General features: G+C 45.1%; 2 protein-coding genes across 2 annotated transcripts; both read right to left on the bottom strand.

Moving 5' to 3' along the window:
- Positions 1-20,493: 20,493 nt before the first annotated feature.
- LOC132394684 (zinc-binding protein A33-like) lies at positions 20,494-40,268 on the bottom strand. Its single transcript, XM_059971054.1, has 6 exons — positions 39,845-40,268; positions 39,671-39,766; positions 39,019-39,252; positions 37,489-37,511; positions 37,274-37,392; positions 20,494-21,077 (listed from the first exon to the last, which is right to left on the bottom strand). Exons 1-6 carry the CDS (start codon positions 40,253-40,255, stop codon positions 20,545-20,547), a joined length of 1,416 nt encoding a protein of 471 aa, XP_059827037.1. The 5' UTR covers positions 40,256-40,268; the 3' UTR covers positions 20,494-20,544.
- Positions 40,269-83,689: 43,421 nt separating this feature from the next.
- On the bottom strand, positions 83,690-140,488 carry LOC132394848 (uncharacterized). Its single transcript, XM_059971255.1, is given in 13 exon segments — positions 83,690-83,924; positions 83,927-84,435; positions 94,110-94,228; positions 94,325-94,347; positions 95,050-95,283; positions 95,701-95,796; positions 96,770-97,293; positions 126,647-127,171; positions 137,481-137,599; positions 137,696-137,718; positions 139,226-139,459; positions 139,878-139,973; positions 140,052-140,488. Coding segments are annotated over 13 exon segments (2,979 nt in total). The 5' UTR covers positions 140,463-140,488; the 3' UTR covers positions 83,690-83,858.
- Positions 140,489-144,179: the final 3,691 nt, after the last annotated feature.

Here is a 144,179-nt window from a genome sequence, read left to right as displayed (position 1 = left end):
ATGTTCCCAAGTAAACAGACATCTGGCAAGTGAGCGGCTTTAAAACTGAGTAGGAAAGGTTCAGGATCAGCCTGTCCTTGTCAGAGTGAATGGTGGGACTGGAGGGATGAGGGAACCCTGGCTGATGAGGGTCTGGTCAGGATGGAGTTATGTGTCAGGGGAAATCAGCTGAGATCAGGTGAATCCCTTGAGGAGTAGGAGGGGTGTAGGAGAACACTGAAGAGGTAAAATCAGGAGGCCAAAAGGGGGTGTGAGATAGCTGCAGCCGGTAAGATACAGGAGATTCTACAAAAGATTCTGTGGGTCTGTAAAACAGCAAGGGTAATAATAATGTCCTGATACACGTCGACATTACAAAGGAGTCTGCCCGGCTTAAACGCATAAAGTTGAATAAATCTGGGGAGGAAATTGCTGTGTCCCTGTCTGTGATATTTCGAACACTGAACATGGAACAGTACAGTACAGGAACAGGCCATTCTGCCCAACGTGTACTGTTCTTCTAATTCTGAGACTGGCCCAGTCAGTGTCATCTCTCTGAGAACACCACGTGAAGGGTAAAGTTTCAAAGTGGGATCGGGATGTTGAAGGAATGTTTCCTGACACAATGAGTGGTTTGTTCCTGGAATGACGGACAGGATAGGGAGGGGTGGAAACAGACACAATAGTGAAGCTTAAGAGATTCATAGGTTTATTTTATTATCAACGTTTACAACGCTGAAAATTTTCAGTTCAAACAGACATTTAAACAGGGAAATGAACAGGCAGGGAATGGAAGATGTGGATCATTTACACATAACTGTGATTTGTTAATTTGACATCCAGGAAGATAAAGATACTCTGACTGTCTGTCATGCCTGTGTCAGTTATTGTTGATGTGTTCCTTGACAGCTGCTGAAGCTGTTGACTTCTGTACCTTGTGATCCCCTCAGTCTGTGATGCTCCCTCCCTAGTAAGGACAGGGGGAGAGGACCAGAGTAATTCCCCACAACCCCTGTTGGACAGGGGGAGCACTAGTGTGGACTGGCATCCGTTGACACATTCTGTCCCAACAGGGTGAAAGCAGAGGGTGAGAGCGAATAACTGGAGCAATTCCGCCACCTGTTGGCCACACAGCGTGTAGCAATAATTAATTTATTATTCCATAAGACCGTAAGATACGGGAGCAGAAATAGGGCATTCGGCCCACTGAGTCTGCACTGCTTTTCAATCATGGACTGATCCAATTCTTCCAGACATTCCCACTCCACTGTCTTCTCCCCGTACCCTTTGATGCCCTGGCTAATCAAGAACCTATCTATCTCTGCCTTAAATACACTCAATGCGGCATCAAATTCCACAGATTTACCACCCTCGGACTAAAGTAATTTCTCTGCATTTCAGTTCTAAATGGATGTCCTTCCATCCTGGTCATGCCTTCTTGTCCTAGAATCCTCTACCATGGGAAATAACTTTGCCACATCTAAGCTGTTCCGGCCTTTTAACATTTGGAATGTTTCTATGAGATCCCCCCTCACTCTCCTGAACTCTAGGGAATACAGCCCAAGAGCTGCCAGACATTCCTCATACGGTAACCCTTTCATTCCTGGAATCATTCTTGTGAATATTCTCTGGACCCTCTCCAATGTCAGTATCTTCTTTTTAGAATAAGGAGCCCAAAACTGCACACAATACTCCAAGTGTGATCTCACAAGTGCCTTATAGAGCCTCAACATCACATCCCTGCTCTTATATTCTACACCTCTAGAAATGAATGCCAACATTGCATTCGCCTTCTTCACAACCGACTCAACATGGAGGTTAACCTTCAGGGTATCTTGCACAAGGGCTCCCAAGACCCTTTGCATCTCTGCATTTTGAATTCTCTCCCCATCTAAATAATTGTCTGCCCATTTATTTCTTCCACTAAAGTGCACTTTCCAACATTGTATTTCATTTGCCCATTCCCTAAACTATCTAAGTCTCTCTGCAGGCTCCCTCTTTCCTCAACACTACCCGCTTCTCCACCTATTTTTGTATCATCAGCAAATTTAGCCACAAATCCATTAATGCCATAATCCAAATCATTGACATACATCATTAAAAAAACTGGCAGTCCCATCACCTACCCCTGTGGAACTCCACTGGTAACTGGCAGCCACCCATAATAGGATCCCTTTATTCCCACTCTCTGTTTTCTGCTGACCAGCCAATGCTACACCCACTCTAGTAACTTCCCTGTAATTCCATGGGCTCCTATCTGGCTGAGCAGCCTCATGTGTAGCACCTTGTTCAGTGTTATTTTCTGATTCAGCTCAGGGTATGCAGTCACATATGAAGGAGATGTTGCACACGTGTTCAAGGCCACAAGAAAACTCCTCATTAGAACCAGCACAAATGCAACACGCATAGAAAAACAAGTCTGCAGTAGTAGCAGTACAGAAATCAAAATTGTACTTATCATTCACTGAGCCCATCTCTGTAATGTCAGAAGGCAATCACAAATCTGACACAGCTCTCTCTCTCTCCCTCTCTCACTTTTCCTCTCTCCATCTTCATTTCCATCTTCTCTCACTCTTATTGCTAACAACAATTGTGGTCTAGCCTCAGACAATACTCTTCCACTACACGAAGAAAATGTTCCTTTTTATACCATTGAAGATTCCATCAAAGCATAACATAATTATCAGCCCAGGGTTTTTTCATACCTTGGTGGTACCAGCTGCACCCTCTTATCTCTTACAACCTTTAGTCAAGACACATAATTTCGGAAGAAGGAGACAACCTGTCTGTAAGGAGGAAGATATTCTTCATCGGTATTTCGTCTTCACGATGTGTATTCAAAAGAGACAAGACATTGGTGAATCAGAGGGAAAACAGACCATTACCACATCCCAATCTGACTTCATTTTGTCTTTGAACTTCCCAATGCCTCTCATCATCTTATACACCTCTATCAGGTCTCCTCTTATCCTCCGTTGCTCCAAGCAGAAAAGACCGAGATCACTCAGCGTATTCCCATAAGACATGCTGCCCAATCCAGGCAACATCCTTGTAAATCCCCTCTGCACTCTCTCTGTAGTATCCACATCCATATGTAGTGAGTTGACCACAACTGAATGCAGTACACAAGTGGAATCTGGCCAAGGTCTTATATAGCTGTGACATTACCTCACAGCTCTTGAACTCAGTGCCACAGTCGATGAAGGCCAACACATCATCCGCCTTCTTTACAACACTGTCAACCTGCGCAGCAGCTTAGAGTGTCCTATAGACAGGGACCCCAAGATCACTCTGACCCTCCACACCGCTAAGAGTCTGTCTTCAGTTTGTCTTCCATATACACTACATCCACTGCTCTTCCTTCATCAATGTGTTTTGTATCTACCACAAAGAATTCAATCAGGCTCGTATGGTATGACCTCTCCTTGACAATGCCAAGCTGACTATCCCTAATCAGATGATGTCTCTCCAAATGCTCATAAATCCTACCCCTCAGAATCTTCTCCAACAATTTGTCCACGACTGATGTAAGACTCACTGGTGTATAATATCCTGGGTTTTCTCTACTTCCTTTCTTGAACGGGGAATGACATTTGTAATACTCCCATCCACTGATAATTATCGGGTCACTTTTGATAATGGAAAGATCATAGCCAGAGGCTCGGCAATCTCATCCCTCACTTCCCACAGTAGCCTGTGGTATATCTCATCCAGACCCAGCGACCTATTTATCTTAATGCTTTCCAAAAGCTCCAGCACACATTATTTCTTAATGTCTATATCTTCAAGTGTTTCAATCCATCATAAGTCATCCCCACAATTGCCGAGGTCCTTTTCCCTGGTGAATACTGAAGCAAAGTGTTCATTAGTATCTCTGCTACCTCCTCCAGCTCCATGCACCTGATTGGTCTTATTCTCACATGGTTCATCCTCTTTCTCTTCATGTGCTTGTAGAATGCCTTCTGGTTTTCCTTAATCCTGCTCACCAAGACCTTCTCATGGCCGCTTCTCGTTGTCCGAGTTTCAATAAATTTCTTCCTAGCAACTGTGTAATTTTCTAGAGCTCTAATAGTACCTAGTTTCTTGAACCTTTCGTAAGCTTTTCTCTTCTTCTTAACTAGATTTTCTACATCCTTTGTACAGCATATTTTTGTTTTACTCTACCTCAACGGAACATACCTGTGCAGAATGCCAACATTTGCCACATTTGTGCCATGCATTTCCCTGAGAACATCTGCTCCCAATATATGCGCCCATGTTTTTGCTTCATAGCACCATATTTCCCCCTAGGCCAATGAAATGTTTTCCCAAATAGTCTGCTCCTATCCCATTCCAGCGTATGGTAAAAGAGATAGAACTGTGATCACTACCTCCAAAGTTCTCTCCCACTGAGAGATCAGACACATGACCAGGTTCATTTCCCAATACCAGATCAAGTGCAGCCTCTCCTCTAGTTGGCTTATCTACACATTGTGTCAAGAAACCTTCCTGTGCACACCTGACAAACTGCACCATGTCTAAACCCCTCGCTCGAAGGAGATAACCATATAACCAGAAACAATTACAGCACAGAAACAGGCCATCTCGGCCCTTCTAGTCGTTGCCGAACGCTTACTGTCACCTAGTCCCGCTGACCCGCACTCAGCCCATAACCCTCCATTCCTTTCCTGTCCATATACCCATCCAATTTTTTTAAATGACAATATCGAACCTACCTCTACCACTTCGACTGGAAGCACGTTCCATACAGCTACCACTCTCTGAGTAAAGAAGTTCCTACTCGTGTTACCCCTAAACTTTTGCCCCCTAACTCTCTTGTCCTCTTGCTGAATCTCCCCTACTCTCAATGGTAAAAGCCTATCCACATCAACTCTATCTATCCTCCTCATAATTTTAAATACCTCTATCAAGTCCCCACTCAACCTTCTATGCTCCAGATGCCAGTCAATATTAGAAAAGTTAAAATCACCCATCAAGTCAACCCTATTATTATTGAACTGTTCCATAATTTGCCTCTTTGTCTGCTCCTCGATGTCTCTGTTACAATTGTGGGGTTTATAAAAATCACCCTGTGGAGTTATTGCCTCCTTCCTGTTTCTGACTTTCATCCACAATGACTTAGTAGACAATCCCTCCATGACTTCTTCCTTTTCTGCAGCTGTGACACTATCCCTGATTAGCAATGCCACACTCCCACTTCCTTTTGCCTCCCTCTCTGTTCTTTTTGAAACATCTAAAGCCTAGCACACTCAGTAGACTTTCCTGCCTCTGAGACATCCAAGTCTCTGTAATGGCCACAACATCATAGTTCCACATATTGATCCATGCTCTAAATTCATCTGTCTTGTTTATGATACTCCTTGCATTAAATTAGACATATCTCAATCCATCTGGCTGAGCATATCTTTGCTCTGTCTTCTGTCTCTCCTTCCTCACAGACTCCCTACAGACTGTCTCTACTTGTGTGCTAACCGTCCCATCCTTTGCCTCTTCACTTCTGTTCCCAAACCTCTGTGAATCTACGTTTGTAGTTTAAACCCGCACTAATGGCATTAGCAAACCTCCCTCGCAGGATATTGGTTCCCCTCCAGTTCACGTGCAACCTGTCCCACTTGTACAGGTCACCCCTTCCCCAGAAATGGTTCCAATGATCCAAGAACTTGAAATCCTGCCGCCTGCACCATCTCCTCAGCCAGTCATTCATCTGCGCTATCTTCTTGTTCTAGCTCATTGCACCGGGAGTAATCACCTTGGAAGTCCTGCTCTGCAGCATCCTTTCTAATTCCCTAAACTAAATGCACAGGACCTCTACCCCTCTCCTGCCTATGCCTTCGGTACCAATATTACAATGACCTCTGGCTTCTCATCTCCCCCTCTTCCAAGAATATTCTGCAACCGCTCAGACATGCTCGACCCTAGCACCCAGGAGGCAACACACTATCCTGGTGTCTCTTTCTCTGCTGCAGAATCTCCTATCATTCCCCCGAACTATCGAGTCCCCATGACTATTGCTCCATCCGACTTCACCCTGCACTCTTGAGTCTCAAAGCTGATCACTGTGCTATTGGTCTGGCTGCTGCTGCCTCGCCCAGATAGGTTCCCCCTCAGCAGTATCCAAAGGGGTAGACCTGTTGCTGAGGGGAATGGCCACAGGGGGACCCTGCACTGACTTCCTTCTCCCTTTACATCTCCCCGTGTTCACCCATCTACTCCCTGAATTTTGTACTCTGGGTGTAACCACCTGCTCGGAACTCATATCTATCAATTGTTCTGCCTCCCGGATGTTCCTTCATTCATCTAACTCCAGCTCCAGTTTCTTAATGTGGTCTTTCAGGAGCTGGAGGTGGCTGCACTTTCTGCAAATGTAGTCATCAGGGAGACAATCAGGTGCCATGGATTCCCACATCCCATTCCACTGCCAGATCTGCCACCCACCCTGCAGTGTACTACTGGCAACCAAGACCAAATCATCAATAACCAAAGGAAAATTCTACCCTACTTACCTGTTTCTTTGGCCTCAGCCTCTTCTCATCGAAGCCTCTTGAATCAAAGTATCTGAGTTCCCACTCTGACACAAGTTCCCAATCGAACGATGGCTGCTCTGCTAGACCCTCTCTCACTTTTATGGTTGGAGATAAGAAAAATTCCAATGCAAGGAGAGATAACTCACTGTGTTTGGTGGTGCTCACCCTGGAGTGGGAGTGTTCAATTTTTTTCAGAAGACCAGGTAAATGGAAAGCTCCCAGCCCCTCTCCCAATCACAACCTCGCAAATGATCCACCACTATCGACCGCTTCAACACAGATGGGAAATTTTTGATTGTATGCAGCTTGTTGTTCACGAACAGAAGAGATTCTGCAGACACTGGAAATCCCGAGTAACACTCACAAAACACTGGAGGAAATCAACAGGTCAGGCAGCATCTGTGGAGGCAAATAAAGAGTCGACTTTTCAGCCCGAGACCTTCATCTGGATTCTAGATTCTTTATTCGTCTCCATAGATGCTGCCTGATCTTGTTATGCATGCAGAGGTTGGTTGTCATGTATGTGTCTAAATATCTTTTAACAAGAACACACAATATTGAATGTACATATCAGCCAGTGATGAGGTGCTGACCTTTTAACCTGCTCCAAGATTAACATAACCCTTCCCTCCCACATAGCTCTCCATGTTTCTTTCAACCACGTGCTTGTCTGAGTGTCTTAAGTATCCTGAATGTATCCGCCTCTACCACCACCAATTCAGAGTGTTCCATGCACTCACCAACCTCTGTGTAAAAATCTACATCTGACATCTCCACTAGACTTTCTGCCAATCTCCTTAAAATGATGCTGCCTCGTATTAGCCATTGCTGCCCTGGGAAATACTTCCAATGGCTTCTGCTGACCACCCTCTGTGTGAAAAATTTATCCCTCAGATTCCTGTTAGATCTTTCCCCTCCCACTTTATACCGATTATTTCTTCAGTCCCCAGTCCTGGGGGAAAAGAGGTCTGGTCAATTAATCCAGATACAAGCCTTCGAACATAATCACAGCTAACTCTGGATATAACTTCAAATGTCATGTAAATGTAGCCTTAAAGTAAATATTTGCAAATTTAGGTCAATTGGTTTCATTGGAAGGCAAGATTATGAATGGGAAGGCAATGGGATAGAATCACAGCCACGTGTTACCAGACTAACCCCACACAAGAATCTGTAATGATTAACAACTAGAATGACAAGTTATTAGGTGAGACAGAGGACAAGAGAAGAATAGATCAGCACTATGCGTGGGGGTGGGGGAGACTGGTGAGTGATATCGCTTCTGAAAGAGACTACTGGCGAACAAGGAAGCCCAGCTGATATCAAAAGCTGTAAACAGAACCTAAGACCGGTCGCCCCCTGGCGGGGGAATTACAAACTACAGAAACATCTCTGCAGCGGAGCGATAGAGGCTCGGCTCCAATTCTCGGCGCTGCACTTCAGGAAGACAGGATTTCCCAGCGTGGGTCAAGAATTAGAATCAGAATTAGGTTTATTATCACTGACATATGTTGTGAAGTTTGTTGTGTGTGGCAGGACGGTGCAGTAACTAACTTTACTGTATGTTACAATAAGAAAATAAACACGTGGTACACAATAGTGAGGGACTGTTGATGGTCCATTCAGAAATCTGATGACGCATTGACAGATCCAAACCAGACAGTGATGCAACGATTTTGAACACTGTCTACGGTACCTCTATAGAAATTGGCTTGAGACCGCCTCTGTCTGTCGATGGAGTAGCAGTAATTTTGTGCTGCTCTTAGCTTTCTCTCGCCCCCCCCGTTTAAATTTTGAATTTAAAACTTTTAGTTGCTGATTCTTGAAGGGGAGTAATATGTCTATGTCTCGGAGAAGTGGGAAGAATCTGCATGAACCTACTGACAAAGGTAATGAAAAAGGAAAGATGCCGAAGGAAAGATCTGATGAAATGCCATCATGGGCTGAAGATATCGTTTGGACACTGAATTCAATTCAAGATCAGAATAGGGCAATTAAAGATCAACTGGAAAAGAATAATAATGAAATGAAGTTATTTCCGGGAAAACTTAAAGATGTGGAAACTCAAATTACTAAACATGAAGAGGAATTGAAGTTAACTAAGCAAAAATTGTCTGAAATTACAACCCGTTTGGAAAAATATCAAAATAAGATTATGGACCTGGAAAATAGGTCTCGCCGAAATGATATACTAATTGTTGGATTGCAGGATTGAAAATTGTTGGATTTTCAAGCTGAAAATAGAGATTTAACGGTTTACATTGGTAAGCTCTTACATACTCTATTTCCGACTATTTTATCACAGCCCCCTGCTATTGAAAGAGCACATAGAGCGTTTACTTCGAAATTTAAGGATTTAGGCAGACCAAGATCTATTCTAGTTTGTTTTCGTCACTTTAAAATTGAAGATCTAATAATGCAACAGGCAAGAAAACGGAGATTTTTCAGATTCAATGAGTCTGAGCTCCGTTTTTATGAAGAATATCCGAAAGAAGTAATGGAACAAAGATCATGAATCAAGCATACGATAAGAAATTATTTCCCTCTTTGAGTTACCCGACAAGAATGAAAGTTTTTCCTCCTAATTCTTCTCCACACATTTTCTTTGACCCAAAAGCCGCACTGGATTTTGTTCAGACTATACCTATCACTGTCACTGATGTTACGACCGAATGAACTATCTGAAAAGCTGTTTGATTATCTGTATATTATTCACATTTCGAAAAGAAGATATATGAAGGTTATTTGGATATTTCATTGAGAGATTAATAAAAGAAGATAAGAAAACCTGCTCTTTATTGCATCCTATTGGATTTTATTTTTGGAAAGAAGATTTACAGTTTAAGTTTGTTTAAATGGCTAATTAGATACTTGACTGAGAAAAGAAGATAAAAGGATTTGTTCCTTTTATCTATTATTTGGTTCTTTTTGTTGTTTCTTAATTTACTAATTGATAGTTTTTTCCTACTAAAAGGGTTTCTTTTTATATATCCATCCGGGAGGGTTTAGTTACTTATGATATTACTAATTAATATTTTTGTAAATTTAGTTTGGTTAAATATACTATTAACCTCCTTTTATATTTGTTTTATTATAGCGTCCTATAACTGAATTTAAACTTTTCTTAGACATTTAAAGCTAAACTTAAGATGGCGCTGGTTTTTCACTCTAAGAGATATTATTTTGGTTCTTTTTTTTGTTTAATATATGATGGAATGCAAACACTTTGCTTTGTTGAGACGTTACTGTCTTTCTTGCAAGGTCATTTTATTTTTTGTGTGCTGGCTGGGGGGAGGGAGAGAGGAGACCGACAGAGCGGCCCATGGCTTTGTATTCTATCTTAGTTCGCTTGCCTTTTTTCTGGTCTTTTGGGAGGGTGGGTGGGTCTAGAGTTAGGAGTTTTTTCCCAATGGGTTGTTCCGGAGCATGCGTGTTTGTTATATGGTTATATTCTTCATCACTGCCATTTTTGATCATCCCGTATTGCTATGTGTTCTGCGCTTGTATAAAGTAAATTAGAATAAAATTGTCGTGTGGCAGTTAAACGGATTAATGTAATAAGTTGGAATGTACGTGCTTGGAATCATCCTATCAAACGAAAAAAGACTTTTAAAATTATTAATCGATTACAACCTGATATAATTTTTGCTCAGGAGACGGATATCAGGGCGGGAGATCAAAATAGGTTTTTTGGATGGTTGAATGGATAACAGCTCCATGCTACTTCTCAGAGTAAAACTAAAGGCGTATCTATCTTTATTAAATCGAATAAATTTACTCAAGAGGATATTGAATCAGATTCTGATGGTAGATTTCTAATCGTTAAAGGAGTGATTTGTAATAGAAAGGTTGTTTTGGTCAATTTGTATGGTCCTAATTTAGATTATCCTTCTTTTTTGAAAAAAAGTATTTGCTTTATTGCTGAATTTAAATGAATATATGTTGATAATGGGTGGGGATCTTAACTGTTGTTTAAATCCTGTGATTGACAAGAGCTCAACTAATCAGCGACTTCCAAATCGCTCTGCGTCAGTTATTAACTCCTTTTTGACTGATTTTGGGTTGATCGAATTATGGAGGCATTTGCACCCTGATGACAGAGAATATTCCTTTTTTCACATATCTATAAAATATTTGAGGATTGATTATATTATAATTGATCCCCGCCTTTTGCCTATTGTTAAAAACTGTGATTATGAAGCTATTGCTATATCTGATCATACGTTTTTGAGTTTGTCCTTTGAATTTGATTATGTAATTTTGCCCGTCCACCATGGCGCATGTCTCAGACATTATTGCAAAACTCTGATTTGATCAGTTTTATTGAAAACCAGGTAAAAGATTTTTTTCTTTTTACTGATATAGGAGGTATGTCCAAATATGGAATGCATTTAAATCATTTTTACGTGGTCAGATTATTTCTTATTCAGCTAAACTTCAGAAAGATTAAAGCAGAATTAGATAAAATTTCAAAACAAATTAAAGATTTAGATAATATCGACTTCCCCTAATATTGACTTATTTTAAAAAAGGGTGGAACTTCAATCACAATATAACCTATTCTCATCTAATTGAAGGTTATCTAAGTTAAAGAGCCAATTTTATATGTTTGGAGATAAAGATAATAAACTACTTGCAACTCAATTAAAATCGGCTGGAGCCAAAAGGCAAATTTTGAACATTCAAAGGAAGGATGGTACCCTGGCTCGGGAATATGAAGAAATTTATAGGATTTTTCACTGAACTTTATAAATCTCCATGTCCAGTAGCTTCTCCTGAAGTGAATGCTTTTGTTAACGTAAGATTGCTTTTCCTAAAATTTCTGCTGAGGATCAAAAAACTCTTGATGCCCAAAATACTGAATCTGAAATTCATAAAGCATTTATTTCAATGCAAGTTGGTAAGGCCCCGGGACTTAATGGTTATCCTGTAGAATGTTATTAAAAATTTGGATAACTGCTTTCTTCATATATGTTGCAGATGTTTCAAGATTATTTTATGAAAAGTGATTTATCCTCTACTGTTTATGAGGCTTTCATTTCTTTAATTCTCGAAAAGGATAAAGACCTTACTGAATGTGCCTCATACAGACCTATTTCATTATTGAATGTTGAAGCTAAGATACTGTCAAAGATAATGGCCTATCGGTTGGAGAGTATTTAGGGTAAAATTATTTTTAAAGATCAAACAGGCTTTAGAAAGGGTCGTTATTCTTTTTCAAATGTTCGGAGACTATTTAACATTATATATTCGCCTTTTTCTAAAACTCCACAATGCGATGTATCTTTGGATACTGAAAAAGAACTTGATTGATTCAATTGGAAATATTTATTTAATGTTTTAGAAAAATTTGTTTTTGGTATTAATTATAATAATTGGATTAAAATGATATATAAAGCTCCTATTGCTACTGTTGGCACTAATTACTGCAGGTCTCCTTTTTTCAGCTATCACGGGGGACAAGACAAGGTTGTCCATTCACACCATTGTTATTTAATATTAGAACCCCTTGCTATTGCTCTTCATGAAGCCAAAAATATTCATGGGATTTTTGTGAATTAGACCATGCACAAGATCTCTCTTTACGCTGATGATTTATTGGTATATATATCCAAGCCTGATGAATCTATTCCTGCTTTGCTAAAATTACTTGACATTTACTTGAGATTTTTCAGGATATAAAATAAATTTTAGTAAAAGTGAATTACTTCCTTTAAATGAATCTGTCTTTATATGTGATAATATTCCTTTTAACGTTACGGATTCTCTTAGATATTTAGGTGTCATAATTACTAAAAAAAATAAGGATCTTTATAAAGCCAATTTTCCTCCTTTAGTGGACTCTATGAAGTACTCATTTAGTATATGGAGCCGACTTACATTTTCACTAGTTGGTCGTATTCATGTAGTTAAAATGATGATTTTACCAAAATTTCTATATTTGTTTCAGAATATTCCTGTTTTTTTGACTAAGAAGGTTTTTGATCAGACTGATTCTATAATTCTATCTTTTATTTGGGATATTAAAAGAACAAGAATTAGTAAATGTCATTTACAAAAGTTGAAAAAGGATGGAAGTCTCGCTTTGCCTAATCTAAGAATGTATTATTGGGCTGTTAATTTGCAATATATGTCCTTTTGGTTATATTGGGGTGATAGGAATGATCGGCCAATTTGGGTACACCTGGAACTGAGAGCTGTGAAACAGTTTTATTTAACTTCTTTATTCGAAGTTGCTCGACCTATACAATTAGCTAAAGTTGCCAATTTAAACCTATATCCTGTGGTTAAGCACTCTTTACAAATTTGGCTCCAGTTACGCAATTTTTTTAATCTTAAAAATTTTTTTTAGTATAATTTATCATAATTACTTTTTTAAACCTTCCTGAAGTTTTTTTACTTTGGAAAAATAAAGTTATGAATTCTTTTTTGCATTTATTTAAAGAAGGCAGATTGATGTCTTTTGAACAATTAGTCGATAAATATTCTCTCTCATATTCACACTTTTTACAATCCCTTGAAGTTAGACATTTTTTACAAAAGTATTTAAGTAATTTTCCTTGTATATTGGAGGCTGGCTTGTTAGATACTATTATGAATATGAACCCTTCGATGAAAAGTTCTATTGGAAGAATTTATAATTTATTCTTACAATGGGATAAGCGTACTTTACTTAAGATTAAACAGGATAGGGAGAAGGAACTCAATTTGACTTTTATATGGTGGATTAGACGTGGATTCTGAAGTTGGTTAACTCTTCTTTGATCTGTGCTCGTCATTCACTTATTCAATTTAAAATTGTACATTGTTACCATTTGATGAAGGTGTGACTTTCTAAAATATTTCCCAATGTTGACAAATATTATGATAGATGTAAAACTGAGATAGCTACACTGACACATAGGTTCTGGTCATGTTCTGTATTACAACAGTTTTAGAAGTCAGTTTTTTGACAATTTCTAAAGCACTCAGAATCAATTTACAACTTAATAAATTGAGTGTGCTTTTTGGAATAATTCCTCAAAATATCCATGGTATTTCTGTGTCTGACCAACATGTTATTGCGTTTGTTACATTGATAGCTAGGAAGGCCATCTTGTTGAAATGGAAGGATATATCAGCTCCTACTTTGTCACAATGGTTCTCTCAAGTGATTCTGTGCCTTAGTGTGGAGAAAATTAGAAGTCGAACCTTTGAACCTTTATCTGATTTTGAGAGATGGGGTTCATTTGCTCTGTATTATCATTTCAGTTAACTGATAGATCTCCTCCACGGTCTAACTTTAAATCTTTTTTTGATATCTTTCTTTCTTGTTGGCAGTTTAATTGTTTACTTTTTTAAGCTTTCTGTATGGCGCATGGCCCCGGGGTTGTACCCCCAATCAGTTTCTTCTTTTTTTCTCACTTTTCTTGATTAGTAGGGTTTTTTTTTAAATTCACAAAAATTTCGATTTTTAAGATAATTTCCTTTTTTTTGAGGCATTGTAAGTGTTGTTACTTCGAAGTACCTGTGTTATTTTTGAATAATAATAAAAAGATTTGAAAAGAAAGAAGTTGGCTTGAGTGAGGGATTTTGATTGTATATAAAGATAAGGGGGAGAAGGGGACAGAAGGGAAGAGAGGTGCTCTCCAAGCGAAGAAAGATCAAGTGAATTTGTACCGAATTTATTGTCTTGTGTACAAGGCACCATTACAGTCTGGAGACACGAGAGACTGCAGATGCAGGAATACATAGCAACACACAAATTGCTGGAGGAAAGTCTGCGGGTCAGGCAGCATCTGTGGAGGGATACAGACAGTCCAGTTCTGTTCAGAGGAAGGGTCTCAGGGGAATATGTCGACTCTCCATCTCCCTCCATAGATGCTGCCTGATCACTGCCCAGTGAGAACCCAAACACCTTTCCCCACCTCCTTCCCACCATCCCTCTCCAGCAGCTCAGATGTTGCAATGAAAATCTTACCTTCAGTAGCATCACAGGAACAGATAAAGGCAGAAAACTTAAATCATACAAGACAGCGAGGAAAGTGCAGTAGGACGGGTGAGGGGAGAGTGAACGGAGGAGTTCCATATCATGAATGGTTTAACAGAGGATAGTTTCCAATAGAAGATCAGACGGTAAACAGTTTAATGGGGGGGGGGGACGATGCTGGAAGCAAAACAAATGGTTCTTGTGTCTGTAATTCTCGATCAGATGGAACTCTGTCAAAGGGATCTGATCAGGTAACTCTTGTAGGGCTGTTGGTAAACCAAAGGGTGGTGTGGGAGAGGCTGTTGACTGTAACAGTTATCTTCCCGTTTGGGTGGGAGAGAAGGGTAGATCTCAGCACACTCCCGGACAGTATTCCTGTCTCAGTTGGAAATGCTCGGTGTCACTCAGCAGTTAGCGGGATCTTCTTCAGCAGCAAAAATTAAATTGCTGGGAGAACTCAGCGGGTCAGGCAGTATCAGTGGAGACAAGGAGGTGGCCAAGATCATGATTCGGGAAGAAATTAGGCTGCATTGCTGGATTCCAGGATCAAAGTACATTTCTTATTAAAGTATGTTGCAGTGTACGACCCTGGGGTCCAACTTCCCGCAGGCAGCCAGGAAACTAAACAACAACATGAAACATGTTCAAAGAAAACAAACAAACAAAGTGCGAATCAAACAAATTAAACAGCCAAAAATAAGATCAAATAACTCACTGAATTTTAAACATCAAACCAGAGAGTCCTTCAAACGGTCCAGGAATGTTCAGTTTGGTTCAATTTAGCACACTGCCATCATTGACTGCAGGCCACAGAGAAAGACCACATCGAAGTGTCCTTGTGAAAATCTTAACCCTGACATACCCTCGGTACCCATTTCCAAGCACCTTAAAGCTGTGCCCTCTTTTGTTAGCCATTTCAGCCCTGGATAAAAGCCTCCGGCTCTCCCCACGATCAATGCCCCTCATTGTGCCCACAGCAGCTAGAAAGAGAGAGAGAGAGAGAGAGAGAGACTAGTCAAACGCAGGTAGATGGCGCTGAACACCCACTCACCTTCCACTCTTGTCCTCGACGATTTCAATCTTGCTTGAGGCTTTTATTGGCGACATCAGCAAATAATGGAGCTAAACATGGGTTCGGGCTCCGTCATTCAGCCTCAGACTCCATTCTCAACCTTGCTGTCAACTCTTGGATTCAGGGCATTAACAACATTGAAAAAGAGAAAGAATTTTTTTTTTAAAACATACTCTATTTATCACGTGTACATGACATGTGGAAACATTCAGTGAAAGGCGTTGTTTTGCATCAATGACCAACACAGTGTTACGGTAGGTCTCCCGAATTAATTAACATAGAATTGAGTCAGATTTTTTTTATAAACAAGCATAAACATTTATTAAACTCTGCTCAATAAAAATGAAAAGTAAACAAACAACTAACTTAACCGGAAGTTAACAGCTATTCGGCACTTTAACAAACAGACAACTGGAACAGTTCTTAAAGCGGAAAATTCGAATACAGTCTTAAAGTGGTAAATTAGAAATGTCCAAGAGTTTTATTCAGTCAGTTAGGAGAGACTTTCCTGAAGTAAAGAATTCCTCAAAGTAACGACGATCTGCGGATCCCAGTCAAAAGACGCCTTATCCGAAGGATTCACAACGGAGGAAATAAAACGGAACTACCCTCTTTATTTTGGATGGTGAACACTGCACAAAACCTTCCTGCTCTTGCAGGGGTTATCTCAGATGCAGGCCACTATTCTGGAACGAAGACGCAATAAGTTCGATCCTTTACAAAACGGCCGACGACACCAACTTTACTCAATTCTTCAGGCTCCCATATTACAGTAAAGTATTCACTCTCCGACTAGACGTTAAAAATAGAATGGACCAAAAACCTGGCAGCATTTGGCGAAACTGCCTGCAAAAATCTCAGCACTTAAAAATAGGAAGTAATACTCCATTCTAAAACAAAACTGCGTCATGAAACAAAGACGCAGCATGACAGAATAACTGCCCAACACCAAACTCCCTGCGTCACAGCAGGGCTTTCTCGTTTTATACCCGTAGGCACAGGCCATCAGATGACCTCACACCGGTGGGAAAATTACATCATATGACCTCACACTGGCAGGAAAATTACGTCACCCCACCATCACAAAACAATTACATCGTGCTCACAAGATACTCAATTACATCATGGTCATAAGACAGTCACAAGATACCCACGGGGTACGTAACACACAGTCTGTCCAAGGATTGTACTGCGATCAGCCTGCATGTGTTGCCACACTTCCGGCTTCAAAATATCATGTCCCCGTCTCTCTCACCTTCACCATACCTCTCCGGGTAGTTCCAACCTGAGCATCGATTTCTCTAACGGTGCACTCTCCTTTACTATCACATTCCTTCTTCTTTATCCCCTGTCAGGAGGAAATTAGGCTGCACTCCCATTTCTTTTTGATTCCGATGCTTGAAGAACCAAAACAAAAGTGAAAATACTTGAAACCTGCAGCAGAACAGGCAGCGTTTGAATCAATTCCGGGAGAGATCATCGATGTCGAACGCAAACCGTTCCTCTCTCCACAGATCCTGACTGACCTGTTGTGTTTCTCATGCATCTCCTGGGTATAAACTGGGTCAAAAACTGAGTAGGTATTTATAGAATAGGCAGTTAGAGCAGAGCACCCTGTGACTATTCCTCTCAAAAACAAGTATACCGCTTTAGTGGGGGATGACCTCCTGGGAGAATGCCACAGCGACTGGGTTGCAGACACTGGTCATGGGTCCGTGGTGCAGAAGGGAAAGAGAGAGAAGAAGGGAGCGGTAGTGATAGGGGACTCAGAAAGGAGGGGAAGAGACAGGATATTCTGTGGATATGAATGGGACACCCAGATGCGATGTTGCCTTCCAGGTACCAGGGTCAGGAATGTCACAGATTGTGTCCACAACATTTTGGAGAGGGCGGGGGAGCAGCCAGATGTCTTGGTACATATTGGTACCAATGACTTAGGAATGACTTGAGGCCCTGAAAAGAGAACTAGGTAGAAAGCTGAGAAGCAGGGCCTCCCGGGTAGTAATTTCTGGATTGTTGCCTATGCTACACACCCGTGAGGGTAGAAACAAGATGATTTGGCAGATAAATATGTCACTGAGAAACTGGTGCATGGCGCAGGTCTTCAGGTTCTTGGATCATTGGGATCGCCTCTGGGTGAGGTATGACCTGTTCAGAAGTGATGGGTTGCACCTGAACCCGAGGGGGACAAACATTCTCGCAGGCAGGTTTGTTAGAGCTGCTGGGGAAAGTTTAAACTAATTTGGCAGGGGGTAGGAACCAGAGTGAAGGGATTCAGGATAGGACGGATGGTAAAAAAGTAAAGATAGAATACAGGCGCACTGTCAGGAAGGTCAGGCAGGTGATGGGGCTTAGTTGTAGCCAACGGGTGAAGTATCAGATCATTAGGGATGCAGAATCAAAAAGGATAACAAATACGAAACTCAAGGTGTTGTATCTAAATGCACATAGCGTAAGAAATAAAGTGGATGATCTTGTTGCAATATTACAGATTGCCAGGTATGATGTTGCGGCCATCACTGAATCGTGGTTGAAGGATGGTTGTAGTTGGCAGCTGAATATCCAAGGTTACAATTTATATCAGAGGAATAGGAACATATGCAGATGGTGTGGGATGGCTCCACTGGTAAATAATGGCATCAAATCAGTAGAAAGATGTGACATAGGATTGGAAGATGTTTAATCCTAGTGGGTTGAGTTAAGAAACTGCAAGGGTAAAAGGACTTTGATGGCAGTTATATGCAGACCTCCCAACAGTGGATGGGAGGTGGCCCACAGATTACAACAGGAAATGGAAAAGGAGAGTCAAAAGGATAACGTCACGGTAGACATGGGATATTTTAACATGCAGGTTGATTGGGAAAATCAGGATGGTAATGGATCTCAAGAGAGCGAGTTTGTTGAATGCCCAAGAGTAGCTTTTGAGAGCAGTTTGTCATTGAGCCCACTAGGGGATCAGCTATACTGGATTGGCTGTTATGTAATGAACTGGAGGCGATCAGGGTGCTTAAGGTACAAGAACGCTTAGGAATCAATGATCACAATATTATTGAGTTCAACATGAAATTTGATAGAGGAAAGTGAAGTCTGATGTAGCCGTATTTCAGTGGAGTAAGGGAAAATACAGTGGTAGGAGAGAGGAGTTGGCCAAATAAATTGGAAAGAGCTGCTGGCGGGGATGTCAGCAGAGCAGCAATGGCGTTTGATTCTGGGGAAAAATGAGGAAGGTGCAGGACGTGAGTATTCCAAAAATGAATAAATACTCAAATAGTAAAATAGTACAACCATGGCTGACAGGGGAAGTCAAAGCCATTGTAAAAGCAAAAGAAAGGGCACACAAGAAAGCAAAAATTAGTGGGAAGATGGAGGATCGGTAAGTTTTCAAAAATACCTACAGAGAGTAAGTAAAAAAATCATTAGAAGGGAAAAGATGAAATATGAAAGCAAGCTAGAAAATAATATCAAAATAGATATTAAATGTTTTTTCAAGTATGTTAAAAACAAAAGAGAAATGAGAGTGGATATAGGACCACTAGAAAGTGAGGCAGGAGAAATACTAATGGGGACAAGGAGATGGCTGATGAAGTAAATGACTATTTTGCATCCGTCTTCACTGTGGAAGACACTCGCAGTATGCCTGATGTTGCAGTGTGTGAAGGAAGAGAATTGTGTGCAGTTTCTGCTACAAGAGAGAAGGTGCTCAAAAAAGCTGAAAGACCTAAGGGTACATAAGTCACCCAGATGATGAGCTGCACCCTTGGGTTCTGAAAGAGGTCACATTACAGATTGTGGTGGCATTAAAAATGACCTCTCAGAAATCATTGGTGCCAGAGGACTGGAAAATTGCAAATGTCACTCCTCTCTTTAAGAACGGAGGAAAGTAGCAGAAAGGAAATTATAGACCTGTAAGCCTGACCTCAGTGTTTGGGAAGACGTTTGAGTCAATTGTTAAGGATGAGGTGATGGAGTACTTGGTGACACAGGACGAGATAGGACCAAGTCAGCATGGTTTCCTTCAGGGAAAATCCTGCCTGGCGAACCTGTTGGAATTCTTTGAGATTTCAAGTAGGATAGATAAAGGGGATGCAGTGCACATTGTATATTTGGACTTTGACAAGGAGCCACACATGAGGCTGCCTACCAAGTTAAGAGCCCATGGTATTACAGAAAAGTTACTAACATGGGCTTATGGTTAGAACATTGGCTGATTGGTAGGAGGCTGCAAGTGAGAAGAAAAGGATCCTTTTCTGCTTGGCTGCCAGTGACTAGTGGTGTTCCACAGGGTCGGTGTTGGGACCACTTATTTTTATGCTGTGTATCAATGATCTAGATGGTGGAATAAGTGGCTTTGTTGCCAAGTTTGCAGATAATATGAAGATTGGTGGAGGGGCAGGTAGTGTTGAGGAAACAGGTAGGATGCTGAAGGAATTAGACAGTTTACAAGAATGGGGAAGAAAATGGCAAATTAAATATAATGTTGGAAAATATCTGGTACTGCACTTTGGTAGTAATAGAAATAAACGTGCAGACTATTTTCTAAATCATCAGCTCTTTATCACTGACGCCTCTCACCTCGCAGTATCTGACACATTTCCACACTCCACCCCATTCCTCATCTACCTATCACACCCTCACCTGCCCATATCCCTCCATAGATGTTACCGGACACGCTGGGAGATCCCGGCGCTTTGTGCGTAACCACCACTACATGTCCCGTGTTACCAAGATTCACCCTGACCTCACTCTCCCAGTCAGCACCACCACCACTTGCCCCAGTTACCCTGTCAGTCCCGGTGGACTTTAGCACCCGGGGGAGCCGGGGAGCTCAGGACCCGCCGCCCACGGCTGCTGCTGAATCCGCAGTGTTTCTGTTCCGTTGATGGATGCGGTGAACGAGTTAGTTAATGGACCGATGATTCTCACATCATGTTTATTTCACTCTCTGCATATTTATATTTACACTGAATTACTCCTGACACCGGTCCCGGGACCCGACCCGTTTACAGACACGGAGCGGAACCGGAGCAGATTCTCAGCCACTCTTTCTTATTTCCAGTCCAGAAGAAAGGATAAAGTTTCTCCGTGAATTTACTCCCAGTGAAGGTGTGGAGGTGGGAGTTGGTCTCCGCGTTGTAAAATGAGACTGTCCCAGATTCGTAACGGAGATAAACTCCCACCCTCCCGGGGATGGGACCAGCAGGGAGACGGGACACAGGGCAGGTGAGAACCCACATCTCGCCATCATCCCGCGCGATGGTCCAGAATCCGGCCTCCGGACTCGCTCTGACACCTCCCTTCCTCTCCACAGACTCTGCGGCGACTCCCAGCCTCCAGCGCCGATTCCCCGTCACCTCCACCTCCCAGTAATGTCTCCCTGATGTGAATCCCTCCGATCCCAGCACACAAAGCCAGGCTGTGAACCTCTTCCCGGTGTCAGGGAGATCCCTCCGGGTCTCGATGTATCTCACACTCTTCCGATCCTCAGACACCTCAAGCCGCGGATGCACCGTTTCCACATCCAGAGTCACAGAGACTGGGGAGAGAAGCAGAGAATTAGAGAGTCCCCGGGGATTGGGGGCTGACACGGGCAGCGCGGCCCCGGGGATAGACAATAGACAATAGGTGCAGAAGTAGACCATTCAGCCCTTCGAGTCTGCACCGCTATTCTGAGATCATGACTGATCATTCACTATCAATACCCAGTCCCATATCCCTTGATTCCCCTATCGATCAGATATCTATCTAGCTCCTTCATGAAAGCATCCAGAGAATTGGCCTCCACCGTCTTCCGAGGCAGTGCATTCCACAGCTCCACAACTCTCTGGGAGAAGAAGCTCTTCCTCAACTCTGTTTTAAATAACTGACCTCTTATTCTCAATCCATGCCCTCTAGTACTGGACTCTCCCAACATCTGGAACATATTTCCTGCCTCAATCCTATCAAATCCTTTAATTATCTTAAACGTTTCAATCAGATCCCCTCTCAATCTCCTCAATTCCAGCGTGTACAAGCCCAATCAATCTCTCTGCGTAAGACAGCCCTGCCATCCCAGGAATCAACCTAGTGAATCTACGCTGCACTTCCTCAATTGCCAGAATGTCCTTCCTTAAACCTGGAGACCAAAACTGTACACAATATTCCAGGTGTGGTCTCACCAGGGCCCTGTACAAATGCAAAAGGACATCTTTGCTCTTGTATTCAATTCCCCTTGTAACAAAGGCCAACATTCCATTTGCCCTCTTCACTGCCTGTTGCACTTGCTCATTCACCTTCATTGACTGGTGAACAAGGACTCCTAGGTCTCTTTGCATTTCTCCCTTACCTAACTCTACACCGTTCAGACAATACTCTGCCCTCTTGTTCCTGCTTCCAAAGTGGATAACTTCACATTTATTCACATTGAATGACATCTTCCAAGTATCTGCCCACTCACCCAGCCTATCCAAGTCTCCCTGTATTCTCCTAACATCCTCTTCGTATGTCACACTGCCACCTAGTTTAGTATCGTCAGCAAACTTGCTGATATAGTTTTCAATGTCCTCATCTAAATCGTTGACATAAATTGTAAAGAGCTGTGGTCCCAATACAGAGCCCTGTGGTACCCCACTAGTCACCTCCAGCCAGTCCGAGAAACACCCATTCACTGCTACCCTTTGCTTTCTATCTGCCAACCAGTTTTCTACCCATGTTGAAACCCTGCCCCCAATGCCATGAGCTGTGATTTTACTCACCAATCTCCTATGTGGCACCTTATCGAATGCCTTCTGAAAATCTAGGTACACAACATCCATTGGCTTACCCTCGTCTAACATCCTTGTTACACCCTCAAAAAACTCCAACAGATTAGTCAAGCATGATTTGCCTTCGGTAAATCCATGCTGGCTCGGCCTAATCCTATTTCTGCCATCAAGATGTGCCACTATTTCATCCTTAATAATGGACTCAAGCATCTTCCCCACGACTGACGTTAGGCTAACAGGGCAATAGTTCTCCGTTTTCTCCTTCCCTCCCTTCTTGAAAAGTGGGATAACATTAGCCACTCTCCAATCTTCAGGAACTGATCCTGAATCTAAGGAACATTGGAAAATGATTACCAATGCATCCGCAATTTCCTGAGCCACCTCTTTTAGAACCCTCGGATGCAGACAGTCTGGACCCGGGGATTTATTAGCCTTCAGTCCTACCAGTCTACTCATCACAGTTTCTTTCCTAATGTCAATCTGTCTCAATTCCTCTGATATCTTATGACTCTGGCACATCCATACATCTGGGAGATTGCTTGTGTCCTCCCTGGTGAAGACAGATCTAAAGTACACATTAAATTCTGTTGCCATTTCCCTGTTTCCCATAACAATTTCTCCCAATTCATTCTTCAAGGGGCCAGCATGGTTCTTAACTATCTTCTTTCTCTTCACATAGCTAAAAAAGCTTTTGCTATCCCCTTTTATATTCCTGGCTAGACTGAGCTCATACCTGATTTTTTCTCTTCGTATTGCTTTTTTAGTTAAGATCTGCTGTTCCTTAAAACTTTCCCAATCATCTGTATTCACACTCATCTTAGCCCTGTCATACTTCTTTTTCTTTAATGCTATACAATCTCTGACTTCCTTTGTCAACCACTGTGGCCCCTTCCCCCTCTTTGAATCCTTCCTTCTCATTGGAATGAACTGCTTTTGCATCTTTTGTATTATGCCCAAGAATATCTGCCACTGCTGATCCACTGTCTTTCCTGCCAGGGCATCCGCCCATTTAAATTTGGCCAGCTCTTCCCTCATGGCTCCGTAGTCTCCTTTATTTAATTGCAACACTGACACCTCTGATCTGCCCTTATCCCTCTCAAATTATAGATAAAAACTTATCATGTTATGATCACTACTTCCTAATGGCTGCTTTACTTCAAGATCACTTATCAATTCCTGTTCATTACACATCACCAAGTCCAAAATAGCCTCGTTCCTGGTTGGCTCAAGCACAAGCTGTTCCAAAAATACATCCCTTAGACTCTCCACAAACTCCCTATCCTGGTGTCCAGCGCCTACCTGATTCTCCCAGTTCACCTGCATGTTGAAATCTCCCATAACGACTGCATTACCTTTAGTACATGCCAATGTTAACTCCCTAATCAACTTGTACCCAATATCCACGCTACTGTTTGGGGGCCTGTACACAACACCCATTAGGGTCTTTTTACCCTTACTGTTCCTCAGCTCAATCCACACAGACTCTACTTCCCCTGTTCCCAAGTCACCTCTTGCTAAGGACTGAATCTCATTCCTCACCAACAGGGCCACACCACCCCCTCTTCCCATATTTCTGTCTCTACGATAGCACGTATACCCTGGTACACTCAATTCCCAGGCCTGATCCCCTTGCAGCCATGTCTCCGTTATCCCAACAATACCGTAGTTCCCCATTTTCATCTGAGCTTCAAGCTCATCTGCCTTATTTCTGACACTACTCGCATTCAAGTATAGTATTCTTAGCCCATTCCTCCTCTCTTTGCTTAAAACACTGTCTATTGTACCTAACCCAGCTCCTTGAACTTCCATCGGGCTAATTGCACCTTGAATTTTGATGACCTTCTCAAGATCACCCAAACCTTCTACACATTTAACCCCATGCTCCTTCTGACCAACCCTCTGGATCTGGATCCCTGCCCCCTGCACATCTAGTTTAAACCCCCCGAGCAGCACTGAGGGATCGGTGGGAGACTCGGGCAGCGCAATCCCGAGACCGGGGGAGACTCGGGCAGCGCGGCCCCGAGAACAGGGTGGGGGGGGGGAGAGACTCGGGCAGCGCGGACCCGGGATCGGGGGGAGACTCGGGCAGCGCGGCCCCTGGACCGGGGGAGAGGCCGCTGGGCCTCAGGTTCAGTCGGGTGGGCGACAGGACACTTTCCCGGGAATTCCCAAGGTTTTTCCTGATCAACACACACAAAATTCTGGAGGATCTCAGTGGGTCAAGCAGCATTTCTTAGGGGAGGTATACAGTCGATATTTCAAGCCGAGATCTTTCCTCAAAAATGGAAAGAAAGACGGGAGACGGATGTGAGGAAGGGGTGGAGCAACAACTGGATGAGGATGAGATGAGTAAACATTGGAGGCATTTAAAATGGAGGTAAGGCCAAATTCATTCGTGCTGACCAACTCATTTTAATCATCTAGTTCCATTTGCCCAGTACTCCTTTTAACCTTTCCTACCTATGTAGCTATCCAAACAACACTCACAAAACGCTGGAGGAAATCCGCAGTCCAGGCAGCATCGATGGAAAAAAGTAAAGTCGACGTTTTGGGCCGAAACCCTTCATCAGAACAGGAGAAAAAAACCTGAAGAGTACATTTAAAAGGTGGGGTGGGGAGGGAGAGAGAAACATGTGGTGATAGGTGCAACCTGGAGGGGGAGGGATGAAGTAATGAGCTGGGTAGTTGATTGGTAAGATGAGCTCAGAGAGGGAAAAGGGGATGGGAAATGGAGAAGGGGGGCAGTTTGGGGACATTACGGGAAGTTTAAAAATGATGTCCTTGCCCTCAGGTTGGAGGCTCCCCAAACAGAATATAAGGTGGATAAACTGTCTCTGGAGATAAAGACAGCGAGAGCAAGAAAGGGAAGTGTGGTGTCGGAAATGGACCAGGTACACTTGAGGACAGGGTGGAAGTTGGAGGCAAAGTGGATGAAGTCGACGAGTTCAGCATCGGTGCAGGAAACAGCACCATTGTCGTCATCAACGTAGTGCAGGAAAAGTGTGGGTGGTCACCAGTGTGGGCTTGGAACATAGACTGTTCCATGTAGCCGACAAACAGGCAGGCATAGCCGGGACCCACGTGAGTGCCCATGACTACACATTTTGTCTAAAGTGGGGCGGGGAGCCAAAGGAGAAATTATTGAGAGAGAGGACAAGTTCCGCTAAGCAGAGGAGAGTAGTGGTGGAGGGGAACTGGTTAGTTCCGGGGTCCAGAAAAAAAAACAGTGAGCTTTGAGGCCTTTCCTGTCCTGATGTCTTTTAAATCGCTGTAACCGTACCCACCCATATGGTTTTCCTGGCGCCTCCTGAGCGAATGGAAAAAGTCCCATAATATCGTTCCTTATAACCCAAACCCTCCAGCCCCAGTAACATCCTTGTCAATCTGTTTTATACCCTCTCAGTTTAATGAGACTCTTCCTGTAGATACGTAACCAGAATTGTACAGAGTGATCCAAATATAAAAGTCTGCTGATGGTGGAACTCCAAAACAACACACAACTCTCAAACCGAAACATCAACTCATTTCCATAGATGCTGCCTGACCTACTGAGTTCCTCCAATATTTTGTGTGTGTTGCTTGGATTTCCAGCATCTGCAGATATTTTCTCTTGTTTAGTGTTGTAAAGAAAGCTTTTGGCACATTGGTCTTCATAAATAAAAGTCCGAAGGGGGAGCGGGAGTAAGGGGTGCTCGAGGTCGACAGACGACTGGAGATCAGAGGATCAGCCATTGTAGGTAGGCCGAGACCCTCGGACCTACCTGGACAGTACCTGAGGAGGAAGGTAAAACTGCGCAGGCGTGGGTGACATCAGCGGCGAGCGCGGGCTTTAAAAAGAGGCCCACTTTTAGGAGCGGCCAGCGTCGGTGCGGGCAGCGTGGGCAGAGTGCTGGGCTTTGGCTCAGCGGGCTTCGGCGCAAGGGGACTTCGGTGAGAGGAAATCAATGAGCCTGAGTATGTGTTTGCTGAGGTTAAAAAAAGGTAAGGTCGGTAGGTACTTTTTTCATTTATTCTGACTAATCTGGGATCAAGTAATGGGGGAGACAGTTAGAGCAGTGGTGTGCTCCGTCTGCAGTATGTGGGAGGTCAGGGTCAACACAGTTGTCCCTGATGACCACACCTCCAAAAGGTGCATCCAGCTGCAGCTCCTATCAGACCGAGTTAGGGGATTGGAGCAGGAGCTGGATGAACTACGGATCATTCGGGAGGCAGAGGCAGAGATAGATAAGAGTTATCGGGAGGCAGTCACCCCGAAAAGACAGGTGGTAGGCAAATGGGTGACAGTCAAGAAAGGCAAGGGGAGCAGACAGAGAGAGCAGAGTACCCCTGTGACCGTTCCCATCAACAATAAGTATACTGTTTTGGGTACTGTTGGTGGGGATGACCTACCAGGAACAAGTTGCAGTGGTCCTGTCTCTGGCACTGAGGTTGGACCCTCGACTAGGAAGGGGAGGAGGGAAGAGAAGAGAGCGGTAGTGATAGGGGATTCTATAGTCAGGGGGGCAGATAGGAGATTTTGTGGGGAAGATCGGGATTCTCAAATGGTATGTTGCCTCCCTGGTGCCGGGGTCCGGGACATCTCAGATCGGGTGCGGGTTATTCTCGAGAGGGAGGGCAAGAACCCAAATGTTGTGGTCCATGTAGGGACCAACGACGTGGGTAGGATGAGTGAGGGGGTCCTGCGTAGGGAGTTAGGTGCGGAGCTGAAGGGCAGGACCTCCAGGGTAACAATCTCAGGATTGCTACCTGTGTCACATGCGAGTGAGGCAAGGAACAGAAGGATTATACAGATTAATACGTGGCTGAGAGGATGGTGCAGGACGGAGGGCTTCAGGTTTTAGATAATTGGGCTTTGTTCAAGAGAAGTTGGGATCTGTTCCGACGGGACGGTTTACACCTGAATTGGAGTGGTACTAACATTCTTGCAGGAAAGTTCGCTAGTGCGTCTCGGGGGGTTTAAATTAAATTTTCAGGGGGCAGGGATCCCGAATAGGACAGGTGGGAACTACACGGTTCTGGAATATTAAGTGTGTAGTAGAGAAAGGTGAGGCGGAACAAGTGATAAGGAGGACAGATGTACAGAGAGATGGTCTGATGGGACATGGTTAAATACGCAGAAAGAATAAGTAAGTTCAGGAAGGACAACAAAATTCAAGGGGCGTATAGCCGGATGGGAGTTCAGGGAGCTGGGTTAATCAAAATAGGCAGCGATTCAAACAGAGAGAGGAGAAATGGGTTAAAAATTCTATATCAGAATGCACGAAGTGTCGGGAATAAGGCAGATGAGCTTGAAGCTCAGGTGCGAATGGGTAAATATGATGTTGCTGGGATAACGGAGACATGACTGCAGGGAGATCAGACCTGGGAAATGAATGTACAAGGGTATACGTGCTATCGTAGGGACAGAAATGTGGGCAGAGGGGGTGGAGTGTCCCGGTTGGTGAGGAATGAGATTCAGTCCTTTGCAAGGGGGGACATAGGATCAGGAGAAGTAGAGTCTGTGTGGATAGAACTGAGCAACAGTAAGGGCAAAAAGACCCTAATGGGTGTTGTCTGCAGGCCACCAAACAGTAGAATGGATATTGGGTGCAAGTTGAATAGGGAGTTAACATTGGTATGTGGCAAAGGTAATGTCTCAGTAGTTATGGGGGATTTCAACATGCAGGTGAACTGGGAGAATCAGTTTGGTGCTGGACCCCAGGATAGGGAGTTTGTAGAGTGCCTACGGGATGCATTCTTGGAACAGCTTGTACGAGAGCCGACTAGGGACAAGGCTATTCTGGATTTAGTCATGTGTAATGAACAGGATTTGATAAGCAATCTTGAAATAAAGGAGCCATTACGAGGTAGTGACCATAGTATGATGTTTTTATCTGCAATTTGAGAAGGATAAGGGCAGATTGGAGGTGTCAGTGTTGCAGTTGAACAGGGGAGACTATGGAGCCATGAGGGAGGAGCTGGCCAAAGTTAACTGGATGGATATCCCAGCAGAAAAGACAGTGAAACGGCAATGGCAGGTATTCTTGGGAATAATGCACAAGGTGCAAAATCAGTTCATCCCACGGAGAAGGAAGGATTCAAAGGGGGGAAACGGGCCACAGTGGTTGACAAAGGAAGTCAGAGATTGCATAGGATTAAAATAAAGGAAGTATGACAGAGCTAATGTGAGTGGGAGGACAGATGATTGGGAAGTTTGTAAGGAACAACAGAACTGAACTAAAAAGACAATAAAGGGAGAAAAAATGAGGTACGAATGCAAGCTAGCCAGGAATATAAAGGAGGATAGCAAAAGCTTTTTTAGGTATGTGAAGACAAAGAAGATAGTTAGGAACAATGTTGGGCCCTTGAAGAATGAATTGGGTGAAATTGTTACGGGAAACAGAGAAATGGCAGAAGAATTTAATAAGTACTTTAGATCTGTCTTCACCAGGGAAGACACAAGCAATCTCCCAGATATATGGATGGGCCAAGGACGTAGGGTACCAGAGGAAATGAAACAGATTGACATTAGGAAGGAAACAGTGATGAGTAGACTGATGGGACTGAAGGGTGACAAATCCCCAGGTCCAGATGGGCTGCATCCTAGGGTACTAAAGGAGGCGCCTCTGGAAATTACGGATGTATTGGTAAACATTTTCCAATGTTCCTTAGATTCAGGATCAATTCCTGAGGATTGGAGAATGGCTAATGTTATCCCACTTTTTAAGAAAGGAGGGAGGGAGAAAACAGAGAACTATCGTCCTGTTAGCCTAACATCAGTAGTGGGGAAGATGCTAGAGTCCATTATTAAAGATGAAATAGTGGCAGAATAGCAGTGATAGGATTGGGACGAGCCAGCTTGGATTTACCAAGGGCAAATCATGCTTGGCTAATCTATTGGAGTTTTTCGAGGATGTAACCAGGAAGTTAGACAAGGGAGATCCAGTGGATGTAGTGTACCTCGATTTTCAGAAGGCATTTGATAAGGTCCCACATAGGACATTGGTGAGTAAAATCAGAGCTCATGGCATTGGGGGGAAGATATTGACATGGATGGAAAACTGTTTGGCAAATATAAAGCAAAGGGTAACTGTGAATGGGTGTTTCTCGGAATGGCAGGTGGTGACTAGTGGGGTGCCACAGGGCTCGGTATTGGGACCACGGCTGTTTATGATTTACATCAGCTACTTAGATGAAGGCATTGAGTATAACATCAGCAAATTTGCTGTTGATACTGATGCACCATCAGTAACTCACTCTGAGACGAAAGGCGAGATATCGGCTTTTATTGACTGGAAGAAGGAACAAGCAGTGAGTGACCACCATACTACATCCTGGAGACTGAGAGGCCGGGCTCCGGCCTCAATCGCCTTTATACCGGGGTCTGTGGGAGGAGCCACAGGAGCAGTCAGCAGGGGGCGTGTCCAGTCAGATATATGTAGTTCACCACAGATACTAAGCTGGGTGTCAGTGTGACATGTGCTGAGAATGTTAGGAGATTTCAGGGTGACTTGGATAGGCTGAGTGAGTGGGCATATACTTGGCAGATGACGTTTAATGTGAATAAGTGTGAGGTTATCCACTTTGGGAGCAAGAACAGGAAGGCAGATTATTATCTGAATGGTATAGAGTTGGGTAAGGGAGAAATACAAAGAGATCTAGGAGTCCTTGTTCATCAGTCACTGAAGGTGAATGAGCAAGTGCAGCAGGCAGTGAAGAAGGCTAATGGAATGTTGGCCTTTATTACAAAGGGAATTGAGTACAAGAGCAGGGAAATCCTTTTGCATTTGTACAGGGCCCTGGTGAGACCACACCTGGAGTATTGTGTACAGTTTTGGTCTCCAGGGTTAAGGAAGGACATCCTGGCTATAGAGGAAGTGCAGTGTAGATTCATAAGGTTAATTTCTGGGATGTCCGGGCTGTCTTACACAGAGAGGTTAGAGAGACTGGGCTTGTACACGCTGGAATTAAGGAGCTTGAGAGGGAATCTGATTGCAACATATAAGATTATTAAGGGATTGGACAAGATAGAGGCAGGAAATAAGTTCCAGATGCTGGGAGAGTCCAGTACCAGAGAGTATAGTTTGAGAATAAGGGGTAGGTAATTTAGGACAGAGTTCAGGAAAATCATCTTCTCCTAGGGAGTTGTGGGGGTCTGGAATGCACTGCCTCGGAAGGCAGTGGAGGCCAATTCTCTGGATGCTTTCAAGAAGGAGCTAGATAGGTATCTTATGAATAGGGGAATCAAGGGATATGGGGACAAGGCAAGAACCGGGTATTGATAGTAGATGATAGCCATGATCTCGGAATGGCGGTGCAGAATCGAAGGGCCGAATGGTCTACTTCTGCACCTATTGTCTATTGAGTACAGCAGTTAGGTTGGAGTTGGTGTTTGGATATTGTGTGCAGTTTTGAATACAAGAGATGGATGTTATGCTGAAGTTGTATGAGATGTTTATGAGGCATAATTTGGAATGTTGTGGGCAGTTTTGGTCACCTACCTACAGGAAATATGTAAATAAGGATGAAAGGGAACAGAGAATATCTACAGGGATGTTGCTCAGACTGGAGGCTCTGAGTTATAAGGAAAGATTGAACAGGTTCGGATATTATTCCTCTAAGCTAAAAGACCGAGGGGAGGTGTGAGAGGTACAGTATACAAAATTGTGAGCAGAGTAAATGCAAGCTGGCTTTTCCCACGGAGGTTGGGTGGGACTACAACTAGAGGTCATGTGTGAGGGTGAAAGGTGAAAAGTTTAAGGGGAACATGAGGGGAAATTTCTTCAGTCAGAGGGTTGTGACAGTGTGGAATGAGCTGCCAGTGCAAGTGATACATGCAAACTTGGTTTCAATGTTTAAGAGAGGTTTGGACAGATACATGGATCGCAGAGGTGTGGACGGCTATGGTAGCAGTGAAGACTGAAGGGAGTAGGCAGCTTAAATGATTCAGCATGAACTAGATGGGCCAAAGGGCCTGGTTCTGTGCTATACTTTTCTATCACTCTATGACTCTAGTACAAAGACCAAGTAGTTGGGAGATTAACTGGTCAATGTAAAATGTCCTGTGGTTAGACTAGTGTTGAACAGCTAGTGTTGCTGGGTGGAGCGGGTCATTGGTCTGGGTTGGCCTGTTTCACACTGTCTCTAACTAAATAAATAATCTCTTCACTGTCCATGAAACCACCAATTTTAGAGTCCTTCACGAACCTACTAAACACGTCACCTACATTCTCTCCAAATCATTCATATGAATGATGAAAAACAGTGGACCCAGCACCGATCCCTGCAGCACAACCACTGGACACAGGACTCCACCCAGACAACTCTGCATCCTATTCCAGATCGTACTGTATCCCATGTGATCTAACTCTCTGCTACCATGTCAAATCCCTCACTAAACTCCATGGAGACTATGTCTACTGCACTTTCATCAGCTGTAATTTATTTATTGAGATACGGCACGGAATAGGCCCTTCCGGCCCTTTGACCCCCACCACCCAGAAACCCCTGATTTAATCCGAGCCTGACCATGGGACAAGTTACAATAACCCCCACCACCCAGCCACCCCGATTTAATCCGAGTCTGACCATGGGACAAGTTACAATGACCCCCACCACCCAGCATCCCCTGTTTTAATCCGAGCCTGACCATGGGACAAGTTATAATGACCCCCACCACCCAGCAACACCTGATTTAATCCTAGACTAAGAACTGGGTAATTGTGGGAAGAACGGGAGAACCTGAAGGAAACCCCACAGTTATGGGAGAACGTACAGCCAGTGACGGGACATGAACCCAGGCCACTGGTACTGTAAAGCGTTGTGCCAACCACGATGCTACCGTACCATCCATGCAGAAAACCAAGCTGGGTCTCCCTGATTAGTCCTCGCCTAATCTGCATTCAAATGAATGTAGATCCTTTCTCTCGGAATCCCATCCATTAATGTATCCTCCACTAACGTTAGGCTCACCGGTCTGTAATTCCCATGCTTTTACTGACAGCCTAGCTTCTTTTTTTTTAAATTATATTTTTATTGAAATTCAATTGATTACATGGAAAGAACAGAATAATAACAGCCCTCCCCTTCCCCCCATAACATATTCCTGCCGGAAAAAAAGAGAAAGAAAGAATAAGAGAAGAAAGAAAAACTGCCTGGATATCGGAAGGTCTCCACATGCTCCATGGAATTCAAAATAAGTTTAATATCTGTATTTATTGCTTTTCCCAAAGGGCCAACATCTTTATCTTCGGAACACCTCTATATACCATCCTATCTTTTGTAAATAAGGGCGCCAAGTAATCAGAAATGAGTCATATTTATCCTTTAAATTATAAGAAATTTTTTCAAGTGGAATACAATTAAAAATTTCATTATTCCAACGGTCCATAGTTAAGTATGAATCCGATTTCCAAGTAACTGCAATAGCTTTTTTGGCTACTGCCAATGCAATTTTTATAAATTCTTTCTGATATTTGTTCAATTTAACTTACGGTTTTATCCCTTCATGTCACCTAGTAAAAATAATATTGGGTTATGTGGAAGTTGTATTCCAATAACTTGTTCCAATAAAACTCTTAAATTTATCCAAAAAGTTGAATTTTAGAACAAGACCAAGTAGAATATAAGAAAGTACCAAATTCTTGATGACATCGAAAACATTCATCAGATAAATTTGGGTTTAATCTATTTATTGTTGTGGTGTAATATATAATTTATTTAAAAAATTATATTGCACTAATCTAAGTCGGACATTTATTGTATTTGTCATACTGTCAAGACATAGTCTTGACCAACTTGTTTCACCAATTTTAATATTCAAATCTGATTCCCATTTTTGTCTCGACTTATGAATTCCTTGTTTAAGTGTCTGTTTTTGAATCAGATTGTATATAAAAGAAGTATTTTTTTAAATTTTTCCTTTTTGAATTAAAGTTTCAATTTCATTTGGTTCTGGCAATAACATTGTTTGACCGAGTTTATCTCTTAAGTAAGCCCTTAATTGAAAATAACAAAAAAGTGTTATTTGATATTTTATATTTATTCTTTAATTGTTCAAATAACATTAATATACCTCCTTCATAACAGTCTCCTATACATCTAATCCCTTTTTGGTACCAATTATATAAAAGTTGATTATTCATTGTAAAAGGAATAAGTCTATATTGAATCAAAGGTCACTTTGCTAATAAAGATTTCTTTATCTCATCATCAACATTTATCTTATTCCATAAATCAATCAACTGTTTTAATATAAGGGATTCTTTCTTTTCCCGTATCCATTTATATATAAGATCTTCTGATATATTTTCTCCTATCAAATATAACTCTATTCTAATCCATGCCAGTTTTTCTTCATCAAAAAAAGATGCAATAAATCTAAGTTGATTTGCTTTATAATAATTCTTGAAGTTTGGAAGTTGTAACCCTCCTAAATCATGTTTCCATGTCAATTTTTCCAACGATATTCTTGACATCTTACCTTTCCAATTTTCTCACATATTTATTTAACTCTTGAAAAAAACAGTATTGGTAATGTTTGAAATAAGCACTGTAGTCTAGGGAATACATTCATTAACTCTATCCACTTATGTTATTGGTAACATCATCCATTTATCAAGATCTTCTTGAATTTTCTTCAATAATGACAAATAATTTAAGTGATATAAATTCTTTATATCATTATCAACTTTTATACCTAAATACTTTATACCATTTATTGGCCATCTAAATTGAGTTACTAATCGACATTGATTATAATCTCCTTTAGTAAGGGGTAAAATTTCACTTTTATCCTAATTTATTTTGTACCCTGATACTTTCCCATATTCTTCCAAGCCTATCTTCAAAAAATGTTCAACATTAGTATCCCTCCAGACTTCTGGCCCCTCATCCGTAGCTATGGATGACACAGATAACTGGAAAATGGGCTCCACACTTTCCTCCTGAGATTCCCACAATTTCCTGGGATACACTTGATCAGGACCTGGGGATTTATCGACCTTTCTTCATTTTAGGACCTGCAGCACATTTGCTTCTGTAATGTGGTAGAAAATGAGGTCGATCATCTTCTGTAACACGGGGGAATTGAGGGCCCTGTGGAACTGGCACAGAAGAGGAGGAGGCCTGGCTCAGAAAAGTGATGACAGGGAAGATTTTGAAGGATACGGGCCAAATGCCAAGGGGAGATCTGACAGAAATATAAGTTATGAGGACGTAATCTGAGCAGATGGTTGAAATCTTCTCCCCACAGGAGGGGATCAAGTACAAGAGGTCACATGTCTGAGGTGGGAGGAAGGAGTTTAAAGGTGAGTTTACTTGAAGAGTCAGTGGTTGATGTTGGAACTTGCTGGCAGAGGAGGTGATGGAATCAGATACAATCACTGTGTTTAAGAGACACTGAGGCAGACACTTCATAGACAAGGCACAGAAGGAGACTGACCTAATGCCAGCCAATGGAATGAGTGTAGCTGGCTAAATAGGTCAGCACAGAGGTGATGGGTCGAAGGGCACATTTCTGTGTTGTTAGATGATGACTCTATGACTTTAGATGAACTGAATAACTGAGACCCCACAGCCTCCGGTGCAGAGAATTCCAGATAACCCATCCTGAGACAGTGACCCCTGACCCTTGACCCTCGACCCCTCAGTCATGGGAAACATCCTGTCTGTTGGGCCTGGGAAGAGTTTTGTGTTTCCCTGAGATCTCCTCTCATTCTTCTAAACAGGGAACATAGAACATGGAACAGTACAGGAACAGGCCCCTTCATTCAATGTGACAGTGACTGATTGATACTGGCATCAATTCCTCTCCTATACCAGTTCCCCAAACTGTAGTCCCTCGACCTTTAAAAATTGTATCTGACTCCACCTTAAATATATCCAATAATCATGCCTCACATAACCTGCTTGAGGAACTCAGTGTGTCGAGCAGCATCTGTGGGAGGAAAGGGGCTGTCGATGTTTCATGTCAAAACCCGACATCAGGACTGAGAGTGGAGTTCGGAGATGACCAGTATACAGTTCCTCCAGCATTTTGTGTCTGTCGATTTGGATTTCGAGCATCTGCAGCCTTTTGTCCTGTTTATGCCAATGGGAACCATTAGGGGAGAGATGAATGGCAGATGGAACCAGGACCAGATGGGGGAGGGGTAGAAAGCCTGCAGGGAACTGTGTGTGTAGATGGAAACAGAAGGTGAAGGGGGATGAATATGGGTGATAAGGGTCTCCTTTCCCACAAACCCTCTCCGCACAGCCCCTCATTAGGACAGAGGATGAATTTGCAGAGACTCTGGCAGATATATTTGCTTCACATTTCACAAGTTACCATGACCCCCCCCCCCCCCCACCACCCAGCAACTCCTGATTTAATCCGAGCCTGACCATGGGACAAGTTACAATGACCCCCACCACGAGCAACCCCTGATTTAATCCGAGCCTGACAATGGGATAATTGGATTGTGGGAGGAACTGGAGCACATAGAGGAAACCCACACGGTCACGGGGAGAATGTACCAAGGAAGTCCAGTCTATAAGTGGAACGTCAGTGGTGGGAAAGTTTCTGAGAGACAGGATCGAACAACATTTGGAAAGACAAGGACTGATCAGGGACAGTCAGCACGGTGTTGTGCATGGAAAATCACGTCTCACAAATTCCAGTTTGTCAAAGAGGTGACAGAGAGGATTGACCAGGACAGGGTGTTAGACATTGTCCACATGAACTTCACCAGGGCATTTGATGTTGATCATAGACCACACGTGGAGTATTGTGTGCATTTCTGGGTCCCCGACTCTGGGAAGGATGTCACTACAGGAGGATGTTACCAGGACTGGAGGGCCTGGGGTAAAAGGACAGACTGGATAAGCTGGGGGTATTTCCCTGGAGCATTGGAAGTTGAGGGGGGACCCGTTTTCGAGGTATATAAAATCATGAGGGCAGATGTAAGGTGTATACACAGGGTCTTTTCCCCCAGAAGAGCGGAGTCCAAAAGCAGAGGGCAGAGACTGAAGAGAAAGTTTTTCAAGGAATCTGCAGGGCAACTTTCTCATTGTGAGGGATGTGGGTACATGTGAAATTTGCTGCCAGAGGAAGTCTTAGAAAGAGGTATAATTAAAGTATTTTGAAATAAATTTAGACATGTACATGGATAGGAGATGGTTAAAGGAAAATGGGACAATCACATGGAAATGTGTCAGTGTCCCACTCTGATGATGTGTTTGGATATGTGTCATTATGGCTGTGTGTGCGTGTGTCAGTTGTGCTAAATATCAGTGAGTGTGTGTTCACATTGAAGGTGAGGGTCACATTGAAGTATTGTATGTGACAGTGTGTCTTCTCATGTCCAGTGTGTGTTGGCAATGTGTGACACGTGTGTGAATTGTTCAAGTGAAAATCATTCACTGTGTCTGAAGAGAGAATAGTTTCCATGTCACTGAGGGGACGAACAATGTGCAATGTTGAGCCTCTGACTACAGTCTATCAATAGTCCTTGTGCATGTGTGTGAGGGAGATTTGCCAGGCTGGTTACATGATCTTCTCCCGTCGTTCACCGAGATCAATGCTGATTGGTGTGTCTGGGTTCAGCCTGACGCGGTCACGGACAGGTCAGACAGGGGGAGGGGCTCGAAGGACTGGTGTATTATTCTGACAATCTCTGTCACCACAGTGAAACCAGATTTTATCCCCTTTAATGTCATTAATGGAATATTAATTCCAGAGCTACTGTGGCAGGATTCAAGCACATGCATTGACATATTTTTCCAGTATGAATGGGATCAGATGCAGTGGTTCATCTGACAGTCCCGTGAATTGGTTATATTTTGCCCCAGTGTTGGTGTGTTCAGGGGTCTGACATCGCCAGATGATCATGTGACAGTGATGCCTCCCTGCCGGTGGGGTTGGTGCCAGAACAAACCACTTCCCCTTCAGCCTATTATTATAGCCAAATGTTGTGTCCAATCATTAATTAATTGCGTCTGAAACAAGAACAAATGAATCTGTATGTTTTACCTCGCTTAATGCCATTAAGTGCTTCTCCCAATGCTGTGTCGAACAAATAGGGGTGATAGAATTTTCCAGCCAGTAGGGCACCGTCTGTCACTGACAATGTCTGGGCATCATCACAGCTCCTGTAAATATTATACAGCTGGTTATAAACTGAGCATCAGCGATATTTGAACTATTTTACAAATCCATACAGAGTTTCAGTAAAAACCATGTCCTACCTTCTCTTCCGATGAGCTCCCTCCTGAAATAAATCAAACACAGATCTCAGCTGACTGACACTGACCATCGGCGTCCCAATAACAGGAATCTGAGACAGGTTATTAAAAGCTGCCGGGAGCTTAGGAGGACGATGGCGTCTAATGGCGACTGCTTTGCTAGAGTCTTCGGAAACAGCTCTATTTCTATCTTTAGTATCTCTATTCTTCCCTTTCAGGGTTCTTTTGAAGACCCTGACCTGGAGTTACACACTGCCTTCGGTTCTTTGTGGGAATGAGACCCACTCTCGGGGTCTCACAACTGGCCACTGTTTGATATATCGAGGACGCGGCCTAGAAGACTAACACACCTTCAGAGTTCCAGGATTTTGTGGCTCTGGAGGTGGGTGGACTCGAGGTCGGTGCCTCTGCTGAGAATTGTGGGTGTGTCGTGAGAGATGGAGGATCGAAGACAACAAGCTGCTGTTGGCTGTGTGACCCGAGACCCGAGTTGGTTTGGAACAGAGCTTGAGAAAGACAATGCAACAGACTTTCAACAATGTAAATCAGTCTGTTGTTTGTTATGCGTCCCCTCTCGCTGTGAAACGGGTCACCTCTTCTTCCCTTTTTTAGGGAGAGAGAGCCTGTGTTATGTTGAATTACCGGGTGAACGAGTAGTCTTTGGGCTACTGCAAGTCTGCGTCTTTATTGATGCTTTGCTGCATGTTTGAGTGCTCGGTCGAGGGTGCTAATGTTTTTTTCCTGGTGGGGGAGACGGGTCGTTGCCTTGCCGCTGATTATGTGTGGGAGGGGGATCTGGGGAAGCTTCGGGGTTTTAACATTTAATTCATTCATTCTTTGGGGCAATCCTTCATTTTCATGGATGTTCATGTCGAAAAAGAATTTCAGGATGTATATTGTACACATTTCTCTGACTTTAAATGTACCTTTGGAACTTTGAAAACTCCCACTAAACTCATTCCTACTGACACACACGGAGAAAGTACAAGGATTGTTTATTAAATTTATAGCATAACTGAGAGATGGAACTTACAGGAGAGACTGGACAGGTTGTGTATTTTTATCTGGATACGATGTCAGGGAGGATCAGATGGAGGAATTTAACATTCTGAATCGATTTGATGGGGTGGGAATGGAGAAAATATTTCCATTTTTATGAGATAAGAAGTCAAAGATAAGACATCATTTGGTTGTGAATAAATCCCACAAGAAATGCGGTGAAGAGAATATCAGAAATACACTCAAAGCCTTTGACTGTAACTGGTTGTTACTCTGAGTCTCAGGGGATATTATACGTGGGAATCACAGAAACGACCACCAGCTCAGGGCTCTGATCAGAGTAACTCATTCCCGAGAAGGTTGCAGACTGTCCTGTGATGTACAGATGTTGTGGGAGGCTGGTTTGGGAGAATGACAATTCTGAATAGTCAGGATGTCCACATGGTGGAAATCAGTTTCCAACTACAGTATTTGAGATAAAATGCGTCATTTTGTGTCTGGGCACTTTTACAGAAACAAATTGAAATCTCTCACCATGAGGAGTGTGACATTTTCTTGTTGATCCATTCGTTCCTGTAACTTTGAGATTTCCTCCTGGATAGAATTTAAATTCTCTTGAATCTCTCGAAGATTTTTCTTCATTGGATTCAGAATCCTCTCCTCTTCTTCCTTGAGATCTCGGAGTGCGTGTTGCTCTTTATCAGTGAGAACTCGGCGCAGTTCAGCAAAATGGGATGTGATCTGGGAATGAAGGCTGTGTGATTGTTCCTGTCAATGAAATGAGAGGCTAGTTTAATATCTGAGGCTATTATTTTGTATTTCATTCTGACATGGAAGGTAACCATTCAGCCCATTAACGCCTCTGCTGGTTCTCAGAACAACCCCCTCCATCACATCCCCCCACGTCTCCCTGAAACATATACTCCGTCTCTGACCCACTAACTCCGACCTGATTCACAGACCACCCAACGTCACAAGGTTAATTACAGTCGCCAATTTACCGTTCAACCATGCAATGTCGGCTGAAGGAAAGTACTGGATACAGGGAGAACATGCAAACTCCACGCAGACAGCTCCAGGGGTCAGGATCGATCCCAGGTTACTGGAGCTGCGATCCTCTGCTATTCTGCATTGAATGGAACAAAACTACACAGTGAATTTGTAAATTCTGCTCAGGAAGCCTCACCCGAACTCCAGAAATCTTCTCTTTCTGTTGTTGCTCCATTTTCTCCAAGTCTGATTTCTTTTTAGTGAGAGAGTCTAAGGAAGATTTAACCCGACCCTGGGAATCAGAGAGTGAAGACATTAGACCAAAATATGCAACTAAGTAAACAGCTGATCAAAACCTGGTTAGTTTTACCTTGTAGATTTCAACGGCTTCGTTAACCGGCATGAAGTTGTGAGACTTGTGTTCCCGCGCAGTCGCACAGATCAGGCAGATCAGTGTGTCGTCCGTCTCACAAAACAGCTTCAGTTCTTCCCCATGTTTCTTGCAGTGAATTATCTTTTCCTTCTCTTTCGGATTCAGGTTCAGTTTTCGAGCTTTCTCAGACAGATTTGCCAACACCCGATTGACCTTGAGGGTGCGGTCTGCAAACTCCTCTCTACATTCCGGGCAGGAGATTCTCTCCCCACTTTCCCAACACCGTGTGATGCAGGAGCGGCAGAAGTTGTGTCCACACTCCAGTATAACCGGATTGGTGAAGAAATCCAGGCAGATGGGACAAATAACCTCCTCGGTTAAACTCTCGACCTGTTCTTTCGAAGCCATGCTAACTCCCGGTACTTCCTGGTTCAATGTCCTTTCACTTTCGAGAGCGGCTGAACGCCTGCAGTACAGCGGCTGTCCACCAGGGGCGCTGCAGTCTGGGGAATGAATGTTCCTTTTCAGTGAAGCAGGAATCGTGTTCGTTTCCACAGCAGCGATCAGAAACACATTAAACAAGTCTATCATAGATAAAGCCGGAGAGAAGAGCTTGGTTCAGTCTAGGGCAGAACTGAAGGTGCAAGTCCTGAAGAGAGACACAGAGACTGTAAATGCAGGAATCTGGAAGAAAAAGAGAGCTTCTGGAGAAACTCAGCGGGTCAGACAGCATTTGTGGAGAAAAACAGAGAGGAGAAATTCCGGGTTGAGACAGTCCAGATGAAGGTTCTCGAACTGAATTGTAGGTTGTCCATTTCTCTGCACAGATACTGCCTAACCCTCGGTGTTCCTCAATAGGCTCGGTTTTTTTAATATCGAGCACTAAAGGGAGTCAGACTGAGGTGTAAAATAGGTGATTAATGTGAATTTATAACAACTGTTAATTGTACGGAACACGGGATGTAGAGGGAATCTGCTGTGGGGAGACTGATGCTGTGGCGATGACAAAGATGTGGCTGCAGGAATCACCACAGGACTGGACATTGTACGTCACAGTGTGGGAAACATTCAACTCCTGATTTCCATTTCCCTCTTGACTTCACCACCTACGGCCCGGCTCCAAAGGTCCGGTTTCACTTGTTCTGAACAGGGTCCACGTGAGGAAATGATTTCCTCCCCCCCACCCACTCCGTCTTCTAAAGCCCGTGAGCCCCAGAGAGCAGGAGCACTGGGCTGGAATCTCCACTCACAAACACAAGAGATTCTGCAGATGCTGGAATTCCTGAGCAACACACACAATATATGGAGGAACTCAGCCGGTCAGACAGCATATGAAGAGGAATAAACAGCGTTGAAGGGTCTCGGTCTGAAACGTCGACTGTTATCCTCTCCACAGCTGCTGCCTGACCCCCTGAGTTCCTCCAGTATTTTGAGTGTGTTGCTCTGCAATCTCCACCTCGCTGAGTGTGACAGTCTTCATCAGGCAGCGTCCACAACAGCATCTCGAGGGACAGAGGGACTGGGGGTTGGGTTGTGGGTGTGGGGACCAGTCTCCCACTTAAATACCGTTCAGATGGAACAGCACAGAAAGAACCTGCCAGACAGCAGTGGTGAGTTTCGGGAACAAGTCAGTCTATTCAGACCCTGTTACAATGAACATCGGGGAACACTTCGAGTGTGATCTCAAAGATACTCCACTGAGTCAATAATCGTACGGGTTCCTGTTATACAATGGTGACATTGTGGATTTCACAAAAATTCTGTATTTCTCTGCAGTATTTGATCTCAAATTATTTGTCTGTGGTCTCTCTCTTTCGCACTGACAACCATTTCCCAATGCTCTCTGTAATTCACTGTTTTCATTTCTGACCGTTTTCCTGCCGTGACTCTCCTTATCTGATGATAAACTCTCCTGCCGTGGTCTGCAATCCGACCTCCACCTGTTTACCTTTGATCCAGTGAGCTTCACCTTGCTGACTGAACACGTCCCCAGTCTAATCACTGACCTGACTGTCACCTCTCAGTCACCTTCTCCCTTGGTCTAATTAATTTTACCATCATTCCCCAGATTGTAAGGAAACTAGTTTAAATATTTTATCAGCTTTCCCAATTCTCTTGATTCCCAGAGATCCCTCCCTCAGACATCACTGCCTGACACTGTGTGGTGTGATTGTCATTTGTCACCTATCAGCCCAGGCCTGGATATTGTCCGGGTCTTGCTGCATTTGTGTTGTGGGCTGCTTCATTACCTGAGGGGTGGCAGATGGTGCTGAACATTGTGTCGTCATCGGTGACCATCCCGACCTCTGACCTTACGATGGACAGAAGATCGTTGAGGAAGCAGCTGAGGGTGTTTGGGCCGAGGACTCTGTCCTGAGGAGTTCCTGCAGAGATGTCCTGAGGCTGAGATGTTCGGCTCCAAACACCACAACATTCTTTGTGCCGGGGATGACACAGAGATTCCCACTGATTCCCCCATTATTCCTTCACTTGCACTATTTATTTTATAATTCATAGTGATGTTATGTCTCTGCACTGCACTGCTGCTCAAAGCAACACATTTCACATCATATAAACAGAGATAATTAACCCGATCCTGATTCTGTTTCCACAGATTTGTCAGGCCCAGTGACCTGCCTGATCCGACCTCTTCATATCATGTGTGTAAACCCTCCCAACATCCCATAATCTCTCCATTCATCCATCGGGTCACCCCTCCCCACACACAGAACTTTAAACACAACTCCTCCACTCCACAACAGTGAGATCTTACAGAAGTCAGGACCCTCAAGCCAGACCAGGGCTCCTGCAGGTTGCAATATTTCATCGTCCCTCTGTAAACAAGAGACATTTGACTTGCCGGCCTCAGTGCTGATGTTCCTGTTTCCGGTGATCTTGGTGACATTGAGTCATTCAGCACGGAAACTGCTGCTGGAAGATCATCAACTCAGTGAGAGACGCTCTTTATTCGGCCTGAAACCTATTGGTCTCCCAGCACAGCGAGATGTCCATCAGGGAATGCTGCCAACATTGAAAAGTTCCATCACCTCTGAGACAACCTGAGTGACAATGGTTTAAACAGTGTGAACATGACTGACTGGATTGACCAAATGGCACTCAGAATGTAAAATATTGTTCACACCGTGTTCACTCTTTTGTATATATATTTTATTATGAATGAAAGGCACGTTTGAAATGCAAAATGCAGCTCAGATACAGGCTGAATCTCATCAACCATTATCCACTCTCTTACACTAAACCTTCACTGCAGATCCCACATTGGTCTCATCGGTCACCTCAGTTCTGGAGTGGAAATGAGTGATCCTCAACTCCGGGAGACACTGGAGAAGGTGCATTTCCCTGTGTGAGGAAAGAGTTAATTGTGATTCCTCCTTGGCACATGTCAAAATCAAATGGAAGTTCAAAGACACAATGGTGTCAGGTTGGAATGTGGTAATGGCCTGTTCTCCCTCTGATTCACCAATGTCTTGTCTCTTTTGAGCGCCCATCACGAAGATGAAATGCCGATGAAGAATGTGTTCCTCCTTACAGACAGGTTGTCTCCTTCTTCTGAAATTCTGTGTCTGGGCTGAAGGTCATAAGAGATGAGAGGGTTCAGCTGGAACCACCAATCTATGGAAAAATACTGCAGCAGTGATTATGTTATGCGTTGATGGAATAATGGTATAAATGATATAAAAAGGGGCATTTACTTTGTGCTGTGGGAGAGGTTTTTTAGAGGCAAGATCACTACCGTTGTTAGTGTTGAGTATTAGAAAAGATAGGGACGAGGGGAGAAGGACTCAGGATCGGGAGCTGTGAGAAAAATTGTTGGATCAGTGACGCCCTTCCAACACAGCAGAGATCAGCTCAGTGAATGATAAGTATTATTTTGATTCTGTACTGTAACTACTGTTTCATCTGGGGTTAGCGAAGATTCAGCACAACATCAAAAACCTTGACAAACTTATATAGGTGTGTGGTGGAGAGCATATTGACAGGCTGCATCACAGTCTGGTCTGGAATCACCAACACCCCACCACTGAGCACATCTGCACAGACCATTGTTGCAGGAAAGCTGCACACCCCCACCACCTGGCCCATGCTCTCTTCCCACTGGGGCCATCAGGACCCACATGATCCAGTTCAGATAACTTCAAATTCACTCGCCCCATCACTGAACTGTTCCCACAACCTATGGACTCACTTTCAATACACCTCATCTCATGATCTTGATATTTATTGCAAGTTTATTTATCACTATTTCTTGTTTTTTGTTCTCGTTGTATTGGCAGTTTGTTGTCTTTTGCACACTGGTTGTCTGCCCTGTTTGTGCAATCTTTCATTGATTCTATTGTGATTGTTGGATTTATTGAGTATGCCCACAAGAAAATGAATCTCAGGTTTGTATATGGTGACATATATGTAGTTTGACAATAAATTTACTTTGAACTTTTTACTGCATACAGTGAACATGGGGGACCGAGGATGTTCTACACAGAGTGCATTGGTTAGCCCTGTGTAAACCAACAGACCGAAGGCCAAAATATTAAATGGCACAAATGTAGATATCTGTATTAAGAAGTTGAGAAATAGCAGCAGATGAGGCCATTTGGCCCCTTTTGCCTACCTTGTCCTTCACTCAGAACGTGGCTGACCTTTGACCTCAAAGCCACTTTCCTGCACCATCCCCATCATCATGGAGCCCCAGAAATCCAGAAACCTTGTGGAGAGAATTCCAAAGTGTCACTGCATTCTGGGTGGGGAAATTTCTCATCTCAGTCCTGCAGAGGCAACCTCTGCATCTGTGATCTCTTGATCCACACATCAGCCAGGTGAAACATTATTCCTGGCTCTGCTCTGTCAATAGCCTGTGAGATTGTGTCTGTCTCAGTCAGTCCACATCTTATTCTTCTAAATCTGAGACAGGCCCAGTCAGTGTAAGCTCCCTGAGGACACTGCATAGAGGATAAGACTTGAAAGTGAGAGGGTCAAAGTTGAATCAGGATGTTATGTTTCAGGACATTACTGTTCCCCTCACTAAATTCCTCATTTTAAATGTCCTTCTCCATAGAAGTATTTATTTCAGACCTCACCCATCTGCTGTATCTCCACACACAGATGACCACACTGATCCTTCAAGGGATATAGTCCCTCACTAGTTATTCATTTTTCCCAACAGATTCACAGAATCTGTTCAATCTGTTCAACTCATCTTTTAGCCCATCTGATTTCCCTCTTCAGTGTACTCCTACATTCCTTCTATTCCTCAAGGGAATCGCTTCATCCCTGTTACTTTCACCTGACAAAGAACTCCATCATGTTCCTGACCAGATCCTCAATAACCTCATCAGCCAGGGTTCCCTCATCCCACCAGCATTGCCCTTCACTCTAACAGAACATGCAGTGAACCCTTCCAAACTCTGATAAGGATCGTCACTCACTAGAGGTCCTAGATGTCCTCCTGTTCTACACCTCCATTTACTCCCTGGCCTTTTCGGCCCTTCCTCAGTTCAGTCTGTCCATTGATCTGAAGAGAAATAGGGAGAGAAAAGGTCCCCTTCTGGATCTGTGACTGTGTGATCCTGAGTGAGGTCTGGTTCCCGTCATTTCTGTTTACCGTGGAGAAGGGAATGAAAGCTGGTGTATGTCAGGAAGAGAATAAATGGTATTGTCCTAAAAAATGACAAGTGATGAAGTGCTCAAATTCTTAAACACGTAAAGCTGGATAAACTCCTAGGGTCGGATCAAGTCCTTCCTCAGACTTTGTGGGGAAACAGGAAATAAATTGCTGGGAACACACACAAAATGGTGGAGGAACGCAGCAGGCCAGGCAGCATCTATAGGAAAAATCACTGTCAAAGTTTCAGGTCGAGACTCTTTGGCAGGACTGGGGAAAAGAAGCTGAGGAGTCAGAGTAAGAAGGTGGGGGAGGGGAGAGAGAACCTCCAGGTGATAGGTGAAACCTGGAGGGGGAGGGCAGAGAGAACCTCCAGGTGATAGGTGAAACCTGGAGGGGGAGGGCAGAGAGAACCTCCAGGTGATAGGTGAAACCTGGAGGGGGAGGGGAGAGAGAACGTCCAGGTGATAGGTGAAACCTGGAGGGGGAGGGGAGAGAGAACCTCCAGGTGAGGTGAAACCTGGAGGGGGAGGGGAGAGAGAACCTCCAGGTGATAGGTGAAACCTGGAGGGGGAGGGGAGAGAGAACATCCAGGTGATAGGTGAAACCTGGAGGGGGAGGGGAGAGAGAACCTCCAGGTGATAGGTGAAACCTGGAGGGGGAGGGGAGAGAGAACCTCCAGGTGATAGGTAAAACCTGGAGGGGGAGGGGAGAGAGAACCTCCAGGTGATAGGTGAAACCTGGAGGGGGAGGGGAGAGAGAACCTCCAGGTGATAGGTGAAACCTGGAGGGGGAGGGGAGAGAGAACCTCCAGGTGATAGGTGAAACCTGGAGGGGGAGGGGAGAGAGAACCTCCAGGTGATAGGTGAAACCTGGAGGGGGAGGGGAGAGAGAACCTCCAGGTGATAGGTGAAACCTGGTGGGGGGGGGGGATGAAGCAAGGAGCTGGGAAGTTGATTGGGAAGATTAGAAGCCTCCCTCTGGTGCTCCCCGCCCCTTTTCTTTCTTCCATGACCTTCTATCTCTTTCACCAATCAACGTCCCAGCTCCTCACTTCATCCCTCCCCCTCCAGGTTTCGTCTATCACCTTGTAGTTTTCTTTCCCCTCACCACACCTTTTAAATCTACGCCTCAGTTTTTTTTCTCGAATCCTGCCGAAGGGCTTCAGCCCGAAATGTCGACTTTTTTCCCATAGACGCTGCCTGGCCTGCTGAGTTCCTCCAGCATTTTGTGTGTGATGTCCTGGGTGATGGTGGTCCTTAATGTCACCTTGTTGAGGCATCACCTTTTGGAAATGTCCTCGGTGGTGGGGAGATCTGTGCCCATGATGGAGCTGGCTGACTCTGATCCTGTGCAGCGGCCCCTCCATACCAGACAGTGATGTATCCAGTTAGAATGCTCTCCACAGTACATCTGTAGAAATTTAGTGACCAAGTTTCCCCAACTCCTAACAAAGTACGGCCACAGTTGTGCCTTCTTTGTATTTGCATCAATAGGTTGGTCCTAGGGTAGATGTTCAGAGATGTTGACACCCAGGAACTTGAAAACTGCTCTCCTTTTCTTCTGCTGATTCCTCAATGATTCCTGGAATTCCCCTTCCTGAAGTCCACAATCAAATACTTGGTGTTGGTGTTACTGAACTCAGGACATCCCTCTTGCTTCTTTGTGTGTTTACAATCTTGCCATCAAATCTCCGCCCTTCATTTAGACCACTTATTTCCAGTTTCATTATAATATCCAACTAAGAGTCTTCTGCCCTGGTTTTTTCATCATGTCAAGTCAAGTCACTTTTTATTGTCACTTTGACCATAACTGCTGGTACAGTACACAGTAAAAATGAGACAACGTTTTTCAGGACCATGGTACTCCAAGAAACAGTACAAAAACTACACTGAACTACGTAAAAACAACACAGAAAACAAACTACACTAGACTACAGACCTATCCAGGACTGCATGAAGTTCACAAAACAGTGCAGGCATTACAATAAATAATAAACAAGGCAAAAGGGCAGTAAGTTGCTGTCAGTCCAGGCTCTGGGTATTGAGGATTCTGATGGCTTGGGGGAAAGAAGAATGTATTTCCCCATCAAGTAATTTTGACAATGGCACGTGTGGGGTGTCCAGTGAGGGGTAGCACCTCTGGTAAAGGCCTTGCTCTGTCCATTCTGGGGCAGCTCGCTCACCTTCGGGACCTCACTAGACACTTTGCTCTCAACTATGGCTCCAAGTTGGTGTTTGCATGTGACAGCAGCTACACCCTGGTGTAAAACATCAACAGCCGGGCTAAACCAATGTAGGGTAGCTGGTGGATCTCGTACCCCAGTGAGAGAGGGACATGCTTGTGAAATCAACTCTGTCTAACTTGGTGAATGAGATCAACGGTGAGATCCAATGGCCATGAACACTAATGTCTTAGAACAGAAAATCCTACAAAAGTAGTGAATTCAGCCCGATACATCACAACCATTGAACACATCCGCATGAAACGCTCTCCTAGGAAAGCAGCAGCCATCATCAAATATCCTCAGCACCCGGGCCACGCCCTTTTCTCGTGCTGCCATCTGGTAGAAGGAACAAGTGCCTCGGGACTCACACCAGCAGGATCAAGAACAGTTACTGCCGCTCAAGAAGCAGGTTCTTGAACAAAAGAGGATGACTACACTCATCAGTTGAGATGTTCCCACAACCAATGATCTCATTTTAAGGACTCCTTATCTTATATTTCATGCTCTCGTTATTTATTGCTATTTATTGATATTTGCATTTGCACAGTTTGTGGTCTTGTGTGCTCTACTTCATCTTTCACTGATCCTGTTTCTAGTGACTCTTCTATGGATTCGCTGAGTATGCCCACACAAGAAATAATCTCAGGGTTGTAAGTGGTGACATATGTGTACACTGATAATAAGTTTTAATTTGAACTTTGTACTCAGAACTTTGAAGATGGATCTGCAATGCTCCGTGGAGAGCGAAGGGTTTGACAAGGCATGAAAGAAGTCATGGTCATCCACTGGAACCAAGGAAGACTCCAGTCTGCAACAAATACTCGTACCACTGGACCCAGACTTCCAAGGGTGAGAGAACGGAACGACCTCAGCGCAACAGCTTTCCACTTTAAAATCTCTCCTGCACGGGTTTTCTGTCATCATTGGATAGATGGATAACCAGCAATTTTGATGATAACGCTTCTGCGAGGTACCCAGTCACAGTACACCAAGTACCATGGTGTAGCTTACATGGACGTTATTGTGCATTACAAATCAGCAATATGAGTAACTGTCCAAGTCAATGAAATGCAACCTTTTCATAGATGGCAATGAAACAACCCTTGAACATGAGCAAGTATCAGTTTACAGCACACGGAACCTAGAAGGAAATGTGGTTCTGCTGTGGCTAGCTGCCATTGCTGTTTTGTCAAACAGAGCAGGAAGCCAGTGGCACACACAAACTGCTGGTGGAACGCAGCAGGCCAGGCAGCATCTATAGGAAAAAGCACTGTCGACATTTCGTGCCGAGACCCTTCGTCAGGACTGACATCAGAATAGATGCTGCCTGGCCTGCTGTGTACCACCAGCATTTTGTGTGTGTTGGTTGAAGAAATTGCTGGGGCTTTGCCAAGACAATTAGAACAACTTCTAGTTATTTTTATGTGTTGTACTATAGTCATGGGGTCGAGCAGCATCAGGGAGTTGGGGGAGTGGTGGGAGGAGCCTTGATCAAAAAGGATATGTTTCCAGGTACAGGATGTTCCGGATTTAGAATCAGGTTTATTATCTTGAACATGTTGTGAATTTTGTTTCTTTGCTGCTGCTGTACAGTGTAATACAGAGAAATCACTGAGGGATATGAAATACAATAAAAGTCAGTAAGTATTGCAATAAGCAAGTAAATCAGAGAGATAGTGTTCATGAGTTCATGGGCTGTTCAGGAATCTCATGGCAGAGAAGAAGTGGTTGCTAAAATGTTGAGTGTGTGTCTTCAGGCTCCTGTACCTCCTCTCTGATGGTAGTAATGAGAAGATGGCATGTTCTGGATGATGAGGTCTTTCAAGATGGAGGCCACCTTCTTGTGGCATCACCTGTTGAAGATGTATTCTCTGGTGGGGAGACTCGTGTCTTTGATGGAGCTGGCTGAGTTCACAACCCTCTGCAGAGTTTTCTGATCCTACACACTGGAGCCTCCATACCAGGTGGTGGTGCAACCAGTCAGATATCCGTCGAAATTTGACATGTCTCTGACAACAAGCCAAATAATCTTCAACTCCTGATGAAATATAATTTCTGGCATGCTCGTCATAATTTCATCAATATATTGGGCCAAGATAGATCTTCCGAGATGTTGATACCCAGGACCTGGAAACTGCTCACCCTGCCTACTGATCTCTCAATGGGTACTGGTGTGTGTTTCCATGATTTTCCCTTACTGAAGCCCACAATCAATTCCTTGGTCGTACTGACATTTGGTGTAAGGTTGTTGTTGCGACCCCACTCAAACAGCTGATCCATCTCACTCCTGTATGCCTCCTCTTCACCATCTAAGGTTCTGACAGTAACAGATCTGTAATCGGCAAATTTTTGTTTATGGTGTGCCTAGTCACCGAGATCTCATTGCTGCTGGGCAAATGTTTGAAGGGTTTATTGTTAAAAGAGGAAACATGAGTGATATTGGTACTTTGTACATGGGCTGTATTAGTGATGACACCACAGACCTGACACCATTCTGAATAAACAGACAGTGCATTATCATTAATATAGAATCTTGCACTGTTTTATTTCTATCATAGCTTTTAATGCGTAAAGTTTAATCCTGAAATAAAAAGAGGAAATGATCTGTCTTATTGGGGTTGAGAGGGTTGGGAGCTTTATGGTCCGAGTGTGAACATCACCAGCCTGTCCTGATTCATCGACATTGATGTCACCGACAAGAAAGCTCACCAACATCTCTACTTCCTCAGGAGGGCAGCAAAACTGGGCACGGCCTCGTCGATTCCTACCTGTTTTTATCAGTGCACCATAGGAAGCATTCTGTCTGGATACACAACAGCTTTGTACGGCAACTGCTCTGCACGTGACAGCAAGGAACCGCAGAGAGCTGTGGACAGGATTCAGCACATCGCAGAAAACAGCCCCCACCCCTCCACAGACTATGTCCTTACTTCAGTAAAGCAGCCAGAATAATCACAGACCCTACTCATCCCAGGTATTCCCTCTTCTTCCATGAGACTTTGGAGCAGAATTAGGCCATTCATCCCAGCTAGTCTGCTCTACCATTTGATAATCGTTGATTCATTTCCCTTTCAACCCCATTCTAAATGGACATCCCTCTATTCTGATGTCCTGCACTCTGGTTTTCGATTCCCCCATTATAGAAAACATCCTCTCCAATCCACTCTATCAAGGCTTTTCAACATTTGATAGGCATCTATGAGATTCCCCATTCTTCTTCTAAATTTCAGTACTTACAGGCCTGGAGCCATCAAACACTCATCTCCTACCCTCTCTTATCAGAAGCCTGAAAGCACAAACCAACAGCTTCGATCAGACTCTTGAATGACCTCTTCATTGGTTCAATGGTTCCACTTAATATCAGAGAATGTATACAATATACAACCTGAATTTCTTACTCTCCACAGACATCCTCAAAACATAAAAAAACCTCAAGAGTGATTGAAAGAAAAAAAGTAAGAACTCAAAAGCTCCTCCCCCTCCCTTGCACAAGCAGCATTTACTCTCTACTCTCCCCTGCCCCACACTCTAGCACATCAGCATACTCAGCTCCAACCAGGCGAGCAACAGCAAAGCCCCCAAAGACAGACCATGGTCTACAGTAGATCAAAAACTAATTGTTCACTTCAACAGTTCGACATCCCTCAGGCTCTCTCTCTCTCACTAACTTGCATGCCATCTATATAGAAGATCAGTTCTTTACAAGAGAGCATTCAGGTGGCTTGAGGGAAAACAATTACAGAATGCAGAAAGCAATGTTCCAGTTACAGAGAAAGCGCAGGCTGACAATAAGGTGCAAGACCATAATCGGGTAGCTTATGAAGTCAAACGTCCATCTTGATGTACTTGGGCACTGTTCAATAGTCTTATAACAGTAGGATAGAAACTTCCTGAGCCTGGAGATATGTGCTTTCGGTGTTTGTATCTACTGTCTGATGGGAAGGGGAGATGAGAAAATGTCTGGGATGTCTTTGATTATGTTGGCCGCTTTACCGAGGCAGTGGGAAGTGTAGAAAGCGACCAGGAGAGGATTTTGGTTTCCGTGATGTATTGAGCTGTTTCCACAAATATCTGCAGGTTCTTGTGATTTCAGGCAAAATGCAGCCAAGACGTGATGCTTCTGGGCAGAATTCTTTCTCTTGTGCATCTTCAAAATCGATGAGGGGCAAAGGGAACATGCCCAATTACTTTACCCTCCTGAGAAAGTGGAGGGTTTCATGGTCATGATGCCCAGGTGGTAGGAACAAGAGAGGCTATTTTGATGTTCATTCCCGGTAACTGGGAGCTCTCAACCCTTTCAACGGCAACATCATTGATGTCGTCAGGAACTCAGCAAACAGCCCAGAACATAATCTTCACACTGTCTTATAAAGATTCCCGGCGGAGGCACATCACTGATGAGAGTCAGGACAAACATAAGAACATAAGAAATAACAGCAGGAGTTGGGCTTCTGGCCGTCAATTCTATTTTGCCATTCAATATGATCATGTCTGATCTGGCCATGGACCACAACACCATAAGGTATAGGATAGCAGAACTGGGATATTCTACTGTTGGATGACTCAGCACCACAGCTGTCTGTGGACATGAGTTCCACAGATTCACCATCTTCTGGTTCATTAATTCCTCCTCACTTCTGTTCTAAAGGGACATCCCACTATTCTGAGGCTGTGCCCTCTGGTTCACAACTCATTCACTACTTAGCTCCACCTACCATAGACCATAGGATATAGAGAGAGGGAAGGAGTAGTGCGGAGGCAGAGAGGCCAATGATGGAAAGGAGAGGTCTCGGCTGGAGAGTGCCAAGTAGCAAGCAGGGTCCAGTAAATAGAGGGGTGTGGAAGTGTTGGAGGTGAGATGTCTGAGGAAGGGTAGACTGAGGATGAGCAACAGGGGAAATCCTGAAGGATAGGAAACACACCGATGAGGAGAGAGTTCCAGGTGAGGCTGAGTGGAAGTGAAGAAGAGGCAAATGTCTGAGTTCTCCGTGTGTATTTGTGTATGGTGGAGACAGAGAGAGAGTCTGAGACTTGCTCCAGGCTCCCCAGGTAGATGCAGGGATGATGTTTCTGGTAACGGGAGTGTCAGGATGAGGAGACACAGTGAGGGGACGACCATTCAGAGGTGAATAAATGTAACACAATCTAACAGGGCTCTGCACATTTACACATTAACTATGTTGAGGAGAGATGTGGATAGAGTTTTGGATACAAAGTGAATCAGTAGAAACAGCATGAGCACAGGGAAGTGGTATTGATCATGTCTAATGGGAGAGCAGGTTTGAGGGGCTGAATGGCCTCCTTGCTTCTGTTTCTGATGTTCTTCAGAGCAGTGCACAGACTGACCTGAGGGAGGGTAGAAGGGTCTGGGGAATAAACAGAGGTGTAAAGATGATTAAATATCAATTATTTAAATTGTCAGTCAAATATCTTTGACACTGAAATGGGGGATCTTGATGCAGCAGAAGATTGTGAGGTGTTGGATACACTGGGATTACTCAAACATGGATGGAGGAAAACTTCCTGTCTTCCCCCTGTACAGCCCTCCTCTGATGTGAGGTCCCACTCTTCCAAATGAGACTAATGGAGGTGACAGCACACACACCGGCCCTTCGACGTAACATGTCCCTGACAACCAAGCTGGCTTCCTCAGCACGTCCCATTTGATGGCATTTGGTCCACATTCATTTAAACATTTCAATGAAGAACTTGTCTAAATGTCTTAAAAATATTTCCATTCTATCTGCCTCTACCATTTCCTCCGGCAGCTCATCCCATTTGCCGATCACCGTCTGGTGGAAAATTTGTCACTCAGGTCCCCTGATAATCTTTACCCTTTGAGCGTAAATCTATATCCTCCTGGTTTAGACTCCCCTCCCCAGGGAAAAGACTGTGACTATCAACCTTTTCACTGCCCTGCAGGATTTCATCAATCAGAATAATGTCAACCCTCAGTCTCCTTTGCTTCAGGAAAACAGTCCAGGTCGATCCAGATTCTCCTGAAGCCCTTGAGGCCCGGTAACATTCCCGTGAATCTTGTCTGCACACATTCCAGCTGAACGTCATCCTTTCTACAGCTCATTGACCAGAACTGCACCCAGTACTCTGAGTGTGGTCTCCCCAATGTCTTGTGCAGCTGTAACACGACAAACCATCTCATGTACTTAATCCCCGATCGATGGCCAGTGTACCATACCCCTTCGTCACTACACTCATGTACAGAGGGATGTTCTGACGGAACATGGAGTTAAATGTGTTGAAAGAATAAGTAAATTTAGGAAGGACAACAAAATTCTAGGGGCGTATAGACCGATGGGAGTTCGGGGAGCTGGGTTAAGTACAATAGGCAGCGATTCAAACAAAGAGAGGAGAAATGGGTTAAAAATTCGATATCTGAATGCACGAAGTGCCAGAAATAAGGCAGATGAGCTTGAAGCCCAGGTGCGAATGGGTAATTATGATGTTGTTGGGATAACGGGGACATGGCTGCAGGGAGATCAGACCTGGGAAATGAATGTACAAGGGTATACGTGCTATCGTAGGGACAGAAATGTGGGCAGAGGGGGTGGGGTGGCCCTGTTGGTGAGGAATGAGATTCAGTCCTTTGCAAGGGGGGACATAGGGTCAGGAGAAGTAGAGTCTGTGTGGATAGAACTGAGGAACAGTAAGGGCAAAAGGACCCTAATGGGTGTTGTCTGCAGGTCACCAAACAGTAGCATGGATATTGGGTGCAAGTTGAATAGAGAGTTAACATTGGCATGTGGTAAAGGTAATGTCGCTGTAGTTATGGGGGATTTCAACATGCAGGTAAACTGGGAGAATCAGGTTGATGCTGGACCACAGGATAGGGAGTTTGTAGAGTGCCTACGGGATGCATTCTTGGAACAGCTTGTACGAGAGCCGACCAGGGACAAGACTATTCTGGATTTAGTGTTATGTAATGAACAGGATTTGATAAGCGATCTCGCAGTAAAGGAGCCATTAGGAGGTCGTGATCACAATATGATAAGCTTTTATCTGCAATTTGAGAAGGATAAGGGCAGCTCGGAGGTGTCAGTGTTGCAGATGAACAGGGGAAACTATGGAGCCATGAGGGAGGAGCTGGCCAAAGTTGACTGGACGGATAGCCTAGCAGAAAAGACAATGGAACAGCAATGGCAGGTATTCTTGGGAATAATACACAAGGTGCAAAATCAGTTCATCCCCCAGAGAAGGAAGGATTCAAAGGGGGGAAAGGGGCCACAGTGGTTGACAAAGGAAGTCAGAGATTGCATAGCATTAAAAAAAAAGGAAATATGATAGAACTAAGGTGAGTGGGAGGACAGATGATTGGGAAGTTTGTAAGGAACAACAGAACTGAACTAAAAAGACAATACGGGGAGAAAAAATGAGGTACGAATGCAAGCTAGCCAGGAATATAAAGGAGGATAGCAAAAGCTTTTTTAGGTATGTGAAGACAAAAAAAATAGTTAAGAGCAATGTTGGGCCCTTGAAGAATGATTTGGGTGAAATTATTATGGGAAACAGAGAAACGGCAGAAGAATTTAATGAGTACTTTAGATCTGTTTTCACTAAGGAAGACACAAGCAATCTCCCAGATGTATGGATGGGCCAAGGACATAGGGTAACAGAGGAAATGAACAGATTGACATTTGGAAGGGAACAGTGATGAGAAGATTGATGGGACTGAAGGCTGACAAATCCCCAGGTCCAGATGGTCTGCACCCTAGGGTACTAAAGGAGGTGGCCCTGGAAATTGCGGATGCATTGGTAAACATTTTCCAATGTTCCTTAGATTCAGGATCAGTTCTTGAGGATTGGAGAATGGCTAATGTTATCCCACTTTTTAAAAAAAGGAGGGAGGGAGAAAGCAGAGATCTATCGACCCGTCAGCCTGACATCGGTGGTGGGAAAGATGCTAGAGTCCATTATTAAGGATGAAATTATGGCATATCTAGATAGCAGTGATAGGATTGGGCCGAGCCAGCATGGATTTACCAAGGGCTTGACTAATCTGTTGGAGTTTTTCGAGGATGTAACCAGGAAGTTAGACGGGGAAGATCCAGTGGACGTAGTGTACCTTGATTTTCAGAAGGCATTTGATAAGGTCCCCATAGAAGATTGGTGAGTAAAATCAAAGCTCATGGCATTGGGGGGGAAGATATTGACATGGATAGAAAACTGGTTGGCAGATAGAAAGCAAAGGGTAGCGGTGAATGGGTGTTTCTTGGAATGGCAGGTGGTGACTAGTGGGGTGCCACAGGGCTCGGTATTGGGACCACAGCTGTTTACCATTTACGTTAACGATTTGGATGAAGGCATAGAAAGTAACATCAGCAAATTTGCTGATGATACTAAGCTGGGTGGCAGTGTGACATGTGATGAGGATGTTAGGAGAATTCAGGGTGACTTGGATAGGCTGGGTGAGTGGGCAGATACTTGGCAGATGACGTTTAATGTGAATAAGTGTGAGGTTATCCACTTTGGGAGTAAGAACAGGAAGACAGATTATTATCTGAACGGTGTAGAGTTGGGTAAGGGAGAAATACAAAGAGATCTCGGAGTCCTTGTTCATCAGTCACTGAAGGTGAATGAGCAAGTGCAGCAGTCAGTGAAGAAGGCTAATGGAATGTTGGCCTTTATTACAAAGGGAATTGAGTACAAGAGCAAGGAAATCCTCTTGTATTTGGACAGAGCCCTGGTGAAACCACACCTGGAGTATTGTGTACAGTTTTGGTCTCCAGGGTTAAGGAAGGACATCCTGGCTGTAGAGGAAGTGCAGCGTAGATTCACGAGGTTAATTCCTGGGATGTCTGGACTGTCTTACGCAGAGAGGTTAGAGAGACTGGGCTTGTACATGCTGGAATTAAGGAGATTTAGAGGGGATCTGATTGAAACATTTAAGATTATTAAGAGATTGGACAATATAGAGGCAGGAAATATGTTCTAGATGCTGGGAGAGTCCAGTACCAGAGGGCATGGTTTAAGAATAAGGGGTAGGTCATTTAGGACAGAGTTAAGGAAAAACTTCTTCTCCCAGAGAGCTTTGGGGGTCTGGAATGCACTGCCTCTGAAGATAGTGGTGGCCAATTCTCTGGATGCTTTCAAGAAGGAACTAGATCAGTATCTTATGGATAGGGGAATCAAGGGATATGGGGACAAGGCAGGAACAGGGTATTGATAGTAATTGATCAGCCATGATCTCAAAATGGTGGGGCAGGCTCGAAGGGCCGAATGATCTACTTCTGCACCTATTGTCTATTGTATCTATTCACTACACTGTCTAACTGTGTCTCTACTCTCAGGAACTATGTAATTGTTCCCCTGGGTATTTCTATTCTACAACACATCCCAGGGTCCTAACACTCCCTGTGTATATTCGGCCATGGTTTTAACTTTGCAAAGTACAACTCTTCGCACATGATTGAGTTAAAGTTATTCTGCCATTCATTTGCCCCCATTCCTAGTTGATTGAAGACCTGTTGTAACTTTAGACAATCTTCACTATCCACCACATCACCAATTTCAGTGTCATTCGCAGTTTACTCCTTATGTCACCAGAATTCTCAGTGAAAAAGACACAAAGATACAATTATGTGATTTATTACTGGCTGAATATAATTTCAGTAAGGTATCTATCAATTCCACTTGCAAAAACTACCCACAGACTCTCGAACTTCCCAATTATTACTCTGAGTTTCAGTTTGAAATCTCATTCTGAATGCCTGAATTACATTCATTCACTCTGTGTCAGGTGTTCTGTGTGTTGTCTCATTGGGACACCCATGTATGAGATGATTTTCCTTGGATTAAATTCAACTGCGTTAAAGTTAGCAGACTGATTTTTGCCTAATTTTCTTAATCTTCATTGATGTTATTTCAGTAGAAAACTCAGACTGTTTACATGTAAAACTCACCCCTATCCCAATAGTTAAACCAGCTGGTGTTACAATATTTTAGTTTCCATCCCTGGGTCCAGATCATGCCTTGCACACAAAGCACGAACTATCACACTTGGCAGCCCATGCTTCACACACAGTGATGGAGGAACTCAGCAGGCCAGGCAGGATCTGTGTGGAAATAAACAGTCGATGTTTCAGGCTGAAATCCCTTGGCAGGACTGGAGAAAAAGGCTGAGGAGTAGAAGTGAAAGGTGGGGGGAGGGGAGAGAGAAACACCAGGCAACAGGTGAAATTTGGAAGGGGTGGGGATGAAGCAAAAGCTGGGAACTTGATTGGTGAAAGAAACAGAAGGCTATGAAGAAAGACGGGAGGGAGAAGCACCAGAGGGATGTGATGGGTGGGCAAGGAGGCAACGTGAGAGAGGGAAAGGGGATGGGAAATGGTGAAGGGGGGAGGAGGCATTACTGGAAGTTTGAGAAATCGACGTTCATGCCATCAGGTTGGAGGCTACCCAAACGGAATACAAGGTATTGTTCATCCGGCCAAAATGTGGCCTTATCATGATAGTGGAGAAGGCCATGGATAGACATATTGGAATGGGAATAGCGAGTGGAATTAAAATGGGTGGCACTGCAAGATCTCACATGTTCTGGTGGATTGGGCATAGAAGCCTGGCAAAGCGGTCTCCCATCTACGTCGAGTCTCATCGATACACAGGAAGCCACACCAGGAGATCAAACACAGTATATGACCCCCAACAAATTCACAGGTGAAATGCTGCCTCACCTGGAAGGACTGTTTGAGGCCCTGAGTGGTAGCACTTGTTCTGCTTGCAAGGATAAGTGCCAGGAGGGAGATCAGTGGAGAGGAATGAACAGACAAGGGAGTCGCGTAGGAAGCGATCCCTGTGGAAAGTAGGAAGTGGGGGAGAGGGTACATGTGTTTGGTGGTGGAAGTTTGGAGGATTATGTGCTGGACGCAGAGGCTGGTGGAGTTGTAGGTGAGGACAAGAGGAACACTATCCCTGGTAGGGTGGCGGAAGGATGGGGTAAGAGCAGCTGTGCATGAAATGAAAGAGATGCGGTTGAGGGTGGCGTTGATGGTGAAAGGGATGACATCACCATTATAGAGTGGAAAGCCTCATCCTGAGAGCAGATGTGGAGGAGGCACAGGAATTGAGAGAAGGGGATGGCGTTTTTACAAGTAGCACGGTGGGATGAGGTTTTTCTCCAGGTAGCAGTGAGAGTATGTTGGTTTATAATAGACATCGGTGGATAAGCTGCCTCCGAAGATAGCTTATCCACAGTGAGGTTGAGAAAGGGAAGAGAGATGTTGGAAGTGGACCAGTGAATTTGAGGGCAGGGTGGAAGTTGGATGTAAAGTGGATGAGATTGACGAGCTCAGCACGGGTGCAGGAAGCAGGAAGAGTGCGGGACGGTCACCAGTGTAAGCTTGGAACATAGGCTGTTCCACGTAACTGACAAACAGGCAGGCATGGCTACCATTTTTCTTTGAAGGAAGTGAGGGGAGCCAAACAAGAAATTATTAAGAGTGAGGACAAGTTCTGCTAGGCAGAGGAGAGTGATGATGATGGTCTGATTGGGTCTGGTGTCCAGAAAGACGTGGAGCACTTTGAGGCCTTCCTGTTGGGGGATGGAGGTGTATAGGAACTGGACATCCATAGTAAAGATAAGATGATGGGAGCCAGGGAACCTGAAAGATCCAGCGCATGTGAGGTGTTGCAGATGTAGGTGGGAAGGGACTGAACCGGGGGATAAAACAGAGTCAAGGTTTGCAGATATGAGTTCAGTGGAGCAGGAACAAGCTGAAACTATGCAGAAGTGGGTTTGCAAAGTTTGGGTAGGAGATAGAAGTGGGAGGCGTGGGCTGCAGGAACTGTGAGGTTCGTGGTGGTGGATGGGAGATACCCGGTCAATAAGGACAGAGATGACATCCTGGTACGAGAGGGAAAGCAATCAGAAGTCGTGATACATGTTGGTACTGTTACGTACCCTGAAACTGAGTTGTCAAAACAGCAGAAACACTCGTTGGAGTCTGTTAATACTAGGAACTGATAAAGTTTATTAGTAAATTAAATAATATAGTACACTAAATGCAAGGATATAAATGTAACAGGTTAGCAATGATAATATACACAGAAATATGGGAATAGGAAGCTGCCAAGCTCTATCAAAGTCTCGGGGTAAATGATCAGTCTTCACGTGAAGAAGAGTTTAGATCAGTTTTGTGTAGTTCGAGGTAGTTGAGGTGGACCGTTGGTGAGAGAGAGAGAGTGAGAGACAGCTGAAATTTCAGGCAAACCTCCCGTTGTGGTCACCGACTGTGACCTCTCCGTTCCAGATGCGACCGTTCTTCCGTGATGAACCCGTCATCCAGCCAAGGGTGGACACACAACAGGTCCCCACCGGTCGTACCTTTACACTCTGTGAGCCTCTGACCGATTCCAACGAATCGGTCCTCCAAATTCCCACCAACTTGTGGGGGCACAATGCTCTCTTCAGGGTCTCGTGGCGTGTCTCCTGTGTCGTAGCAAACCCGCTATTTTATCCCCTCCTGATGGGGTATCACCTGTCCATCAAACTTCACCACTTGCTGTTGACTTAGCAGGAGTGTTAACGAGCAGTTCACGTTCAAAGCAACTGTCCGTGGCAGTATCATTGCAGACGCCAAAATACTGAATTATGTGTGTCTCTCTCATTAGCATTTGAATGGCTCTCCCTTATCTTTTTACCGGGGGTAAAAATTAAGGACTTGAATGCACATTACAAAATACACTAATGTACAGGTAGTCATCAGCTATTTGGCTAATACAGAGAACTTTAAATTTAACACCTGGATAGACAATCAGCAATCACATTTTCGGTTCCTTTTACATGTTTTATCTTTATATCAAAATCCTGTAATATCAGACTCCAACTTAACAAGCGTCTGTTTTTATCCTTCATGGGGCTCAAAAACACTAGTGGATTGTGATCCGTGTAAACTATCAGTGGCTCCCGTGCCGGACAAATATAAACCTCAAAATGTTGTAACACCCGAATAAATGACAGTAATTCTTTTCCTACAGTGGAGTAATTCTTATCTGAGGTGTATATTGCACAGTGTGAACCAATACATGTGTGATTATAATGTGGTACCTTACAGAAGTGTATGCAAACTCTAATCTCCAGTTTAGTTTTAAACCTAATTCAAACAGTCAATCTTCCATGATGTTTTTATCTTTCACATGCTTTGTTACAAATAATAAAGTCAAATTCCTGCAAAATCAGATCATGCTATTCAGCAATGGTGTTTGCTCACCCTTGGCCTCTTTTCCACTTTGAAACAGAACATTTAACCCTTGTGTGGTCAAGCTCGCTTATCAACTTGGATACAGCTTTCAGAGACCCCCTTCACAGGTGTTAGTTTATCACCAATGTTCTCCAGACTAAACCCATTTGCTGAACTTCCAAACAACCCATTAACTTCAAGCAAGTCATTAATCTTATCTTCAGGATCTTTAATTTGATTAGTTTCCTTAATGACACTGGCAGGTCTCAAAACAACACCAAGTTTTTCCTCTCCAAATCACATACTTGATCAACATCACCACGTCGTTTATCTTTATTTTTCAAGATAAACTGTAATTGACTAGCAGGCATCTTGTTAACAAACCATTGTTCAGTTAACGGTCACTTTGATCAACAGTCATGGAACCAAATCCGACTTTAAATTTTCTTTATTCAAAAGTCCAGTAACACTTCTTCCCTCGATATCTTCAATAATATCCATCTCACCACTTTCATCTCGTCGCTAATTTTTAAACACAAGTGACTGAGAATCCTCACTTTCTGCTGGTGCCAGGGTTAACCCTTTCTTCACTGAACCAAGTCCATCTGACCCAAAAGGACTGCATTCCTTTTCAACTAAGTCAGACCCCTCAGTCTTTTCCTGAACTTCAACACTAGGTTCAGTACCCTGTGCATCCACAGGTACTTCCTCAACCTGCACACAGGCTAACGAGACATCTGCCTCTCCTAGGTTTTCAATACCAGTCCCCCTTTCAAATTCCAAGTTCCCCTGATCTTCCCAGGTACTCTCTGGGCAACTCCCCTCCGGGGTAAACTCAACCTTGCGGGTTAAGACAACCTCGTCTGCTAACCCAGCAGACTCCCTCAAGTTTTTCATCCCTTTTCATCTAGGACTTCTCATCTTTGGGAACACACTTAACTTCTTCAACTGCAAACAGCTCTGTCAAGCTAGATAGATCATCCGTGTCCAACCCTGGACCTTCCAGCTGCCACATGTTTCTCATCTTGGCTCTGTGCCTCCATAAATTCCTTCCTCACTCCAAAATGTCCACATAAGGGTAGCTTATGGATGAGGCTCAAAATCTCGTTCCTTGACAACCCTAAATTTGCCTCGTCTCTCTTACTTTCCTTAGCTCCACTATTCTCCGTTTTACCACCCTCTAACCCCCTCCTGGTACAGGGCTGGTAAAAACGCCTCAACTAAATCAACGCTGGACTCATTTAAACTGGTGCCTATCCCTGCCGCTTTTCTGGCTATGCTTGGAGTTCCTGCGCAGGAAACTATGGGCTTCAGAAACTATGGGCGGGTCCTGAGGCCTGGCGGGCTTGCTGGTCAGCTTCACTGCTGGATACACATCCCCCGCCTGCCAAGTCGTTCCCGAGCAAGACATCTACATCGGGTATCGGGAGTGTAGGCCGTACCCCTATCGTGACTACCAAATCCAATACCAAATCACACGTCAAAAATACTTTATGTAACGGTACGGCCTCGGCCCCTTTTCCAACCTCTTCTATCACGTTCACGTCACCAGTATCTGTCTCACTAATGAATTCCAACACCCTGTTTGGGACTAAGGACTGAAAACCAAAAGTGTCTGTGGTGAACTACATATACCTGTCTGGACACGCCGACTGCTCCTGTGGCTCCTCCCACAGACCCCGGTATAAAGGCGATTGGAGCCACAGACCCTTCCTGAGTCTCCAGGATGTTGTGTGATGGTCACTTGCTGCTTGTACTTTCTTCCAGCCAATAAAAGCCTACCTTAACCCACGTCTTAGAGTTATTGATGGTGCATCAGTGTCTCTCCAGATTCTTACTGGCACTGGGGGTGACCCCTCCTTCACAGATACCAACCCGGTTGAAAGGAATTTCTCACACCCCTCCTGAACTCGGTTTAGCTCCTCCTCTTTTAACGACATTTCAATCGGCTTAACACAGCCCGTCGGCGCGGTCGCCTTTCCTTTCTCTGTCTCCTTCTTTGGAGCAAAGCACCTTGATGCAATATGACCGGCTTTCCCGCAATTAAACCACACAAAACTAGGAGACCTCCTGCCAGTCTGTCTCCCGGTCTTCCTTACCTTGCTCACTAGTCCCCGGCTTACTTTCTGGCTTAGCCGGCGGACTTTCTCCGCCCTCTCTACTACCCCTCTGTTAGCTCTTACTCGGGGTAAACTTTGCTTTGTGTGTTAACGCGTACTCATCCGCTAAATTAGCAGTCGCGGCTAAGATTTCTGCCTCTTTCTCATCTGGATAGGTCCGCATACCTTCAGGGACACAACCTTGAAACTGCTCAATCAGCAGTAGCTGTAGCAGTTTGTTATAATCCCCAGTGACCCCTTTCGAGGCGCGGCAACGCTCACAATACATTTGCATCTCACGGGCAAACTCTAAATACGTGCGGTCCCACTGCTTCCTCACGTTCCGGAACCTTTGCCGGTATGCCTCCGGGACCACCTCATAGATCCTGAGTATAGCCTCTTTTACCACACCGTACTTCTTCGCATCTTCTGCTGACAACGCTACGTAAGCTTGCTGGGCCTTCCCCTTACGCACACTCTGGAGTAAAACAGCCGACTTATCCCTCGGCCAGTCCTGACTTATAGCGACCTTTTCGAAATGTAGGAAGTACCGATCAACATCGGTCTCCTCAAATGGGGGAACCAACTTAACCTCCTGGGTCGCGTTGAACCCTCCACCTAGGTCTGGCATTCGGCCGCCCTCTCGCATTATCTTTAACTTCTCCAGCTCAAACTCCCTTTCTCGCTCCTTCTCTCTCTCTCTCTTTCATCCCTTTCTCGCTCCTTCTCTCTCTCTTTCCTCCCTTTCTCGCTCCTTCTCTCTCTCTTTCCTCCCTTTCTCGCTCCTTCTCTCTCTCCTCTCTTTCTAGCTCCTTTACTCGTAACTCATGCTCGAGCCTGAATTTTTCCATCTGCAGCTGAATCGCAGCCCCACCAGGTTTGCTCTCTGACACTACCTCCAGGAAACACATCCTTAAATACATAAAACTCAACGATGGTTCTTTGTATCTCCGATCTCCTCATTGCCTGCTTCCCCTTCAAAAGATTCAACCGTTTTGCAACATTCACCAAGTCTAATTTCTTGGCATCCTCTAATGCCTCCAAGGTTGGCGTCTTTAGAAATTCCTCAATCTTCATTTCTGCTGTTTGCCCTTTTTGTATTTTTTCCACGACCAAATCAGATACGGGAATTTAACCCAATCAATTCAACCAGTCCCAATTTTGGCATTCAAAATCCCGGACAGAGGCCCCACTTATGTTACGTACCCTTTAACTGAGTTGTCAAAACCGCAGAAATGGAAACAGTCGTCTGTAATTACTAGAAACTAATAACATTTATTAGTAAATTACATAATATAGTACACTAAATGCAAGAATATAAATGTAACAGGTTAGCAATGATAATATACACATATACAGAGAAGTATGGGAACAGGAATCCGCCAAGCTCTATCAAAGTCTAGGAGTAAATGATCAGTCTTCCAGTGAAGCAGAGTTCAGTTCAGTTTAGTGTGGTTCCAGGTAGTTGTGGTGGGTGGGAGGGAGGGAGGGGGAGAGGGAGAGAGATAGAGAGAGAGAGCTGAAATTTCAGGCAAACCTCCCGTTGTGGTCACCGACTGTGACCCCTCCGTTCCAGATGCGACCGTTCTTCCATGGTGAACTCATCACCCAGCAAAGGGTGGACACACAACATGTCCCCACCAGTCATATCTTTACACCCTGTGAGCCTCTGACCGATTCCCACAAATCGGTCCTCCAAACACCCACTAACATGTGGGGGCACAATGCTCTCTCCAGGGTCTCATGGCGTGTCCTCTGTGTCTTAGCAAACCCTCTATTTTATCCCCTCCTGATGGGGTATCACCTGTCCATCAAACTTCATTACCTGTTGTCTCAGCAGGGGTGTTAACGAGCAATTCATGTTCAAAGCAAAATGTCCATGGCAGTATCACTGCAGATGCCAAAATACTGAATTATGCGTCTCTAACTCTCGTTATCTCTGTCTTATTAGCATTTTGGATGGCTCTCCTTTACCTCTCTCTTATTAGCAGCAACCATTCTGCAGTTCTGCTTGGCTTCAGACATAACAGTACCAACGACATAGGCAGGAAGAGGGATGAGGTCCTGAAGTGTGAGTTTCAGAAACTAGGCAGAAGGCTGAAGAACAGGACCTCAAGGGTGGCATTCTCAGGATTGCTGCCAGTGCTACGTGATAGTGATGGTAACAATTGGAGGAGATGGCAGTTGACTGCGTGGCCGAGGAGTTGGTGCACAGGGCAGGGTTTTAGATTTTTGGACCTTTGGGATCTCTTCTGGGGAAGGTGGGACCTGTACAGATTGGATGGGTTGCACCTGAACTCGAGGGGGAGCAATATCCTTGCAGGTAGGTTTGCTAGCATGGTTCAGGATGATTTAAACTAATCTGCAAGGGTGATGGGACGCGAAGAGATAGAGCAGTGAAAGAAGTACATGGAGTAAAGCCAGATCTAACATATAGAGAAGCTTTGAGGAAAGAGAAGCAGAATAAAGGGTGTAAAGGTAGTAAGGTAGAAGGGCTAAAGTATGTGTACTTCAATGCAAGAAGCATCAGGAACAAAGGTGATGAACTGAGAGCTTGGATACATACATGGAATTATGATGTAATGGCCATTACGGAGACTTGGCTGGCACCAGGGCAGGAATAGATTCTCAATATTTCTGGATTTCAGTGCTTTAAAAGGGATAGAGAGGGGGGGAAAGGGGAGGAGGGGTGACATTACTGGTCAGGGATATTACTACAGCTACAGAAAGGGTGGGTAATGTAGCAGGATCCTCTTTTTGGTCAGTATGGGTAGAAGTCAGGAACAGGATGGGAGCAGTTACTCTAATGGGGGTATTCTATAGGCCCCCTGGTAGCAGCAGAGGAGCAGAATGGGAGGCAAATTTTGGAAAGGTGCAAAAATTACAGGGTTGTTATCATGGGTGACTTTAACTTCCCTAATATTGATTGGCACCTGATTAGTTCCAATGGTTTAGATGGGGCAGAGTTTGTTAAGTGTGTCCAGGATGGATTCCTGTCACAGTATGTTGACTGGCCGACAAGGGGGAATGCCATACTAGATCTAGTATTAGGTAATGAACCGGGTCAGGTCACAGATCTGTCAGTGGATGAGCATCTGGGGGACAGTGATCACCACTCCCCGGCCTTTAGCATTATCATGGAAAAGGATAGAATCAGAGAGGACAGGAATTTTTTTAATTGGGGAAGGACAAATTATGAGGCTATAAGGCTAGAACTTGCAGGTGTGAATTAGGATGATGTTTTTGCAGGGAAATGTACTATGGACATGTGCTTGATGTTTAAGGATCTCTTGCAGGATGTTATGGATAAGTTTGTCCCGGTGAGGAAGATAAAGAATGGTAGGGTGAAGAAACCATGGGTGACAAGAGAGGTTGAAAATCTAGTCAGGTGGAAGAGGGCAGCATATATGAGGTTTAGGAAGCAAGGATCAGATGGGTCTATTGAGGAATATAGGGTAGCAAGAAAGGAGCTTAAAAAGGGGCTGAGAACAGCAAGAAGGGGGCATGAGGCCTTAGCAAGTAGGGTAAAGGAAAACCCCAAGGAATTCTTCAACTATGTGAAGAAGAAAAGGATGACAGGAGTGAAGGTAGGACCGATTAGAGATAAAAGTGTGAAGATGTGCCTGGAGGCTGTGGAAGTGAGCGAGGTCCTCAATGAATACTTATCTTCGGTATTCACCAATGAGAGGGAACTTGATGATGGTGAGGACAATATGAGTGAGTTTGATGTTAAGTGAGGAGCATGTTCATATTAAGGGAGAGGAGGTGTTGGAGTTGTTAAAGTACATTCGGATGGATAAGTCCCCAGGGCCTGATGGAATATTCCCCAGGCTGCTCCACGCGGCGAGGGAAGAGATTGCTGAGCCACTGGCTAGGATCTTTATGTCCTCATTGTCCACGGGAATGGTACTGGAGGATTGGAGGGAGGCGAAAGTTGTCCCCTTGTTCAAAAAAGGTAGTAGGGATAGTCCGGGTAATTATAAACCAGTGAGCCTTACATCTGTGGTGGAAAAGCTGTTGAGAAAGATTCTTAGAGATCGAATCTATGGGCATTTAGAGAATCATGGTCTGATCAGGAACAGTCAGCATTGCTTTGTGAAGGGTAGATCGTGTCTAACAAGCCTGATAGGGTTCTTGAGGAGCTGACCTGATGAGGGTAGTGCAGTGGATGTGATCTACATGGATTTTTGTAAGGCATTTGACAAGGTTCCACACGGTAGGCTTATTCAGAAAGTCAGAAGGCGTGGGATCCAGGGAAGTTTGGCCAGGTGGATTCAGAATTGGCTTGCCTGCAGAAGGCAGAGGGTCATGGTGGAGGGAGTACATTCAGATTAGAGGGTTGTGACTAGTGGTGTCCCACAAAGGTCTGTTCTGGGCCTTCGACTTTTCATGATTTTTATTAACGACCTGGATGTGGAAGTAGAAGGGTGGGTTGGCAAGTTTGCAGATGACACAAAGGTTGGTGGTGTTGTAGATAGTGTTGAGGATTGTCGAAGATTGCAGAGAGACATTGATAGGAGAAGTGGGCTGAGAAGTGGCAGATGGAGTTCAACCTGGAGAAGTGTGAGGTGGTACACTTTGGAAGGACAAACTCCAAGGCAGAGTACAAAGTAAGCGACAGGATACTTGGTAGTGTGGAGGAGCAGAGGGATCTGGGGGTACATGTCCACAGATCCCTGAAAGTTGCCTCACAGGTAGATAGGGTAGTTAAGAAAGCTTATGGTGTGTTAGTTTTCATAAGACGAGGGATAGAGTTTAAGAGTTGCAATGTAATGATGCAGCTCTATAAAACTCTAGTTAGGCCACACTTGGAGTACTGTGTCCAGTTCTGGTCGCCTCACTATCAGAACGATATGAAAGCATTGGAAAGGGTACAGAGGAGATTTACCAGGATGCTGCCTGGTTTAGAGAGTATGGATTATGATCAGAGATTAAGGGAGCTAGGGCTTTACTCTTTGGAGAGATGGAGGATGAGAGGAGACATGATAGTGGTGTACAAGATATTAAGAGGAACAGACAGAGTGGACAGCCAGTGCCTCTTCCCCAGGGCATCACTGCTCAGTACAAGAGGACACGGCTTTAAGGTAAGGGGAGGGAAGTTCAAGGGGGATATCAGAGGAAGGTTTTTCACTCAGAGAGTGGTTGGTGCATGGAATGCACTGCCTGAGTCAGTGGTGGAGGCAGATACACTAGTGAAGTTTAAGAGACTACTAGACAGGTATATGGAGGAATTTAAGGTGGGGGTTATACGGGAGGCGAGGTTTGAGGGTCAGCACAACATTGTGGGCTGAAGGGCCTGTAATGTGCTGTACTATTCTATGTTCTGTGGTGTGGGAGACAATGGCCTGGAGGGGTCCTGTTCAAGGGGTAAGTAAGAGGAGTTGTCTGACAGTTGGTGCTGAGACTCAGCAAGATAGAGTTCAGTATGCCAGACCACTACAGCAGCTCCCTTATCTGCAGGTTTGATGGTGAGATTAGGTTTAGTGTGGAGGGAGTGGAAAGCTGAGCGTTTGGAAGGAGTGAGGTTGGAACAGGAGTGTTGAAGTCCAGACAGTTCATGTCCTGTCGGCAGTTGGCAATGAAAAGTTCCAGAGCAGGCAGAGACCAGGGCAGGGTGTCCAGGAAGAGGAGGAGGACTGAAGATGGGAGAAAGAGTCATCGGTGCAGGGTGGGGTGTTCTTGCCAAAGAAATAGGCTTGGGGACCTTGCTGTCCTTATTGAGGTGACTGATGTCCCAGTTTCCCAAGTGTCTGATGGTGAGTGACAGATTGATTCTGTTTGTTTGTGTCTGAGATGTACAGCATGGGAACAGGCCCTTCAGCCCCACTTCTTCAAACTAACCAAGATGCTGTTCTGGACATTGGTCTGTATTTTGCTTGATCCCTGGAAACCAGGGGTTCCCATCCTGAGGTCTATGGCATTAAAATGGTTGTGAACCCCTGCTCTAAACCTTTCCTATCCATGTACCGTTGATATATCTATTAAATGTTGTCATTGTACCTGCCACTACCTACTACTCTGACACCTCGTTTGATACACATCCACTGCCTTTGTGTGAGAGTGTTGCACTTCAGTTCCCTATTAAATAATCTCTTGCACACTGACTAACAATGCCACCTACATTATCATCCAGATCATTAATAGATATCACAAACAAGTCACGGCTCAGCACTGGTCGCAGACTCCAATCAGCAAAGCAACCCTCCATGCTTTTTTTTTACAAAACTGTAGAAGTTTATCTACAGCACATATACAGAAGGTACAGATATTCAATATTTACAAGACAGAAAGTATACTCAGATTAAAATATGGCTACTCCTGTCTATAAAACAGTCAATACCCTGGAGGGCCCACCACTCTCAGAAGTCCCCCCACTGTACCCATCACACCCGTGTGCTCGCTCTCCAAGGACAGCCGGGCATAAAAGTATCATCAGAAAAGGGACAGGCAGTCGGCCCAGGCAGCACCCTCTACCTCCTACCATAAACCAGCCTCAACCCATCAATCACCAAGTTCCTGTCTGATCCCATTAACATCAGCCTTAGTCTGAGTAGAGTTTAAGAATAGTAAAGGGAAAACATCACTGGTGGGAGCTGTCTATAGGCCAACTAATAAATATATCACAGTGGCAGAAGAGATGAACCAAGAAATAACTGAGGCTTGTATGAACGGAACGGCAGTTGTCATGGGGGATTTTAACTTCCACAAAGATTGGGTGAATCAGGTTGTTCAAGGAAGTCTTGAAGAGGACTTTATAAAATGCATCCATGATGGCTTTCTTGAGCAGCATGTTAGTGAACCTACAAGGGTAAATGCTATCTTAAATCTTGTCCGATATGATGAGACAGGTAAGATTAACAACCTTGTAGTTAGGGAACCTCTTGGAAAGAGTGATCATAGTGTGATTGAATTTCACATTCAGATGGAGGATGAAATAGTTAGATCTAAAGCTAGTGTATTATGCTTGAACAAAGGAGACTACAATGGATGAGGGAGATGTTGGCTAATGTGGATGGGGGCACAAGCCATTTGACAGTTGAGAAACAGTGGAATACTTACAGCGATTTTTCACAGTGCTCAACAAAAGTATATTCCAGTCAAAAGTAAGGACAGTAAGTGTGGGGAGAGCCAGCCTTCGACAACTAAGGAAATAAAAGATAGTATCAAATTAAAAGCTCATGTGTACAAAGACACAAAGTAGTGGGAGACTGGAGGACTGGGAAATCTTTTAAAAGCAACAGAGATTACCAAACAAGATATAAAGAAAGGGAAGATAGAGTATGAAAGTAAATTAGCACAAAATATAAACACAAAGGCATGGCTTGGACTGGACAAGGATCTTGGACGTGGCGAGGACAGGACGTGACCCCGAAGCCTTGACTTGGTCGAGGAAGAGACAAGAACGCAGAGCCTTGGGAGAGACAGGAACATGGAACACAGAGCCAGGACCCTTCCTTGGAAACAGGACGAAGAGCCGGGACTCGTTACACAGAACATAGAGCTGGGACCCTTCCTTGAGTACAGGAAGTAGGGCCGGGACTCATTACACAGAATGCAGAATACAGTGAGACTGTTCCTAACACAAGGTAGTGGCAGACGGCCAGACCTACCTAGCGAAGGTGTGGACATGGAGACAGTTCAAAACAGCGAAAGACAGTTCTTTATCTTGCTCCGGTGGTTGAACTTGATAGCAGTGAAGGCAAGGCTCCAGGAGGAAGGTGAAGGGAAGGGATACAGACAAGGGGTTTGGACAGGAACAATCCAGCAGCCAGAGGCTGAACCCTGAAGCTATTTATGAGACCAGCCCAAACAGAAATCAGCTGCCTCAACAGAAACTGGGGAAAACTGGAAAACCTGGAATAAGGAACATGGACCGGACTGTGAACCGGAATGCGGATTTCGCGGACCAGACCATCCATGACACCACCGTGGCTGACAAGTGAAGTCAGAGCCAAAGTAAAAGCAAAAGAGAGGGCATACACGGAAGCCAGAGCTAGAAGGAAGGTGGAGGATTGGGGAGCTTTAAAAACTTGCAGAAGGTCATTCGGAAGGAAAAGATGAATGATGAGAGGAAGCTGGCAATTAATATCAAAGAAGATACTAAAAGCTTTTTTAAGTATATAAAGGGTAAAGCAGAGTTGAGCGTAGATATAGGACCAATACAAAATAATGCTGGAGATATTGTAATGAGAGATGCAGAGATGGCAGAGGAACTGAATGTGTATTTTGCATCAGTCTTCACAGTGGAAGACATCTGCAGTATACCGGATATTCAAGAGTGTCAGGGAAGTGAAGTTTGTGAGTGAAAATTAAGACTGAGAAGGTGCTCAGGAAGCTTAATGGTCTGAGGGTGGATAAATCTCCTGGACCTGATGGAATGCACCCTCAGGTTCTGAAGGAAGCAGTTGGAAAGATGGCAGAGGCATTAACGATGATCTTTCAAGAATCGATAGATTCTGGTATTGTACCAGATGACTGGAAAATTGCAAATGTTACTCTGCCATTTAAGAAGAGTGGAGGGCAGCTGAAAGGAAACTATAGACCTGTTAGCCTGACATCAGTGGTTGGGAAGTTGTTGGAATCGATTGTTAGGGATGAGATTACGGAGTACCTGGAGGGACATGACAAGATAGGCCAAAGCCAGCATGGTTTCCTGAAAGGAAAATCCTGCCTGACAAACCTACAGCAATTCTTTGAGGGAATTACAAGCAGGATAGACAAAGGAGATGTAGTAGACGTGGTGTACTTGGATTTTCAGAAGGCCTTTAACAAGGTGCTGCATATGAGGCTGCTTAGCAAGGTAAGAGCACATGGAATTACAGGGAAGTTACTAGCGTGAGTGGAGAATAGGCTGGACAGCAGAAAACAGAGAGTGGGAATAAAGGGATCCTATTCTGTCTGGCTGCTGGTAACAAGTGGAGTTCCACAGGAGTTGATGTCTGGACCATTGCATTTTACGATCGATGTCAATGATTTGGACTATTAATGAATTTGTGGCTAAATCTGCCGATGCTACTAAGATCGGTGATGGAATGTGTTGTGTTGAGGAAACAGGGAGCCTGCAGAGAGACTTAAATGGTTTAGGAGAATGGGTAAAGAAGTGGCAAATGAAATACAATGCTGGAAAGTGTATGGTCATGCACTTTGGTGGAAGAAATAAGCCAGCAGACTATTATTTAGATAGGGAGATCTAAAAGATGCAAAGAGACTTGAGAGTACTTGTACAAGATACCCTAAAGGTTAACCTTCAGGTTGAGCCATTTGCAAAGAAGGCGAATGCAACGTTGGCATTCATTTCTAGAGGTATAGAATATAAGAGCAAGGATGTGATGTTGAGGCTCTATAAGGCATTCGTGAGACCACACTTGGAGTACTGTGTGCAGTTTTGGGCTCCTTATTTTAGAAAGGATATACTGACATTGGAAAGTGTACAGAGAAGATTCACGAGAATGATTCCAGGAATGAGGAAAGTCTGGCAGCTCTTGGGCTGTATACCCCGGAGTTCAGCAGAATGAAGGGGGATCTCATAGAAACATTGCAAATGTTAAAAGGCCTAAACAGATTAGATATGGCAAAGTTGTTTCCCATGGTAGGGGATTCTATGATAAGAGGGCAGGACTTCAGGATTGACAGATGTTCTTTTGGAACTGAGATGCAGAGAAATTACTTTAGTCAGAGGATGGTAAATCTGTGGAATTTGTTGCCACGAGCAGCTGTGGAGGCCAAGTCATTGGGTGTATTTGAGGCAGAGATAGATAGGTTCTTGATTAGCCAGGGCATCAAAGGGTACGGGAGAAGGCAGGGGAGGGGGATGACTGGATGAGGTGGATCAGCCCATGACTGAATGGCAGAGCACACTCGATGGCCAAATGGCCTACTGCTGCTCCAATATCTTATGGTCAAACATATCAGCCAATGATGCAGTGCTGACCTTTTAACCTGCTCTATGATAAATATAACCCTTCCCTTTCACATTGCTCTCCATTTTTTCCATCCCCGTTCTTGTCTGAGTATATTAAATGCCCCAATATATATATCTCTACCACCACCCTTACAGAATATTTCATGCAACCACCAATCTCTGTGTAAAAATCTTCATCTGACATCCCCCCCCTAGACTTTTCGACAATCTCCTTAAAATGATACCACCTCGTATTAGCCATTGCTGCCCTGGGAAATTCTTTCTATGGATTATGCTGACCACCCTCATTGCGAACTATTTATCCCTCAGAATCCTGTTAGATCTCTCCCCTCCAACTTTATATCGATCAGTTCTTTAGTCCCCATTCCTTAGGAAAAACAGGTCTGGTCAATTAATCCAGATGCAAGGGTTCAAACATAATCACAGCTGACTTCAAATGTCACGTATATATAGCCTTAAAATATATACATGTACTTGCAAATTTAGGTCAACAGGTTTTGGAGGAAGTCAAGTTTCAGAATGAGAAGGCAACGGGATAGAATTACAGTCGTGTGTTACCAGACTTAACCCACACAAGGCGCTGCAATGATTAACAAATGGAATGCCAGGTTATTGGGTGAGACAGAGAACAAGAGAAAAATAGATTAACACTATGCGTGGGGGTGGGGGAGACTGGTGAGTCATATCTCTTCTGAAAGAGACTACTAGCGAATAAGGAAGCACAGCTGAGAGAAAAACAGAACCTATGGCAGGTCGCCCCCCTGGAGGGGAGATTACAAACTACAGGAACATCTCTGCAGTTGAGCGACAGAGACTTGGCTCCGATTCTAGGGACCGCACTTTCGGAAGACAGGATTTCCTAGTGTGGGTCAAGAATTACAATCAGAATCAGGTTTATTATCACTGACATTTGTTGTGAAATTTATTGTTCTGCGGTAGCAGGACAGTACAGTAAGTAATTTTACATTACAGTAAGAAAATAAATAGGTGGTACAGGATAGTGTGGGACTGTTGATGGTTCATTCAGAAATCTGACAACACATACATTGACACATCCAAACCAGACAGTGATGCAACGATTATGAACGCTGTCTGTGGTACATCTGTAGAAGGTGGCATGAGTGAGGGATTGTGATTGTGTATAAAGATAGGGGTGGGGGGGGGAGAGATGGGAGAGAAGAGCGCTGTCCTCCAAGCAAAGGAAGTTCAAGTGAAGTTGTACCAAATTTATTGTCGTGTGTAAAAGGCACCATTACAGTCTCGAGACACGAGAGACTGCAGACGCAGGAATACAGAGCAACACACAAAATGCTGGAGGAAAGTCAACAGGGCAGGCAGTATCTGTGGAGGGAAACAGACAGTCCAGTTCTGTTCAGAGGAAGGGTCTTGAGGGGAAATGTTGATTGTCCATCTCCCTCCATAGATGCTGCCTGACCAGTCCCCTGGTGAGAACCCAAATGCTGTCGCCCACCAACACCTCTCCAGCAGCTCAGGTGTTGCAATGGAAAACTTACCTGCAGCAGCATTACTGATGCAGACAACGGCATAAAACTTAAATCCTGCAAAAATTATACACGGCAGTGAAGAAAGTGTTCTCGAAAGGATGAGGGGAGAGTGAACAGAGGAGTTTCACATCATGAACGGTTTAACGGAGGATAGTTTCCAGTAGAAAATCAGGCAGTAAACGGTTTAATGAGATGATGACGGTGGTAGCAAAATAAATGGTTTCTGCACCTGTAATTCTCGGTCAGATGGAACTCTGTCAATGGGATCTGATCAGGTAGCTCTTGTGGGGCTGTGGGCAAATAAAAGGGATGCGGGGAACAAGCTGGGGACTGTAACTGAGTAATTGGTAACTTCCCGATTGGGTGGGAGAGATGGTTGTCTCACACCGCACTCACAGACAGTATTCCTGTCTCAGTTGGAAATGCTCGGTGTCACACTGCAGTTAGTGGAATCTTCTGGATTCCAGGATAGGAGCAAAAATTAAATTTCTGGGACATCTCTGTGGGTCAGGCAGTAGCAGTGGAGACAAGGAGGTGGCCAAGATCATGATTCAGGGAGAAATTAGGCCGCATTGCTGGATTCCAGCATCAAAGTACATTTCTTATCAAAGTATGTTGCAGTGTACGACCCTGGGGTCCAACTTCCCGCAGGCAGCCAGGAAACTAAACAACACCATGAAATATGTTCAAAGAAAACAAACAACCAAAGTGCGAAACAAACAAATTGTAGAAACAGCAAAAAATGATCAAATAACACACAGAATATTAAGCATCAAACTGCAGAGTCCTTCAAATGGTCTAGGAATGTTTGGTGTAATTCCTTGCCGTTCAATTTAGCACACTGCCATCATTGACTGCAGGCCACAGAGACAGTCCACATCAAAATGCCCTGGATTAAATTGCTCAAAATATCAATTTTTAAAAAAGGAGGAACTAAAAACCAGAAACACATGGAACATGAATGCTAGAGTCCTCTATAAATGAGACCAATCAACAAGCTACATCAATCAAACAATACCTAAGACACATGATTCTGCAGCTTCATAAAACATAGAAACTTACAGCACATTACAGGCCCTATGGCCCAAAATGCTGTGTTGACCTTTTAACCTACTTGAGAGAATGCCAAGAATTACTCTCGAATTTCCCTGGCGCATAGCCCTCTATTTTTCTGAGCTCCATGTACCTGTCTAAGAGGCCCTTAAAAGACCCTATTCTATCCACCTCCACCACCGCCACCAGCAGTGTATTCCACACACCCACCACTCTCATGTGAAAAAACTTACCCCTAACATTCTCTCAGTACCCACTTACAAGCACCTTAAAACTATGTCCCCTTTTCAGCCCTGGGGAAAAGCCTCTGGCTATCCACATGATCAATATCCCTCATCAGCTAGCAAGAGGGAGAGGGAGACCAGTCAAGTGCAGGCAGACAGCGCTGAACACCCACTGGCCTTCCGCTCTTGTCCTTGACAATTTCAATCTTGCTTGATAGTTTTATCAGCGACATCAGCAAATAACTCATGCTCTGTCATTAGGCCACAGACTCCGTTCTCAACCTTGCCTTCAACACTTGGATTCGGGGCATTAATAACAGTGAAAAAGAGAAAGAAAAAATGTAAAAGGCTTAGCTCTATTCGTCAACTGTACATGACAGATGGAAACATTCAATGAAAGGTGTTGTTTTGTATCAATGACCAACACAGTCTGTCTGAGGATTGTGCTGGGATCAGCCTGCATGTGTTGCCACACTCTGACACCAAAATAGCATGTCCAAACAGAACATTGATTTCTCTAATGGCCCACTCTCCTTTCCTATCAGATTCCTTCTTCTTAATCCCCCGTCAGAAGGAAATTAGACTGCACACCCATTGCATTTTGAATAAGATGCTGGAAGAAACAAAACAAGACTGAAAATACTTGAAATCTGCAGCAGAATTGGCAAAGTTTGAATCAATTCCTGGACATCAACGTGGAACGCAAACTCTATTCATCTCTCCACAGATCCTGACTGACCTGTTGTGATTCTCATGCATCCAAAAGTGGGTCCAAAACTGAATGTGCGGTTATGGAATAGGCAGTTAGAGTGAGCACCCCCTCAAAAACAAGAATACAGTTTTTGATACTCTTGTGGCGGATGACCTCCTGGGAGAATGCCACAGCGACCGGGTTACAGGCACTGAGCATGGGTCTGTGGTGCAGAAGGGAAAGAGAGAGAAGAAGGGTGCGGAAGTGATAGGGGACTCGATAGTGAGGGGAACAGGCAGGAGATCCTGTGGACGTGAACAGTACACCCAGATGGTAGGTTGCCTCCAGGACCCAGGGTCAGGGATATCACATATCGTGTCAACATTTTGGAGAGAGTCCTGAAAAGAAAATTTAGGGAGCTGGGTAGAAAGCTGAGAAACAAGACTGCCCAGGTAGTAATTTCTGGATTGCTGCCTGTGCCACGTGCCAGTGAGGGTAGAAACAGGAGGATTTGGCAGGTAAATGTGTGGCTGAGAAGCTGGTGCAGGGGCCAGGCTTCAGGTTCTTGGATCATTGGGATCTCTTCTGGGGGAGGTATGACCTGATCAGAAGTGATGGGTTGCACCTGAACCCGAGGGGGACCAATATTCCTGTGGGCAGGTTTGTTAGAGCTGTTGGGGAGGGTTTAAGCTAATTTTGTAGGGGGGTGGGAACTGGAGTGAAGGGACTCGGGATAGGACGGATGGTAAAAATGGTAATGATAGCCTGCAGTCAGACTGTCAGGAAGGGCAGGCAGGTGATGGAAGTCAGTTGCAGCCAACAGGCTGAGTATCAAAACTTTAGGGATGCAGAATCAGAAAGGACAGCAAATATGATAAGCAAGGTGTTGTATCTAAATGCGCGTAGCACAAGAAATAAGGTGGATGATCTTGTTGCATATTACAGATTGCCAGGTATGATGTTGTGGCCGTCACTGAATCATGGGTGAAGGATGGTTGTAGTTGGGATCTGAATGTCCAAGGTTATACATTATATCGGAGTGATAGGAAGGTAGGCAGAGGGGGTGGTGTGGCTCTACTGATAAATAATGGCATCAAATCAGTAGAAAGATGTGACATCGGATCAGAAGATGTTGAATCCTTGTGGGTGGAGTTAAGAAACAGCAAGCTGTCCTAGCCAGTAAAGTTGAAAACGCTATCACATGTTGAGCGGAAGCAGACACTTTGCTTGCTTCCTCTGGAATAATCCCAAAAATTGCTGTAAGTGAATTGGGTTGAACATCCACATCTATAACTTTAGATAATATTCCAAACACATCCCTTCAAAAATGGTTTAAGCTTACACATGACCAAAATATATGAGTTAGAGTAGCCACTTCTGCATTACATCTGTCACAAATAGGGATAATATTAGTAAAAATATACGCCAATTTATCTTTGGACATATGGGCCAAAGATATGTTACTAACTTAAATTGAATTAAGGTATGGCGTGTGCAGATAGATGAATTATTGACTAGTATCTTGCTGTACTGGAAAGAATCTAATCCACCTACTGGCAGTGATCACAGTATGATTGAGCTCCAGTATGAAAATTGATAGGGATAAAGTAAAGTCAGATGTAGCAGTATTTCAGTGGAGTAAGGGAAATTACAGTGGTATGACAGAGGAGTTGGCCAAAGTAAATTGGAAAGAGCTGCTGGCAGGGATGTCAGCAGAGCAGCAATGGTGTGTGTTTCTAGGAAAAATTAAGAAGGTGCAGGGCATGTATATTCCAAAAAAGAAGAAATACTCAAATAGAAACATAGAAAACCTACAGCACAAAGTTGCGCCGAACATGTCCCAACCCTAGAAATGACTAGGCTTACCTATAGCCTGTTTTTCTAAGCTCCATGTATCTATCTAAAAGCCTCTTAAAGACCCTATCGTATCCGCCTCCACCACCTTTGCCGGCAGCCCATTCCACGCACTCACCACTCTCTGTGTAAAAAACCTACCCCTGACATCTCCTCTGTACCTACTCCCCAGCAACTTAAACCTGTGTCCTCTTGTGGCAACCATTTCAGCCCTGGGAAAAAGCCTCTGACTATCCACACGATCAATGCCCCTCAACAACTTATACACCTCTATCAGGTCACCTCTCATTCTTTGTCTCTCCAAGGAGAAAAGGTTGAGTTCACTCAACCTATTCTCATAAGGCATGCTCCCCAATCCAGGCAACATTCTTGTAAATTTCCTCTGCACATGTTCTGTGGCTTCCACATCCTTCCTGTAGTGAGGCGACCAGAACTGAGCACAGTACTCCAAGTGGGGTCTGACCAGGGTCCTATATAGCTGCAACATTACCTCTAGGCTTCTAAATTCAATTCCAAGATTGATGAAGGCCAATACACTGTACGCCTTCTTAACAACAGAGTCAACCTGCGCAGCTGCTTTGAGTGTCCTATGGACTCGGACCCCAAGATCCCTTTGATCCTCTACGCAGCCAAAAGTCTTACCATTAATAATATATTCTGCCAAAATGAACCACTTCACACTTATCTGGGTTGAACTCCATCTGCCACTTCTCAGCCCAGTTTTGCATTCAATTGATGTCCTGCTGTAACGTCTGACAGCCCTCCACACTATCCACAACACCTCCAACCTTAGTGTCATCAGCAAACTTACGAACCCATCCCTCCACTTCCTCATCCCGGTCATTTTCAAAAATCCGGAAGAGTAAGGGTCCCAGAACAGATTCCTGAAGCACACCACTGGTCACCAACCTCCATGCAGAACATGACCCATCTAGAAACACTCTTTGCCTTCTTTCGGCAAGCCAGTTCTCGATTCACAAAGCAATGTCCCCTTGGATCCCATGCCTCCTTACTTTCTCAATAAGCCTTGCATGGGGTACCTTATCAAATGCCTTGTCAAATGCCATATACACTACATCTACGGCTCTTCCCTCATCAATATGTTTAGTCACATCCTCAAAAAATTCAATCAGGCTCGTAAGGCATGACCTGCTTTTGACAAAGCCATGCTGACTATTCCTAATCACATTATACCTCTCCAAATGTTCATAAATCCTGCCTCTCAGGATCTTCCCATCAACTTACCAACCACTGAGGTAAGAGTCGCTGGTCTATAATTTCCTGGTCTATCTCTACTCCCTTTCTTGAATAAAGGAACAACATCTGCAACCCTCCAATCCTCTGGAACCTGTCCCGTCCCTATTGATGATGCAAAGATCATCGCCAAAGGCTCACCAATCTCCTCCCTCACCTCCCAAAATAGCCTGGATTACATCTCATCCAGGCCTTCTCATGGTCCCTTCTGGCTCCCCTAATTTCCTTCTTCAGCTCCTTCCTAGTAGCCTTATAATCTTCTAGATCTCTAACATTACCTAGCTCTCTGAAACTTTTGTAAGCTTTTCTTTTCCTCTTGACCAGATTTATTACGGCCTTTGTACACCACGGTTCCTGCGCCCTACCATAACTTCCTGATCTCATTGGAATGTACCTGAAATAAAAATACAAATATTCCCTGAACATTTGCCACATTTCTTCTGTGCTTTTCCTTGAGAACATCTGTTTCCAATTTAAGATTCCAATTTTCCGCCTGATAGCCTCATAATTCCTCTTAATCCAATTAAATGCTTTTCTAACTTGTCTGTTCCTATCTCTCTCCAATGCTATGGTAAAGGAGAGAGAATTATGGTCACTATCCCACTGAGAGATCTGACACCTGACCAGATTCATTTCCCAATACCAAATCAAGTACTGCCTCTCCATTTGTAGGCTTATCTACATATTGTGTCAGGAAACCTTACTGAACACACCTAACAAACTCCACCCCATCTAAACCCCTTGCTCTAGGGAGATGCCAATCTATATTTGGGAAATTAAAATCTCCCATCATGACAACTCTGTTATTATTACACCTTTCCAGGATCTGTTTCCCTATCTGCTCCTCGATATCCCTAATACTATGGGCGGCCTATAAAAACAGCCAGTAAAGTTATTGACCCTTTCCTGTTCCTAACCTCTTCCCACAGAGACTTTGTAGACAATATCTCCTTGACATCCACCTTTCCTGCAGCCATGACACTATCGCTGATCAACAGTGCCACACCCCACCTCTTTTACCTCCCTCCCTGTCCTTTCTGAAACATCTAAAACCCAGCACTTGAAGTAACCATTCCTGTTGCTGAGCCATCCAAGTCTCTGTAATGGCCACCACATCATATCTCCAAGTACTGATCCACGCTCTAAGCTCATCCGCTTTGTTCACAACACTCCTTGCGTTAAAATAGACACATCTTAAGCCTTCAGTCTAAGCGCTTCCCTTCTCTAACACCTGCCTATCCTCCCTCACACGCTGTCTCCTATCTTTCTCTATTTGAGAGCCAGATGCCTCTTCCCCAGATTCCTCAGTTTGGCACCTGAGAACATTTCTATCACATACAAACCTTGGATTTCTGTCCACACAAGAAGTCCTCATATGACCTTTATCCTCCTCCACCTCACCATCTGCTCTAACACTATGGTTCCCCTCCACTCAAATGGTAAAATAGTACATCCATGGCCGACAAGGGAAGTCAAAGCTATTGTAAAAGCAAAAGAAAGGGCACACAAGAAAGCAAAAATTAGTGGGAATGTAGAGAATTGGGAAGTTTCCAAAGCCTACAAAGTGCAACTGAAAAAATCATTGGAAGGAAAACGATTGAATATGAAAGCAAGCTAGCAAATAATGTCAAAGTAGATAGGAAAAGTTTTTTCAAGTTTGTTGAAAATAAAAGAAAAAAATAAGAGTGGATATAGGACCGCTAGAAAGTGAGGCAGGAAAAATAATGATGGGGGTCAAGGAGCTGGCTGATAAATGAAATGAGAGAGAAGGTGAAAGTTGAAGAGACCTAAAGGTACATGAGTCACCCAGACCAGAGGAACTGCACCCTAGGATTCTGAAAGAGGTAGGTTAGAGATTGTGGTGGCATTAGAAATGATCTTTCAAAAATCATTAGACTCTGGCATGGTGCCGGAGGACTGGAAAATTGCAAATGTCACTCCACTCTTAAAGAAAGGAGGAAGGTAGTAGAAGGGAAATTATAGACCAGTTAGCCTGACCTCAGTGGTAGGGTAGATGTTACAGCCAATTGTTAAGGATGAGGTTATGGAGTACTTAGTGACACAGGTCAAGATAGGACAAAGTCAGCATGGTTTCCTTCAGGGAAAATCCTGCCTGACAAACCTGTTGGAATTCTTTGAGGAGATTACAAGTAGGATAGATAAAGGGATGCAGTGGATGTTGGACTTTCAGAAGGCCTTTGACAAGGTGCTACACAAGAAGCTGCTTACCAAATTACAGCCCATGGTATTAAAGGAAAGTTACTAACATGGTTAGAGCATTGGCTGATTAGTAGGGGGCAGCAAGTGGGAATAAAAGGATCCTTTTCTGGTTGGCTGCCAGTGACTAGTGGTGTTCTGCGGGGGTCGGTGTTGAGACCACTTCTTTTATGCTGTATATAAACGATTTAGATGATGGAATAGATGGCTTTGTTGCCAAGTTTGCAGATGAAATGAAGACTGGTGAAGGGGCAGGTAGCGTTGAGGAAACAGGTAGGATGCAGAAGGACCTAGACAGATTAGGAGAATGGGCATGAAAGTGGCAAATGAAACACAATGTTGGAAAATGCATGCTCATGCACTTTGGTAGTAGAAATAAATGAGTTGTAAATGGGAAAAAAATCATAAAATCTGAGATGCAAAGGGACTTGGAAGTCCTTGTGGAGAACACCCTGAAGGTTACCTTGCAGGTTGAGTCAGTGGTGAGGAAGGCAAATGCCACGTTAGCATTCATTTCAAGAGGTCTAGTATACAAGAGCAGGGATGTGATGCTGAGGCTTTATAAGGCACTGGTGAGGGTTCACCTTGAATACTGTGAACAGTTTTGGGCCCCTCATCATAGAAAAGATGCGGTGGTATTGGAGGGGTCCAGAGGAGGAGAGGAGGTTCACAAGGATGATTCCAGGAATGAAAGGGTTATCATACGAGGAACGTTTGATGGCTCTGGGTCTGTACTCATTGGAATTCAAAAGGATGGGTGGGGGGGGGGTGATTTCATTGAAACATTTTGAATGTTGAAAGGCCTAGACAGAGTAGATGTGGAAAGGATGCCCCCATGGTGGGGGAATCTAGGATAAGAGGGCACAGTCTCAGGATAGAAGGGCGCCTTTTCAAAACAGAAATGTTAAGAAATCTCTTTAGCTACAGGGTGGTGAATTTGTGAAATTTGTTGCCACATGCAGCTATGGAGGCCAGGTCATTGGGTTTATTTATGGCAGAGATTGATAGGTTCTTGATTGGGCACAGCATCAAAGATTACGGGGAGAAGGCTGGGAACTGGGGTTCCGGAGACAAAAGAAAAGGGACACCATGATTGAGTGGGGGAGCAGACTCGATGGGCCAGATGGCCTAAATCTGCTCCTATGTCATGGTCTATCTGATTCAAAGCCGAGATCCTGGTTCTATCTGTCTCATAACAGCTTCCCGTGTTCTGCCTGGGCAGCCTGCAACCTGGTGGCATCAACATTGAATTCTCAAACTTCCGGTGGTCGCTCCCTCTCCGTCACTTTTCCTGTTTAATCGTCTCTCTCCTCCTGATCCAACAGCCCCATCACCCTATCTCTTTCCCCTCCTTCCCCAACCTCTCCATCTGCCCATCACCCACACACTCCTCCCCACTCTCTCCATCTGCCCATCACCCACACACTCCTCCGCCTCCGTCTCCATCTGCCCATCACCCACACTCCTCCCCCACCCTCTCCATCTGACCATCCCCCACACACTTCTCCCCACCCTCTCCATCTGCCCATCACTCACACACTCCTCCCCCTCCGTCTCCATCTGCCCATCACCCACACACTCCTCCCCACCCTCTCCATCTGCCCATCACCCACACACTCCTCCCCACCCTCTCCATCTGCCCATCACTCACACACTCCTCCCCACCCTCTCCATCTGCCCATCACACACACACCCACCCTCTCTATCTGCCCATCATCCTCACTCTCCTCTCCATCTCCCTCCCTTTATTCCAGGCTCCAATTTCCCCTCCTGTCAGATTCCAAAATCTTCAGCCCGTTGTCACTGACACCTCTCACCTCCCAGTATCTGACACATTTCTGCCCCTCCCTCATCTACCTGTCACCCCCCCCCCCCCCCCACCTGGATCGAGCCATCACCTGCCCATTTCCCTCCATAGATGTTAACTGACACGCTGGGAGACACCGGTGCTTTGCATGTTACCACCACTTGTCTCAGTTGCTCTGTACTTGTGCGGTGGACTTTAGGACCCGGGGGAACTCAGGACCCGCCGCCCGCGGCTGCTGCTGAATCCGCAGTGTTTCTGTTCTGTTGACGGATGCGGTGAACGAGTTAAAATTAATGGTTCGATAATTTCCACATCATGTTTATTTCACTTTCCGCACATTTATATTTACACTGACTGACTCCTGACTCCGGTCCCGGGACCCGACCCATTTACAGACCCGGAGCGGAACCGGAGCAGATTCTCAGCCACTGGTTTGTATCCCAAGTCCAGAACAAAGGATAAAGTTTCTCCGTGAATTTATTCCCAGTGAAGGTGTGGAGATGGGACTTGGTCTCCGCGTTGTAAAATGAAACTGTCCCGGACTCGTAACTGAGATAAACTCCCACCCTCCCGGGGATGGGATCGGCAGGGAGACGGGACACAGGGGAGGTGAGAACCCACATCTCATCATTCATCCGCCGGATGATCCAGAATCCGATCTCAGGACTCACTGTGAACTCTCCCTTCCTCTTCACAGACTCTGCAGCGACTCCCAGACTCCAGCGCCGATTCCCCATCACCTCCACCTCCCAGTAATGTCTCCCTGATGTGAATCCCTCCGATCCCAGCACACAAAGCCAGTATGTGAACCTCTTCCCGGTGTCAGGGAGATCCCTCAGGGTCCCGGTGTATCTCACACTCTTCCGATCCTCAGACACCTCGAGCCGCGGATGCGCCGTTTCCACATCCAGGGTGACAGAGACTGGGGGGGAGAGACAGAGAATTAGAGAGTCCCCGGGGATCGGGGGGAGACTAAGGCAGAGTGCCCCCAGGACCAGGGGATAGGATGCTGGGCTTCAAGCACAGACAGGTGGCTAACAGAAGCCTTTCCTGATGTTTGCCCTACCACAGAGGATGGACAACCAGCATATTCCTGAGAACTTATTTGACATGGAGAGCGGATTTTTCCCGATCAACACACACAGAATTCTGGAGGAGCTCAGTGGGTCAAGCAGCATATGTTAAGTGAGGTATACAGTTGCTGTTTCAAGGTATTTCCTCAAAAATGGAAAGAAAAGCGGTGGATAACAGTAGATAGATGTGAGGAATGGATGGAGCAACAGCTGATGAGGATGAGGTGAATGAACATTTAAAATGGAGGTGAGGCCCAATTCATTCGTGCTGACCAACTTATTCTATTGGTCTAGTTCCATTTGCCTGTATCTGCCATTACTCCTTCAAACCTTTCCTACCCACGTACCTGTCGAAGCAACAAATACAAAATGCTGAAGGAACCCAGCAGTCCAGGCAGCATCCATGGAAAAAAGTAAAGTCAACGTTTTGGGCTGAAACACTTTGGCAGGACTGGAGAGAAAATGCTGAGGAGTAGATTTAAAAGGTGGAGCTGGCGAGGGAGAGAAGCACCAGGTACAGGAGATGTTGTGGTCAAAGGAGCACGCACAACACGCTGGAGAAACTCAGCAGGTCAGGCAGCATCCATGGAAACGAGCAGTCAACATTTTGGGCTGAGACCCTTTATCAGGACTGAAGAGGGAGGGGGCAGGGCCCCATAAAGAAGGTGGGGGGGAGGGTGGGAAGGAGAAGGCTGGTAGGTGCCAGGTGAAAAGCCAGTAAGGGGAAAGATTGAGGGGGGGCAGGGGAAGCAGGGAGGGGATAGGCCAGAGGGGTGAAGAAGGAATGTAAGGGGAAAGCACTGCGGGTAGTAGAAGAAGACAGAATCAGGAGAGAGGTGATAGGCAGCTGGAGAATTCAATGTTCATACCAAGGGGCTGGAGACTACCTAGACGGTATATGAGATGTTGCTTCCCAACCCTAAGTTTGGCCTCATCATGGCAATAGAGGAGGCCATGTATGGACATTTCCGAATGGGAATGTGAAGCAGAGTTGAAGTGGGTGGCAACCGGGAGATCCTGTCTGTTGTGGCAGACGGAGCGGAGGTGTTCGATGAAGCGATCCCCCAATCTGTGTCGGGTCTCACCGATGTAGAGGAGGCCACACCAGGAGCACCGGATGCAATAGATTGCCCCAACAGACTCACAGGTGAAGTGTTGCCTCACCTGGAAGGACTGTTTTGGTGCCTGAATGGTGGTAAGAGAGCAAGTGTTGCAGAGATAAGTACCCGGTGGAGGTCTGTGGGGAGGGACGTGTGGACCAGGCAGTCACGAAGGGAACAATCTCTGTGAAAAGTGAAGAGGGGTAGAGAGGGAAAGATGTGCTTAGTGGTGGGGTCCTGTCGAAGGTGATGGAAGTTGCAGAGGATAATATGCTGGATCCGGAGGCTGGTGGAGTGGTAGGTGAGGACAAGGGGAACTCGGTCCCTGTTGTGGTGACGGGAGGATGGGGTAAGGGTTGAAGTGCAGGAAATGGAGGAGATGTGGGTGAAACCTGGAGGAGGAGGGATGAAGTAACAAGCTGGTAAGTTGATTGGCAAGATGAGCTGAGAGAGGGAAAAGGGGATGGGAAATGGAGAAGGGGGAGGGGTGGTTTGGGGGCATTACTGGAAGTTTAAGAATGAAGTTCTTGCCATCAGGTTGGAGGCTCCCCAAATGGAATATAAGGTGTTGTTCCTCCAACCCAAGTGTGGCCTTATTCTGACAGTGGAGGACATATCAGATTGGGAATCGGGAGTAGACACTGGGAGATCTTGTTCTGGCGGATGGAGTGTAGATGCTCGGTGAAGCGGTCTCCCAAACTACGTCCGGTCTCACCGATACAAAGGAGGCCACACCGGACACAGTGTATGACCCCAGTAGACTCACAGATCAAGTGTCCGCTCAGATGGAAGGACTGTTTAGGGCCCTGGATGGTAGTGCGAGAGAATGTGTAGAGGCAAGTGAAGCACGTTACCCTTGCAAGGATCAGTGCCAGGATGGAGATCTGTGGGGAGGGACGAGCATAGAAGGGAGTTGCGTGGGGCAGGAGGGAAAGATTGGCTTGGTGGTGGGATCCCATTGGAAGTGGCAGAAGTTTCAGAGAATTATTTGCCGGATGTGGAAGCTGGTGGGATGGTAGGTGAGGACAAGAGGAATCCTATCCCTGGCAAGGTGGCGGAGGATGGGGTAAGAGCAGACATGTGTGAAATGGAAGAGATGCGGTTGACGGTAGTGTTGATGGTGGAGGAAGGGAAGCCCCTCTCTTTGAAAAAGGAGGACATCCCCTTTATTCTAGAATAAAAAGCCTCATCCTGAGAGCAGAATCGGAGGCGACAGAGGAATTGAGAGATTGGATTTGCATTTTTACAAGTAGCAGGGTGGCATGAGGTATAGTCCAGGTAGCTGTGAGAATCCATTTATATTAGACATTTGTGGATAAGCTGTCACCAGAGATAGAAACAATGAGATCAAGAAAGGGAAGGGATGTATTGGAAATGGACCAGGTGAATTTGAGAGCAGGGTGGAAGTTGGAGGCAAAGTGGATGAAATCAACATGTTCAGCACAGGTGCGAAGCAACACCAATACAGTTATTGATGTAGCATAGGAAAAGTCACCAGCGTAGGACTGCAACATAAACTGTTCCATGTAGCCAACAAACAGGTGGGTATCACTGGGACCCACGTGAGTGTCCATGGCTACACCTTCTGTCTAAGTGAAGCGGGAGGAGCCAATGGAAAAATTATTGAGATTGAGGACAAGTTCCACTATGCGGAGGAGAGTAGTGGTGGAGGGGAACTGGTTAGTTCTGGTGCCCAGAAAAAAAATGGAGATCTTTGAGGCCTTTCCTGTCCCGATGTCTTTTCAATCACTGTAACTGTATCCACCTCTATTGTTTCCTTTGGCAGCCTCCTGAGCTCCAGGAAAACGACCCAGAATATTCAGCCTCTCCTTATAACCCAAACTCTCCAGTCCCAGTAACATCCTTGTAAATCTGTTTTACACCCTCTCAGTTTAATAACATCCTTCCTGTAGAAAGATCACCAGCACTGGACAGTGTGATCCAAATCATAAAGACAAGCTGGGTCTCCCTGATTAGTCCTCACCTTTCCAAATGAATGTAGATGCTGTCTCTCAGAATCCCCTCTATTAATGTTCCCTCCACTGACGTTAGGCTCACCGGTCTGTACTTCCCAGGCTTTTGCCGACAGTCGATCTTCAATAAATGTCCAACATTAGTCACCCTCCAGTCTTCTGAACCCTCACTCACAGCTATCGATGACACACATATCTCCAAAATGGACTCCACACTCTCCTCCTGAGCTTCCCACAAAGTCCTGGGATACACTTGATCAGGACCTGGGGATTTATCGACCTTTCTGCATTTTAGGACCTGCAGCACATTTGCTTCTGTAATGTGGTAGAAAATGAGGTTGATCACCTTCTGTAACACAGGAGAATTGAGGGCCCTGTGGAACTGGCACAGAAGAGGAGTTGAGCCATGGGACTGAGAAATGATGACAGGGAGGTTTAGAAAGATATGGGCCAAATGCAGGTAAATGGACTGGGAGGTGATCTGACAGAAATATATAAGGTTATGAGGGGTTAGATTGAGCAGAGGAGAAGGGGAGTGATGAGACAGGAGTCTGAAGTGACTGTGGACTGAAGATTGGTGAAAGATGGCAGGCACGATGCTCCAGGTAGCGGAAGGGTGGGGAGTGTGGACTGTGGAGTTGGGAGACAGTGGGAAGTGAATGACAGGTGGAGAGCAACACAGTGAAAGTTTTGATCGCTAGTCGGAGCGGGGTTGCGGGGAAGGTTGGGAGATGGGAAGGTGGGAGACAGCTGTGGGAGGGTGAGAAACAGGAGCACAAGGGCCAACCTGTGCTGGAATCTGATCAGTAAAGGAGGTTCCACTCTATCCGCCCAAAGGGGAACTTCCCAGTGGCCAAACATTTAAATTCCCATTCCAAAATGTCGGTCCATGGCTGCCTCTTGCGCCAAGATGAGGCCATCCTCAGGATGGAGGAGAACACCTTATATTCTGCCTGGGTAGCCTCTGACCTGATGGCATGAATATTGATTTCCTCTTCAGGTAAAATTTTTCTCATCCCCTCCCCTCTCCTTCTATTCCCCACTATGGCCTTTAACCTCTTCTTACCTCCCTATCACTACTCACTGGGACCCCTCCTCCTTCCCTTTCTCTTATTGTCCACTCTCCATAGAACATTACAGCACAGAAACAGGCCTTTTGGCCCTTCTTGGCTGTGCCAAACCATTTTTCTGCCTAGTCCCACTGAGCTGCACCTAGATAATATCCTTCCATACCCCTCTCATCCATGTATCTGTCCAAGTTTTTCTTAAATATTAAAAGTGAGCCTGCGTTCATCACTTCAACTGGCAACTCATTCCACACTCCCACCACTCTCTGTGTGAAGAAGCCCCCCCACAATGTTCCCTTTAAACTTTCCCCCTCCACCCTTAACCCATGCCCTGTTTTTTTTTCCTCCACTAGCCTCAGTGGAAAAAGCCTGCTTGCATTCACTCTATCTATACCCATCATAATTTTATACACCTCTATCAAATCACCCCTCATTCTTCGACGCTCCAGGGAATAAAGTCTTAACCTATTCAACCTTTCTCTGTAATTCAGTTTTTCAAGTCCCGGCAACATCCTTGTAAACCTTCTCTGCACTCTTTCAAGCAACACACACAAAATGCTGGTGAAACGCAGCAGGCTAGGCAGCATCTATAGGAAAAAGTACAGTTGACGTTTTGGGCCGAGACCCTTTGTCAGGACTAACTGTCTTGAATCCTGTAATTCAGTGACCAAAACTGCACACAATACTCCAAATTTGGCTTCAACAATGTCTTATACAACCTCACCATAACATTCCAACTCTTATTCTCAATACTTTGATTTATAAAGGCCAATGTACCAAAAGCTCTCTTTACAACCCTATCTACCTGTGACGCCACTGTTAGGGAATTATGAATCTGCATTCCCAGATCCCTCTGTTCTACTGCACTCCTCAGTGTCCAACCATTTACCTTGTATGTTCTACCTTGGTTTGTCCTTCCAAATTGCAATACTCCACACTTGTCTGCGTTAAACTCTATCTGCCATTTGTCAGCCCATTTTTCCAACTGGTCAAAGTCCCTCTGCAAGATTTGAAAACCTTCCTCACTGTCCACTACACCTCTAATCTTTGTATCATCAGCAAATCTGCTGATCCAATTTACCAGATTATCATCCAGATCATTGATATAGATGATAAATAACAATGGACCCAGCACTGATCCCTGTGGCACACCACGAGTCACAGGCCTCCACTCAGAGTTGCAATCCTCCACTACCACTCTCTGACTTCTCCCATTGAGCCAATATCTAATCCAGTTTACTACCTCACCATGTATACCAAGCGACTGAATCTTCCTAACTAACCTCCCATGCGGGACCTTGTCAAAGGCCTTACTGAAGTCCATGTAGACAACATCCACTGCCTTCTCTTCATCCACTTTCCTGGTAACCTCTTTGAAAAACTCTAATAGATTAGTTAAACATGACCTACCACGCACAAATCCAAGTTGACTCTCCCTAATAAGTCCCTGTCTATCCAAATACTTGTAGATCCTAACTCCTTCCAATAAATTACCTACTACTGATGTCAAATTTACTGGCATATAATTTCCCATATTACTTTTAGAGCCTTTTTTAAACAATGAACAACATGAGCTATCCTCCAATCCTCCGGCACCACACCCGTGGATACTGACATTTTAAATATATCTGCCAGGGCCCCCTGCAATTTCAACGCTAGTCTCCTTCAGGGCCCAAGGGAATACCCTGTCAGGTCCTGGGGATTTATCTACTCTGATTTGCCTCAAGACATCAAGCACCTCCTCCTCTTTAATCTGTATAGGTTCCATGAGCTGACTACTTGTTTGCCTTAGTTCCATAGACTCATTGCCAGTTTCCTTATGTAAGAGGGTTTCTTCTTTCTTTATGTTACTGCGTTAATCAAAATGGCTTCTTGTTTGTTAAAAGTACAAATGCTTCTTTGTTATGCTAACTGGTGAGAGAGTGCTTTCTCTTGAAGTTTGTTTGGGTTATAATTACTGATAACGAGAATTGTATTCGTTTGTTTACCAATTGGGATAGAGGTTATACTTTCTTGTGGGTTTGTAAGCTAGTTTTGAGTGGGCTTTTAAGGAGACGGCGCAAGGGGGTTAGAAGGAGAAGACACAATTATGTAAACTGGGCAACGGAACAGCCCCGAGAGGGGGTCTGAGGCCCAGGGTTTTTGGCGAGGAGAGGAGACGTGGACAGATTCGTGTGGAGCGTCTGGTCAACCACCGTTGTTGGTCCCAGGCAGCGGGTCGAGGAGGTCGAGGGGATCGAATGGTGGCAAGGAGGCTTTATTAACTGAGCTCCAATGGGTTGTGCACGAAGTGGTTGGACTTTGATAAGTTTGGCGCCTTTTATTTTTTCTTTCATATTGTGTCTCTATTAAGTACATAGCTCCAGTAAGATCTATAAAGTGTAATCATTTAGTTGCATATGGTGTACTGTCTGTTATTTGGTGGGGTGAGGACATCACACAGCATCCACACCAGCTGATTACCCAGTTTGGCGGGGCCGAAGGCTGCGTCCCCTGGACGGAAATGAGCTGAGCGAGCCTGAGGCGACCCAGGGGCTTACACTTAATAAATACAAATACAAAAAAAACCATTTAAGATCTCCACCATTTCTTTTGGCTCCATACCACTCTGATCTTCAAGAAGACCAATTTTATCCCTTACTATCCTTTTGCTCTTAACATACCTGTAGAAGCTCTTAGGATTATCCTTCACCCTGACTGCCAAAGCAACCCCATGTCTTCTTTTAGCCCTCCTGATTTCTTTCTTAAGCATTTTCTTGTGGACCTTTCCTAAATTACTTTTCCAATTTATAAAGTTTAACAGCACACAGACTTTTATGTATATTTTTATCTTCTCTTCTTAAGTGACTATGTCTTTTTTTCCCCTAATTATCCATTGTCATCCATCAGCTTTTTTCTTTGGTAATTGATCGGGGGTTGACTTTTTTTATATAAAAAAATTCTTTTATAATGTATGACTTATCTTTAAATTTTTGATTACAGAGTGGTATACCTTTATGCGTTATGCTATAACATTTTGATCAATTTTATTACAATATATGAATGTACACAAGTTATGTTGAGATGTATCTATGTGTTGCACTGTGTAAATCTTGGTTTTTTTCTTCTGAATAAAAATATTGTAAAAAGAGAAAAGTATTTTCTTGCACGTTTTATACTCCTCAAGCACCTTATTTGCTGCTTGTTGCCTATACCTGTCATAAAACTCTCTCTTCTTTATCAGATTTCAATATCCCTCAAAAACCAAGGTTCCTTATTCTTATTCACTTTGCCTTTAATCCTGACAGGAACATACAAACTCTGAACTCTCAAAATGTCTGCTTTGAAGGCCTCTCACTTTTCTATCACATCCTTGCCAAAGAACAACCTGTCCCAATCCATGCTTTTTAGATCCTTTCTCATTTCTTCAAATTTGGCCTTTTTCCAGTTTAGCACCTCAACCAGAGGACCAGATCTATCTTTATCCATGACCAAGTTGAAACTAATGGCGTTATGATCACTAGACTCAAAGTGTTAAAAATACACACACTTCTGTCACTTCTCCTAACTCGTACCCTAATAGGAGATCTAATATTGCATCCTCTCTAGTTGGTACCTCTATTTATTGATTTAGAAAACTTTCCTGAATATATTTTACAAACTCTAACTCGTCTAGACCTTTAACAGTATGGGAGTCCCAATCAATATGTGGAAAATTAAAATCCCCTACTATTACAACTTTATGTTTCCTGCAGTTGTCTGCTATCTCTCTGCAGATTTTCTCCTCCAATTCTCCCTGACTATTGGGTGGTCTATAACACAACCCCATTAATAGTGTTATACCTTTCCTGTTTCTCAGCTCCACCCATACGACCTCGGTAGACAAACCCTCTAATCTGTCCTGCCTGAGCACTGCTGTAACATTTTAATATTTTCCCTGACTAGCAGTGCCACCCCCCCCCCCATCCTTTTGCCTCTATCACGTCTGAAACATGGGAACCCTGAAACATTAAGATGCCAGTCCTGCCCCTAATGGCTATAATGTCATAATTCCATGTGTCAATCCACGTCCTCAGCTCGTCTGCCTTCCCCACAATACTCCTCGCATTGAAATAGACACACCTCCGAAGATTATTACCACCACACACAACCCTTCAATTTCTGACTTTGCATGAACTTTTAATATAACTTATTTTCACCCCCACCCCACTATCTGCTCTGGAACTCTGGTTCCCATCCTCCTGCAAATCTAGTTTAAACCCTCCCCAATAGCACTAGCAAACCTTCCTCTCCGATCAGATTCCTCCTTCTCCAGCCCTTTAACTTCCCCCCCCCCCCAGCTTCACCTATCACCTTCCAGCCAGCCTCTCTCCCCTCTCCCCACCTTTTTATTCTGGCATCTCCCCTCTTCAATTTTAGTCCTGAAGAAAGATCACAGCCCAAAACAGACTTTCTCACTTTGACGGAAATGGGTAAATGTGGAATTTGCTGCCAAAGGTATAATTAAAATATTATAAAATCACTTTAGGCAGGTACAACAATAGGCAATGGTTAGAAGGATATGGGACAAACACACAGAAATGTGTCTGTTTCTTAACTATGTGTCCCACACTGATGGTGCATTTGGACAGTGTGTATGTGTGTGTGTTTGTGTGTGTGTGTGTGTGTGGGGGGGGGGGTAAATATCAGTGAGTGTGTGTACACAATGAAGGTAAGTGTACACATTGAACTATTTGGATGTTACATTGCGTCTTCACATGTCCAGTGTGTGTTGACAATGTGTGACACGTGTGTGAATTGTTCAAATAGAAACCATTCACTGTGTCTGAAGAGAATAGTTTCCAGGTTACTGAGGGGACTAACAACGTGCAATGCTGAGGCTCTGACTACAATCTGCTGAGCCTTCTTGTGAATGTGTGTGAGGGAGATTTGCCAGACCAGTTATGCTGTGTCCACCAGTGTAAATGCTGGTTGGTGTGCCCGGGCTCAGTCTTCAATGTGGTGGTTTGATCACAGCAGTGAGACTGGCGAGTCCAGCAGGGGGCAGAGCTGAGTCAATCAGACTGCGGTCATGGACAGGTCAGACAGGGGGAGGGGCTCGAAGGACTGGTGTATTATTCTGACAATCCCTGTCACCGCAGTGATACCAGATTTTATCCTCTTTAATGTCATTATTGGAGTATTAATTCCAGAACTACCATGTCAGGATTCAAACTCGTGCATTGGCTTGTTTGTCCAGTGCAAATGGGATCAGGATGCAGTGATTCACCTAACAGACCAGTGAATTGTTTGTATATTGCCCCTGGTTTGGTGTGTTCAAGGGTCTGACATCTCCAGCTGACCGTGTGGCAGTGATGAGTCCCAGCAGGTGGGGGTGGTGCCGGAATGAATCTGTATGTTTTACCTCGTTTAATGCCGTCAAACGGTTCTCCCAATGCTATGTCGAACAAATAGGGGTGATAGAATTTTTCAGCCAGCAGGGTGCCATCTGTCACTGACAATTTCTTGTCTTCCTCAGTGATCCTGTAAATATTATACATGTAGATATAAACTGAACATCAGTGATATTTGAACTATTTTACAAATCCATACAGAGCTTCAGTCAAGACCATCTCCTACCTCCTTTTCTGACGAGCTTCCTCCTGAAATAAATAAAACACAGATTTCAATTGTCTGAGACTGACCATCGGCATCCAAACAGCAGGAATCTGAGACAAGTTATTACAAGCTGCTGAAAATTCTCACTTACTCCCACTGACACACATGGAGAAAGAGGGAGACTGAACCATGGGAGAAAGTCAAAGGAATGTTTATGAAATTTATACCATAACTGAGAGATGGAACTTACAGGAGAGACTGGACAGGTTGTGTATTTTTATCTGGATACAATGGCAGGAAGGATCAGATGAGGGAATTTTACATTCCAAATGGATTTGATGGGGTGGAATGGAGAAAATATTTCTGCTTGTGTCAGACCAAAAGTCAAAGACAAAACATCAGCTGGTTGTTAATAATGCCACAAAAATGTGGTGAGGAGAGTATCAGAACCACACTCACAGTCTGTGACTGTAACTCGGTGTTACTCTGAGTCTCAGGGGATATTATACGTGGGAATCACAGAAACGACCACCAGCTCAGTGCTCTGATCAGAGTAACTCATTCCCGAGAAGGTTGCAGACTGTCCTGTGATGTACAGATGTTGTGGGATGGGGTTTGGGACAACGACAATGCTGAACAGTCAGGATGTCCACATGGTGGAAATCAGTTTCCAACTACAGTATTTGAGATAAAATGCATCATTTTGTGACTGGGCACTTTTACAGAAGCAAACTGAAATCGCTCACCATGAGGAATGTGATATTTTCTTGTTGATCCATCCGTTCCTGTAACTTTGAGATTTCCTCCTGGATAGAATTTAAATTCTCTTTAATCTCTCGAAGATTTTTTTCCATTGGATTCAGAATCCTCTCCTCTTCTTCCTTGAGATCTCGGAGTGCACGCTGCTCTTTCTCAGTGAGAACCCGGCGCAGTTCAGCAAAATGGGATGTGATCTGGGACTGAAGGCTGTGTGACTGTTCCTGTCAATGAAAGGAGAGGCTAGTTTACTATTTGATGCTATTTTTTGTATTTCCTTCTGACATGGAAGGTAACCATTCAGCCCATTAACGCCTCTGCTGGTTCTCAGAACAATCCACTCCATCACATTCCCCCACGTCTCCCTGAAACATATACTCCATCTCTGACCCACTAACTCCGACCTGATTCACAGACCACCCAACGTCACAAGGTTAATTACAGTCGCCAATTTACCGTTTAACCATGCAATGTCGGCTAAAAGGAGGTACTGGATATGGGGAGAACATGCAAACTCCACGCAGACAGCTCCAGGGGTCAGGATCAATCCCAGGTTACTGAAGCTGCGATACTCTGCTATTCTACATTAAAGGGAACAAAACTACACAACAAATTTGTGAATTCTGCTTTGGAAGCCTCACCCGAACTCCAGAAATCTTCTCTTTCTGTTGTTGCTCCATTTCCTCGAAGTTTGATTTCTTTTTTGTGAGAGAGTCTAAGGAAGATTTAACCCGACCCTGGGAATGAGAGAGTAAAGAAATTAGACCAAAATATTCCTTTAGATAAAATTAAAAACCTTTGGGAACAAGATTTACAGATTTCAATTTCTGAGGACACTTGGAATGAAATTTTTTAAGTTGGTTAATACCTCATCTTTATATGCCCGTTATTCTCTTCTACAATTTAAAGTGGTTCATAGAGCCCATATGTCTAACGATTAGCTGTCTCATTTTTATTCGGATATATCTCCCTATTGTGATAGATGTAATAATGGAGACGCTTGACTAATCAATATGTTTTGGACTTGTCCGAGTCTTAAAAAATATTGAAGGAAGTATTGCAAACTTTTTCGGTGCTTTTTAAAGTAAATTTTAAACGTAATCCTTTGACTGCCTTATTTGGTATTGTTGGAGGAAATTATGTTATCTTGGAGACACATGATTTGTATATTTTGGCCTTTATTTCTCTTACAGCCAGGAGGGCATTGTTGCTTATGTGGAAGGATGCCACTCTGCCTACACATACTCATTGGTTACATGATGTTATGTCTTGCTTAAATTTAGAGAAGATTCGTTGTTCAATTTCTGAACCTGGACAAGATTTTTTTTAAAACTGTGGGGACCTTTTTTAAATTACTTCCAAAATCTTTGATTTGTTATTAAGTGCAGATGTTGGCTAATAATATGTTTCACTATATGTTAAGGCTTTTTCCTTTTGTTTCTTTTAAGCAAACAGCTGTTTTTTTCTGGTAGTCGGTTTAGATTTTTTGTATAATGAAATTATTTCTTTTCAATTTTATGTTTAAATTTAATCCATATGGATATAGAGCAATTAAACATAATCTATGATTTCAGTATATTGTAATCGATATATATCATATATCTTACTGTACCTTGTATTCTTTTATGTAGATATTAATAAAAGTATTGAAAAAGAAAGACCAAAATATTCAACTAAGTAAACAGCTGATCAAAACCTGGTTAGTTTTACCTTGTAGATTTCAGCGGCTTCGTTAACCGGCATGAAGTTGTGAGACTTGTGTTCCCGCGCAGTCGCACAGATCAGACAGATCAGAGTCTTGTCCGTCTCACAAAACAGCTTCAGTTGCTCCTCATGTTTCTCGCAGTTAAGTTTACTTTCCTTCTCTTTCGGATTCAGGTTTAGTTTTCGAGCTTTCTCAGACAGATTTGCCAAGGCCCGACTGGCCCTGAGGGTGCGGTCCGCAAACTCCTCTCTACATTCCGGGCAGGAGTTTCTCTCCTCCCTTTCCCAACACCGTGTGATACAGGAGCGGCAGAAGTTGTGTCCACACTCCAGTGACACCGGATCGGTGAAGAAATCCAGGCAGATGGGACAAATTACCTCCTCGGTTAAACTCTCGACCTGTCCTTTCGAAGCCATGCTAACTCCCGGTACTTCCTGGTTCAGGATCCTTTCACTTTCGGGGAGCTGCTGAACGCCTGCGGTACCGCCGCTGTCCACTAGGGGCGCTGCAGTCCCGGGAATGAATGTTCCTTTTCAGTGAAGCAGGAATCGTGTTCGTTTCCACAGCAGCGATCAGAAACACATTAAACAAGTCTAACATAGATAAAGCCGCAGAGAAGAGCTTGGTTCAGTCTACGGCAGAACTGAAGGGACAAGTCCTGAAAATATGTTTTAGTGGCCACTACAGAAACCTGGTTGCAAGGTGGAGATGTCTGGGAATTAAATATCCAAGGGTATCAGGTATTACGGACAGATAGGCAGGAAGGCAGAGGAGGTGGGGTGGCGCTCTTGATTAGGGATGAGATCAGGGCGATTGTGAGAGACGATATAAGATCTTCGGAGCAGATCGTTGAAGGGAAAAAATCATGGTGTTGTCAATTGGCAGTGGCAGAGTTGATTAATCAAGAAGTAACTGAGGCTTGTAAGAACTGAACGGCAGTTGTCATGGGAGGTTTTAACTTCCACATAGATTGGGTGAATCAGGTTGGTCAAGGAAGTCTTGAAGAGGACTTCATAAAATTCATCCGTGATGGCTTTCTTGAGCAGCATGTTAGCGAACCTACAAGGGTAAATGTTTTCTTAGATCTAGTCCTGTGCAGTGAGACAGGTAAGATTAACGATCTTGTAGGCAGGGATCCTCTTGGAAAGAGTGATCATAGTGTGATTGAATTTCGCATTCAAATGGAGGATGAAATAGTTAGATCTAAAGCTAGTGCATTATGCTTTAACAAGGGAGACTACAACGGGATGAGGGAGGAGTTGGCTAATGTGGTTTGGGAGCACAGTCTATTTGGTAGGACAGCTAAGGAACAGTGGAATTCTTCCAAATAGATTTTTTCACAGTGCTCAACAAAAGTATATTCCAATCAAAAGTAAGAACAGTAAGCGTGGGGAGAGCCAGCCTTGGATAACTGAGGAAATAAAAGATAGTATCAAATTAAATGCTCATGTGTCCCTTGGAAGATGAGAACGGGAAATTGATATTGGGTGATGAGGAAACGGCTGAGGCATTGGACGACTATGTTGTGTCACTCTTCATGGTGGGGGTCACATCTAATATGCCAAAGACGGATGTTATTGACGAAGTGGGTGGTGAGGACCTCAATAAAATCACCTTCACTAAGGAGATAATGATTCAGAGGGTCTGAAGGTAGGTAAGTCCCCTGGTCCTGATGAGATGCATCCCAGGGTGCTTAAGGAATTGACGGAGGTTATAGTAGACGCGTTGGCAATCATTTATCAAAACTCTCTAGTCTCTGGGCAGGTCCTGGTGGACTGGAAGACAGCAAATGTCATGCCACTTTTTAAAGAAGGATGTAGGCAAAAGATGGGCAACTGTAGGTCAGTTAGCTTAACATCTGTAGTCGAGAAAATGCTTGAAACTGTCATTAAGGAAGAAGTAGCAAAACATTTAGGTTCCATTAGACAGACACAGCATGGATTCAGAAAGGGCAGCTCCTGCTTGACAAACTTATTGGAGTTCTTTGAGGACATAATGAGTGCAATGGATAGAGGGGAACAGATGGATGTCGCACACTTGGATTTCCAGAACGCGTTCGATAAGGTGCCGCACAAGAGACTTATAAATAAGGTATGGATGCTTGGAGTCGGAGGAAGTGTATTGGCGTGAATAGTGGATTGGTTAACCAATAGAAGGCAGAGAGTTGGTATAAATGGGTATTTCTCCGGTTGGCAGTCAGTGGTGAGTGGGGTGCCGCAGGGGTCGGTGCTGGGCCCACAGCTGTTTACATTGATGATTTGGAAAAAAGGACTGAGTGTAGTGTAGCAAAATTTGCCAATGACACTAAACTGAGTGGAAAAACACACTGTACAGAGGACGTGGAGAATCTGCAGAGGGATATAGATAGGTTATGTGAGTGTGCCAAAGTCTGGCATATTGAATACAATGTTGGTAAATGCGAGATCATCCACTTTGGAAGGAATATTAGAAGAGCAGATTATTATTTAAAAGGTGAAAGATTGCAGCATGCTGCTGTGCAGAGGGACTTGGGAGTGCTTGTTCATGAATCGCAAAAAGTTGGCTTGCAGGTACAACAGGTTATTTAGAAGGCAAACAGAATGTTGGCCTTCATTGCTAGAGGGATTGAATTCAAGAGCAGTGAGATCATGCTGCAACTATACAGGGTCCTGGAGAGGCCGCACCTGGAGTACTGTGTGCAGTTCTGGTCTCCATACTTGAGGAAGGATATACTGTCTTCGGAACCAGTGCAGAGGAGGTTCACCAGGTTGATTCTGGGGATGAAGGGGTTAACCTATGAGGAGAGATTGAGTCACCTGGGACTATATTCTCTGGAGATCAGAAGAATAAGAGAAAATCTTCAAAATTTCAAAAATCTTCAAAACATTCAAAATTTTGAAAGGGATAGATAAGATAGAAGTAGGAAAGTTGTTTTCATTGGTAGGTGAGACTAGAACTAGGGGGCATTGCCTCAAGATTCAGGGAGAAGATTTAGAACAGAGATGAGGAGAAACTGTTTTTCCCAGAGAGTGGTGAATCTGTGGAATTCTCTGACCAGGAAGCAGTTGAGGCTTCTTCACTAAATATATTTAGGATGGAGTTAGGTAGGTTTTTACTCAGCAAAGGAATTAAGGTTAAGGAAGTCGAGGTTATGGGGGAAAGGCAGGTAGATGGAGCTGAGTTTATGGACAGATTAGCCATGATCTTATTGAATGGTGGGGCAGACTCGATGGGCAGAATGGCCTCCTCCTGCTCTGATTCCTTACGTTCTCATGAAGAGAGAGACACAGAGACTGTAGATGCAGGAATCTGGACGGAAAATAGAGCTGCTGAGGTACTCAGAGGGTCAGACAGCATTTGTGGAGAAAAATGGACAGAAGATATTCCGGGTTGAGGCAGTTCAGGTGACGGATCTCAAACCGAAATGTCGATTGTCCATTTCTCTGTACAGATGCTGCATTAGGCTGCCCCTTGGTGTTCCTCCAAAAGCTCGTTTTGTTTAGTTTGAGGACTGAAGATAGTCAGAGGTGTTAAAACGGCGGTGAAAGGTAAATTTATAGCAACTATTAAATCAGTTAATAGTATGAAACACGGGATGTGGAGAGAATCTGCTGTGAGGAGACTGATGCTGTGCTGATGACAAAGATGTGGCTGCAGGAATCACCACAGGACTGGACATTGTACGTCACAGTGTGGAAAACATTCAACTCCTGATTTCCATTTCCCTTCTTGACTTCACCACTAAACTCTAAACGTCCAGTCTCGCTTGTTCTGAACAGGGCCTTCTTCCTAAATTTTGTGTGTGTTGAATGATAAGAATTATTTGTTTCTGTTCTGCAACTACTGCAGACTTTTGATTTTTCTATCCGTATTGTATTTGTGTTGGTTCTAATGAGGTGTTTTCTTGTGGCCTTGAACACGTGTGCAGCTTCTGCTTTATCTGTGAATGCATATGTGAATACCCTGAGTTGAATCAGAAAATGACACAGACTGAATCTTAAATATCATTTTCTTTTTACCCTGTGCGGCCAGCAGGTGGCGGGATTGCTCCAGTTATTCGCTCTCACTCTCTGCTTTCACCCAGTCGGGACCGAGTGTGTCAACAGATGCCAAGTGCACACTCGCCACTCCCCACTGTCCAGCAGGAGTTGTGGGGATTTACTCTGGTACCCCCCCCCCCCACCCACTGGTCCTTACCAGGGAGGGAGAATCACAGACTGAGGGTATCACAATCGAAACCCTCTTATTTCCTTGGCTGTGTAATGCTACGTAACCCGTAACTGGGTGTCAGACCAGCAAAGATAGAAGTATCCGTTGGAGTCTAGTGGTACTATATTCAAAAGTGTTTATTAGTAAAGTAAGCAAAACAATACCAATAATGCAAATATACATATAACACCAGTTAGCAATGATAAACCTAAAAGTGTAGGAATAATAATAAGTTATAATAAACAAGCTCTATCGATGTCTAGGGGTAAATGAATTGTCATAAAAAAGTATAAAGTTCAGTTCAGTTCATGCACTGAGGAAGGTATAGTTGTTGTGTGGTAATCGTTGGAGAGAGAGAGCGAGCGAGATGTAACAGCTGCAGCAGGCAAACCTTTCTGTGGCTTTTTGATTCCGTTGTACCGTTGTGGTCATTTGGTTATGACCCCTCCGTCTTTCAGCTAGACCGTTCTTCTGTGGTGGACTCGTCACTCTGGCATGAGTGGACACACACATAAGTCCCCACCGGTCCTGCCGTTACACTAAGAGTTTTACTGACCGATCTCCTGGTTTGGTCTCCGAAGCCCCCACCTTTCTGTGGGTTCACAACCCTCAGTCAGGGTCCACTGGTGTGGCTGAGGGGTGTCTCTCCAGACCTGTCTTTTATCTCTACTAATGGAGTCCCAGCTATCCATCAACTCTGAATGACTGTGTCCATCAAATCAGGCCACTCCTGCAGTCTCCTGAGGAATGTTAACGAGCAAAATAATGTCCTTGTAGCGGAAAGGTAAACAATCCAGGAAGAGTCACAATACAATAAATCAGCAGCTACCCTCTCTCTTATCTGTAACAGATGTTTTTGCCTGTGTTTCGTCTCTCTCTCCTATGAGGAGCATAGCAACAGAAATAGTTCATGGTTCTCAGGGAGGAGGATGGTTAACTCTGCACCCCATTGTCCATCAGGTCTGTTCATCACTCATAACAGTAAGTCTCGGGAAGATACTGTCTGGTCCCGTCAAACTTGTGAGATTGAGTCGAGTCTCCCACCCCAAACCCCAGTTTGTGTGGATGCCATGTAATTTGCTGCCCTGTTGGATATTAGTGTCACGGAGTAACCGACAGTACACTGCATTCGAATAAAGGAGATATATTGATGAATCTTATCTTAACTAAAGGGTTAGTAAAGAAAAACTAATTAAAATAGCCCTTCTCTTTTTGTTTTCCAAATGGCAGTCAAATGTTCACAAGTTGAAGCTCAACGTTTCACCATATTCACCGATCCTCAATCGGTCCCGGCACCGGACCATCGAATCACGATCCCCCACCGGATCGAATCTCACGACCTGTTCTCTCCAGCATCTTCTCTCTTCATCTACCGCCGAACAAAAGCCCCAAGCCCAACTTCAGTGTCCCTCACCAGAGAAACCTCCCCTAGTTCCACCATCCTGACTGGATGACACACATTCCTCATCATCCCTTATCTTGAACAATGAGCCGAACAGGCTGAGAGCAGAACAGACGGATCTCACAGAGCTGCTGAATGAAATACCTACCGCAGAACAGGAAAAACGTGACCCAGGGCGTTACACAAGGTACAGAAGTCTGGGAACACGGTGACTCAGCAGCTGTCGAGGGAAAAGTCAGTAACAGCTGACACAGGCATTACAGACAGTCAGAGTCTCTTTATCCTCAGCGTAGGTAAGTCAGATAGTACAGGGAGTAAATATAAGGTGAGAGGAGAAGGTTTAAAGCAGATTGATGAGGCGAGTTTATTTTTTACACAGAGAATGGTCAGTGTAGGTGCCTATGTTGTTAGGAGGTGGTGGAAGCAGATACAACAACAACATTTCAGTGGCATTCAGACAGACACATGAACAGAAAGGGAATGGAGGGTTGTGGACCACGTACAGGCAGATGGGATGAGATTGAATTGGCACAATGTTCAGCACAGACTTGTGGGCCGAATGGCCTGTTCCTGTGCTGTATTGTCCAATGTTCTATGTTCAGCAGTTGTGGATGCAGCAGTCAACAACAACAACCAGTATTTAGGTACAGTCACTGTGTAAATGCAGTAAAGTGTCCCGGGTGTTTACAGAGACGTGTTTCTCACTGGATACAAAAACAATGAACACAACAAACTCTGCATCCTGTTACATGTAACACAGCTGATACACACTGGTTGTCTGCCCTGTTTATGCAATCTTTCATTGATTCTATTGTGATTGTTGGATTTATTGAGTATGCCCACAAGAAAATGAATCTCAGGTTTGTATATGGTGACATATATGTGGTTTGATAATAAATTTACTTTGAATTTTGGACTGAATACAGTGAACATGGGGGATAGAGGATGTTCTACACAGAGTGCATTGGTTACCCCTGTGTAATTCAACAGCCTGAAGTCCAAAATATTAAACGGCACAAGTGTAGATACGTGTATTAAGAAATAGCAGCAGATGTGGCTATTTGGCCCTTTGTGTCTGTCCTGTCCTTCACTCAGAACATCTGACCTTTGACCTCAGAACCACTTTCCTGCACCATCCCCATCATCATGGAGCCCCAGAAATCCAGAAACCTTGTGAAGAGAATTCCAGAGTTTCACTGCATTCTGGGTGAGGAAATTTCTCATCTCAGTCCTGTTATTCTGAGTCCGTGACTCTGATTCTACACGCCAGGCGGGTGAAACATCATTCCTGCCTCTGCTTTGTCAATACCCTGAGAGACTGTGTCTGCCTCACTCACATCACCTCTTATTCTTCTAACTTTGAGACAGGCCCAGCAGTGTAATATCTCTGAGGACTAGTAGAGGATAAAGCTTTAAAGTGAGAGGGTCAAAGTTGAAACAGGGTGTTATGTTTCAGGACATTACTATTCTCCTCACTGCTTCTCCTCTATTCTCCTCCCGGCTTCAAACTGATCCGTCAAGGGATGCATCACTAATTACTCTTTTTTTTCCAACAGATTCACAGAATCTGCTAAATAATCTTGTGTCTTCTTTTTGCCCTCCCGATTCCTCTCTTCAGTGTACTCCTACATTCCTTCATTTTCACAAGGTAATCACTTCATCCCAGTTACTTTCACCTGACAAACAACTCCATCATTTTCCTGATCAGAGTCTGGATAACCCTCGTCAGCCAGGGTTCCCTCATCCCATCAGTGTTGACCTTCACTCCAACAGGGACATGCTGATCCCGAACCCCTCCAAACTCTCTTCAGGATCCTCACTCACAAGATGTCTGTTTACTTGGGAACACCCTCCTGTTCCACTCCTCTTACCCCTGGCCCTTTCTATCCTCCCTCAGTTCAGTCTGTCCATTGATCTGAAGAGAAATAGGGAGAGAAAAGTTCCCCTTCAGTGTCTGTGTGTGGAGCAAAGAGGGACGAGTGAGGTCTGGTTCCCCTCGTCTGTGGTTACTGTGGAGAAGGGAATGGAAGCTGGGAAATTTAGGGAAGAGAATAAATAGTATTGTCCTGAAACACGACAAACAAGAGGTGATGCTGGAAGCCTTAAACACATAAAGCTGGATGAACTCCTGGGGCTCATCAAGTCTGTCCTCAGACCTTGTGGGGAAACCAAGGAAGAAGTTGCTGGGGCTTTGCTGAGATAATTTGAACATCAAATACTGAACTTTACCCCACACCAACAGCCCCTGTGGCATGAGGTCCTGGGTGAGCTGATACAAAACTGGTTTGTGGTTGGAGGCAGAGGGTGGTAGTGGAGGGTTGTTTTTCACACTGGATGTCGGTGACCAGCGCTGAACCACGGGCATCGTTGCTGCCTCCATTCTGTTTGTTATTCATGTTAATGAATTTGATGAGATTGTAGGAGCGTGATTAGTAAGTTTGTGGAAGTGAGGCAAGGGGGGAAAAAGTTAAAAGGGGCCCTGAGGGTAATGTTTACACAGAAAAGGTGGTGGGTGCATCGAACGAGCTCCCAAAGGAGGTGATACTGGCAGGTAACTACACCATTTAAAAGACCTTTTGATAAATGTATGCACATGAAACATAAGACAATAAGAGCATAAGATAAAGGGGCAGAAGTAGCCCATTCAGCCCATCGAGTCTGCTCCACCATTCAATCATGGGCTGATCCAATTCTAGTCATCCCCACTCCCCTGCTTTCACCCCATACCCTTTGATGCCCTAGCTAATCAAAAACCTATCTATCTCTGCCTTAAATACACCCAATCACTTGGCCTCCACAGCTGCTTGTGGCAACAAATTCCACAGATTTACCAACCTTTAACTAAAGTAATTTAGCATCTCTTCTAAAAGGACGTCCCTCAAACCTGGTCATGCCTACTTGTCCTAGAATCTTCTAACATGGGAAATAACTTTGTCATTCCTGCTCTTATATTCTATACCTCTAGAAATGAATGCCCACATTGTATTTGCCTTCTTCACAACCAACTCAAACTGAGCTTAACTTTCAGGGTATTTGCACAAGGACTCCAAAGTCCCTTTGCATCTCTGCATTTAGAATTCTCTCTCCATCTAAATGATAATCTTCCCATTTATTGCTTCCACCAAAGTTTATGACCATACACTTTCCAGCATTATATATCATTTGCCACGTCTTTACCCATTCCCCTAGACTATCTAAGTCTGTCTGCAGACTACCTGTTTCCTCAACACTACTGGCTCCTCCACCTATCTTTGTATCATTGGCAAATTTAACCAGAAATTTATTAATACTGCAGTCTAAATCATTGATATTCATTGTAAGAAGCAGCGGTCCCAACACCGACCCCTGTGGAACTCCACTGGTAACCGGCAGCCAGCCAGAATAGGTTCCCTTTATTCCCCCTCTCTGATTTCCGTCAATCAGCCGATGCTCCACCCATGCTAGTAACTTCCTGGTAATAACATGGGCTTTTACCTTGCTAAGCAGGCTCCTGTGCGGCACCTTGTCAAAGGCCTTCTGAAAAGCATAGTTCACCATGCCTACTGCATCTCCTTTGTCTACCCTGCTTGTAATTTCCTCAAAGAATTGCAGTAGATTCATCAGATAGGATTTTCCTTTCAGGAAACCATGCTGGTTTTTGTCTATCTTGTCATGTGCCTCCAGGTATTCTGTAATCTCATCCCTGCCAACCAATTCCAACAAATTCACAACCACTGACATCAGGCTAACATGTCTCTCATTTCCTTTCAGCTGCCCTCCACGCTTCTTAAATAGCAGAGTAACATTTGCAATTTTCCAGTCATCTAGTACAATGTCAGAATCTACCCAATTCTTGAAAGATCATTGCCTTCACAATCTCTCCAGCTACTTCCTTCAGAAGCAGAGACAGCATTCCATCAGGTCCAGGAGATTTATCCACCCTCAGACCATTAAGCTTCCTGAGCACCTTCTCAGTTGTAATTTTCCCTGCACAAACTTCACTTCCCTGACACTCTTGAATATCCGGTATACTGCAGATGTCTTCCACTGTGAAGACTGATGTAAAATACTCATTCAGTTCCTCTGCCATCTCTGCATTTCTCATTACAAAATCTCCAGCATCATTTTCTATTGATCCTATATCTACCCTCAACTCTCTTTTATATACTTAGAAACGCTTTTCGTATCTTCTTTGATATTAGTCACCAGCTTCCTCTCATAATTCATCTTTTCCTTCTGAATGACCTTCTCAGCTTCTTTCTGCAAGTTTTTAAAAGCTCCCTAATCCTCTGTCTTCCCACTATTTTTGGCTTTCTTTTGCCTTTACTTTGGCTCTGACTTCACTTGTCAGCCAAGGTAATGTCCCTCTTCCCTTTGAAAATTTCTTCTTATTCGGAATATATCTGTCTGGCACTTTCCTCATTTTCCACAGAAACTCCAGCCATTGCTGCTCTGCTAAGTTAAATATGTCACCAGGACCAGGTGAGATATACCCCAGGCTACTATGGGAAGCGAGGAAGGAGACTGTTGCGCCTCTTGCAATAATCTTTGCATCATCAGTAGGGATGGAAATAGGACCGAACAATTGGAGGGTTGCAAATGTTCCCATATTCAAGAAATGGAGTAGAGATAACCTAGAAAATTATAGCCCAATGAGCCTGACTTCAGTGGTGGGCAAGTTGTGGAGGAGTGTCCTGAGAGGCAGGACTTCTATGCATTTGGAGTTACATGATCTGATTAGGGATAGTCAACATGGTTTTGTCAAGGGCAGATCGTCCCTTATGAGCCTGATTGAATTTTTTGAGGATGTAACAAAACACATTGATGGCAGTAGAGCAGTGTATGTAGTGTATTAGATTTCAGTGAGGCATTTGATAAGGTTCCCCATTCTAGGCTCCTTCAGAGAGTAAGGAGTTATGGACTCCAAGGAGATCTTGCTTTATAGATCCAGAATTGGCTTGCCCACAGAAGGCAAAGAGTGGTTGTAGATGGTTCATATTCTGCATGGAGGTCCGCAGGGTGTTCCACAGGGATCTGTTTTGGGACCCCTCCTCTTTGTGATTTTTATAAATAACCTGGTGAAGTAGTGGTAGAAGGTTGAGTTAGTAAGTTTGCTGATGACACAAAGGTTGGGGGTGTTGTGGATTGTCTGGAGGGTTGTTGGAGGTTACAGCGGGACATAGATGGGATGCAGAACTGCACTGAGAAGTGGCAGATGGACTTCAACCCAAATAAGTGTGAAGTGGTTCATTTTGGTAGGTCCAATCTGAAGAACGAATATAATATAAATGGTAAGACTCTTGGCAGTGTGGAGGATCTGAGAGATCGTGGGATCCATGTGAATTGGACACACAAAGCTGCTGCGCAGGTTGACGTGTTCTTAAAAGGTGTATTGTGTGTTGGCATTGATTAGACGTGGGATTCAGTTCTAGAGGTGTGAGGTGTTCTAACGTCTATAAAAGAGCTTGGTCAGATCCCACTTAGAATCCTGCTTTCAGTTCTGGTCACCTCGCTACAGGAAATATGTGGATGCTATAGAGAGAGTGAAGAGGAGGTTTACAAGGATGCTGCCTGAATTGGAGGGCGTACCTTATAAGAATAGATTGAATGCACTTGGCCCTTCCTCCTTGGAGTGACGGAGGATAAGAGGTGTATAAGATGATGAGGGGCATTGATTGTGTTGATGGCCAGGGGCTTTTCCCCAGGGCTGTACGGATACAACGAGGCAGCATAGTTTTAAGGTGCTTGCAAATAAGTACAGGGGAGAAATCAGGGGTAAGTTTTTTTTACGCAGAGTGCCGGGCGAGTGGAAAGGGCTGCCAGTGGCGGTGGTGGAAGCGGATACAATAGGGTCTTTTAAGAGCCTCTTAGACAGGTACATGGAGCTTAGCAAAATAGCGGGCTATGCACCAGGGAAGTTCTAGGCAGTTAATAGAGTTGGTTACATCGTAGGCACAACGTTGTGGGCCGAAAGGCCTGCAATGTGCTGTAAATTTATATGTTCTGTGTTCTATCCCACAATCTGTTTGACTCACTGTCACCAGGAGGACCAGAACTGCCAGACTGGGTAACAATTTCTACACTCGGGCCTTGTAACTAGGGCAGCGAACTGTTTGTGTCACAAGCACGGATTCGGCAATTGCACCCGTAAATATGCACGCGTCAGCTAATTATTTTTCATTGTGATAGTATTTAAATCCATTCATTCTGAGGTAGTAAGCGTCGAGACTTGGACACAGCTACGCCTCGTTATCTGCATACCTCCTTGCTTCGTAAATTGGATTGTCGAGTCAACTGATTCTGGAGACGAGCGGCTTTCGGTTTATTCTTTGTTGCTCTTTTTAGCGGCTTCGTTTTCCATTTGAGTGTTTTACTCGACGTCCCTGTTTGGCCTAGCGGTTATTGTTTTCTTTTCCCCCTTTAAGATTGTTCGCATTGAACTCTGTGAACTATCGACCGGCGTCAGTGTCTCTCACTCCACACTTGGGCCATAACCGAACCTGGTGACAGCAAGTCTTCTTCACGCAAAGATGAAGCCAGCGGAGAGAGAGCAGCTGATCTTGGTCATTGGCCAGAGTGATTGGTCCAGGCAACAGTGTTCCTATCTATGAACTCTTGCCTCTGTCGCCAGTCTGACAGAAGGTTCTTGCCAAGTAATGGACCCAGTTAAGTTTGAACAGTGGCGTTTTGATATTGGTGGCTTGAGGAGAGGGTGTCTTTGTTCTCAGTGCATGTCCTGCCTCTACATTCCGACACTTCCAAGTCTCCAGACAGAGCTTCTCTGGTCTGCGTTGAGTTTCTCCGGTATCCATTCCAAGCTTTGCAAGTCATAAGTACTCAGATTCCCAGCTTTGCGGTCCCGTGACTCAGTTCTGCATAACAAATGAGCGCTTCAGGCAAGTTTATCAACTGATTCAAAATCGCGAGTGTGGGTTCTGGAAGAGCCCTACTCTAAAAGCTGATTCCTGGCTGGAGTGGGCAAGCACACAAGGAAAGTACCCTATCAGGAGTATTTTAACCCCTTGGTGGAAGTCATGATACAGACTGGAAAAATTGAACTTTCATGTAGCAAATTAAACAGATCGACAGAGAGCCACGTGGCTTAGCGATGAAAGAAAGCTGTCTCTGCCGTCTTGATCTGTAAAACTAGAAGTATATCCTAACTGTCTCCGGGGGAAACTGTGAAAGCTAGAACACTCATCAAGATTTGAAAAGGTCCCTTCTCTAGGTTTCAAGATTTCCCAAGGAGTTTCCTCTATGTTCCCTGGGTTTACTTTTTCCGTTCGCTTCCAAGGCTTAATGTGTTTAAGGTTTTTCAATGTCCTCCATCTCGGACTCCCAAAGCTCCCACTCGGCCCCGCCCGATGTTTCTTGATCTCCGTCTGTTCAGGTACCCAGGCCCCTCGGGATTCCCTGGTCTCTCAGTCTGTTGGGGTTCCCATGCCTCACTCAAGCAGGGAGAGGTGTTCTGTAGTTCTCCAGGCCTGTGCAGGGCATCAGAGCTTTTGGGCTCTGGAATTTTCAGAGCACCTGAACTGGTTAATTTGTACTTAACAGTTATGAATGGTTTTAGAGTTCCGTGTGTTTTTCTCAAGCGACTCATCTTTGTAATGCGGTGTCCTGGTGCTTTCTGTTTAAGTTTAAGTTTATTTTGTTTATTTTGATAAGTTCAGATTCCGTGTCTGTTTTATTCTTGAAAGAGTTCCCGGATTAACTGTCGAGTCAACTGACTCTGAAGACGAGCGGGATTCGTTTTATTCTCAGTTGCTCTTTTCAGCCGCAGTGTCGGCTTCGTTTTCCATTTGAGTGTTTTACTCAACGGCCCGGTTTGGTCTAGTGTTCATTGTTTTCTTTTTCCCTTTAACATACTTCGCATTAAAGTCTGAAATATTGACCAGCTTCAGTGTCTCTCAATCCACACTTGGCCATATCAGAACCCGGTGACAGTTTGCCTGCGCAACACACCTCACACGCCTTTTCATTAGTTTGTTACTTATTTGTGGCAATATTTTGGTTTTTTGATAATATTTTGTTTTTGTTGTGTCTGATATGTTTTCTAGGTGCTCCATGGTCCGGAGGAACATTGTTTCGTTTGTTTGTGTAACTTTGGTAACGATAAAGTTGACCTTGATAATGGCTGATTTACGTTCCCTGTCAAACCCTGTTCATATGTCTCTCACTGTAATGTTTGCCAACCTCGCTAACCTTTCAACCTGCACTCAAAATATAACCAATGGCTTGGCATCAGTGGCAATAAATTCCTCCAGTCATAGACTCTCCCACTATTGGAAACATCCTCTTGCCATTCACTCTCTCTACCTTTCAATATTCGGAAGGTTTCAGTGAGATTCCCCTCCCTCCGCCCACCCATTCCTCTCAAGTCCAGGGAGTATAGGACCAGAATTGTCAAATGCTTCTCATATATTAATCCTTTCATCCCCGGATCAATTTTCTGAAGCTCCTCTGGACCCTCTCCAATGCTAGCACGCCCTTTCTTAAATTTAACGTCCAAAACTGCTAGTACTCCAAATTCTGTTGAACCAATAACTTACTTAGGCTCAGCATTACAGTAGATCCTCAATTTTATATTCCAATCCTCTGAAAATGAATGCCAACATTGCATTTGCCTTCCTAACTACCGACTCAACCTCCAAGTTATCTTTAGGGAAATCTGCACAAGGACTCTCGGGTCCCTTGGCACCTCTGATTTCTGAATTTGCTCTCCATCTACAAAATCAACTCTGCCTTGTTTCAAGTGAAGATGAGAGCAGCTTTATTGCTGAAATTGAAACACACTTTGAAATGCATTGCTTCCGTAAACAAGCAACACAGTCCGAGGATGTACTGGGGGCAGCCCGCAAGTGTTGCCATGCTATGGAGCTCACATAGTATAGTGACCCTGACCTGCACGACGACGATGCTGGGAGGAAACCGGAGTACCTGAAGGAAACTTGTGGCCACACGAGACTGTATGAAGTCTGCACAGACAGTACCAGGATTTACACCATGATGGTTAGTGCTGTGTAGCATTACGGTGGCTGTTATACTACCGTGCAACCAGAACACCTCATGTTTGTAACATGTGTTCCTGCTCTTTGGCACTCACCTTTACCAGAAAGTCATCCACAGCTCCAGGAGTTGGTTCCACAGCAGGATAAGATTGGGTAAGCAGGGGTGAACCTGGTACCAAGCAAAATCAGCCTTTGGACAGAGGTGGTGGATAATCAGGAAGTAGATGAATTCTTACTTGGATGTGAGGAGGGGGAGTGTGTGCGGAGTTGCTATTTTGTGGGGTTTCCTGCTTCAGATTGAGACATATTTACCATCCCAACAAAGCAATGATGTGAGTAGAACTCCGAGATGAACCCACAACCATCTCAGAGATACCCTCTGACCACAGTTTCAACTTTTATGCCGTTTCTTGGCTCAACTGAGGACGTGAAAGGAAAAAGGCAGAATTCTCGCTGACTTTGTCAGCCAATCCAAGCAAGGCGCCCAGAGGACCACAATATTCAAAATCCCACCTGCAGCTGATCTCACAAAATAAAAGTTCAAATGAGTTCAAGTCACTTTCAGTGAGGGATGACCAGCAAAAATTCAAACTATTTTCCACATGGTCGGGCAGTAAAGTGTCAAACATTAAACCACACAAACCAGAGACAGAATGAGAGTACTTTGAGGAGACTATTCAGCCCATCAAGATTGATCAGATGTTTATCAGATCAGGGTCAAACAGGATGTGTCTTGGCTTGATACAGGAACTGTCCTGCCTGAGACTGCAGGGAGTTATGGACACAGTTCAGCACATCTCAGAGAGCATCCTCTCCTCCATGGACTCTGTCTACACTTCTCACTGCCTCAGTAATCAAAGCCCCAGCACTCCCTGGACATTCTGTCTTCACCCGATTCCCCTCGGGCAGGAGATATAGAAAGCCTGAAAGCATGTACCACCAGGCTCCAGCACAGCTTCAATCCTTATTCTGAATGTCGCCCCTTCTGAGCCTCCTGTATGATGCTGCCAAGATTGGATACAGCAGCCATCCCAGAGACAACAAAAGGTGTTTTTGTTTTTTTTTAACACCTCTTTTACGATACAAGACAATACGGTGAATGAAGAACTTCAAGTATTAAAGGTCTACGCCATCGATGAGCTGCTCGTTGATGAACGAGCTGGACTTGATGTTACTGTCCTCTATAGAAAGGCACAGGAGTCAGTGCGTGAAGGTGGCATGCAATCAAACAATGAGCAGTTGGCTTAAACAGTTTTCTTGTGATCACAAGACCCTGCTAAACATTGGTAATGCAAAATACTGCAAAGTCATTTCCCTTGTTTATTGGGGAGACAGATGGCAGAGGAGCTGTGTGGCCTCAGCTGTGGCGATGACTAGGCCTCAAGCCGCGGGCATGCATGTTGCAGAAATCCAGAAGAGGAGACACCAGAGGCAATGTGGCGCAGTGTCCATGTTCGGTTGCAGGCTGGCCCTCCCATCAGAGCTGCCCTTCAGTGTTCGCTCGGTGGAAGACAAGCTATTTTGTGTGTGTGCCTGTGTACATTTGTCTGCAGACTGCAGAGATCTGCTTGTTCTTGCCGATAGCACCGATGCACCATTATTACTATAGATTCTGCAGAATGTATTGGCTAGCTACATCATGGTTTGGAATGGAAACACTAACTTCCAAGAATAGCAAATCCGACACTAAGTAGTGGCTATGGTCCAGACCATTGTGGCTGAAGTCCTCACACTACTGAGCACATACCGGGAGCGCTATCACATGAAAGAAGCATCCATCATCAAGGACCCCAACCACCCAGGGCATCCGATCCACTGCCATCGGGAACAACATCATCAGGTTGAGGAACAGGTATTACCCTTCAACCATCAATAATTATTTTTATTTCTTTTTGTATTTGCAGGGTTTGCTGTCTTTTGTACACTGGCTGCTGTCCGTCCTGTTGGGTGTGGTCTTTCATTGATTCTATTATGTTTCCTGGATTTATTGACTAGTCTCAAGAGTGTATGTAGTGACATATACATACTTTGAACTTTGCATTTACAAGACATGTCATTCAGGGACTATGGGCTCTGTGTGTATGCATGTGTGAATGTATGCTTAATGCTTTCTTATATGTGCTAAGTTTGCTGTGAATGACTGTTAGTACCCCAGAGGAACTGTTTCATTTGGCTGTATTCATATAACCATATAACAATTACAGCACAGAAACAGGCCACCTCGGCCCTTCTAGTCCGTGCCGAACTTTTACTCTCACCTAGTCCCACTGACCCGCACTCAGCCCATAACCCTCCATTCCTTTCCTGTCCATATACCTATCCAATTTTACTTTAAATGACAATACCGAACCTGCCTCTACCACTTCTACTGGAAGCTCGTTCCACACAGCTACCACTCTCTAAGTAAAGAAGTTCCCCCTCGTGTTACCCCTAAACGTTTGCCCCTTAGCTCTTAAATCATGTCTTCTTGTTTGAATCTCCCCTACTCTCAATGGAAAAAGCCTATCCATATCAACTCTATCTATCCACCTCATAATTTTAAATACCTCTATCAAGTCCCCCCTCAATGTTCTACGCTCCAAAGAATAAAGACCTAACTTGTTCAACCTTTCTCTGTAACTTAGGTGCTGAAACCCAGGTAACTTTCTAGTAAATCTCCTCTGTACTCTCTCTCTATCTTGTTCACATCTTTCCTATAATTCAGTGACCAGAACTGTACACAATACTCCAAATTTGGCCTCACCAATGCCTTGTACAATTTTAACATTACATCCCAACTCCGATACTCAAAGCTCTGATTTATAAAGGCCAGCATACCAAAAGCTTTCTTCACCACCCTATCCACATGAGATTCCACCTTCAGGGAACTATGCACCATTATTCCTAGATCACTCTGTTCTACTGCATTCTTCAATGCCCTACCATTTACCATGTATGTCCTATTTTGATTATTCCTACCAAAATGTAGCACCTCACATTTATCAGCATTAAACTCCATCTGCCATCGTTCAGCCCACTCTTCTAACTGGCCGAAATCTTTCTGCAAGCTTTGAAAACCTACTTCATTATAATTCATGGGTATTCATGTAGGGTTGAATGATAATTAAACCTGTCCTGATGAAGGGTCTCAGTGCGATCCGTTGACTGTTTATTTCCCTCCATGGATGCTGACTGACCAGCTGGGTCCCTCAGTCATCTCCAGACAGTGGTGTGAAACCGTGGTGAAATACCCGTTTATATACGTATTCAATTATTTAATGGCATGAAACTGGGGATGTGGAGACACTATTGTGAAGAGCCAGGCTCCATGGTATTTGGACATCCGTCTGAAATGCATCATGTTCCATTGAATCCTATGGAAATAAGGAATGTAACATCCATAGTGTGGGTCCTCCATTGACCTGCTCCTGCTGGACTGCCTAATGGTGACACAGTTGTTGACTGATCCTGACAGACTTGCACCACACGGGATTGAGGCTCGTCTTAACTCCAAGGTAGTAGTGTAATTTCTCCTTCCAACCTTGCCGATTGCCCCATACTCCCTGCTGCCAATATCGTCTAGCCTCCATTCAATTATCTGTCCAGCATCTCCCCCGATCACCTGGTCTCTGGTTAGTAACAGTTGGTTAATCTTCCAGTCTCACCTGTCAGCTACCTGACATCCCTCACTGCACAAATGATCCTTTTGTTTCCCTTTTCCAATTACCTGACTCTCCCCAAAAAAAATCACCAAATACCTCCATTTGCTGTAACACATTCCCACCTTTCCAGACATGCTCTCATTATCCCCTGACAAACTCCCAAGGACCTGACTGATCCAGCTCTTCCAATCATATGAATGGACCTATCCCAACACCCTGAGTATTTCCCTGTTGGTCTCTCCAATCCCTGCACAACTCTCTCCCAAAAAACCCCACTTATACTAAGCCTACAGTGTGGCTCCCACATTAGTCTCATTAGTCACCTCAGCTGAGATACTGCTGGAGAAGACGGTGTGTTTCCCTGTGTAAGGATAGAGTTCATTGTGCTTTCTCCTTCGGCCATGCCAAAATAAAATGTAAGTTCAAAGGCAAAATGGAGTCAGGTTGGGATGTGGTAATGGCCTGTTTTCCCTCACATTGACCAATGTCTTGTCTCTTTTGAATGCACATCATGAAGATGAAATACCGATGAAGAATGTTTTCCTCCTTACAGACAGGTTGTATCCTTCTTCCAAAATTCTGTGTCTGGGATGAAGGTTCATAAGAGATAAGAGGGTTCAGCTGGAACCATCAAGGTGTGGATAAATATTGGGGTGATAATTATGTTATGCTTTGATGGTACATTAAATGGTATAAAAAGGATGTATTTCCTTTGTGCAACTGGAGGCTACATCACCAGTTAGTGATGAGAGTGAGCCAGAGAGACTGAGGGTGGGAGAGAGATAGTGAAAGGGAGAGAGAAGACAGGGAGAAAAGACACGCGCGTACACAACCTTGAACACGTGTGCAACATCTCCTTTGTTTGTCAATGTATGTGTGAATACCCTGAGCTGAATCAGAAAATAACACAGAACGAATCTTAAATGTAATTTTCTTTATACCCTGTGCGGCCAGCAGGGGGCGGAATTGCTCCAGTTATTCGCTCTCACTCTCTGCTTTCACCCAGTCGGGACGGAGTGTGTCAACAGATGCCAAGTGCACACTCGCCGCTCCCCACTGTCCAGCAGGAGTTGTGGGGAATTACTCTGGTACACGCCCCCGTCTCCTTATCAGGGAGGGAGCACTGTGATGGGATTACAAGGTCCGGGAACACGGTTAACCATATAACAATTACAGCACGGAAACAGGCCATCTTGGCCCTCTGGTCCGTGCCGAACTCTTAATCTCACCTAGTCCCACCTACCCGCACTCAGCCCATAACCCTCCACTCCTTTCCTGTCCATATACCTATCCAATTTTACTTTAAATGACAATACCAAACCTGCCTCTACCACTTCTACTGGAAGCTCGTTCCACACAGCTACCACTCTCTGAGTAAAGAAGTTCCCCCTCATGTTACCCTTAAACTTTTTGCCCCCAACTCTCTCAACTTATGTCCTCTTGTTTGAATATCCCTACTCTCAATGGAAAAAGCCTATCCACGTCAACTCTATCCCTCTCATAATTTTTATACCTCTATCAAGTCCGCCCCCACCCCCCCAACCTTCTATGCTCCAAAGAATAAAGACCTAACTTGTTCAACCTTTCCCTGTAACTTAAGTGCTGGAACCCAGGTAACATTCTAGTAAATCTTCTCTGTACTCTCTCTATTTTGTTGATATCTTTCCTATAATTCGGTGACCAGAACTGTACACAATACTCCAAATTCGGCCTTACCAATGCCTTGTACAATTTTAACATTACATCCCAGCTCCTATACTCAATGCTCTGATTTATAAAGGCCAGCATACCAAAAGCTTTCTTCACTACCCTATCCACATGAGATTCCACCTTCAGGGAACTATGCACCATTATTCCTAGATCACTCATCATTATCATTCAGTTCTATAGAGCAAAATAACAGTACACAGAATAACATCAAAACCAAACATACATGACTATATTTTAAAATAAAAGCAAAATTCCTACTGCCCTTTTACCTGATATTTTGCTACCATTTTGTTGCTCCGACATTAAAGATCAATGTGCAAATGGAACTGCATCAATATCAAAGTGGGTTGAAAGTACTCCTTCCTAAAAAAAATTAAACTAGCTCCTATGGAGGGTTTGGGATGCTTGCCTCCAAACTGCTAGACGCATTGCAATGTTTTACAACAGCAGAATTTGAACTCCCCTGCCTATGCTCCAAATCTGTACAGAAACCTTATTGCCCACAAGGATAGGCAAATACAACAGAAAGAACGTGCAAAACAGCTTTAACACAAGGACAGTATAGGTGACACCACGACAAGGTCCTCTATCCCTTACAAACACACTGAGGCAGGAAAGGTGTAAAAAGGGACCAGCTGTCAGAGGGCAAACAGGGCAGTTATTTTTATCAAGGAGAGGGCCACACCAATCATATCAAAGAGGCCAAAATCTTATCTACAACAACAGCCAAATCGTAGGAGATGAGGGATGATGTGGGGAGGAAACTGAAGTTCGCATTTCAACCAAACATCTTATTGTGATCCACCGAAGACAAGAAAATCATCGTGACGGAGCTCGCAGTACCCAGGGAGGAAGGACGCAAGGATAGCAGTGCAGGGACAAAGGAAGGCAGACATGGCTACTCCCCGTGGAGATCAGCTGTAGAGAGTTCCCGGAAAGGTCGGCACGGAGGTTGCTGTCTGCTCCGGGCCTCGAGTGAAAAGAGCAAGAACAAAGCAGCTCACAGGATGGGGGAGGAAGCAGAAAGAGCCTCTTGCTGGATATGGAACGGGCGAGAGGAGTTGAGCTGGAAGTCGGGAGCAGTTGGGCAGTAACCTGGTCACCATTGCTGAATTGCCAACTGGAGAGTGTAGTGGTTAACAGTTGAAAAACTATGAAGGTTGGTCAAAATGTAGAACCTCACACCTCTCAGCATTAAACTCCATCTGCCAACATTCAGCCCATTCTTCCAACCGGCACAAATCTCCCTGCAAGCTTTGAAAACCCATCTCATTATCCACAACACCTCCTACCTTAGTATCATCAGCATACTTACTAATCCAATTTACCACCCCATCATCCAGATCATTTATGTATATTACAAACAACATTGGGCCCAAAACAGATCCCTGAGGCACCCCGCTAGTCAGTGGCCTCCATCCCATATAACCATATAACCATATAACAATCACAGCACGGAAACAGGCCATCTTGGCCCTCCTAGTCCGTGCCCGATAAACAATTATCCACCACTACTCTCCGGCATCTCCCATCTAGCCACTGTTGAATCCATTTTATTACTCCAGCATTAATACCTAACGACTGAACCTTCTTAACTAACCTTCCATGTGGAACTTTGTCAAAGGCCTTGCTGAAGTCCATATAGACTACATCTACTGCCTTACCCTCGTCAACATTCCTCGTAACTTCTTCTAAAAATTCAATAAGGTTTGTCAAACATGACATTCCACGCACAAATCCATGCTGGCTACTCCTAATCAGATCCTGTCTACCCAGCTAATTATAAATACTATCTCTAAGAATACTTTCCATTAATTTACCCACCACTGAATTCAAACTGACAGGTCTATAATTGCTAGGTTTACTTCTAGAATCCTTTTTATACAATGGAACCACATGAGCAATACGCCAATCCTCCAGCACAATCCCCGTTTCTAATGACATCTGAAAGATCTCCGTCGGAGCTCCTGCTATCTCTACACAAACTTCCCTCGAGGTCCTGGGGAATATCCTGTCAGGACCCGGAGAATTATCCACTCTTAAATTTCTTAAAAGCGCCAGTACTTCCACCTCTTTAATTGTCATAGGTTCCATAACTTCCTTACTTGTTTCCCACACCTTACACAATTCAATATCCTTTTCCTTAGTGAATACTGAAGAGAAGAAATCATTCAAAATCTCTCCCATCTCCCTCGGCTCCACACAAAGCTGACCACCTTGATTCTCTAAGGGACCAATTTTATCCCTCACTATCCTCTTGCTTTTAATATAACTGTAGGTACCTTTCGGATTTACTTTCACCTTATTTGCCAAACCAAGCTCATATCTTCTTTTAGCTTTTCTAATCTCTTCCTTAAGATTCCTTTTACATTCTTTACACTCCTTGAGCAATTCCTTTACTCCATGCTGCCTATATCTATTGTAGACATCCCTCTTTTTCTGAAACAAGTTTCTAATATCCCTTGAAAACCATGGTGCTTTCAAACCTTTAACCTTTCCTTTCAACCTAACAGGAACATAAAGATTCTGTACCCTCATAATTTCACCCTTAAATGATCTCCATTTCTCTATTACATCCTTCCCATAAAACAACTTGACCCAATCCACTCTCTCTAAATCCCTTCGCATCTCCTCTTGCTCTTAATACCATTAGAACAGGATCTTTACCTATATACAGTGGGACACATTGGGACAAGTACATTTTGGCCCAATTATGCAGTTGACCCAATTAGCCAAATTCATGGAAATAGTCAATAAGATGTTAAAAAAAACAAAATGAGTAACAAATTACACATTTAAACAGAATGCAGAACAAATGTTAATATTACTAGTACTACTACAGTACTATAAAACTGTACAAGTTTGTAATAGTTATCGACAGAGGAATTCACCTAGGTATGTAATGAACAAGATCAGTGCAAACACTTAGAGCTACCAACAATTGCATTGTCAAGGTCTTAATTTTCATTGTAAAGATCAAGATGATTGCCAACACCTTCATCATAGTTCCTAACCTGCTGAAATCATTTCATTTTCACTCTAGCCGTTACTGGCACTTCCATGCCTGAATGCTTGAAACCACAGTGAGCCACACAATTGTCTTACTACCTCTTTCTTGCCAATTACCAGTAAGAAAAAATACTGCTTTTGAACAAACACATGGAATTGATATCATTTAAAAACTGTTCACTCCAAGCACGATATAGTGTCTAATGGCCACTCAGGTATGTGTGACTGAGGCTATTTAGCAACAGTCTCCTGAACTGATAAAGCTGCAGTCTCGCAAACAAACAAAGGCAATCCTGGCTATTTTCTCAATTAGTTTTTGTCCTTGAAGAGTGGCTTCAAATAAATGGCCATCATGATTAACCAATGACCTAATTAAACAGAATCCACTGTATTTATAATTTACTTTATTCTTATCTTAGGAAATAGTCCTACTATGGTTGTTTCAGCAGCTGTCGAGGAAACAGTCAACAACAACTGACACAGACATGATAGAAGACAGTCAATCTCTTTCTGTTTCTGAATGTCAAATTAATGAAATTACATTTTCCTGTAAATGATCCATACCCTCCATTCCCTGCCTGTTCATCTCCCTGTTTAAATGCCTGTTTGAACTGAAGAATTTCAGAGCTGTAAACTTTGATAATAAAAAGAATCTTTGAACCTCTTCAACATCCCGATTGTGTCTGTTTCCACCACTCCCTATCCCGGTCGTCATTCCAGGAACAAACCACTCATTGTGTCAGGAAACATTCCTTCGACATCCCGATTCCATTTTGAAACTTTACCCTTCACGTGGTGTCCTCAGAGAGATGACACTGACTGGCCAGTCTTAAAATTAGAAGAACAGTACAGGTTGGGCAGAATGGCCTGTACAGAATGGCTGTACTGTTCCATGTTCAGTGTTCGAAATATCACAGCCAGGGGCCCAGCAATTTCCTCCCTGGATTCCCACCGTGTCAGACAGGACACTGGGTCAGACCCCCAGGTTCATTCAGCTTTATGTGTTTAAGCTGGTCAGACTCCTTTGTAATGTCAGCGTGTTTCAGGACATTATTTCCCTCCCTGAGTTCCCCAGCTTACGTCACCTTCTCCACAGTAAATACAGATGAAAAGTATTTATTTCATGAGATGTCAGGGGTAGTTTTTTTACGCAGAGAGCGGTGAGTGCATGGACTGGGTTGCTGGTGGTGGAGGTGGAAGCGATAGGGTATTTTAAGAGACTCCTGGATGGATGCATGCAGCTCAGAAAAATAGAGGGCTATGGGTATGTTCAGCACAGCTTTGTGGGCCGAAGGGCCTGTACCGTACTGTAGACTTTTTACAGAATCTTTTGTAGAATCTCCTCTATCTTATCTGCTGTAGCTATCTCACACCTCCATTTGGTCTCCTGATTTCCCCCTCTTCATCCCCTCGACTCCTCGATATATTCACCTGATCCCAGCTGCTTTCACCTGACACACAGCTCCATCCTGACCAGAGCCTCAGTGACCCTCGTCAGCCAGGGTTCCCTCTTGCCCTTCACTCTGACAGGGACAGGCTGATCCTGAACCCTTCCTACTCAGTTTTAAAGCCGCTCACTTGCCAGATGTCTGTTTACTGGGGAACATCCTCCTGTTCTACACCTCCATTCATTCCCCGACCCCTTCAATCCTCCCTCAGTTCAGTCTTTTCACTGATCTGAACCAGAAATAGCAGCGAGGAGGCTGTTCAGCCCGTCACACCTGCTCTCCCATTGAATAAGATCAAAACCACCTCACTGTGCTACAGATGCAAAGGTGTGACAGAAGTGGGGGTGAGAGAGGAGGGGAGTTGTGATGTTGATTAGGGAGAACATCACCACAACACTTAGAGAGATCCTTGTGGGGAACGGCCAGTGAGAGTTTATTGGTAGGAGTTAGAAATATGGAGATGGTCACTTTGTTGGGATTGTACTATAGGATCCCAAATGTCAGTGAGAATCAGTAGGGAGAATGCAGATAACTGTGTCATGGTCCTGTCTGGCAATTCCTCACCTTGCTATTACCTCAGTAATTGGGCCTCAATCCCCTCGTCTAATTTCCAATCATTCCCTGTTCCACTAATTACACAAACCTTACTCAATCAGGCTCGTAAAGCAAGACCTGCCCTTGACAAAGTCATGACTATCCCTAATCAGATTGTGTCTCTCCAAATGTTCATAAATCCTGCCTCTCAGGATGTTCTCCCACAACTTTCCCAACATTGAAGTCAGATTCACATGCGGCTCCCCAACATCCAGAACACCTTCAAAAGGCAATGCCTCAAAAAGGTGGCATCCATCATTAAGGACCCCTAGCACCGATGGCATGCCCTCTTCTCATTGTTAGCATCAGGGAGAAGGCACGGAGCCTGAGGGTACGCAGTCGACATTTCACGAGCAACTTCTTCCCCTCCACCATCAGATTTCTGAATGGACGATGAACCCATGTACACTTCCTCAGTGTCTTTCTCCCCCTCACTTTTTGCACAATTTATTTCTTTTTTTATATAGAAACTTCTTACAGTAATGTACATGTTTTATTACTGTGTATTGTAAGGTACTGATAACAAAATAACAGATTTCACAACATGTGCCAGTGGTATTAAACCAAATTCTGATTCAGATTCACAGGAACAGGCTGTCTGGACGAGGTCCCAGGTGAGCTGCCCACCTCGATACTACATTAGTTTGTGGTAGGACGCCGAGGGTGGAAGTGGAGGGTAGTTTTGCTGATTGGAGGCCTGTGACCAGTGCTGAGCCGTGGGTTCAGTGCTGTGTCCATCGTTGTTTGTGATTTCTATTAATGTTTGGATGACAATGTAGGTGACATTGTTAGTCAGTGTGCAAGAGAATATTTGACGGGGAACTGAAGGGTAACACTCTGACACAAAGGCAGTGGGTGTGTATCGAACGAGCTGTCAGAGAAGGAGGTAGCGGCAGGTACGATGACAACATTTAATAGATACATCGACAGTACATGGATAGGAAAGGTTTAGATGCCATAGACCTCAGGTTTACAGGGATCAGGCCAAATCCAGACCAATGGACAGAACAGCATCTTGGTTAGTTTGGAGAAGTGGGGCCAAAGGGCCTGTTCCCATGCTGTACATCTCAACACAAGCTAAACAGAATCAATCTGTCACTCTCCATCAGTCACTTGGGAAACTGGGACATCATGGTCTCCCAATTGTGATGGATTGTGTTCTGTGTGCAGGGCACGGTCTGGACCCAAGGATAGAAATTAAAATATTGCAACACCAGCTGGTATAAATAATGGGATAGGAATGTGTTTTATTTGTACAGTCTGAATTTTCTACTGAATTAACACCAATGAAGATTAACATTTCAAAAAAAAATCAGGCAATAATCAGCTGCACACACAAAATGTTGGTGGAATACAGCAGGCCAGGCAGCATCTATAAGGAGAAGAACTGTCGATGTTTCAGGCCAAGACCCTTCTTCAGGACTAACTTAAAGGAAAGATAGTAAGAGATTTGAAAGTAGGAGGGGGAGAGGGAAATGCAAAATGATAGGAGAAGACCAGTGGGGGTGGGATGAAGCTAAGAGCTGGAAAGGTGATTGGCAAAAGGGATACAGAGCTGGAGAAGGGAAAGGATCATGGAACAGGAGGCCTAAGGAGAAAGAAAGGAGGGGAGAACCAGAGGGAGATGGAGAACAGGCAAAATGAAGGGCAGAGAGAGAACAAAAAGGGGAGGGGGAAAAATAAGCCAATCAGGGATGGGGTAAGAAGGGGAGGAGGGGCATTAACAGAAGTTAGAGAAGTCAATGTTCATGCCATCGGGTTGGAGGCTATACAGACAGGATAAAAGGTGTTGTTCCTCCAACCTGAGTGTGGCTTCATCTTGAAAGTAGAAGAGGCCATGGATAGACATATCAGAATGGGAATGGGATATGGAATTAAGATGTGTGGCCACTGGGAGATCCAGCTTTCTCTGGCGGACAGAGCGTAGGTGTTCAGTGAAACGGTCTCCCAGTCTGCGTCGGGTCTCACCAATATATAAAAGACCACACCAGGAGTACCGGACGCAGTATACCACACCAGCCGATTCACAGGTGAAGTGTCGCCTCACCTGGAAGGACTGTCTGGGACCCCGAATGATGGTGAGGGAGGAAATGTAAGGGCAGGTGTAGCAACTCTTACTATCTTTTCTTTCAGTTAGTCCTGACGAAGTGTCTCGGCCCGAAACGTCGACAGTGCTTGTCCCTATAGATGCTGCCTGGCCTACTGTGTTCTACCAGCGTTTTGTGTGTGTTGCTTGAATTTCCAGTATCTGCAGATTTCCTCGCATTTGCTTAATAATCAACCAGTTAACTTTAAAACAGTTGAGTTTATTCGAAGGGAAATCATTTTGTATGTGGGAGTCGCGATGAGACCACACATGGAACACCCCAGATTCGTTCACATCTGGGTGACCGAATGTAGTTCATGCCTTCAGACTGAGCTTTCAAACTGAAACACAGAGAAAGAATTGGGAGGGTTGAGAGACTGTGGGTATTTATCGCAAGTGGAATTGATAGATACCTTACTGAAATTATATTCAGCCAGTAATGAATCACATAATTGTATCTTTGTGTGTTTTTCATGAAGAATGAAGGTGACATGAGGAGTAAACTGAATGACACTGAAACTGATGACGTGGTGGATAGTGAAGATTGTCTGAAGTTACAACAGGACCTCAATCAGCTGGCAGAAAGAATTCAACACAGAAATGTGAAAAGTGACACATTTTTAGTAGTTAAAACCTGGACAGAATGTACACAGTGGATGTCAGGGCCCTGGGGAGTGTTGTAGAATAGAAATACCCAGGGGAACAAGTACACAGTTCCTGAGAGTAGAGACACAGGTAGACAGTGTAGTGAAGAAGGGGTCTGGTACGCTGGCTTCATCGATCGGGGATTAAGTACTTGAGATGGTTTGTCGTGTTACAGCTGTACAAGACATTGGGGAGACCACACTCAGAGTACTGGGTGCAGTTCTGGTCACCGAGCTGTAGAAAGGATGACGTTCAGCTGGAATGTGTGCAGACAAGATTCACAGGAATGTTACCGGGGCTCAAGGGCTTCAGGAGAATCTGGATCAACCTGGACTGTTTTCCTGAAGCAAAGGAGACTGAGGGCTGACATTATTGTGATTGATGAAATCCTGCAGGGAAGTGATGAGGTCGATGGTCACAGTCTTTCCTCAGGGGAGGGGTGTCTAAAACTAGAGGATATAGACTTAAGCTCAGAGGGTAAAGATTATCAGGGGACCTGAGTGGCAAATTTTCCACACAGTCGGTGGTCGATAAATGGGATGAGCTGCCGGAGGAAATGGTAGAGGCCGATAGAATTGAAACATTTTTAGGACATTTGGATTGAAACCGTTTAGAGGGATGCTGGCCAAGTGGGATGTGCTGAGGAAGCCAGCTTGGTTGTCAGGGACATGTTATGTCGAAGGGCCGGTGTGTGTGCTGTCACCTCCATTAGTCTCATTCGGAAGAGTGGGACCTCACATCAGAGCAGGGCTGTACAGGGGGGAAGTCAGGAAGTTTTCCTGCATCCGTGTTTGAGTAATCCCAGTGTATCCAACACCTCACAATCTTCTGCCGTACCAAGATCCCCCATTTCAGTGTCAAAGACATTTGCCTGACAAGTTAAATAATTGATATTTAATCACCTTGTCACCCTCCTGTTTTACACCTCTATTTATTCCCCAGACCTTTCTATCCTCCCTCTGGTCAGTCTGTGCACTGCTCTGAAGAACATCAGAAACCCTTAGCTGCGTGAAAGGGTATCGGGAGAAGGCAGGGTATGGAGATGACAGGAAGAATCAGAGCAGCCCATGATTGAATGGCAGAACACTCAATGTGCTGAATGCCGACTTCTGCTTCTATATTGTCTGGTCTTAAACTGAATATCTGATTCAATGCAGAGACCCCTGTTCTATTTGTCTCGTAAATTAGAGGAATGGCTCCTCATGTCCCACCAGGGTGGCCGGAAACCTGACGGCATCAACATCGATTTCTCAAACTTCTGGTAGTCGCTCCCTCTGTCACTTTTCCTGTTTAATCGTCTCCCTCCTCCTGATCCATCAGCCCCATCACCTTAGCTCTTTCCCCTCCTCCTTACACACTCCTCCCGACCCTCTCCATCTGCCCATCACCCACACACTCCTCCCCCACTCTCTCCATCTGCCCATCCCCCACACACTCCTCCCGACCCTCTCCATCTGCCCATCACCCACACACTCCTCCCGACCCTCTCCAGCTGCCCATCACCCACACACTCCTCCCCACCCTCTCCATCTGACTATCACCCACACACTCCTCCCCACGGTCTCCATCTGCCCATCACCCACACACTCCTCCCCACCCTCTCCATCTGCCCATCTCCCACACACTCCTCCCCACCCTCTCCAGCTGCCCATCACCCACACACTCCTCCCCCACTCTCTCCATCTGCCCATCACCCACACACCCCTCCCCAACCTCTCCATCTGCCCATCACCCACACACTCCTCCCCATCCTCCCTTTATTCCAGGCTCCACTTTCCCCTCCTGTGTTCCACACGCCACCCCTTCCTCATCTATTACCCCTCACCTGATCCACCCCTCACCTGCCCATTTCCCTCCATAGATGTTGCCTGACACGCTGGGAGACCCATACCCTTTGTGTGTTACCACCACTACACGTCCCGTTTTCCCAAATTTCACCTTGACCTCCCTCTCCCAGTCAGCACCACCACCACTTGCCCCAGTTACCCTGTCAGTCCCGGGGGACTTTAGCACCCGGGGGAGCCAGGGAGCTCAGGACGACGGATGCAGTGAACGAGGTAAAATTAATGGACCAATGATTCTCACATCGTGTTTATTTCACTCTCTGCACATTTATATTTACACTGACTGACTCCTGACACCGGTCCAGGACCCGACCCGTTTACAGACCCGGAGTGGAACCGGAGCAGATTCTCAGCCACTGGTTTTCATTTCCAGTCCAGAAGAAAGGATAAAGTTTCTCCGTGAATTTATTCCCAGTGAAGGTGTGGAGATGGGACTTGGTCTCCGTGTTGTAAAATGAAACTGTTCCAGACTCGTAACTGAGATAAACTCCCACCCTCCCGGGGATGGGACCGGCAGGGAGACGGGACACAGGGGAGGTGTAAACCCACATCCCGTCATTAAACCGCCCGATGGTCCAGCATCCGGTCTCCGGACTCAGTCCGACCCCTCCCTTCCTCTCCACAGACTCTGCGGCGACTCCCAGACTCCAGCGCCGATTCCCCGTCACCTCCACCTCCCAGTAATGTCTCCCCGATGTGAATCCCTCCGATCCCAGCACACAAGCCCAGACTGTGAACCTCTTCCCGGTGTCAGGGAGATTCCTCCGGGTCCCGGTCCATCTCACACTCTTCCGATCCTCAGACACCTCGAGCCGCGGATGCGCCGTTTCCACATCCAGGGTGACAGAGACTGGGGGGAGAAGCAGAGAATTAGAGAGTCCCCGGGATCGGGGGGAGGCTCCGGCAGCGCGGCCCCGGGGAAGACTCGGGCAGCGCGGCCCCGGGGAGCGGGGGGAGACTCGGGCAGCGCGGCCCCGGGACCGGGGGGAGACGGGCAGCGCGGCCCCGGGATCGGGGGAGACTCGGGCAGCGCGGCCCCGGGATCGGGGGGGAGACTCGGACAGCGCGGCTCCGGGGATCGGGGGGAGACTCGGACAGCGCGGCTCCGGGGATCGGGGGGGAGACTCGGGCAGCGCGGCCCCGGGGATCGGGGGGAGACTCGGGCAGCGCGGCCCCGGGGATCGGGGGGGGGGGGAGACTCGGGCAGCGCGGCCCCGGGATCGGGGGGAGACTCGGGCAGCGCGGCCCCGTGGATCGGGGGGGAGACTGGGGCAGCGCGGCCCCGGGGATCGGGGGAGACTCGGACAGCGCGGCCCCGTGGATCGGGGGAGACTCGGACAGCGCGGCCCCGGGAATCGGGGGGGGGGAGACTCGGGCAGCGCGGCCCCGTGGATCGGGGGGGAGACTCGGGCAGCGCGGCCCCGTGGATCGGGGGGGAGACTGGGGCAGCGCGGCCCCGTGGATCGGGGGGGAGACTGGGGCAGCGCGGCCCCGGGGATCGGGGGGAGACTCGGGCAGCGCGGCCCCGGGGATCGGGGGGAGACTCGGGCAGCGCGGCCCCGGGGATCGGGGGAGACTCGGACAGCGCGGCCCCCGGGATCGGGGGGAGACTCGGGCAGCGCGGCCCCCGGGGATCGGGGGGAGACTCGGGCAGCGCGGCCCCGGGGACCGGGGGGAGACTCGGACAGCGCGGCCCCCGGGATCGGGGGAGACTCGGGCAGCGCGTCCCCGGGATCGGGGGGAGACTCGGGCAGCGCGGCCCCGGGGATCGGGGGGAGACTCGGGCAGCGCGGCCCCGGGATCGGGGGGAGACTCGGGCAGCGCGGCCCCGGGGATCGGGGGAGACTCGGACAGCGCGGCCCCGGGGACCGGGGGGAGACTCGGGCAGCGCGGCCCCGGGGATCGGGGGGAGACTCGGGCAGCGCGGCCCCGGGATCGGGGGAGACTCGGGCAGCGCGGCCCCGGGATCGGGGGAGACTCGGACAGCGCGGCCCCGGGATCGGGGGGGAGACTCGGGCAGCGCGTCCCCGGGATCGGGGGGAGACTCGGGCAGCGCGGCCCCGGGATCGGGGGAGACTCGGACAGCGCGGCCCCCGGGATCGGGGAGAGGCCGCTGGGCCTCAGGTGCAGTCGGGTGGGCGACAAGACCCTTTCCCGGGGTTTTACCCAAACACAGCGGATGGACAACCGGCATCTTCCCGAGGTTTTTCCTGACCAGCAAACACAAAATTCTGGAGGATCTCAGCGGGTCAAGCGGCATGTGTTAATGGAGATGTACAGTCCATGTTTCAACCCGAGATATTTCCTCAAAAATGGAAAGAAAAGCGGCGGATAACAGTAGATAGATGTGAGGAATGGATGGAGCAACAGCTGATGAGGATGAGGTGAATGAACATTTGAAATGGAGGTGAGGCTGAATTCATTCGTGCTGACCAACTTATTCTATTGGTCTAGTTCCATTTGCCTGTATCTGCCATTACTCCTTCAAACCTTTCCTACCCACGTACCTGTCCAAGCAACAAATACAAAATGCCGGAGGAACCCAGCAGTCCAGGCAGCATCCAGGGAAAAAGTAAAGTCAACATTTTGGCAGGACTGGAGAGAAAAGGCTGAGGAGTAGATTTAAAAGATGAGTGTGGGAGGGAGAGAGAACCACCAGATGCAGGTGAAACCTGGAGGGGGTGGGATGAAGTAACGAGCTGGGTAGTTGATTGGCAAGATGAGCTGAGAGAGGGAAAAGGGATGGGAAATGGAGAAGGGGAGGGGCGGTTTGGGGGCATTACTGGAAGTTTAAGAATGATGTTCTTGCCATCAGGTTGGAGGCTCCCCAAATGGAATTTAAGGTGTTCATTCTGCTGTTACGAACCCCGTAACTGGGTCACTTGCCAGCGAAGATAGAGAGGTCCGTTGAAGTCTGATGCTACTACTTTAACAGTATTTATTGGTAAAAATACACAAAAATAATATCAATGCAAACATACAAATACTATATGTCGTCAATACTAGATCCAAAATTGCGGGTATAATAATAATCAATAAGAAATAGCTCTATCGTTGTCTCGGGGGATAATGTATTGTCCGATGGAAATATAAAAGTCACTCAAGTTCATTCAGGCTGCAGCTTTTGGTTGGAGAGAAAGAGAGATGGATTTTTAGAACTTGCCAGTTTTTTTCTTTTTATGATGTCGATCCTTCGAAATGTCATTGGTGGTGGTTTCTCCTTTTAGCTAAAGCCATTCTTCCGTGGTAAGTCCCGCCAATCCCAGGCAACGGGAAAGGACGCACGCGGGCCCCACAGGCTGTCGCTATTAAACACTGTCACGGGATTTCTAGCATTTCTCCTGGTGCATCTAAAGGGCAGGACTACATTCCAAACCTGTGAGGATTCTCTCTCATTTCCTGGGTCCCCAGACCTGAATTAATAGCGATCTTGCGACTCTCAAAAAGGAGGGGGCTACTTTGTACCCTTCGGCCCCTCAGAGTTGTGGCACATTCGTAACACTGCAAACCAAGTGTGGCCTTATCCCGAAAGTGGAGGACATATGAGAATGGGAATGGGAAGTGGACACTGGGAGATCTTGTTCTGGCGGACGGATCGTAGATGCTCGGTGAAGCGGTCTCCCAAACTATGTTGGGTCTCACCGATACAAAGGAGGCCACACAGTGTATGACCCCAGCAGACTCACAGATCAAGTGTCCCCTCAGCTGGAAGGACTGTTTAGGGCCCTGGATGGTAGTGCGAGAGAATGTGTAGAGGCAAGTGTAGCACATTACCCTTGCAAGGATCAGTGCCAAGATGGAGATCTGTGGGGAGGGATGAACAGACAAGGGAGTTGCGTGGGGCGGGAGGGAAAGATTGGCTTGGTGGTGGGATCTCATTTTGAAGTGGTAGAAGTTTTGAAGAATTATTTGCCAGATGTGGAGGCTGGTGGAATGGTAGATGAGGACAAGAGGAACCCTATCCCTGGTAGGGTGGTGAAGGATGGGGTAAGAGCAGACGTGCGTGAAATGGAAGCGATGCGGTTGAGGGTAGTGTTGACGGTGGAGGAAAGGAAGCCCCTTTCTTTGAAAAAGGAGGACATGTCCTTTGTTGTAGAATGAAAAGCCTCATCCGGAGAGCAGAATCGGAGGTGACAGAGGAATTGAGAGAAGGGGATGGTGATTTTACAAGTACCAGGCTGGGATGAGGTATAGTCCAGGTAGCTGTGAGAGACCATTGGTTGATAATACACACTGGTGCATAAGCTGTCACCAGATCAAGAAAGGGAAGCGATGTATTGGAAATGGACCAGGGGTGGAGGCAAAGTGGATGAAGTTGACGAGTTTAGCATGAGGGCAGGAAGCAGCACCAATGTAGTCATCAACATAGTGCAGGAAAAGTGTGGGTGGTCATCAGTGTGGGCTTGGAACATAGACTGTTCCAGATAGGAACAGCTGGGACCCACGTGAGTGCCCATGACTTCACCTTTTGACAAAATGAAGTGGGAGGAGCCAAAGGAAAAATTATTGAGATTGAGGACATTCCACTAAGCGGAGGAGAGTAGTGGTGGAGGGGAACTGGTTAGTTCCGGTGTGCAGAAAAAATGGAGAGCTTTGAGGCCTTTCCTGTCCCGATGTCTTTTAAATCATTGTAACTGTACCCACCTCCACGGTTTGCTTTGCAGCCTCCTGAGCTCCAGGAAAAAGACCCAGAATATCCAGCCTCTCCTTATAACCCAACTCTCCAGTCCCAGTAACATCCTTGTAAATCCGTTTTATACCCTCTCAGTTTAATGACATTCTTCCTGTAGAAAGATCACCAGCACTGTACAGCGTGATCCAAATCATAAAGACAAACAAGAGTGTGGATGCTGGAACTCCAAAACAACACACACAAAATCTCAAACCGAAACATCAATGGTTAATTCATTTCCATAGATGCTGGCTGACCTGCTGAGTTCCTCCAACATTTTGTGTGTGTTGCTTGAATTTCCATCATCTGCATATTTTCTATTGTTTAATTATATAAATGAAAGTATTGAGTACAGGAGATGGGATGTTATGCTGAAGTTGTCTGAGATGTTGGTGAGGCATAATTTGGAGTGTTGTGTGCAGTTTTGGTCACCTACCTGCAAGAAAGATGTAAATAAGGATGAAAGAGAACAGAGAACATTCACAGGGACGTTGCTCAGACTGGAGGCTCTGAGTTATAAGGAAAGATTGAACAGGTTAAGACTTTGTTCCTTGTAACATAGATGACTGAGGGGAAATAAGAGAGGTATACAAAATTACGAGGAGAGTAAATGCAAATGGGGGTAAGACTACAACTGGAGGTCATGCGTGAGGGTGAAAGGTGAAAAGTTTAAGGGGAACATGAGGGGAAATTTCACTCAGAGGATTGTGAAAGGTCTGGAATGAGGTACCTGTGCAAGTGTAAACTCAATTTCAATGTTTAACATAAGTTTGGACCTATACATGGATTGCAGAGGTGGTCATGGTGCAGGTTGAAGGGAGTAGGCAGTTTAAATGTGACGGCATAAACTAGATGGGCCAAAGGGCCTGTTTCAGTTCTGTACTTTTCTATCCTCTTCTGACCCTAGTACAAAGACAAAGTGGTTATTTAGTTAATTGGTCATTGTAAAATGTCCTGTGGTTAGACTAGTGTTGAAGAGCTAGTGTAGTAGGTTAAATGGTCATTGTACGTTGCCCCGTGATTACGCTGGTTTTAAATAGTTGGGGTGCTGGGTGGAGCGGGTCGTTGGTCTGGGATGGCCTGTTTCACACTGTCTCTAAATAAATAAATAACCTCTTCACTGTCCATGAAATCACCAATTTTAGAGTCCTTCACAAACCTACTAAACACGTCACCTACATTCTCTCCAAATCATTCATATGGATGATGTAAAACAGTGGACCCAGCACCGATCCCTGCAGAACAACCACTGGTCACGGGACTCCACCCAGACAACTCTGCATCCTATTCCAGATCGTACTGTATCCCATGTGATCTAACTCTCTGCTACCTTGTCAAATCCCTCGCTAAACTCCATGGAGATGATGTCTACTGCACTTTCATTAGCTGTAATTTATTTATTGAGATACAGCACGGAATAGGCCCTCCCGGCCCTTTGACCCCCACCACCCAGAAACCCGATTTAATCCGAGCCTGACCATGGGACAAGTTACAATAACCCCCACCACCCACTAACCCGATTTAATCCGAGCCTGACCATGGGACAAGTTACAATGACCCCCCACCACCCAGAAACCCGATTTAATCTGAGCCTGACCATGGGACAAGTTACAATGACCCCCCACCACCCAGAAACCCGATTTAATCTGAGCCTGACAATGGGACAAGTTACAATGACCCCCACCACCCAGCATCCCCCGATTTAATCCGAGCCTGACCATGGGACGTTACAATGACCCCCACCACCCAGAAACCACTGATTTAATCCGAGCCTGACCATGGGACGTTACAATGACCCCCACCACCCAGAAACCCGATTTAATCCGAGCCTGACCATGGGACAAGTTACAACGACCCCCACCACCCAGAAACCCGATTTAATCCGAGCCTGACCATGGGACAAGTTACAATGACCCCCACCACCCAGAAACCCGATTTAATCCGAGCCTGACCATGGGACGTTACAATGACCCCCACCACCCAGAAACCCGATTTAATCCGAGCCTGACCATGGGACAAGTTACAATGACCCCCACCACCCAGAAACCCGATTTAATCTGAGCCTGACCATGGGACAATTTACAATGACCCCCAGCACCCAGCAACCCCCGATTTAATCCGAGCCTGACCATGGGACAAGTTACAATGACCCCCACCACCCAGAAACCCCTGATTTAATCCGAGCCTGACCATGGGACAAGTTACAATGACCCTCACCACCCAGAAACCCGATTTAATCCGAGCCTGACCATGGGACAAGTTACAATGACCCCCACCACCCAGAAACCCCGGATTTAATCTGAGCCTGACCATGGGACAAGTTACAATGACCCCCACCACCCAGAAACCCGATTTAATCTGAGCCTGACCATGGGACAATTTACAATGACCCCCAGCACCCAGCAACCCCCGATTTAATCCGAGCCTGACCATGGGACAAGTTACAATGACCCCCACCACCCAGAAACCCGATTTAATCTGAGCCTGACCATGGGACAATTTACAATGACCCCCACCACCCAGAAACCCCTGATTTAATCCGAGCCTGACCATGGGACAAGTTACAACGACCCCCACCACCCAGAAACCCGATTTAATCCGAGCCTGACCATGGGACAAGTTACAATGACCACCACCACCCAGCAACCCCGGATTTAATCTGAGCCTGACCATGGGACAAGTTACAATGACCCCCACCACCCAGAAACCCGATTTAATCTGAGCCTGACCATGGGACAATTTACAATGACCCCCCACCACCCAGAAACCCGATTTAATCTGAGCCTGACCATGGGACAAGTTACAATAACCCCCACCACCCAGCATCCCCCGATTTAATCCGAGCCTGACCATGGGACGTTACAATGACCCCCACCACCCAGAAACCACTGATTTAATCCGAGCCTGACCATGGGACGTTACAATGACCCCCACCACCCAGAAACCCGATTTAATCCGAGCCTGACCATGGGACAAGTTACAACGACCCCCACCACCCAGAAACCCGATTTAATCCAAGCCTGACCATGGGACAAGTTACAATGACCCCCACCACCCAGAAACCCGATTTAATCTGAGCCTGACCATGGGACAAGTTACAATGACCCCCACCACCCAGAAACCCGATTTAATCCGAGCCTGACCATGGGACAAGTTACAATGACCCTCACCACCCAGAAACCCGATTTAATCCGAGCCTGACCATGGGACAAGTTACAATGACCCCCACCACCCAGAAACCCGATTTAATCTGAGCCTGACCATGGGACAATTTACAATGACCCCCAACACCCAGAAACCCCTGATTTAATCCGAGCCTGACCATGGGACAAGTTACAACGACCCCCACCACCCAGAAACCCGATTTAATCCGAGCCTGACCATGGGACAAGTTACAATGACCCCCACCACCCAGCAACCCCGGATTTAATCTGAGCCTGACCATGGGACAAGTTACAATGACCCCCACCACCCAGAAACCAGATTTAATCTGAGCCTGACCATGGGACAATTTACAATGACCCCCACCACCCAGAAACCCGATTTAATCTGAGCCTGACCATGGGACAAGTTACAATGACCCCCAGCACCCAGCAACCCCCGATTTAATCCGAGCCTGACCATGGGACAAGTTACAATGACCCTCACCACCCAGAAACCCGATTTAATCCGAGCCTGACCATGGGACAAGTTACAATGACCCCCACCACCCAGAAACCCCGGATTTAATCTGAGCCTGACCATGGGACAAGTTACAATGACCCCCACCACCCAGAAACCCCTGATTTAATCCAAGCCTGACCATGGGACAAGTTACAATGACCCCCACCACCCAGAAACCCCTGATTTAATCCGAGCCTGACCATGGGACAAGTTACAATAACCCCCACCACCCAGAAACCCGATTTAATCCAAGCCTGACCATGGGACAATTTACAATGACCCCCACCACCCAGAAACCCCGGATTTAATCCGAGCCTGACCATGGGACAATTTACAATGACACCCACCACCCAGAAACCCGATTTAATCCGAGCCTGACCATGGGACAAGTTACAATGACCCCCACCACCCAGAAACCCCGGATTTAATCTGAGCCTGACCATGGGACAAGTTACAATGACCCCCACCACTCAGCAAACCCTGATTTAATCCGAGCCTGACCATGGGACAAGTTACAATGACCCCCACCACCCAGAAACCCCTGATTTAATCCGAGCCTGACCATGGGACAAGTTACAATGACCCCCACCACCCAGAAACCCGATTTAATCCGAGCCTGACCATGGGACAAGTTACAATGACCCCCACCACCCAGAAACCCGATTTAATCCGAGCCTGACCATGGGACAAGTTACAATGACCCCCACCACCCAGAAACCCCTGATTTAATCCGAGCCTGACCATGGGACGTTACAATGACCCCCACCACCCAGCAACCCCCGATTTAATCCGAGCCTGACCATGGGACAAGTTACAATGACCCCCACCACCCAGAAACCCGATTTAATCCGAGCCTGACCATGGGACAAGTTACAATGACCCCCACCACCCAGAAACCCGATTTAATCCGAGCCTGACCATGGGACAAGTTACAATGACCCCCACCACCCAGCAACCCCTGATTTAATCCGAGCCTGACCATGGGACAAGTTACAATGACCCCCACCACCCAGAAACCCCTGATTTAATCCGAGCCTGACCATGGGACAAGTTACGATGACCCCCACCACCCAGAAACCCGATTTAATCCGAGCCTGACCATGGGACGTTACAATGACCCCCACCACCCAGCATCCCCCGATTTAATCCGAGCCTGACCATGGGACAAGTTACAATGACCCTCACCACTCAGCAACCCGATTTAATTCGAGCCTGACAACGGGATAATTGGATTGTGGGAGGAACTGGAGCACATAGAGGAAACCCACACGGTCACGGGGAGAACGTACCAGGGAAGTTCAGTCCATAAGCCGAAAGTCAGTGGTGGGAAAGTTTCTGAGAGACAGGATCGAACAACATTTGGAATGACAAGGACTGATCAGGGACAGTCAGCACGGTGTTGTGCATGGAAAATCACGTCTCACAAATTCCAGTTTGTCGGAGAGGTGACAGAGAGGATTGACCAGGACAGGGTGGTAGACATTGTCCACATGAACTTCACCAGGGCATATGATGTTGATCATAGACCACACATGGTGTATTTGGTGCATTTCTGGGTCCCCGAGTCTGGGAAGGATGTCATTACAGGAGAATGTTACCAGGACTGGAGGGCCTGGGGTAAAAGGAGAGACTGGATAAGCTGGGGGTATTTCCCTGGAGCATTGGATGTTGAGGGGAGAACCCTTTTCGAGGTATATAAAATCATGAGGGCAGATGTAAAGTCTATACACATGGTCTCTTTCCACAGAATACCAGAGTCCAAAAGCAGAGAGCAGAGATTCAAGACAAAGTTTTTAAGCGATCTGTGACGGATGTGAGTATATGTGGAATTTGCTGCCGGGGAAGCCGTAGAAACAGGTATAATTAAAATATTTTAAAATATATTAGACAGGTACACAGATAGGAAATGGTTAGAGGAATATGGGAGAAGCATACGGAAATGTGTCTGTTTCTCTGGCGATGTGTCCCACTCTGATTGTGCATTTGGATATCTGTCACTGTGTGTGAGTAAATATCAGTGAGTGTGTGTTCACATTGAAGGTGAGGGTCACATTGAAGTATTGTGTTACAGCGTGTCTTCATATGTCCAGTGTGTGTTGGCAATGTGTCACATGTGTGTGAATTGTTCAAGTGAAAAACATTCACTGTGTGTGAAGAGAGAATAGTTTCCATGTCACTGAGGGGACGAACAATGTGCAATGCTGAGGCTCTGACGACAGTCTGCCAATCCTTCCTGTGGATGTGTGTGAGGGAGATTTGCCAGACCAGTTATGCTGTGTGGGCTTCTCCCGTCGTTCACCGAGATCAATGCTGATTGGTTCAGTCTGACGATGCTTCAATGTGGTGGTTTGATCACAACAGTGAGACTGGCGAGTCCAGCAGGGGGCAGAGCTGAGTCAATCAGACTGCGGTCACGGACAGGTCAGACAGGGGGAGGGGCTCGAAGGACTGGTGTATTTTTCTGACAATCCCTGTCACCACAGTGATACCAGATTTTATCCCCTTTAATGTCATTAATGGAATATTAATTCCAGAGCTACTGTGGCAGGATTCAAGCACATTCATTGACATATTTTTCCAGTATGAATGGGATCAGGATGCAGTGGTTCATCTGACAGTCCCGTGAATTGGTTATATTTTGCCCCAGTGTTGGTGTGTTCAGGGGTCTGACATCGCCAGATGATCATGTGACAGTGATGCCTCCCTGTGGGTGGGGTTAGGGCCAGAATAAACCACTTCCCCTTCAGCCTATTATTACAGCCAAATGTTGTGTCTAATTATTAATTGTGTCTGAAACAAGAACAAATGAATCTGTATGTTTTACCTTGCTTAATGCCGTCAAATGCTTCTCCCAATGCCGTGTCGAACAAATAGGGGTGATAGAATTTTCCAGCCAGTAGGGCACCATCTGTCACTGACAATGTCTGGGCATCATCACAGCTCCTGTAAATATCATACAGCTGGTTATAAACTGAGCGTCAGTGATATTTGAACTATTTTACAAATCCATACAGAGTTTCAATAAAAACCATGTCCTACCTCCTCTTCCGACGAGCTTCCTCCTGAAATAAATCAAACACAGATCTCAATTGACTGAGACTGACCATCGGCGTCCCAATAACAGGAATCTGAGACAGGTTATTAAAAGCTGCCGGGAGCTTAGGAGGACGATGGCGCCTAATGGCGACTGCTTTGCTAGAGTCTTCGGAAACAGCTCTATTTCTATCTTTAGTATCTCTATTCTTCCCTTTCAGGGTTCTTTTGAAGACCCTGACCTGGAGTTACACACTGCCTTCGGTTCTTTGTGGGAATGAGACCCACTCTCGGGGTCTCACAACTGGCCACTGTTCAATATATCGAGGACGCGGCCTAGAAGACTATCACACCTTCAGAGTTCCAGGATTTTGTGGCTCTGGAGGTGGGTGGACTCGAGGTCGGTGCCTCTGCTGGGAATTGTGGGTGTGTCGTGGGAGATGGAGGATCGAAGACAACAAGCTGCTGTTGGCTGTGCGACCCGAGACCCGAGTTGTTTTGGAACAGAGCTTGAGAAAGACAATGCAACAGACTTTCAACAATGTAAATCAGTCTGTTGTTTGTTACATTTCCCCTCTCGCTGTGAAACGGGTCACCTCTTCTTCCCTTTTTTAGGGAGAGAGAGCCTGTGTTATGTTGAATTACCGGGTGAACGAGTACTCTTTGGGCTACTGCAAGTCTGTGTCTTTATTGATGCTTTGCTGCATGTTTGAGTGCTCGGTCGAGGGTGCTAATGTTTTTTTCCTGGTGGGGGAGACGGGTCGTTGCCTTGCCGCTGATTATGTGTGGGAGGGGGATCTGGGGAAGCTTCGGGGTTTTAACATTTAATTCATTCATTCTTTGGGGCAATCCTTCATTTTCATGGATGTTCATGTCGAAAAAGAATTTCAGGATGTATATTGTACACATTTCTCTGACTTTAAATGTACCTTTGGAACTTTGAAAACTCCCACTAAACTCATTCCTACTGACACACACGGAGAAAGTACAAGGATTGTTTATTAAATTTATAGCATAACTGAGAGATGGAACTTACAGGAGAGACTGGACAGGTTGTGTATTTTTATCTGGATACAATGGCAGGGAGGATCAGATGGAGGAATTTAACATTCTGAATCGATTTGATGGGGTGGGAATGGAGAAAATATTTCTATTTTTATGAGATAAGAAGTCAAAGATAAGACATCATTTGGTTGTGAATAAATCCCACAAGAAATGCGGTGAAGAGAATATCAGAAATACACTCAAAGCCTTTGACTGCAACTGGTTGTTACTCTGAGTCTCAGGGGATATTATACGTGGGAATCACAGAAACGACCACCAGCTCAGTGCTCTGATCAGAGTAACGCATTCCCGAGAAGGTTGCAGACTGTCCTGTGATGTACAGATGTTGTGGGAGGCTGGTTTGGGAGAATGACAATTCTGAATAGTCAGGATGTCCACATGGTGGAAATCAGTTTCCAACTACAGTATTTGAGATAAAATACATCATTTTGTGACTGGGCACTTTTACAGAAACAAATTGAAATCTCTCACCATGAGGAGTGTGACATTTTCTTGTTGATCCATTCGTTCCTGTAACTTTGAGATTTCCTCCTGGATAGAATTTAAATTCTCTTGAATCTCTCGAAGATTTTTCTTCATTGGATTCAGAATCCTCTCCTCTTCTTCCTTGAGATCTCGGAGTGCGTGTTGCTCTTTATCAGTGAGAACTCGGCGCAGTTCAGCAAAATGGGATGTGATCTGGGAATGAAGGCTGTGTGATTGTTCCTGTCAATGAAATGAGAGGCTAGTTTAATATCTGAGGCTATTATTTTGTATTTCATTCTGACATGGAAGGTAACCATTCAGCCCATTAACGCCTCTGCTGGTTCTCAGAACAATCCCTTCCATCACATCCCCCCACGTCTCCCTGAAACATATACTCCGTCTCTGACCCACTAACTCCGACCTGATTCACAGACCACCCAACGTCACAAGGTTAATTACAGTCGCCAATTTACCGTTCAACCATGCAATGTCGGCTGAAGGAAAGTACTGGATACAGGGAGAACATGCAAACTCCACGCAGACAGCTCCAGGGGTCAGGATCGATCCCAGGTTACTGGAGCTGCGATCCTCTGCTATTCTGCATTGAATGGAACAAAACTACACAGCGAATTTGTAAATTCTGCTCAGGAAGCCTCACCCGAACTCCAGAAATCTTCTCTTTCTGTTGTTGCTCCATTTTCTCCAAGTCTGATTTCTTTTTAGTGAGAGAGTCTAAGGAAGATTTAACCCGACCCTGGGAATCAGAGAGTGAAGACATTAGACCAAAATATGCAACTAAGTAAACAGCTGATCAAAACCTGGTTAGTTTTACCTTGTAGATTTCAACGGCTTCGTTAACCGGCATGAAGTTGTGAGACTTGTGTTCCCGCGCAGTCGCACAGATCAGGCAGATCAGTGTGTCGTCCGTCTCACAAAACAGCTTCAGTTCTTCCCCATGTTTCTTGCAGTGAAGTTTACTTTCCTTCCCTTTCGGATTCAGGTTTAGTTTTCTAGCTTTCTCAGACAGATTTGCTAACACCCGATTGACCTTGAGGGTGCGGTCTGCAAACACCTCTCTACATTCCGGGCAGGAGATTCTCTCCCCACTTTCCCAACACCGTGTGATGCAGGAGCGGCAGAAGTTGTGTCCACACTCCAGTATAACCGGATCGGTGAAGAAATCCAGGCAGATGGGACAAATAACCTCCTCGGTTAAACTCTCGACCTGTTCTTTCGAAGCCATGTTAACTCTCGGTACTTCCTGGTTCAATGTCCTTTCACTTTCGAGAGCGGCTGAACGCCTGCGGTACCGCCGCTGCCCACTAGGGGCGCTGCAGTCTGGGGAATGAATGTTCCTTTTCAGTGAAGCAGGAATCGTGTTCATTTCCACAGCAACGATCAGAAACACATTAAACAAGTCTAACATAGATAAAGCCGGAGAGAAGAGCTTGGGCAGAACTGAAGGTGCAAGACCTGAAGAGAGACACAGAGACTGTAAATGCAGGAATCTGGAAGAAAAAGAGAGCTTCTGGAGAAACTCAGCGGGTCAGACAGCATTTGTGGAGAAAAACAGAGAGGAGAAATTCCGGGTTGAGACAGTCCAGATGAAGGCTCTCGAACTGAATTGTAGGTTGTCCATTTCTCTGCACAGATACTGCCTAACCCTCGGTGTTCCTCAATAGGCTCGGTTTTTTTAATATCGAGCACTAAAGGGAGTCAGACTGAGGTGTAAAATAGGTGATTAATGTAAATTTATAACAACTGTTAATTGTACGGAACACGGGATGTAGAGGGAATCTGCTGTGGGGAGACTGATGCTGTGGCGATGACATAGATGTGGCTGCAGGAATCACCACAGGACTGGACATTGTACGTCACAGTGTGGGAAACATTCAACTCCTGATTTCCATTTCCCTCTTGACTTCACCACCTACGGCCCGGCTCCAAAGGTCCGGTTTCACTTGTTCTGAACAGGGTCCACGTGAGGAAATGATTTCCTCCCCCCCACCCACTCCGTCTTCTAAAGCCCGTGAGCCCCAGAGAGCAGGGGCACTGGGCTGGAATCTCCACTCACAAACACAAGAGATTCTGCAGATGCTGGAATTCCAGAGCAACACACACAATATATGGAGGAACTCAGCCGGTCAGACAGCGTATGAAGAGGAATAAACAGCGTTGAAGGGTCTCGGTCTGAAACGATGACTATTATCCTCTCCACAGCTGCTGCCTGACCCCCTGAGTTCCTCCAGTATTTTGAGTATGTTGCTCTGCAATCTCCACCTCGCTGAGTCTGAAAGTCTTCATCAGGCAGCATCTCCACAACAGCATCTCGAGGGACAGAGGGACTGGGGGTTGGGTTGTGGGTGTGGGGACCGGTCTCCCACTTAAATACGGTTCAGATGGAACAGCACAGAAAGAACCTGCCAGACAGCAGTGGTGAGTTTCGGGAACAAGTCAGTCTATTCAGACCCTGTTACAGTGAACATCGGGGAACACTTCAAGTGTGATCTCAAAGATACTCCACTGAGTCAATAATCGTACGGGTTCCTGTTATGCAATGGTGACATTGTGGATTTCACAAAAATTCTGTATTTCTCTGCAGTATTTGATCTCAAATTATTTGTCTGTGGTCTCTCTCTTTCGCACTGACAACCATTTCCCAATGCTCTCTGTAATTCACTGTTTCCATTTCTGACCGTTTTCCTGCTGTGACTCTCCTTATCTGATGATAAACTCTCCTGCCGTGGTCTGCAATCCGACCTCCACCTGTTTACCTTTGATCCAGTGAGCTTCACCTTGCTGACTGAACACGTCCCCAGTCTAATCACTGACCTGACTGTCATATCGACACCTCTCAGTCACCTTCTCCCTTGGTCTAATTAATTTTACCATCATTCCCCAGATTGTAAGGAAACTAGTTTAAATATTTTATCAGCTTTCCCAATTCTCTTGATTCCCAGAGATCCCTCCCTCAGACATCACTGCCTGACACTGTGTGGTGTGATTGTCATTTGTCACCTATCAGCCCAGGCCTGGATATTGTCCGGGTCTTGCTGCATTTGTGTTGTGGGCTGCTTCATTACCTGAGGGGTGGCAGATGGTGCTGAACATTGTGTCGTCATCAGTGACCATCCCGACCTCTGACCTTACGATGGACAGACGGTCGTTGAGGAAGCAGCTGAGGGTGTTTGGGCCGAGGACTCTGTCCTGAGGAGTTCCTGCAGAGATGTCCTGAGGCTGAGATGATCGGCTCCAAACACCACAACCATCTTCTTTGTGCCGGGGATGACACACAGATTCCCACTGATTCCCCCATTATTCCTTCACTTGCACTATTTATTTTATAATTCATAGTGATGTTATGTCTCTGCACCGCACTGCTGCTCAAAGCAACACATTTCACATCATATAAACAGAGATAATTAACCCGATCCTGATTCTGTTTCCACAGATTTGTCAGGCCCAGTGACCTGCCTGATCCGACCTCTTCATATCATGTGTGTAACCCCTCCCAACATCCCATAATCTCTCCATTCATCCATCGGGTCACCCCTCCCCACACACACAACTTTAAACACAACTCCTCCACTCCACAACAGTGAGATCTTACAGAAGTCAGGACCCTCAAGCCAGACCAGGGCTCCTGCAGGTTGCAATATTTCATCGTCCCTCTGTAAACAAGAGACATTTGACCTGCCAGCCTCAGTGCTGACGTTCCTGTTTCCGGTGATCTCGGTGACATTGAGTCATTCAGCACGGAAACTGCTGCTGGAAGATCATCAACTCAGTGAGAGACGCTCTTTATTCGGCCTGAAACCTATTGGTCTCCCAGCACAGCGAGATGTCCGTCAGGGAATGCTGCCAACATTGAAAAGTTCCATCACCTCTGAGACAACCTGAGTGGCAATGGTTTAAACAGTGTGAACATGACTGACTGGATTGACCAAATGGCACTCAGAATGTAAAATATTGTTCACACCGTGTTCACTCTTTTGTATATATATTTTATTATGAATGAAAGGCACGTTTGAAATGCAAAATGCAGCTCAGATACAGGCTGAATCTCATCAACCATTATCCACTCTCTTACACTAAACCTTCACTGCAGATCCCACATTGGTCTCATCGGTCACCTCAGTTCTGGAGTGGAAATGAGTGATCCCCAACTCCGGGAGACACTGGAGGAGGTGCATTCCCCTGTGTGAGGAAAGAGTTAATTGTGATTCCTCCTTGGCACATGTCAAAATCAAATGGAAGTTCAAAGACACAATGGTGTCAGGTTGGAATGTGGTAATGGCCTGTTCTCCCTCTGATTCACCAATGTCTTGTCTCTTTTGAGCGCCCATCACGAAGATGAAATGCCGATGAAGAATGTGTTCCTCCTTACAGACAGGTTGTCTCCTTCTTCTGAAATTCTGTGTCTGGGCTGAAGGTCATAAGAGATGAGAGGGTTCAGCTGGAACCACCAATCTATGGAAAAATACTGCAGCGGTGATTATGTTATGCGTTGATGGAATAATGGTATAAATGATATAAAAAGGGGCATTTACTTTGTGCTGTGGGAGAGGTTTTTTAGAGGCAAGATCACTATCGTTGTTAGTGTTGAGTATTAGAAAAGATAGGGACGAGGGGAGAAGGACTCAGGATCGGGAGCTGTGAGAAAAATTGTTGGATCAGTGACGCCCTTCCAACACAGCAGAGATCGGCTCAGTGAATGATAAGTATTATTTTGATTCTGTACTGTAACTACTGTTTCATCTGGGGTTAGCGAAGATTCAGCACAACATCAAAAACCTTGACAAACTTATATAGGTGAGTGGTGGAGAGCATATTGACTGGCTGCATCACAGTCTGGTCTGGAATCACCAACACCCCACCACTGAGCACATCTACACAGACCATTGTTGCAGGAAAGCTGCACACCCCCACCACCCGGCCCATGCTCTCTTCCCACTGGGGC

Source organism: Hypanus sabinus, chromosome 5 (assembly GCF_030144855.1).
Source record: "Hypanus sabinus isolate sHypSab1 chromosome 5, sHypSab1.hap1, whole genome shotgun sequence".
Classification (NCBI taxonomy): domain Eukaryota; kingdom Metazoa; phylum Chordata; class Chondrichthyes; order Myliobatiformes; family Dasyatidae; genus Hypanus; species Hypanus sabinus.
The sequence above is the reverse complement of the archived record's forward strand: the minus strand, read 5'-3'. Positions and strand labels throughout refer to the sequence as shown.

Bases quoted from the DNA above. Each gene is read 5' to 3' on its own strand.
- LOC132394684 (XM_059971054.1), bottom strand. From the start codon at position 40,255: ATGGCTTCGAAAGAACAGGTCGAGAGTTTAACCGAGGAGGTTATTTGT. The intron at 37,393-37,488 runs GTAGGACATGGT...TAATATTTACAG, and splicing joins GGAGCTCATCGGAAGAGAAG to GAGCTGTGATGATGCCCAGA. The intron at 21,078-37,273 runs GTAAAACATACA...TTCTCTCCCCAG, and splicing joins ACTTAATGGCATTAAGCGAG to TCTCTGTGACTCTGGATGTG.